The sequence below is a fragment of the Rhagoletis zephyria genome, unplaced genomic scaffold (genome assembly GCF_001687245.7).
Source record: "Rhagoletis zephyria isolate East Lansing unplaced genomic scaffold, Rhagoletis_zephyria_1.1 Rzeph_scaffold_01781, whole genome shotgun sequence".
Taxonomy (NCBI): domain Eukaryota; kingdom Metazoa; phylum Arthropoda; class Insecta; order Diptera; family Tephritidae; genus Rhagoletis; species Rhagoletis zephyria.
Window position 1 is genome coordinate 1 of NW_016158865.1, and position 106,847 is coordinate 106,847.

General features: G+C 35.3%; 2 protein-coding genes across 7 annotated transcripts; one reads left to right on the forward strand and one right to left on the reverse strand.

The window, feature by feature from the left end:
• The first annotated feature begins 15,435 nt into the window (after positions 1–15,435).
• Ziz (dedicator of cytokinesis protein Ziz) lies at positions 15,436–38,692 on the forward strand. 5 transcript variants are annotated; one of them, XM_017619091.1, is made up of 13 exons: positions 15,436–15,547; positions 17,840–18,444; positions 18,756–18,941; positions 18,996–19,113; positions 19,187–20,390; positions 20,494–20,744; positions 20,833–21,168; positions 24,317–27,412; positions 27,472–27,618; positions 33,431–33,641; positions 33,704–33,992; positions 34,060–34,775; positions 38,471–38,692. In XM_017619091.1, the coding sequence occupies exons 1-12, from the start codon at positions 15,488–15,490 to the stop codon at positions 34,295–34,297; spliced, it is 6,741 nt and encodes a 2,246-aa protein (XP_017474580.1). In that variant the 5' UTR covers positions 15,436–15,487; the 3' UTR covers positions 34,298–34,775; positions 38,471–38,692. The 5 variants fall into 5 exon arrangements, with proteins under 5 accessions (XP_017474580.1, XP_017474578.1, XP_017474582.1 ...); XM_017619089.1 differs by having other exon boundaries at positions 34,060–34,286; XM_017619093.1 differs by having other exon boundaries at positions 34,060–34,190.
• A 7,607-nt stretch (positions 38,693–46,299) lies between these two features.
• LOC108365133 (uncharacterized) lies at positions 46,300–86,596 on the reverse strand. Of its 2 annotated transcripts, none has more exons than XM_017619094.1 (3): positions 86,358–86,596; positions 49,158–49,356; positions 46,300–47,462 (listed from the first exon to the last, which is right to left on the reverse strand). In XM_017619094.1, exons 2-3 carry the CDS (start codon positions 49,255–49,257, stop codon positions 46,903–46,905), a joined length of 660 nt encoding a protein of 219 aa, XP_017474583.1. In that variant the 5' UTR covers positions 49,258–49,356; positions 86,358–86,596; the 3' UTR covers positions 46,300–46,902. The 2 variants fall into 2 exon arrangements, with proteins under 2 accessions (XP_017474583.1, XP_017474584.1); XM_017619095.1 differs by lacking the exon at positions 86,358–86,596 and adding an exon at positions 54,924–54,943.
• Positions 86,597–106,847: the final 20,251 nt, after the last annotated feature.

Genomic DNA, 106,847 nt, shown 5'->3' on the forward strand with positions numbered 1-106,847 from the left:
AATAATGGGCATTAACTCAGCAGCCATGGCTTCCAACTGCGTCTGTGACTCAGAAGACTTGCAGGAGTCATACTTCACTGCAAATAAAATCAAAGCTCTCTCTGCCCAACGCTGATTTAAGGTAATATTTTCAAGCGATGAACAACGGTGTCTCCTGGTAAATAGCGTCAGTTAAAATTATGTTCAATTTACCCAATTAGTAGTCCCTGCATGAAGTTAGAGAAGGTTACTAGATGTTTCCTCGTAGCCATAATGTTAATGTCATCGGCGTTGGCTACCACTCTAAGCCCGCTTCTCTTTATACATATCTTACAGTAAGCTTCCGGCATCGATGTTCCAGGGTGTAGGTTGGGATGCCCACCATATTGCGAATTTTGCGACCAAGCAGTCTCCTAGCACCACATTTATAATCCGTTCTTTTAGGAGGTTCTACACAAATGCTAAAAAGGTGTCCGAAAAGACAAATGAAAAATATTATTTTTGATTCAAAGCCTGCCTGATTGGCCTGCCGAAGGCGTTGGACGCACTAAGTATTGCCTAGACATGGATGATATATTTGGTTTTTAGTGCTTTCAATAAGATCTACGAGAGGCTTACGAAGCTTTATCCGCTTTGGTGAAAAATACTACTTTTAACTGCATTCATTTATGTGAAAAATATGCGAAGCTGTTAGTATATCTATAAATTGTTTGAAGGTTTGGAATATTTATTTATGTCCAATGTTTTCGGAAGGTCGCTAGGTAGAAAGTCGTTGAGTCCAAGTAATTTGTAGTGTGAGAAGCTCTAAATAGCTTAACTTTTCTTCGATGTTTGCAAGTACGAGTAGAAGAAGAGATGAGTAGACCTATTTATTACTTATAACAAAATAATCAGAAAACCAAGTCAATTTAACAATGCTCATGAACGCAAAAAATTACCTCATTTTACGAGATATCTGTCTAAAATTTAGTATGCAAATATATTTCTATTAATGTATGGTTCTTCAGGAATTGTCCAGGAAAGAGGCTAAACTCTATTTGAAAAATTAAAGAGCTTTAACCCATACCGGGACGTTGCGTTCAACAAGGTAGGCGACTGGCTGATGAAATTGGTGGAATGCAGTTCTTGGGAACCCCCACTTGGGAAGGAAATAATTATAGAACCAAACATAGCGGGAACTCTCAGGTGCCCCAGAACCGGTTTTGCAATACAGACACCTTGAAAAACAACCAAATGTTTCTTGAAAAGGCCAGACAGGCAGGCGAAGGAATACCTTCTCAGGTAGTAAAGGAGTGAACTGCGAGCACCGATCAGGCTGAGTATGGACTACAATCCATGGGGACGACATATGGCCATTATAAGTATCATCTACGACTCACTGTGTACAACTTTCTTGGAGGTTGAAGGCAGTTAAGAGCCTTTTCTTTGAAGCTCACACAGATTCCAAGTCCTTTAGCTACATATTTTTTGATGAAGTCCAATTGTTTCTAGGAAAAATAAAACGTTTCTGCTCAGCCCTCACTAAATTACTGATATTACTGATTTACTGAATTATTGGCCAGTTCTCTTTGGATTATTGGTCAGCTCTGATCGAAGTGTTAGTTAGCCCTGACTGAATTACATATCAGAATCAATATAACAATTTTGGCTGTTTCCTATTCTGACTTATAGGCAAAAATCCCCCGAAAAATTACGTGTGCGCGCTTTGTCCAATTTTTCCCAATTTTCAAAATTTTCCAATGAAAATATAATGAAAGAATAATAAAAAGAGAATTAAAAAAATGAAAAAATAAAAAAAAATAAAAAAAAATAAAAATTATAAATAATAAAAAAATTAAAAATTTTTTCCGTGCTACCTTTTCTTCAAAATCGTAGATCTTTGCTTAAAATGAAGAAATCGCAATGCCATTTTCTGGAGCTTCAACTAAAATGTTTTTAGAATATGGCAAGACTGTAGAGACATTCCAACATTGGCGGTTTAACCTCAAACACATCGGGCAAAGTGTAATTTTTGTGGAAAGCGGCTAGGCGGCTTTAAATGAAATTTTGGCACACAGACAGCTTATAACCTGGGATAGCATATGAAATGTTTTTTGAAAAAGGTTGCCATATCTATAAAAAGTTCAATTAAATTTAACTAATTTATCAAATAACATTACAACATGGGTATCAGGTGGGAGAGGTTGAAGAAAGATTTATTTAGCAAATGTTTTTGAATATGGTTGCCACCTACATATTTAAATTGTCAAAGTCAATTATTAAAATCGGAGTATTTTACGTGTTTACACAAACTTATTTTGAAACTATTTTTTAAATCAGTTACCATCTTCATGAAATTAAGGCAATTTTTTTCTGCCTTAAAAATAAAAATTATTGAGTTTTGCCCCACTGTGCGCCATGCAAAAAGTGCGTCTATAAAACGCTTACCATGTAAATATTCGTAATTCAAGCTTGTAATTACTCGAGATATGGTGGGTGGGCAGGCAAAAAACGGGTGAGACCAGCTCTCGCAAACTTCCCACAGACCGCAGAGGAATTTAAAAAAAAAAAACAACGCATGTCAGTGGAATGATTTCAGATATATATGTACATCTATTACATACATAAATATCTAAGAATGCAAATCTTTGATTGACGCTACGAGAACATCGTAATTTGCTATCGCAATGAACGCGAACAATAAGTGGATTTGTCACTTGAAAGCGTAGAGTAGAGTAGAGGAGCAGGATGAGAGAGTAGCTGTGGGCTAAGGGCAAGAAAGACATCGGAAAAAAGAACGGAAAGGAAAGCAGAGAGTGAAGTACTTTCGACTCCAAAGAAATGCAGCAAATCAGTCAATTATTTATGTATGTACATACTTGCATAAAATCACACACCCATACACTATATGTATACTTTCATCAATTCACATGATTGCAATATCAGTAGCATTGATTGAATTGATGGTGCCCTTTTGTATTTAAAGGCAGCCACTTTAGCTTAAANAAAAAAAAAAAAACTCAAATGAAATCCATTGAAAGAAGTCATTGAAGTGGTCTGGAAAAAGTAAAGTACTGCGGAGATTGCTGGCTGGAGCGTTTGCAGGCTACTTAGTAGGATCAACCGAATGGAAACAGACAAAAGTTACCATTGATTTAAAAAGCTATTTGATGGCATCAAATTGATGCATAGGAATCTGGCGGAGTTCTGATGCTTTCGATTGAACCTTACAGTGGCGTGAAAATTGGGGCACTGAAAATAATAGTTTTATGGAAATTTTCATTGGAGAAATCAATGCTGACCAAAATGTTTATCCAGTTACGGATGGTGGCTTCAATGACCGCAGGTGGACATGCTATAACTGTTCGAGTATCAAGGAACACCTCATCTGAGCCCGTTCCCAAATGTGACAGAATCACATTCTCCCGTTTAGATTAGATTCGATGAAATTTAGAGGAGATAGCAGGTCACCTACATACGTAAGTAGTTACCACTACCGAAACGATCTATTGTAACAAACGTCTATTCGAGTTCAGGTCTTTGATCCACGTGTTGCTAAGGAACCTGGTGAGGTCCTTTGGCTGAATGCCATGTACCTTCTAGATATGGTGATCCTTGGATGCGAAGTCTGGTCCATGGCAGACCAGTAAGGGATCCGGAGCCTGTGAATCCCTGTGCAACACCTTTTCTGGCGAGAATATCTGCCACCTCATTGCCCATAACTCCACTGTGTCCCGGCACCCATATGGGGTATACCACCGATTCCTGGAGGCGATAAGTATTAAAAACTAAAGGTCGCACATCAGTTCTGAGGTGACCTCGTACGCTTTAGATGTGTTTTTTTGGTCAACCACTTACATGCTGCCTCAGGCACAGTTCAATGGCGTGCACCTCGGGCTGAGAGGCAGGGTTAACTAGCCCCATGCTGGTGAAAAGGAGCCGTCTGGGTTGTGTGCCGTGCACTCCTGCTCGGACGCCGTGATCAGTCTTGGAGCCGTGAGTATACCAGATGTGGGTGTCCTTCCGGGCTTTAGGTCGTTCGTTGTCGCAGTTATTCCTGTCAGGGAAAAGATATTTAAGTTATGTGTGGCACAGGTCTACAAAGCTAATGTGCAGTCCATCTTCTTGTTCTATTACTCTGGGGTTGTATAAGCTTCTTGTTCTCTACACTGCCCCATGCAGTCTAGTCGTTTTAGTTCATTGAGCTTGGCCTACGTGGACTTCACATCTGCCTTCTTTTAACAGACGGGTGCAGTTTAAGTCTGATCCCTAGAGCCGCTCAATTAGTTCAAGGATAACTCCAAGATATTTGGCTTTTAACCTGGATTTAAAGACGTTTCCTACCCAGCACCATGTAATTTCTCAACCCCTTTGCGCCGGACGCAATTGTCTATTAGAAGGTGTTCCGTGTTATCGACGTCCAAGAAACATCTCACCGCCACCTCTTTATCCTCCAAAAACTTTTCAATTTTCCTTGTTAGACTCTGAACGGCGTTTCCGTTGCAACTATTTCCGTCCCAACCATTTCCATGTGAATCATTTCCGTTGAATTTGCCAATCTACTCCCAACCGCCGTTAAAGAAGTGGTGGACTGGACTCAGGTGTATCGATGGAAAATTTTTTATTGGGAAATATGGACCGCGAAAAGTAGTGCCACTATGGGTTGCGGACAAATGTATGTGCCACTCCTATGACAAAAGCTTCGATGATGAATGAGGCATTTTAGACCTCCCTGCTTGCAAAAAAAACGTTTATTTGTATAGAAAGAAAATTTCATCGCCCATACGCGTCATGAACTCAAATTGATTGACATTCACATTGATGAAAGCTGATACAAAGTCGAGAGCTTTAAACAAAAGAATTGCAAAAAACATAATTTAAATACAAGTTTTGCTGATTCTGCTACAGAGATGCCCTCATCGCTAGGCCACCAAGGCTTGAGTACTTTTTAAATGAAATTAAATATTTTTTCCTTGCCCTAGCTTTGCAATGTGCTCATATTCTTATCAACAAATGGAATTTCAAGAAATAATATTGCAATTAATATAAAATATGTGTGTACATATGTATGTAGGATTATGAATGTATGTATAAAATTTCTGATTTGTAAACAAAGTCTCAAGCGTGCCGCGAAGTGCATTGCGCCAATTTTTCTTATTTTTTTTTTTTTTTAGTTCTCTCATATGGCAGTCGGACCTCAATTTCTGTTCGATGTCTGAATCAATTAGTGCAGCGATAAATTTTGCATCGCTCAAAATGTAATGAATGATGTAAAGTCCAAAAATTGCCCACACTTCGTACTTCATTTTGAATACGAGGGTGGACAAAAAGTAGGAAATTTCGTAAATATTTGGAAACCGATATTTCATGGCTCGCTGAAGGCAAACGACTACAGATTTTTTTTGGTAGAATTTGAATTTTGTGGTTTAAGTATGACAACAGTCCCTCTGGCGATCTCCAAATGCACACCATCGATTTTTTCGCACCACCCTTCGAATGCTATCTGAACATGTGTATACTCATGCTTGCGGAAGCAACTGCCATTGCACCAGAAAATCTGAAAAGGAAAACTAAAGCCACCGCGGCGCAGTGAAAATGTTGCGAATTCGTTAAATGCAATTGCGTACTGGATTATTAATTGACTTCAATTAAATGAATTTTGTGATGTTTTTTTTTTCTTTTTGGCTTGGCTAATAAACTTTGTACCCGCGCACTGCTAGCGTACATAATAATAGAAATAAATTCGCTTGGAGTTTGAAGTTTCGTTCTGCAATAGCTTACTACTCGAACATACATACATATTTTCTAAACGTGCTTGAATGTAGTTGTTGAATTCAAGTGGTGCATGGCACTTTTAGTAAAGTGATGTTTGTATGTATGTACATATGTACAAATGTACGTGCATATGCATACACATGTGTCTGTTTACTCTTGTAAAATTTTCAATTTAAGTTTTGAAGCATATTGCGGGAAATTTCTTAATGCAGACAAATCATTTAATATAGCCTTTGCTACTCGGCTGATTCTAACAAATTTATGTGCATACGTATGTAGAAGTATAAAAAAGAATGAGTGCGCCTAGGCTGCGCTACGGAAGCGAAACTTCTCTTGATTCATTTCTTAATCGCTCCATAATCCTGTTTATGTTTCGATCTAGTGAACTTATAATAACATAACATAACCTGCGCTACTGCTTTGGTACATTTTTACCAAAACTGGTAATTTGTTTTCTTTTTAGAATCAATTTGGTAATTTGGCAATTTTTTTCAACGTAAGTCTTATCTTTTCAGTTTTTAACACTAATTTATTACTCGTAAAAATTTAGAACTCTTAACTTTCCTACAATTGCATAAACGAAAAAATTTGCTTATGTGAATAAGTATGTAAGTGTCTGCCAAAATTCGAAAGAGCCCTTTCATGTAACAATTTGCCTTAACAACACAGAACCTTTAGTATGAGTGTGTAATGTAGCAATGTGTAAGAAACCACCCATTTGTCCTAATATGGACAAATAGATCTAAGCTGGTCAGAATCACAGTCGTGGTATAGCTCTGTCGCCGTCAAAATCATTGTCTACATAAGAATACGTGGGAAAATAATTTGACAGCAGTGGACCACAACTCATCGTTTTCAATGTGATTAGACTATTACTTATATCATAAAAATTAAGTAATTTTTTTCTGAGTTTAGTAACTTTTTTTTTAGAGTGAGGTGAGGTGAGGTGAGGTGAGGTGAGGTGAGGTGAGGTGAGGTGTGCATAATAAAACATATTTTACCTCTATCTTCGTATCTTTATCTTGATCTCTTGATCTTTCTGCATCTTCATCTTCATCATCATCTTCATCTTCATATTTATCTCAATTTAAATCTCGATGTTCCGTATTTAGTACCCGGGTTAGTAAGTATGACTGCTAGACAAGCAAAAATCAAAATATTAATTCCTATGCAAATTTTTGGTTTATTAATCTAATGACTAAGTTACACACTCGCAGTCAACCACCAAATACTGGTAGGTAAATTGCAGCTGTTATGCTTCGACAACATTTATCTAAAATCTCCACAGACAGGTCGGCCTTCAAGTGCCATAAAATGTGCAAGACTTCAATTCGATAAACGTGTTTGCAGGCGTTCTCAAGTACGCTTTCCAGTAACAGCAAAATTAATGGTGGAAATGGATGTGCAAGGAAGGTCGAAGGGGCAGCTGTGAATGGTGGACAGTGTGAAGATTGTGGGAAGAGCGAAATTTGCGTGTCTGCAAACAATTCATCGGAGTTGTTGAGGGTAAAATCAGATACTAAAACGACGGCACGCTTTCACACCCTTTCCGGTGTTGGAAGTAAATGAATGCTTAGACTTACTTGACGTTATTTGCGTTGGTATAGATTTGTACCCTTTAGGAAAATATACAATAAACTGAACCAACGAAATAAAAAATGATAAATGATAATGAATAAAAGAATCATAAAAAAGAAAACAAAATTAAAATAAATACATACATATGTATGCAAAAAATAAATAATTAAAAAATAACGAATATATATAAATATCAAATAAAATGAAATAAAAAAAATTAACAAAATTTAAAAATACAAATTAAAATATATAAAAAGTAAAACAAAATAAATAAAAAATTAAACTTGTTAATAAAATTATAAAAAAGTAAAGTTATTAAAAAAGATCAAATAAAAAATACAGGTTATTTTCTGCGTTCTCCGTCTTCTTTTAGTGCTTTGTGAAGCTTTATTACTTCTATTTTTTTGGGTGGTAGAGGGTTGTTATAATAGAAAAGACAAAAAAAAAATACAAACAAATATAAAATAATGAATATGTATATAAAAATGTAAATTATTTATTTATTTTATTTTATTTATTTATACATAATAATTAATTACCATATAAACTTAAGAAAACGCAGCGCTAGCAGCAGATGCTTTCGGCTGACCATGTAAATTATTATTTTTACATTTACGAATTAAAAAAAAACTTATAAGTAAAAAAAATGAAATGAAAAATCAATAAATTATTAAAAACAAAACAAATAAAAAATTAAATTTATTATACTATAATAAATTAAAGAAAAAATATAAAAAAAAGAAAAATACAAAAAGTAAACAAAAGGATATTGATATAAAGAAATATCATTGAAACGTCCTAACTCACTACAGCGCCGCTGCTACAGCATAAAAAAAAGAAAAAATTATAAAACGAAACAAAAATTACAAAAAATTTAACAAAATAAATTAAAAAAAAATTAAAAAATTAATTAATGTATAAAAAAACTTTAAGTTTAATTATTATATAAAATTTATTATTAAAAAATAATAATAATAAAAAGTTACATTATTTAAAAATAAAAGTTTAAAAAATTTAAAAGGATAATTAAAAAAAAAGTTTTGTGCAAAAGCTAAAATAACTCGAATTTAAAGATTTGAACTGTATATGGATATTTATCAATGAGAAAATATGTATATAGAATCACGGACAGTTATAGACATTTATTTGATATAACGTCTAACCTCAAAAGCTTTAAATTTCCCTACAGCGCATTTATAAAGGGTGATTTTTTTGAGGTTAGGATTTTCATGCATTAGTATTTGACAGATCACGTGGGATTTCAGACATGGTGTCAAAGAGAAAGATGCTCAGTATGCTTTGACATTTCATCATGAATAGACTTACTAACGAGCAACGCTTGCAAATCATTGAATTTTATTACCAAAATCAGTGTTCGGTTCGCTTTACGTCCGATTTATGGTCTACATAATCGACCAAGTGAGCAAACAATTAATGCGATTGTGACCAAGTTTCGCACTCAGTTTACTTTATTGGACATTAAACCAACCACACGAATGCGTACAGTGCGTACAGAAGAGAATATTGCGTCTGTTTCTGAGAGTGTTGCTGAAGACCGTGAAATGTCGATTCGTCGCCGTTCGCAGCAATTGGGTTTGCGAAACACATTTCGAACCGAACACTGATTTTGGTAATAAAATTCAATGATTTGCAAGCGTTGCTCGTTAGTAAGTCTATTCATGATGAAATGTCAAAGCATACTGAGCATCTTTCTCTTTGACACCATGTCTGAAATCCCACGTGATCTGTCAAATACTAATGCATGAAAATCCTAACCTCAAAAAAATCACCCGTTATTTGCATCTGCGTACGAGTATATTGCGTAAGGTCATTGCAATGTCGCTTTGTCTAAGGGTGGCACGAACAATGTATGGTCTACAACTGTAATTAAGAATGGTTGCAAAAAATCGCTGCAGGACAAAATTACTGATGGAAATATTTAAATGTGTGCAGACTGCATAAACTATGTTGCATACATACATATTTGCATTGAAACGTATGTACATAGATATAAAAGAATGTGGCGGCTGGAAGAGGGTACCAGAAATCCTTGCGCAATTCTAAAGGTCGTAATTTGAAGAAGTGTCTGAATAAGTGAGGATAGAATTGACAAGTGATAGAATGAAAAATGTATACAAAGTATTTAAATATTTTATAGTGGGTGGGATGTAGTAAACTATCATGTTTAACGGACTTCTCAAAATTTTACAAACGACTAAGTTGAGATATTAAGTGTATGTATCATGGATTTTCTTTCAATGTTAACGGTGATGCTTCCACACTAGATGCTTTAGTGTATTTCCTTCCATAGAACGCGTGATGAATATCTATTTTTGTATGGAAGAAAATGCGCAACACCCTCCACGAAAAAAAAACTCTAAGAAATCAACTGTAATTTCTAGCGACTTGAAGTTTGCACTTTGTTTTACTAAAATTGAACAGGCTACAATACTGCATATTCTAAAATTTTCTAGAAATTCTGAATAAAATTTTTTTATTTGGATGAAAATTGTTTGAATTTTTGTGATGACGGAAAAGGGTTCCACAATATCGCTGCCAATAATAACTTTATCTGGAAGTAAATTTTTTCAAGATGACATCAGCTCAAGGTAACTTGCAAGGGTCCTAAATTTTACATAGAACCCTGACGGCCTGATATCAAATAGAGGTTTGTTACAACTCGTCCAACCTCGAAGAATAATTGTCTTCATTTTAGCTACCGCATTCGAATAAGGAACCCTTTTTAAAGGGACATTCATTTCAAAATTATAATAAAGGGCTGTAATCAAAAAAAAAAAAAATATATATATATACATATATATGTTATTATATAGGAAAAACACATAGGATCACAATAACAACAACTACAATACATACGTCACGCCTGGCTTGACGAAGCATCCGAGTCCCAATTGTGGTCAACAAACAGCACCACCAACATAACCACCGAACAAACGACCACAATCGATAAGATTATAATAAACGTAGTATAGAAAACGACAATAAAAAATAACAAAAACAATATTTTGGTATGCTAAAAACGTAATGAAAACGAACTGAAGTGTGCTGAATTAATATAATGGAAAGAGTGCAGCAAAAAAAAAAACACGAAAAAAACAACGCTGAAATGCAGGCACGCAAAAATTGTAAAAACGAAAACTGTAGCACTGAACTAGACCATGACTTAGCAAGGCATTTCGAGCTAACGCGTGCCGCACATATTTAATAAATGTCTAACCAAAAGACTGGCCGCGGCTGTGGTTAGGGAACCACACACCATTTCGGTGCGCTCGGAGCGTTGAGGCTTGGCTAAAATACTCGTACTCGTACTTTCATATCAACCCAGTTTGTATGTAAATTTTTTATGTGGGCAAGCAAGCAATTCGTGTACTTTAGGCGCACGTTTTGCATACAAATTGCTAGCAATTTTCACTAACGACAATTAGAAATGCCAAACCAAACCGAGTTTTTGGGCTGGTTGCATGAATGTGTGTTGAATGATATCAATAAAAAAATATGAGTTATTGCGCCAAATTGAGATGCATTTATGGGAGAGACGTCTGTCTGCTGACTACATACACTTTTTAATGGAGCGCTCAGTTGATGAGTCGCCGCTGATGAGTGACAGCGCTTAATAGCTTTCGGTTGTTGATGGGTTAAATTAGTGTCCATACCATATTCATATTGATTGCTGGCAATATATTTAATCACTTTGCTTGACGGCATAATCATTTGGTCATTTTCAGTTTCAAATGGTCGTTGACATGCCTGATAATGACGTTGATGATAGTTTTACATATAGCCATCGATTGCACTGCTGTGGTGAAGTTGGCTATTAATGATGGTTTATTAAGGTTATTGTATATGGACATTAGTGTGCCTCACCAAAAAAAAAAGTTGCCGCTTTTTCAACGGAATTATATAATTTATTATATTTGAAGACATTCGCCAAATTTTTTTCGGAAATTTATTACGATTTACATAAGTGAGATCGATTTGAAATAAAATTAATCAAAAAAAAATTGTTTTATCGAAAAGTCATCTCAGCTTAAACTCTTCTATCATCTGAGGTGATTTTTTGTAAAACAAAAATATTTTTCAAAGCAAGTTTTATTAATAAAAAATCTTGGTTTTTGAATGAATTTTTCAATCGATCCAGCTCACTTAAATCTTACTACTTCAAAGAAATATCTCTAATCTATAATAAATTTTTTACTAGCTCCGATGAAAAAACGGTAACGATTTTTATAAGTTACAAGCTTTTATTTAATTTTCTTTGTATGTCTGTCTGTTTGGATAAAATCTTGCAATAAATTTTTAACAAAATTTCCGATGAGTTAGGTTGCAGAAAGAGTGAAGACGAAGCCGAAGACGAATTGCTTGCGTTGCGGCCAAGGTGGCGAGTGTACATATGTAGTGGAAGAAGAATGATATGAAAATTTTTTTCTAAATAAAACCTTTTTTTATAGATAAAATTAAAAGAAAATAAAGAAAAAACAGCAATTCATTAAATAAATTAGTGTAGGGAAACTTTTGGAAAATTTCGCCACTAGCATTATGTGTCCTTGGGACTGCTTTACTCTCTGTTCCCCGTCATCCCTTTGCAGTTCACCGGTACGTGGTACGTTGTTGTTGTTCCATAGTTGGACCCAAAAATTATCCGCAAGAGAATAGTTAGTTGCTCGTTTGCAAAGCCGAGAAGCGTCACTTCTTACAACAGACCTTGCTCGGGCATTAGATCGTTAGAAACTCTTTACAACCCGCTTACCATTTAGCTATCGGCACGGGTATGGCAACACCTTGACTTGGGTAGTATTGCTGTAGTAACCGTGGCATTGCCGCCTGCGCCAATACCAAAATTTTTGGGATTAGAACGTTTAGAAATATTGCAGCAAAATTCATATAATTCTAGACATTTAAGCCCCTCGCTACGACAAGACAAAGCATAAAATGATTTTAGCATCTTTATCTGTAAATGTAATTTAAAAATGCCAAATTTTACACCAAATAATACCTTTCATTCAAAAATTTTAATTAAAATGTTGAAATCAAACAAATTAATTTCTGGTTCAACAAAGAATGCTACATAGAAGCAACATATTTACTACAGAATTTCCACTCAAAACGGCGGCCAACACAAATATCTCTTCATTTTTATAGCCCACTTAGTAATGAATATGTTTTCAATAAAAGCCACTTGGTATTAAAATCCCGGCAAAGCATAAAATTTATGGCTACAAATTTCATGGCTGATTTACCTTAAAGTGCTGAGATATACGAGTATGCATGTATATGTAATATAAATGTAGGAATCCTTGTATGAATATATTTTTTTAGAGATGGCGCGCTAAATGATTGAAAAATACTAAAAATACATATCTACTTATAAAAAGTGCTTCTGGTATAAAAATTTCCTCAAAAACGCAATGCATTTAGAACTTTTGGCTGTCTAAAAGTGTCAGCAGCGTAATTATAAAATCTCAGCTAGTTTTCCATTTTTATATGTAGTTATTTATAGTGGCCTTTAAAGTGGCAATATCCGATTTTTTTTTTCACTGCTGCAATATTTTTTCTTTCTGCTTTATGCCGCTTTGGGAATTCAAACAGAATTCAACTGTAGATTTTAAGGGCACACACATTGCATATATCAATGCTTACTTTAGTGCTTAAGAACTTAGCGTTTAGTGTTAGTAATAATAATGTGAATAGCAGCAAGAACAACAATAATAACAATAAAAGTTTAATAGTTCGTTGTCTGTAAATAACCTTGACCGAAATTCCCAAAAGATTTTTAGTGGCAACAGCAGCCAGCAGCCAGCAGCAGTCAACGTGTTTATAATATCTAAAAGCATTGCCGGGCGTGTGTGTTTGTTTGGCTATCCCATCTCGTCGTCTATCGTCGCTGGCCTCTTGTCTTTCACTTCCATGCTGCTACATATACTAAAATACAATACTTTTCCGCCGAGTTTTTGGAAGCATAAAAATCAAGTTGTATATTTTGACTAGCGCGTGTTTTTTTTTTTTTTTGAGTGTGTATATTTTAGTTTCTGAATTGTTTGTCCGTCCCCAATTGAGTTGAAATGCGTGAGCGTGCAATAGTGGCAGTTCGAAAAAATTTTATTGATAATTTTTTTTCTTTAATTTCACTGGCATGCGCTCGCATGCTGGTTTTGAAATATTCGGCAGTTAGGCGCTTTAGTTTATTGCCAAAAATATGCGTATTGTATTTAGTACATATATGACGAAGCGCATACAATATACATACAGTAAGTTGTGGCATATCTATACAAATAAGTATGTAAGAGAGCATTCAAAAAAAAAAAAAAAACGTGCGACTTAATTGAAAATTTCCCGTCTTATTATACCTATGAAGGTATATTTCTGTATAATAAGGAACAATTATATTAATCTTAATCTTAATTGTAATCTCAAACTTAATGTTAATCTTCATCTCAATCTCAATCGTAAATTTAATCTCAAAATTAGTTTTGATCTTTATCTCAATCTTAATAATATTCTAAATTTTAATCTCAGCCTCAATCTCAATCTTAATCGTAACATCCAATCAAACCTAATTTTAATGTTAATCTTTATCTGAATCCTAATCATAATCTTAATCTCAATTTTAGTCTTGAAACTTAATTTTAGTCTTAATCTTAATATTAGTCTTAAAGTTAATCTTAGTCTCAATCTTTAGCCTTGAACCTTAATCATAACCTCATTGTTAATCTTAACTCTAATCGTAATCTAAATCTTAATCTCAACCTAATCTTAGTGTTAATTTTAATCTCAATCTTAATCTTAACCCTAGTCTTAGTCTTAGTTTTCATGTTAATCTCAATCTTAATATTAATCTTAATCATAATCTCAATCTTAAACTCAATCTTACTCTCAATCTTAAGGCTTGAATCTTAATCATAATCTTCGTCTTAATCTTAATTTTAATATTAAGTTTTACTTTAATCTAATCTTAATCTTAATCCTAATCTCATTGCTTTTTTAGCCTTAAAATTAATCTTAATCTTAATCTTTATCTTAATCATAATCCTAATCTGAACCGTAGTTTAGTCTTTTTAAGTTTAATTTTAATATCAATCTTAATCATAATATTAATCATAATCATAATCTTAATCTTAACTTCAGTCTTAGTCTTAGTCCTCATTTTAATCTCAATCCCAATTTCAATTTTAATCTAAATTTTAACCTTAATCTCATTCTTAATCTTCATTTTAATCGTTACCTTAATATTAATTTTGATATTATTCTTAATCTTAATTTCAATATCCATCTCAATCCCAATATTAGTGTTAATCTTAATCTTAGTGTTAATCCTAATCTTAATCTTAATCCTGATCTTGTTCTTTACCTCAATCGTGCTCTACTATACCCGCCATGCCCTCTGTTTTTATGTCGCTTTCATCGGCGTTTAGATTTGCAGCCGATCGAGCGCTATGAAAATTCACTTCAAAAATATTCAATTTAAATTATGCATACCATAAATTCCATACATTTTCCTTGCCTCAGCAGTTTTACGCTGCCTCATTATCATTTAGCCTTAGTATGTAGTATGTCACATCCCATCAAATTAAGTCCAATGTCATTTCCTTCACACCTACGCACCCTCTTTTTGTTGACCTTTGCTTTTATTTTTAATGATAGTGCGAAATCCTCAGCGTTTTGCTTTACTTATAGACAGAAAGCTGCAAATAATTGAAACCCCATTTAAGTACGCACGTAAATGTGTCCTTCAGCACAGCAATCCTTGGCGCTATGACTTTTTTGTATTCTGCTTCTTTTCCTTTTCCTCTTCCTCTTCCTCTTCTCTGCTTGTCATTTGAATGCAAACCAATTAGGTTTTGCTGTCTTTTTTTAATGCTCTCATTTAAAGGGTACCTTACCTGTTTTTTTTTTTTATACCAAATCAATAATTTGGGTGTGTTGCAGCCGTACGTATATCCTGTGACCTTTATCTCTTTTATTATTCGCCTATTTTACACGCTATTTTTGACAGCTTGTAAATTTGTGTGAGGCATGATGTCAGCTAACACTTTGATGTAATGAGCTTTTAAGTAGAGAAACAGCTTAGTTATAATATCTTTTCTCTTTTTTTTATTTTTAGAGCAAACCACATGTGGTGGAGCCTATCGACTTTGAGGGTTTTGTGGCCAAGAATAAAATGCTTATACAAAATGATCCACAAAGGGAACTACTCATCTATCCCAATGATGATGTCTCGGTAAGTAATGGAACTAATTTATATAAATGCAGTAGATTTTGTATGAAAATAGATGGCTTGAAAACTTTATATCGAAATCGTCGTCGATATACAGATCATTCGCTATGGCTACAAATCGGTTATGGTTCTATCGATAAATGTGTCATATAAATACATGTCGATATGTTTATTAATTCTATCGANCCCCCCCCCCCCCCCCCCCTTGAACAGCAGCGACTCGTCACTTTGCGTGAAAGAAAGTTTAAGGAATGTTGCTAAATTGACAGTCCTTTCGGTTACGTAGTTCTGACAGTCGTGTGAACGTAGTCAACCATCTCTTCACAGCGGTATGAAGAGTTTAGAAGAAGATATATCAACGTTTCTTGTTTAAGTTGGATTGAGAGCCGGTTGCAAAAGTTCTATGCTGTTCGTTGAGATTGCTACTTTTCGATTTCAAATGCATGCAAGACATTTTTCCAGCCGATCATATATACGATTTGTTCGGAGATGATTTGCATTGTTTCGAGCATACCTTGTTGCCAACAATCCGTATCTTTCGAGCATATCTTACTCTTGTTTGAAAAAAGCTCTTCTTAGCCGGAAAGAGAGTTGACACTACGCCGATCAATAATAGCGTCGACATGGGCTGCGAGGATATTCGTTCCCAGCTACATATGTAGATATTAGTCATCATACGCTATAATTACTCCTCCGTTTTGGAGATTATAATAGCATCCGAACTGTACAATAATGCGTTGGACGTTTGGCCTGCGCATTTCCTACAGTCTAACGAGAAAGCATATGGCCGTTCTATCGTCAACCGTCTACCCTAGCTAGAGGATTTTTCTTGCGTACTAATTGCGCTATCAGAAGCAGACTTAAATTTATGTACTTGGTCAAAAATTGTGTTAGTTACCGCTGTAGATGCCATTTGCTGTTGTTTATCAGGCGGCAGTCAGGGTTTTTCCATCCTATGAAGTCAAATCATCGTTAGTCCTGGAGTGCCTCGAGTACCCCGCTAGGGAGGAATAGAGGGTAATGAGGCGGTTGACTGTCTCGTTAGAGAGGCGGCAGCCATCACTCCAGTCGGCCCCGTTCCCTCCTTGCGAGTAAGTCCCAATACTATAAAGGAGGAGCTTCGGAGAAAAAGGAGCACACTAATGGATAGAAACTGGCGCAGTTCAGGGAGAATGTGCCAGGAAAAGAGTTTACTGGGAGGATTTAACAGGTAGAGATTCCAAAGCTTAATTAACCTCTCTAAAGAGATGCTTAGAATTCTAACAGGTATCCTTGCAGGACACTGCAGACTGAGCGGCCACCTACGTAAGCTAGGGATATGATCTAACGATATTTGCAGGTTCTGCGACTCGACCAGCGAGACACCGCTAAACATCCTCACCAAGTGTGAAACAGTCTGCAGAAGACGTCAGAGGCGTCTAGGCTCGATATGGCCACAGCTTAAGCACATTAACTCCCTACCCAGAAAGCACTATTGAACTTTCTGAAAGATCGAAATGTTGCGAAGAGAAGATAGCACAATAGATTGCCAGGTCTTTCTATATATCTACTGTTTATCGATTGAATGCCTTGAAAATTGGTTTATTCCTAAAACAGTGAGGACTTTCTTCCTCCCAGTTCTACAGTTATTTCAAAATGCATGGTAATCTCAAACCCCCTTAGCAGGTGAGAGATTAGGTGCTGTATCTGCCAAATCAAGTATAATCTAATTGTAATTAGGGTCAACGTTCCCAAACCGTCGTCTTCGTAGTATGGCAGTAGGCTCATTCAGTTCAAGTTTTAATCCGTCCTTTTACCACAGCTCTGTAGGGTACGTAGATTGAGTATTATCTCCCTTTTTTCTCTTTTGAATCTTTTCATCAGCAAATCCAACAGTGCTTCGACACGTTATGCTTAGACGTAAGTATGCTCCTCTACAGTCTGGCCATTCTTAGAGCCATACATGGTTTTGCAACTCCAGACAACAACTGTACTCAAGATTATCGGGCCGATCAGAGCCTAGTATACGCAGAGTACAAAAACATGTTTCAGAAGCCGGTTCATTTCAAATGTTCTCAGTTTACTCTCATCTCCACATAAGTTTTCGAGGACACTTTCGTATACAGAATTGCCTCTAGATAAGTTATTACTATAAAAATCACAGAATTTAGTTTAGAGTAACGTACGTTGAGATCTCTTTTCTCTTCCTTATAAACAAAAATACGAGTTTTCTAGCTCACAAATCTCCATTACTCTCCGAACCATGTTGTGTCTAAATTATGCCAACCAAACTTTTTCGTATTTCTCTCCTTTCAGGAAATCGTTATGCCTCGCAAACAGCGCACAAATACCAAATCAATCATTGATCGTTTCGAACCGCCCAACGAGGCTATCATCTGTCCGTTGCACGCTGGTACAAATGGCACCAGTAACGGCTCAAGTAGCACTTCAATTTCCCGCCAGAGCAGTCATACGAATAGTCCGAAATTTGCACAGCGCCAAATGAGCAGTCAATCGAATACAAGTCTACAAAATGGTAATGGTAATCTCTCGCGAAAAAGCTCACAAAGCTCGACTACTAAAATACAGCTGTCTATTAAGTCACCAACTTCCTCGCATGACTCATACGAATCGGCGATTTCCACAATGGGTTCAATGGCTGGCGGTCATATAACTTCCACATCGCATTCGTCTTCATCGTCGACCCTAAAGTCCAGTATACTCGCACAACCAGAAGAGGATGAGGATTTGGATGGCTCAGATGGTGGCACGAGTAGTATTGGAAGCGGTGGTGGTGCTGGTGGCACACGCGCCGAATGTACACGCTTTACACGTCAAGCGTTGTATACATATCGCGCCAAGAATCATCTTATACATTACAAATATAGCGCCTATGGTGGGACATGCCATGATTTGCCCAGGTATATACTTGATAAAAATTTGGTTTCGTCCGACAAATGAGACTAGTCATTTGCTTGCAAGTAGGAACATTTTTTCTTTCTAACCTCAAAAAAAACCGACTATTATAAAACCTAAAATGCAATTTTTTGAGGTTAGGAAGTAAAAACGAGGAAACTTTTGAATAACTGCAGATACATAGGTTTTTGGAGGTTAAAAAAAAAGATCCAACTACTGAACTCTTGACTTCGTATTAGATTTAAGCGACCCCAGATCTGTGCGGATGTACGCGCTGTGCAATGGTTTTAGATTTTATAGTATTTTTCCTTTGCAGAATAAATCCACCCGAAGCGCTGATCGAGGAGGTGTACGAAATTGATGCCGATCAGGATCGCATTGACGAACAAATGACACGATCTCAAGCCGATACGATAACGAAACAGGGCTACTTACTAAAGGGTCCCGACTCAGGTTCGGATCGTATGTTTGTGAATATAGGGAACAAGTCATTCAAGAGGAGGTGGGTTTCCATTTTACAAACTTTGCAATATGCAATAAATAAATACTCCTACAGGTACTGCTATCTGCGTCAAGAGGTCGATGGCACCTACATTCTCGAATTGCACAAAGATGAGAAACAAGGCGAGGCTAAAGCCACTATAGTCATGGATTTCTGCACCGAAGTTGTGCAGGTAAATGTGTTGTGTGTGTGTGTTTTTTTCCATCCATATAATCTCTTCACCATAAACTTTTTCTCCACCACAGAACCCCAAACGCGGCCGCTTTTGCTTTGAACTCCGCATGACTGCCGGCCATAAGTCCTTCACGCTCGCCGCCGAAAATGAGGAGGAGTTCAAAGACTGGCTGAGCAAATTATCGCTCGTGCTGCAACAGAACAAGATCCAGGAGGACAAACGCGTCGCCTCGCTTGAACGCGCGCCACCACCTACCACCAGCACTGTTATCTTCGGCACGCTGAAGGGACTCGATCAATCCATGAATCCTCAATTGATTAAGTATGGACGAGAAACGGACATTTCCATTGCACAGGCGCGTCGCGAGCATCGGCGGCGACTCTTCGCTTGCTATCAATCAAATGGCAAGGCAACCGCCACCGACACTGTCGACCAATTTCGCGAGCAATTCGGCAAGCGCATTTTTATAGCCTGCAAGGGCTTGCGTTTTCGTCTACAATGCGCTGGTGTCGACGGCTTCGATGGCGAGAATTTGTGTCAAGTAGAGCCATACATCACCAGCTTAGCGTTGTATGATGCGCGCGCCGGCCGCAAGCTAACCGAGTCCTTCTATTTCAATGTCAACGATGATAATGTAAGCGATATGTTGCCAACAACGCCGGTGCCCAACTCTGTTGCCGCTTGTTGTGTGCCATTGCGTCGCGCCGATGAGAAGGAGGATCGAACGCGCGCCCACGCTGGTGGTGGTGCTGCTGCCGCTGCTGGTGGTGGTAGCGTGCGCGTACAAAATTCGCTGTTGGAGAATCTATCGGGAGATTTGTTGCGCTGCACCAAGGAACATTTTGCGCACTTGCGCCAAGCTATATTCTCAGTGACAGCGCCACATCCGGACATTTACTTAGTGTTGAAGGTGGAGAAGATTTTGCAAGGTAGCATAGTGCAGGCGGCTGAGCCGTATTTGAAGACTGGACGCGATCCAAAGATCGCTTTAAAATTGCACAAAACAGCGCGCAACTATGCGCAAAATATTGGACACTATCGTCAGCCGTTCGCTTGGGCGGCTAAGCCACTCTTTCGGCTGTACAGAAATGAATTGGATACGGAGAACGATACGTTCGAACTGACGACCATCTATAGGCAGGAAGCGAATAAGCTGAAGGATGAAGAGCTGCTGAAACTATTGGCGGAATATCGAAAGCCAGATAAGCTGAGCAAACTAACGATTATACCGGGTTATATGAGGCTAACTGTCGAGGAAGTGGAGAAGGTGCCAGGTATGTAGGCGTACATACATAGAAGGTGTATGCAATTCATAAAAATTTGTTTGAAAAAAAAACATTTGCTGAGCTCTCATTTCCATTCCTTCCATGCATACAGGTTCCTTTACTAAGTCTTTAGTGCCGCTAGCTAACTTCACATTTCCACCCAAACCGCCCACGCTCGAATTGACCGAATTCCAAAGCAATAGCACGCGCGACACATACCCATACATAACATTCTGCAATCATTTATTTGTCTATCCGCAGTATTTGCAATTCGATAGTCAGAAATTATTTTCGCGCGCACGCAACATAACCGCTGTCGTGGAGTTGCGCGACTCAGATGAAGAGGGTAGCAAACCGTTGAAGGTGAGTGCAACAATCATACATACAATTTCAAGTGTTTTATACTGTATTTGTATGTATGTATATGTATTTGTTTCAATTTTCCTTGCAGTGCATTTACGGTCGACCTGGTCATGATTTCCTAGTCTCGCAAATCGCTTGCCCTGTGCTGCATCACAACACCACACCTGCATGGTATGAGGAAGTGAAAATGCGTTTGCCATTGGGTCTCTTCTCCGAGCACCATTTGCTCTTCTCCTTCTATCATGTATCGTGTAATTTGGGCAAAAAACGTGATGCCAATGCCGCCTTCGAAACGCCCATAGGATATGCTTGGCTGCCGTTGTTGCAGAAGGGTCGCATCAATTTGGAGGAGCAGGTCATTGCGGTAGCGGCTACGCTGCCGGCGGGCTATTTGTCGATACAGCCTTTGGGGCTGGGCAAAGGGGTAAGTGTGCATGTGTGTGGCAAATGCCTAAAGTGCATATGTATGTATGTATACTTAGTGCGAATTCGCTATGTGACTAACGGCAAATTATTATTGAGATATTTTTGGACTTTTGCCCGTTAAAAGCTGTATTTTCTTTTTAATTGAATTTATGCTTTTGTTTGCCTTATACATAGTTTGAATGAAGATTAAGCTTAATTGCAAGCTCCGATCTAAAGTTTCTCTAAGCTTGTTTAAAAGCTTTTTCCATGTTTAGAAGCTTGGAAGCTCTGCATTAAATTTTGTGATCACTGTTGATCAAATATTTAAACAGCGTCATGGCTGTAAAGTTAACAGTTTTGAACTTAGTAGTTTTAATGAGTTAAATACGAAGACCACAAAGATAAATACGTGAAGAACACGTCAACGAATACGAATACTAATACGAAGGCGAATGCGAAGACAGTGACTTAAATGAATACGAATGTCAATGCGAATACTAACAACGAAAACGAATGCGGAGACGAATACGAATACTAAGACGAAGACAAATACAGGTAAATTTAGAAGACTAATACGAAGATAGCGACTAAAACGAACAAGAGGGTAGATGCAAAGACTACTATAAAGACGAATACTTACATATGCATAGGAAAACAGCGAAAACGAAAAAATCTTCAGGACCCTTAAAAAAACTCGAACATTTTCTGTAGTAAATGGCACTCGTTGTGTGCATATATCATCACTTAAAGTACAAAACCGCGTATCAAGAAAATGCGAAACCTCGTGTGTGAGGTGGCCAAGATTTTTTTTAGGTGACTGTAAAGCTACTCCTATTTCAAAACGGTTCTCTCTTTTATCCCTAATTATCTCTTCTTCTTATATCTAAGAATCGATATTTTAGTATAAATGGGTAAGGGCTTGATGCCAGGAGCTTCCGCTGTGCAAATATCCTTTTTTGGCACAAATGTCAGTTACGAGGTTTTGCAGAACGACGATACGCGGTTTTGTACTTTAAACGACGATATGTATATCCATATGTTTTTGCACGCACCGGGTCCGCTTCTTGCTTTAGCGTGGATACCTTTGCTTGGAAAACACTAAAGTGATCCGGTAGCCTAAAATTAATGCAGATTTATTCGCAGAAAGCACATACACTTACTATTCTACAGAGGCCGTTAGCGGAAAGTCGGCCATTTAGGGAGTTTAAAAAATTGGGATTGGGAGCGAACTCCGACTTCTTGCATAGCTCTTTACATACTTTTCTCTGAACGGAAGCTTTGCTCCACTTTGCCGCAACAGTTCAGTTCAGGAAAGCCACCAACAGCGTAGTTATGTGCGAGAAGGACTGCTCAATGCTATCCTACGACTTTGTGTAAATCTGAGTCTATACATCTGCTCTTGAAGAAGGCATGTCCTTCGGGAATCCTGCTTCTTATGTACATAGCAAAGAGTAGCTCAAGCGTCTTTCAGAGAGACCAAGAACGATTGATTGATCTGAAATCCCTAGGCGACACATGTGCCGTGATCTAAAATGCCTATAGGACACAGGTGCGTTGGTGGTGCGAAGGTAATTTTTTTGGCCAACCCACTTTCACAAGTTTAGAGCAAGGCCCCTTCCTAAGCAGGTAAGGGCAACCAGCAGCTCGACAGGCCCGCAGACTTCGGTATTTGCATTGGGTATGATACCGTTTGGGACTTGATTCATGGAGAGAGAGTTTATAGTCCTAAGTAGGCGGTGCTTCCCCGAAAATTTCAAGTTTCTGACTGAGTAGCCGGCTTCGGATCACATACTCGGAAAATGAACATCAATAAAGAATGTTTTCGCAGAAAATTTTCCAAGATCGAATTTCTCAGAGTCCTGCAGTATAGGTCCTAGTTTGTTCATCTCAGACTCCAGTAAGGATCGATTGTGAGATGCGCTGCATTAATGAAAAACTGTATGTCCCGGCAACGTGAGAAAGGTTGATTACCTAACCTCAAAGAAATTTTTTTCTTTTTTTTTTGTTTTACTTTTTTTAAAATAATAATTTTATTTTGATTAAACAATTTTTTAACTATGTATTTTATTTTGTGTTTCCTGATGAAGTCACGAAATTATATGTTTATTTTTTAAACTTTAAGTTTAATTTTTCAAATAATTGTTTTTATTTTATGATTAAGTGTTTTAATTTTTCTTTGCATTTTGATCTAACCTCAATTTTTATTTTTGTTCATCACACACAAACTCACACGATTCCTTTATTTTTGTGTCACTATGCATTTGGTTGCTACTGTTTTCATATTTTCAACAATTTCATTGCATCTTTACTCACTGCGTTTTCTTTTTCTGGCTTCTTTCAAAATTTTCATGCTTCGATTACTGGTTTCGCGCATATTTGGACTAATGGTTTAAATTACAAACATAAAAATAAAATAAAAATAAAATGAAAACGAAAAAAATGACGAAATTCGAAAAAAAAAATTAATTAATTAAAAAAAAATCAAATGAAAATGTAATTAAAATATGAAAAAATAACGAAATTCAAAAAAAATACAAAAAAAAATATAAAAAAATGTTTAACTAAATACACAATTTATTAATTATTCTATTCACAAAAATATTTAAATAACTATAAATAAATTAAATCTAAAAAAATTCAAAATTGAAATTGATTTACTAATTAATCTTTTCCTAAAAACTTGAATTTAAAAATTAAAAAAAATTTTAATTTTACCCTCAATAAAATAAAAAAAATAAATCAAATAAATCACTAATTTTCAAATATTATTTACTCAATTGAAATAAACAAACAAAATGCTCAATTGGTTGGAATAATTTTAATACAAAACCTATTCAAATCAAACTATTTTTTTATAATTTTTTAAATAATTCATATATTTTTCGCGCATTAAAATACATGAATATAAATCGACCATCCACCACTTTGTGGCATATCAATTTCAACTGCACCACGCCTTCATACTATCACTTGTGGTCGTAAAACAACAACAAAATTCATACAAAAACGTCATTGCTCGCTCTTCAACCAAATTTTCGTTCTCATCATATTCGCTCGCTCGCTTGCTCGCACTCACTCTCTTTCTTCCGCGCTCATTATTCCTCTCGCTGTCACTGTCGCGCTCCTCCATCCTCTCTTTTGGCTACAAAACATTACCATATTTCCAGCAGAATTGCGGTCCTGACATACAATGGATCGACAATCAGCGCCCACTTTTCAGCGTTGCCTTCCGCATGGACTCTACTGTGCTGACAGCCGATCAGCATTTGCATAATTTTTTCGCACATTGTGAGCGCCTGCTAGAGGGTGGAAAGACTACTGCGCTACCCGCTGAATCGGAGACTTGCAAAATACTTAAGGCAGCGCATGCGATCGACATCAGCACGCTGATAAATTTTCTACCGACCGTGTTGAATGAACTCTTCACGCTACTCGTACACACACAATCCGAGGAGATCGGCTTGAATATCATACGTCTACTCATCAATATGATACACATGCTGATCGAGGAGGCCGGACGCAAGGAGCTACTCAGCGCCTATGTTAAGTATGTCTTTCATGCGCCCTACTACAGCCAGAAGACGCCGCGCACGGTACACGGCGAATTGTGCAAGCATTTGCCGACAATTTTGCATCCGAACAACACCGATTTTCTGATCGTCAACAAATTCATGCATTACTCTGGTATTTTCTTCGATTTGATCATCAAGAGCATGGCGCAACACCTGTTAGATACCGGCCGCATACGTATGCTGCGCAATGAGCGCTTTCCTAAGGAGTACCCCGCGCGCGTGGAGAGTTTGATCAAAGTGCTGACGCCCTATCTGATTTCGCGCTACAAGGATCTGCCCGTCGAGACGCAGCAATTGAATAGATCGTTATCGCAATTTGTGCGACGCTGCCTCAGTTACATGGACCGCGGTTTCGTCTTCAAGCTAATCAAGAATTACATGGAGCAATTTGAGCTGGGCGATCAGCGTACGCTGCAAGAGTTTAAATTCGACTTTCTAGCCGAGATTTGTCAGCACGAACATTATGTGCCACTAAATTTGCCATTCGTACTGAATCCGAAGAATCGTCCACCAGAAATGATGCTCCATTTTACGCTCTCTCAGGAATTCTGTAGGCAACACTTTCTTGCCGGTCTGCTGTTGCAGCAGCTGAAGCACAGCCTGAACGAGCCGACCTCTGTGCGACGTCACTCACTGCGTATATTTAAGAATTTGCTTGCCAAGCATGAACTCGACGACCGTTACCAGAATCGTGGACAACTGTCGCGCATCGCGCTGCTCTATGTGCCCTGGCTGGGCATTGTTATGGATAACGCGCATCGCATCGATGATCTCACGGGTGTGGCGACGCCCAATGGGCACGTATACGCCGACTCAGCCTCGTACACCCAGCGGTTATCGTGCTCCAGCAGTTATGTGTTTGGCAAGGACACCGTTTTGGCTTCGTCAACGTCGACGCCGCGCTCGAAAAACCGCATGACTCTCCACATCGAACATCCCAGTCCGCTGCGCGCCTCCGTGTACGTCAGGGATGCGCCACACGCTGCCGGCACTGCGCCACTGGCCAATGGCAATTCGGAGAGCTCACTGAACACGCTCAATTCAGATTCGCAAAACTCGCAAGACACGCCCACTTTGGGCGCTGTCACTAATGGTCATCACGTCACGGACCTCTCCGAGGTTGCCATGCGTAACGGCCACAATCGCTCCATTAATGTTATGCACGGTTTGAATAGCCTGCCGCGCTGTGACAAATTCAACATGGCGGAGAGTAAGGATCTACTGCTCGGTTTCCTATTTGTTGTCAAGCATTTGGCGCAAGATCAGATGATAGGCTGGTGGCAGAACTGCACCGAAACGGAGACACTCGCCTATCTTAGCGTGCTCGACCTCTGCTTGGTGCAATTTCGCTACGTTGGCAAGAAGCATATCAGCTTGGCTGATGATGGCAAGGAAGCGCGTTCGGCGCGCACGGCCAAGGCTAGTACATTACCCGCGCGCATGCAGCCACCGAGTGTGGAGCAAGCGTCTAACGGCAATGGTACCACACATGAGTCTGGCACGCTGACGCTTACGCAAAATCGCGAAAGCCTCGTTGAGGAAACGGCGCGCAGTCAGCAGGCGCTATATGAGTCCAATCTGGCAACGGAAATCGGCATGATCATATTGGATAGCCTCGGCTTGTATGCGGTACACTTTCGCGATAAGCTGTGCGATAGCCTCGTACTGCCACAACTGGCGCGTGTCTATCTGCGCTTCCTGCAGCTCGGCCAGTCGGAAAGGCTCTCAAAGCATGTATTTGCCGCCTTGCGCGCCTTCATTAACAATTTCTCACCCGCACTCTTCAAAGGCAATGCCACGCTGTGCGGTCAAATGGTTTACGAACTGTTGAAGGGTTGCGACAGTCGCCTCGTCGCCATACGGCACGAGTCCTGCGCCGTGCTCTATCTGCTGATGCGCAGCAACTTTGAATACACTGGCCGCAAGGGTTTGACACGTGTTCACCTACAAGTAATCATATCCGTCTCGCAAATGATAGGCAATGTGATTGGGTTGAATAATGCCCGCTTTCAGGAGAGTCTATCGATGATCAACAGCTATGCCAATAGCGACAAAGCAATGAAAGGCACTGGCTTTCCGGTGGAGGTGAAAGATCTGACGCGTCGCGTGCGCACCGTGCTCATGGCTACCGCTCAAATGCAGGCACATCACATGGATCCCGAACGCCTACTCGAGCTGCAGTATTCGCTGGCGAACTCGTATGCTTCGACGCCAGAACTGCGCCACACCTGGCTCATTACAATGGCGCGTAATCACGAGCAGAATGGCAACATATCGGAGGCGGCGTGCTGCCATATGCACATAGCGGCGCTAATGTCGGAGTATTTGCGCCTACGCGGCGGCTGCAACATCAACTGGGGCGCTTCGGCATTCACTAAAATATCACGTAATATACCACGCGATGAGCAGGGCTTGAAGTTGGATGCTGGCGCACAAGATTCACAGTACACCGAGCAGATGCTGTTGGATCAGCTAAAGCAATGCGCTGATTTTCTCGATCGCGGCGAACGTTTCGAGTGCTTGGGTGATCTTTATAAACTCATATTGCCGATGTATGAGCGCAATCGGTCGTACATTGAGCTGGCACAGTCGTATGAGCATCTAATGCAGGCTTACAATAAAATCGTTGAGGTGAATCGTTCGGGCAAACGCATGCTGGGACGCTTCTATCGCGTCGTGTTCTTCGGCATGGTGAGTGTGGTGGATATTTTGCTGAATTTTTTTTTATTTATGCTTTTTTTCTGTTCTAGGTATACTATGAAGATGATCATGCGGTTGAATTTGTTTACAAGGAGCCAAAACTAACCTCACTCAGCGAGATATCCGAGCGTCTATCAAAACAATATAAAGAAAAGTTCGGCGCCGATGTGGTCAAGATGATAATGGACTCATCACCGGTGAGTTTAACTATGAACATAATGAAATTATCTTCAATACTACTTAATTATAGATTTGATATTTCTAATCATAAGAGGACAAAACCGAACTTGTGTAGAAAATAGAAATTCAAATATATTTTTCATAAGAGATATCAAAATTTCCGATATTTTCGCACAACTTTAGATATTCCAATTTTCAAGACTCTGTGGTTTCACGCTTTAACTACTCAACCGATCATCATGAAATTTTGTGCACTGCTGTCATTTAGCCCAACTTAAAATATAGGATAAATTTAATCTCGATTAGACAAGGGGGCGTGACACCTCCCATACAAACGGAATATTTTATACTGCATTTCTCAGGAAATATTTTTGATAGATTACTATATCCAATATATTTTGAAACGGGTTGCCACCTGTTTGAAAAGTCAAATTTAAATTAATTATACGCAAGCTATCTGAAGAATTAAAATATGGTTGTCTAACGGAATATTGTTAATAAACATTTAGTTTGAATAACATTTAAGTCTTTCACAGGGGTTGCCACCTTTCTAAAAATTAAATTCAATTATTTAAAATTAAATATTGTGGTAAAATGGGCGCAATGGTTCTTGCGTTTGATTTATCGGTGGTGATGTGAGATTTACCGCTGCACAACTCAATCCTGGTGTCTCCGAATGAAGCTTTAACGCTTAATAAGTAGTAATACTGGAAAATCACATACATTGAGCCAATCGTAACGCACAAGAGTTCGATATATATACTCAATGGTGCAATAGGTCGATTTAATTTGACATTCACGGCACCTGTTCTAACTTGGCGATTATTCGTAATGACTCCAGCGCCCCCTGGCAGTCCGTTTTTAAAAAAGGTATTGCCTTTACCGTTACCAATACATATTTTAAATAGTCAAATTTATGAATAAGATTTTTAGTAATAACTTAACTCCAGCGCCAACTGGCGGGTGAAATTGTGAAACCCAATTACCCAGAGAGCCATTCAAAAGCACACAAAAAACTTCGTTAAAATCGGTCCGGGCATTTAGGAGTATTTCACTCACAAACACACACATACAGAAGAATTATATATATATACGTTTTTACGGCGCTACGCCCTCTTTTCAAATAGCCTATTTTTCTTCATGAGTATAAGATTGATTTCATATATCGCCGTACCAAGTACCGGTATTCTACTATGAACACTTCCAGAGATATGCAGTATGAACAAATCGGTTTGTGTGGGAGGTGCCACGCCCTCTTAATATATCGAATTTTTTTTTTAGCCTATAACTATCCTTGGGATGTCTGAAGCAGATGTCCTAAATTTCAAAAAAAATCAGTTCGGCCGTTCTCGAGCTTTGCGAACACATAAAAAACGGCTTTCAAAATATGTAGTGTTATAGAAGATTGGTATGGATCGAAATGGTTTTGAATATGTATCACAATATGAGTGTTAGACGAAAGAGGTTTTAAAAGGTTGCCAACTGTTTAAAAGGTTAAATTCAAACGATTCAATAATTTAAATGAATTATTAAAATTCGGTTATCAATCAAAATGATTTCCAAAGGGTTTCATTTCGAAACTACATGGAAGAGGTTTCCATCTGTTTAAAATCTTGAATTGAGTTCAGGGGATAAGTTAGTTGAAAAGGTGTGACAAGTGAGAAGTTTCAGAAAGTTTTAGTTGGAAAATATTTTGAAGATGGTTAAACAAATTTTAAACCTCCTATTTTTTTAATTGAATTTTCTTGAAATATATTTTACTCAATGTAGCACATATAATTTCATACACTCAGCGAAGCGGGTGAGGACGATCTAGTACATAATATATATGTAATTGAATTAATTTGAAAACTATTTAAAGACAATTAAATTTTCTTGGAATTCACAAAATTTTGTTTTTAATAATTATTTGAGGCGTGCAATTAAAAAAAAAAGAGAAATATATAAAAAAAATACAAGTTTTACGAGACGTTACTTAAACAGAAATTGCGACAGTTCAATATTCGATTCGGCGTCATCGTTTGGAAAGAGACTGCGACGCTACACGCAGGTACAGCGGTCAGGGAGCGATTTACGCAATATGCGGCGGATTTTGGATTTGCGGCGGCGCATGGACATATAAAATGAAAAGAAAGAAAAGAGCATATTGAAGCACAGCATTCGCATGCAAATATAGCTAAAAATATGTAGAGAAGCAAAGTATTGAGGACAGAAATTGTTTTGCTTACCTTTTGCGCTTCGCTTTGCCGCAGCGTTGAAGCGTGAGTGCCACGTGGGCGCGCTGTGCCCACCGAATCCTTGGACTTCGTTGCCGTTAGCTTGGGTATGTTCAACTTTTCAGCTGCGGCGTTTTTGAACTTGCTGCTAAGCGGTTTCTTGGCCACAGTGGGCCTGAAAGAGAAGAACGAAGAGGTAATTGTAGTTTTTTTTTTTAATGAATTCTTTCATACTCACTTTGTTGTCAAATTTTGCTCGCTTGAGCTCGCCGACTGCAAAGAAATGGCATTCCTCAAGGTGGTGGTGGTGGTGGTGGTTGTGGTGGTGCTGCTATTGGCTTTTGACGCGCGCGCTACCCCCGTTGTTTTATAATTCATGCCATTGGTTTCTGTTGTTACGCGTGTGAGCGCATTAACGCGCGCGCGCGGTGCTGTCAGACGTGGTATGTTGGTGGCAGACCGCGGTAGTAAGCGGCAGCTTGCCTCTGTCTTCTTACCATCTGACTTTATCGACTTCAGTCCCGAAGTGAGATTGTGTAAACTCTCCGTTAGCCGCTTTGTGCGTGTCATAGCTGCCGAACTAGAGCGCGGCGTTGACTTCTCAGCGTGGTGTGCGCTATTCTTGCCACGTAAACTCAAACTGATGTTGGCCAATTTGCGTAGCGTGGTACGCTTCTCCGACTTCTTCTTGTCGCTTTTCTCCTTCATTGTCTTACCTTTGCTAAGGCGCGCTTTGCCCATGGTGCTCTTGGCATTGACTTCAATTGATGTGTTGGGTGGCGCGTGTGATACACCAACCGCTAGTTCGGTGTCGGCCTCGCAGCATAACTTGCTTGATTCTACACTCATGATCTGATTGGGCATATAGCCATCGCCAACACCGGCACATTCACAAACCGTTTCGGCGCCCACTTCTGCGTCGACATCACCATCGCCACCCAAGCGGTTCGTCGACTCCTTTATTTCCTCTAGTATTTGTGGCAACTCATGCGAAGCAGCTTCTTCCTCGGCCAGCTCATTTTCCTCGCTCAACTCACTCACCTCCACCGATTCGGTGTCTTCTTTGTACTTGTATTCGTTGAGCGTTTCATTTGATCCCTGTTCGGAATATTGCTCGTGGTTCTCTTCATCGCTGATGTATTCGGTCGGGTGGCGGTTGTTCAAGGCGCTTTCGCTGAATGCGTTCTCGCGACGGGAGTTAAGCTCTTCTTTTCCTTTGACCTCCGCTATATATGCCTTATTTGCCGCCTTAATGACGGCAAGCTGTAACATTGGTTCACCCTCAGCATCTTCAAAGTTTTCCAAGTCAGTGCTATCTTCTTCCGAAGCTCTCACGTCCTCGTCTTTATGCTTCTTCTTTTCATCGGTTTCTACGCTCAACTCTTCGTCAACAATTTCGCATTCGTTCTCCTTTTCTCGTTCATCCCCTTTGTTGGCTTTGATTGCCTTGTTGACAATTTTCATTTCATCCACAGCCTCACTTCGTCCCACATCCTGTGACTTGTTCAACTCCAACTCCTCCTTTAACGCGTCCATTTGTTTAGCTGTCACGCCTTCTAGCTTGATTATCTTCAGCGCATTTGAATTGTGTTCGAAGTGTAGCGGCTGAGCCAGCGTCGCATCACCAATCTCGCGCATGATTTTCTGTCGTAGCAGATAAGCCGGATAAAATTCCTTTGCATCTGGGTTTAATTTGGATGTAATTTTGAGTCCATTGGTTGAGATAATTGTGCTATTATTTGGTAACTTAACTGGTTCCTCATTTTCCTTCTTTGTCATTTCAATTTGCATATCCGTAGCCGCTTGCATCTTCACTATGCACTTCGTCGCGGAAAAAATACGGTCAGCGTTCTGACTTAAAACTCACCGTTACTTTGGCTGTGTTGTTATTGTAGTCGCTTTCCCAAAACTTCCCGCTTGTCTAATAACTTTTTAGAAAATTTTCGCTTGTTTGTCGTTGTTGCTTCAAAAGCAGTGCGGATCGATTAGCAGCAGCGGTGTTAACGTTTCGGAGAAAGACAGAAAATATACGTGATCTGTGGTTTTATTGTTTTTAAAACGAATTTTATGGGATTTGAAACTGAAATAATAAACGTAGAAATTTAAAAATATATGTTGTCAAATTTCGAAACAAAAATTAATTATTTTCAGAAAAATATTTACCAGATTTGGGAAATTGAAGCTTGTGGCAAAGACAAATGTCACAGCAATCGAAATAAATTTTCATTTTTTTGCTGGCTCCAAAGTATTTTATTTACATCGACAAGTTGGCATATTTTTTAACAAAACTTCAAAGGAGTATTTCTTTCGGTACAAAAATCAATATGAAAAAATTTGTTTTCCTCAATTGTTTTCTTGGACGTCGAAGTATGATCTTCTATAAATAATTTAAGACCAACTAGTGCATAATTTGAATAATAAATGTAGAAGTTATGAGCACTTAAGTATAAATACATAAAAAAGTTCCCATACAAGTTTATGATATCATTAATAAATAGTTCACACTTTTACAAATATTACATTTGTGAGTGCGAAAAAAACTTCGATGTTAGCCAACTGTATCAAAAAAAATAAAATAAAATAAAATAAAATAAAATAAAATAAAATAAAATAAAATAAAATAAAATAAAATAAGATAAAATAAAATAAAATAATATAAAATAAAATAAAATAAAATTAAATTAAATTAAATTAAATTAAATTAAATTAAATAATTAAAATAAAATAAAATAAAAAAAAAATAAAATAAAATATTATAAAACAAATAAAATAAAATAAAGTAAAATAAAATAAAATAAAATATAATATAATATAATATAATATAATATAATATAATATAATATAATATAATAAATATAAAATTGTAATTAAGTGACGCCTTTTTTAGTTCGCAAAAGAGAAAATCTGACCATATCTCAAAAACTGTTCCACTGATTTTTTTAACAATTTGGACACATATTCGTATTCAGCAAAGAACTTTACGTAAGAAATGATGGTCAAATTCCACAGATTGGTTTTTTTGTTGACTAGACTTGACAGGTAATAGGAGAATATCTTCTTGGTTTTTTGTTTCAAAAATATTCAACAATTTTATTGAGTTTGAGGCCGTCTTCTACAAAAAATGTTGCGAAAAACAAAAATAATTTACAAAATAACAGTTTGTTACAAAATGTTGAAATTCTCCGATATTCTTAAGTTGTGGTTGCTTTTTCATTTTCGCATCCTTTTCATTATTTTCTCTCCTCTCCTCTCCTCTCCTCTCCTCTCCTCTCTATCCTTTTACTTATTCTAATACTTTTTTTTGTTTTTCATTTTCCTTATCATAGCGATATCCTATCCTATCCCTATCCTTCCCCATCCTCATCTTTATGGGTATGCTTATTCTTAGCCTTATTCATATCCTCATCCGATACGATATTCTTATTATAATACTTGTCTTTTTTCTCATCCTTTTCCTTGTACGTTTGGCTCTTTTGTTATCCTTCTCCATACATGTAGCTTTTTTGATACATTTAATTTTAATTTTAATTTCCTTGGTACAATCTTCTTTTTAGCCTTTTAACTTCCTTTGACACATTATTTAATAGTTATTTTGTCGTATTCCCTTTTACAGGTGGATCCCAACTCACTTGATCCCAAATTGGCCTACATTCAAGTGACACATGTCATACCATTTTTCAGCAAAGAGGAGCTAGATCAGCGCCTAAATGAATTCGAACAAAATCATGATGTTGACACATTTATGTACGAAACACCCTTTACAAAATCTGGTACAGCGCGTGGCAGCGTGGAGGAGCAATGGAAACGCAAAACGGTCATTAAAAGTGAGTACTCCACTACCTTTTGGTTCCCCAAAACACTTAGATGGATCTGACTTCCTCCACAGCCGCCTACTCATTCCCGTACGTACTCAAACGTATACCAGTGAAATCACGCGAAATCATCGAACTCAGTCCAATTGAAGTGGCAATCGATGAAATGCAAACCAAGGTTTCTGAGCTGGAAGAGGTTATACTACCGCCAGCTGATGTGAAGAAACTACAACTGCGACTGCAAGGCAGCGTAGCAGTTACCGTAAATGCCGGACCACTTGCCTATGCGCAAGCGTTTTTGGATCCCAAAATAGTGTGTAATTTCTCAATTGATCGTGTTGAGGATTTGAAGGATATTTTCAGGTATAATTTGATGCTTACTCCTATCAAAAGGATGCTAACAATTTAAAAAAATTCCTCAAATTTTCAGAGACTTCGTTAAAGTTTGCAATACGGCACTCCAGTTAAATGCGCGCATGATTAGCAGCGATCAGGCGGAATATCACACGGCACTCACCGAAAACTATCGCAAACTTTGTCAGGCGCTCAGCGAGCTACTTGGTGAGCCGTTTCAGCCTTTGGATGACAGTGTCACAAGCGGACAACGCAATAGCATGGCTTTGTTTAATGCAATCAGTGGCGCTTCGCAAAATTCAAGTACTGCCTAAAAACGAAAAAACTAATTACAAAGCAAGCAAAGAATAAACTAAACAACGCACTCATCCTAACACGCACATACACACACACACACACGCACACACACACACACGCTCTGACAAAAAACACACTCAATTTAAATGATGCGAATTAGTAAACTATAGAACAAAAAAGCATAGCTACTTGACTAGATTTTCGATTTGATTTTAAATGACTAACTATTAACCAAAGAAACGAAAGAAAAAAAAAAAAAACTAAAAAAAAATTAAAATTATGTGGGTTGTATATGCGGCGAAATGCTTATGCGTGGTTTATAAAAAAAAAACACACATTTGTTTAAGTGGTGGGTGACTCTGGCTGGCTGGCATTTTTCAGACTTTACCCTCTTACCACTGGTGATTGATTGATTGATTGGATTTATGAGGCGTTTAACAGAATACTTTGATGCGCTAGTACTTACACTGTGGGTTTCGGGAACCGCTTTTAATGGTGATTAACTCATTCAAATTATTAATGTATTTGTATTTATGTATTGATATGTGTATACTCAACTAACTATACATACTCTGTAAGCCATTAATAAAAGCCTTTACGAAAATGTCTAACAGATTACATCTAAGTGGTCACAATAAATTTTAAAATGTATTTATTGTTTATTAACGTAAGACAGTAATTCTGTGTGAGATAGCTGAACTAAAAAAAAAAAAAAAACATTTTAAAGCGTAGATGGCAAACAATGTATTTATTTCAATTGCATTTTTATCTCTACGGTGATGGCCAAAACACAATTCTTAAGAATCATGCATTTTGAGTCCCTTTCTATTTGTACTAAATTCTCTCATTTTTTTTTAATCATAAGTAGCAACTTACATATGAGTCGTCCGCTCGGATAGCATTAACATTAAAATATATTCAGGTATTATCTGGTTTAAAATATTCTACAGGAGTTCGCTGGAGACGAAATAACATTCTAACGGATACGGAATGTTGCTGGAATGACAATCCTTGACTCGATATACAAATGTACATATTTAAATCCGGGTAATTTCAATAACTCGTTCACGACTGTTTTGAATTACATATACATATGTTTTTGAATATAGACACTTCAAGATTATCTCATGATTAAATTGTGTATTTGACAAATTCAAGTTCATCAAATGCTTCATACGAATTCATACTTCAATCAAAAGTTTAAAGACATTCGAAGATTTCAAGACGTTGCCTGTTTCAGCGAACACCTCTGTTGTTTTTCCTATTATTATTGAAAAGGTTTATTGGAATAACGTTTGTCCAGCCCCCTTGTCGCTTTTATCGCCTAATTATCAACAGAGAAAAGTCAGCATTTCTCCGATATGGCAATTTTAATGCAGTTCTATAGAACTCCCTGAATTGAATTGAATTCAATTTAATTGCTGACTTATTCCTTTATGGTAATTAACTGATTTATTTCAAAATAACGCATTTATTTTACATATATATTAATAATTCAGTAGTAAGTGCGAAATGTTATTCAGTGGTTGCTGAAAAAGTACATTCTTCAGTAGCCGAAAAAAATATAAAAAAAATAAAATATATAAAAAGCATTTAAGCGTTCGATACTTAGAAATAATATGTTTCTGCATTTAATGAAAACGAAGCCAAAGATTATGATAAACATTTATTTTATTGTCTAAAGCTAAAAACATATTTATAGTAAATGCGTTTTTATGACTTAAGACTGTGTTATTGGATTGATATTCTAACAATTAAAATATCTAAAAATATGAATGAAAAGTTGTATAATAATCAAATGTATGTAGACAAAAAAAAGGCATCTGGAATTATTTAGTACTAATTTCATTTTTTTTTTTTTGTAGAACAGTGTACCAAAATTGCTAAAAGTTAAAGTTTCTCAGATGCTTGTAGTAACATTTCTTTAATTACATTACACGTTAGTTTCTAGCTAAAAGATTATTTTGAGAAAGAAAACGGTTTTGTGTTGTGTTTCTTAACAAACTGCTCTCGTATCAACATTTCTTATGACACTTTAGTACTATTCTTTACAACATTTGGGTATTAAAAAATGTTTACTAAATACTAATTGTTTTAAAATGCATTGCAATATTTCAATATTTGGAGAATTTTCAGCATAATTTTAAGGAAAAAATAAATAAATGGTACTAGCAACTTAATTCCGAACTTTAAGAATCATTTAATCATCTAAATAATGAATTGAAACTTTTCTGTAATAGATAAATATAAACATAAAATAAGTTTTTTTTTAGTTAGTGTGATTTAGTTTGCATAAAGGCAACTAACTCTCCCCGAAAAAAAAAAACAAGTAAACTGTGTAAACATTTTTTAGAACATTTTGGGACTAAAATATTTTTAGTAAGCACTTTTTATTCACGCCTTTTGAAAAGTACATTGCCATGTTGCAACAATATGCAAAATTTCTTAGAACTATGTAGAAAAAGTAATAAAAATTCTCTCAAATAAAACATTTTGTTTAGATAGTTTTTCCTTTTTTTCATATTTTTAAAACATGACTCAGTTTAACATTGAGTACTAAACTAAAATATTTTTAGTGAGTACTAGTTTTTGAAAGGTTTTAAACCTCATATGTAGTAGGAGCATTTCTCCGAATTTTTAATAATATTTTTGGACAAATTGTACCAAAAATTCCTACGACTTTAAAAATTTTTGCATCCTCTACATATCGTCACCTGTATAAAAGATTGTCGTATGTTATTTTTGGCAGGTTTTGGGAAATCGATATGGAAGTTTGGAATGCACTTTCTCAAAAACGCGAAGCTAGATTTTCGCCAAAGTCTTGAAGAATGTTACTAGTTCAGGAAGTTCTTAAATTACTTAATTTTAATTGTTTTTTTTTTATATATTTGAGTTTATGGAAGTTTTTCTTTAGTAAAATTTTGTCGTATGCGACATTTGTCGACAATTTGACAGACACTTTGCATGAAATACTACAAAATGTGATACAAATTTGTACTAAATTAACGATACTTTTTACTCAATATCTCCGAAACGTTTATTTTAAAGATCTTGATTAGTTTAACTGCATTATTAATTAATTTTTACTGAAATACCGAAAATTTGTTAGTCAATATCTCGGAAAGGAGATTTCCAAAAACTAATAAGATTAATCGAAATATCTTTTTTTAAAATATATAACTGCATCTATAACTAAAAATCGTCAAAACTGCGTTTAAGAAAATTGTTTATCCAGGCGACGATATGTAAGTAAAAAAATATCAAAATTTCCTGGTGGGTTTAGCACTATTTTTAGAACATTTTACCAGTCGAATTTTTTCGATGCAAACTTGAAATTTTTCTTTTATATTTTTTCTGTCGCTTCTCTTAAATTTTTTATTAATCCTTTAAGACCAAAAAGTCTTTACAAATTTAAGATTTTCGTTAATTTCTTCATTATCCAATGATCGGATTTAAACCAAATTAATATGGGACCACCTGTGAGGTAACACATTTCCTTTAAAAAAAAAATAATTATAGGAATCAGTTAACGTGGTCCAAAGTATATGCGGTAACTACATAAAAAAATATATATGTATATATTCCGACGAACTGATAACCTTCTCCTTTTTGTGAAGTCGATTAAAAAATGTTCATACCCAGCCGATATCGATAACTCTTCTATCGGGAAGGTAGTGTCTCACAGGTGGCCCCATACTAATTTTGTTTAGATCCGATCATTTAATCTTGAAAAAATTAACGGTACTCCAAAATTTTTATACATATAAAGGTCCATTCTTTTTCTTTTTGAAAAAATACAATTAAAAAAATATAGAATATTTAAACTTGGCAGGAATTTTTATTTCATAACAAAGGCATATGCCATTTAACGGTCCTAATCCTTCTGAGTTCATTTCCATGAATATTTTACAAAGTTAGGACATGTATTTTCGTTCAAAAATCTAAAATAATTTTTAAGTAGCCACACCAACCAAACTTACCAGTTTCAGTTCATTGCACTTGGGATGGTATGTGCTAATTAAATAAAATATTAAAATCTGAATGTATGTATATATTTTTGGAATTTTTCACAATTTTATTGTAAGCAACTAACATTTCATTCCACCGTAGCAGGCAAATTTTGTTTGCTCTAATATTTCTCCAATTCACCATCATTAATGAATTGTATTGATTTTGTTTTCTAATTCTAGGTTTTGGTTATGCAGTGTATTAAGTAATAATCACAACAACACAGCCACATAAAAAAAAAAAAAACAAAAAATTTTCGAATACACCTTCATCCATGCAACTAGTAGACGAAAAAGTCGTATTAATTGGTAATAATTTGAATAGACAAGAAAAAAACAAGAAAATTACGCACATATTAATTGGATACATACCACAATAGTCAGCTTAACAACAACAACAACAACAACTAAAAATGAGCCACGTACTCGAATATACTATATACATATACATACNATTAATTGGATACATACCACAATAGTCAGCTTAACAACAACAACAACAACTAAAAATGAGCCACGTACTCGAATATACTATATACATATACATAAAAGATCGATTTATATTTAGATAATTTCGAAGCTTAATGCTTTGGAAAAAGTAAAATGTTTGACATACATACACACACTTGGTCCACTGGTCCACAAAAACTACAAAATGCTTAGGTGATACTGTTTAGTTTTAAAATTTGATATTTAATTTAAGAATTTGCTTTAAACTATAAGTTGTACGAGTATTGTAAGTGATGGTAAATATTTGGAAAGGCTTTGAATAACTTCGACGATTTTGTGCACCCACAACTAAGAAAGCAACACACAGCACAGAATTTCCAAATTTATAATATTACAACTAACTTTGATTATGAAATTCAACACTTATTTTTTTTTTGTACTACGGAGAATTCCTAATAAAAACGATAATTGTTACATGCATACATATATAAATAGCGCGCATGCTTCATGATGCTTTTTATGATCAAAAAGGAGGATTTTTCTTTTCTGTTGAGTAGCTAATCACTTGAAAAATTGCATTCAAACAACAAGCAATTTATTATCTAAATTTAATGCCGCCTAATACTGTTACTATGCTTTTTGTATTTAAGTTGCAAATATTTCTAAATACCTTATACTTATGTACTGTATATATTTTTCGAAAATAACTTATTTCCACATACATACATTTTTTAATGACTACGATTTTCTAATATTACATTAGTATATGTTCATATGAACTTAGAATAAGGATATATATGCATACATATACATATATGTTCGTATATAGTGCCCGGCCATGATTCAATAATACGAAGTTCGATAAACTGACAGTTGTCTCTCTCGCACCGCTCCCTTAGCAGTGGCACCGTGTTGCTTCTTTGCAAATTTACTTGGAAAAAGTGTAGCTTTGCTGTGAAATAGAAGTATAGGCTTTTGTGCAATGTGTTTATTTGTATATGCATATGAAGCACATTTAACTGATGAAATCATAAATTGTTTTTAAATTGTATGTTTACATAAATCTCATAGTAAATTTTGAGTCCTTTTGCAGTTTTTTTACAGCTAATAAATTACGTAATTCACGTAGATATATTAACATTTCGTTCAATATTTCATTTAAAATGCTAGATTTCCTGCAAATACATTAGAATTTACAAAAGGAATTTCACTACTAATTGCCTACTTTGCGTACTTTTCTACTACCATTTTCTCAACAAGGGATTGTATTCTTCCCCTTTCTCTGTCCTTCGTAAATGCAACCTTTTGTAAGGGATTGTCAAACCGCGGTTGTCAATAATTATCTAACCTTGTATTATGGAATCATGGTGCCCGACATAATTATAAGATCCCGCTATATTGACGATTTTTTTTCAAATAAATTTTAATAATGTTTTTATAAAAATATAGTTTATTCTTCAACAAAACTCGTGTAAATTTAAGTTTCAAACCTTGTGTAAAAAAACAATCAGCCAACTTCGGTAAAGTTTAATTAGATTTCTTAGAATGTGCAGTTTTGTAGCCCATTCAATTCACGATATTTTTTTTTTTACAAAAATATATGTAGTCTATCCAGCAGCAAAAAACAAATAAATGAATTTTTTAATGTTATACAGAACTCAGGAAAATTCAAGAAATTTTCATCGAAATTCTTCACTTTTCAATTTAAATTAGAAAATTTTTTAGAATGTATGTAGATTGTGTTGCCTATTCTATTTTAATACAAGTTTCCAATCGCTAAAAATTACCATTGTTTTTTGAGATTTTTTTTGCCCAGGGAGTCGTGCATTTTCTTTTATGTGACACATGAACACAATCTTTTTATATACGGATACATATATGCGCAACACTTTTTGGCAAACAAAATTCTTAAAAATCAACGGCAATTTTTAGCATCTTGAAACTTGCACTAAAATTGGATGGGCTACAAAACCACATACTCAAAATTTTTCTAGATAAATTTGAATAGTGGAAAATTTTGATGAAAATTCCTTGTTGTTTTTCCTTAGTTCTGTATGAAATAAAATAAAAAAATAGCTTTCTGCTGTTAAATGAACTATATTTTTTTATTTAAATAAGAAAAAAAATGCAATAATAAATAAGATCGTCAAAACGTCAGGATTCACTTTGTTTTGACGATCAGTACCTCGGACGACAGAAAATGAGTTAAACCGTAAACAAGAAAAAATAAAATTTAATAAAATTAAGAAAAAAATTTAATTAAAATAAAAATAAAATAAAAGTTGCCAAAAATTGCACTTCAACCTTTTACTTTATTATACTAAAATTTATTGTACTAAAAACTGCATACTCAAAATCTTTCTAAGAAAATGTATTAAAAAGCTTAAAATTTTTACGCAAGTTTGTTGATTTTTTTTTTAATTGCGCAAAGCTTAAAACCTGGATTTAAATGTTTTCTTTTTTTAAATAAATAACCCATATACTTATATTTAAAACAAAAAAAAATTGTCTAAAGAATAAATTAAGCGTAAAATCTTATCAATATAGGGCGATTTTATCATTATGTCGGGTACTATACCAATGTACATATGTATGTGAATGCATGTTCGTATGCATTTATAGACTTATGGCCTTATAAAAAATAAAGTAGGTTTAAAAAAGATTTATTTACTGAAAAATTTGTGAAAATGTCATTTTATAAAGCTCTTTAAACCTACTTTATTTTTTTTTATGAATAAGACCATTAATATGCAATTATTTTGAATCCATTTATGTACATTTATCATTTATCATTAATAAAATGTTTCTAAAACAATTCGATTTTTTTGTAAATATTTTAAGCTTAGATTGATGTCTATATGTAATGCAAACTTTATTATTTAACAGTATAAGTAGAGCTAACGAATGTTACAGTATAAATATATTGGGCAGTAAAAACTTACAATAATATATTGCAAAGCGGACGCTGTGGCAGGTATTCCCTAGAGATGCATTTGTAAAAAAAAAAGTTTGATTTATAAATATACTTATATAATAAAATTATACTGTATAGCTAGTATTTGATGTTTTCTAAATAAAAATGTGTTTTTTTTTCGATGTGTGTTAAGGAACATGAATAGCTGGCTCTTCTCTCGAACAAATTTCTTTCTAAGGTATTAACGCAATAAACAAATAAATTGTATTCACTAAAGTGTTGAACAGTGTTGAAGTGTTTATTTGTTTAAAAATATGTATGTACATATGTACATGTCGCACACTCTCTTCAAAAGTGGCACAACTAAAAAAAAAAAATTTGGACCAATTTTTTTTTTCATAAATCAATTCATAGAATCTATCAATGCAAATGTATTTTTGTTCATTAAAACAGTTTCGATTTTGAGTACCGATTTTGAGAAAATTATTCCGCTGAATATTTTTTAAAAGTCCGGACGCATAAGTGTCCCGATTTTTCGTGTACTCTGGCCCAAAAATAATTTTTCGTACAAACGAGGCAGCACTTTCGTTATCACAAAGAACATAGAATATAAGGGAGCAATAAACATAGCGAGCATCGTTATTTTCTATGATCTTTCGTTATGTTTTATTCTGTCAAACTGGTACTTTCGCTATATTGCAGTCATTAAAATTGTCAAAAATTTTTCTTAAGGTTTTTCCTATTTTTGGTTAGTTTTGTTTTAATGAACTAACTGGAATTTAGTGAAATTATAAAAAATAATACCAACTCCCTCAAAAAATTCATGGATATGAAAAATACTAGCATACTAGATACGGCGGCGAAAATATAAATAAGGAAGATAGATTTTAGCATTCCTTGGCTATTCTCCTTTCCTTTATTTAATATTTATTATTTTTTTTCTATGAAAGTGTAGCTCGTTATATAACAAAAACCTGCTTTGTACAAAAATTAGATAAATTCGACAAAGTTTCGTAAACATTTTGAGCTTTTCAATTCGATTTCTCAGAAACATTGTGAGTATGCCGTTTCGTAGCTCATTCAATTTTTTAATTTAACAAACTGCAAATTTTAACTAGGACGTACCGTTGATTTTTGGTAAATTTTTTAGTGGAAGGCGTTGCACATTTTCTCCATAAAAAAAAAAAAATTTGGATGCTTTGTATGGAAGAAAATGAGCTAACAAAAAATTGCCAAAAATCAACGATAAGTCCAAGCTACTTCGAACTAGCACTTTGTCATTCTAAAATTTAATGGCCTTATTCATAAAAAATAAAGTAGCTTTAAAAAAGAGTTATAAATTGAAAAATGTATGAAAACGCATTTTTTTTAAACTCTTTAAACCTACTTTATTTTTTATGAATAAGGCCAAAGAAGTTTAAAATTTTGATCAAAAGTTGTTAAAATTCTTGAGTTTTTGTAAATGTTCTACAAAGTTTGATGTTTTGATTTACATGTTTTTTATAGAAATTTAATTTTCATAGAAATTTAATAAATATTTTTAAACAAAGAAAAGTAGCTAAACCATGCTAAAATATATTTTATTACACCCTCGCCACCGTACGTAGCGTGTGTATACATTTTTGCGATCATTTTTAATGTCTTTTTCTTTTGTTTTAAATAAAACTATATTGAAAGATGTTATATCTTTTCATTCTAAAAAAAATATATATTTGGATTCGATGCTTTAGAAATGTCTCGATTTTTGTCCACCGAAATCTGGTCACCATACATAGTTATAATAGTTCAGCTTGGCCAAATATTTTTAGGACCGAAATAAAAGTCCCTACCTATATATATATATTTTTATTTTTATTTAAGGTTTGTTCTATGGTAATTAAATACCATTTTTAATTTCAATGTTTTTCAGTAGGTGATATTCCTCATTAGAAATAGAAATTTCAGTTTGAAAGCTATTTCAGTCCACTTTTCTTTGATAGCAATATTAATATTAATAGGAAAGCACTTTCATTTCGGTTTTAAAAAAATATTTGCCCAACTTTAACTGTTATTACTGGACTAAAAAAGTAAAAGCTCAGGTTGACCGGTTATTTAACTTCAATTAAAATACTATTTTTCTAACGACTTGTATTATAAAAGTCTGGGACCCTGAGATTACCGGCGATTGTGCTGAAAATGGATGAGTTAAAAAATAATGAGCAAGTATTCTCAACAGCATGAACCATAAGGACATAAAAGCAAAAAATATAAAATAAAAACAAAAACTAAATTTAACTAGATATTTCAAATATTTATATGTACTCCATAAAATAGTAAAAAATATAAATACAGCAACGAATAAAAATTGTATGCAGTAAAATATATGCTGTGGCTGCTTTCGACACACGCGCGCATTGCCGTGCGCTGTGATATGTAACTTTTAAATAAAGCAAAAAAAAGTTTGATTATTTGAAAAGAATTAGCGAATAGCGAAGTAAATCAGACTAAATATACAAACATACATATAAGTATGTATGTATAACAGACAGTAAATTTTAGAATGGCAGCGCCTCTAGTACAGTAATAGCGAAAATACACATAATAAACGATATACTGAAAACAAATGTAATATCCTACGGCCCATAGCTATAACCGAACGATATTTACAACAATAAAATAGCAAATAGATGTATAACTTTAGTAATCAATTCGTGTGTGTTTTTGTATTTGCATACGAAACAAAATACATACTTACATACATTAATAAAAATGGTATAAATAAATAAATGTTTAATAAACTAAAAAATGTGGTAAAATTTTTAGATTTGTCGCGTACAAAGTAGTGAAGGGAAAATTAGGTAAAAGGCACTTAATTACCGTTAGTATCTGACCTCGTCTCTGTGGACATCGGCAACCTTCAACGATACCGTATGAATATACCCAAAATAAGGCATGCTTGCCGTTAAAGGCCACTAAAATCCATTTCCCGAATGGTATTCGTGCGTCTCGGGAAGTAGGAGGATGACGGGAAAAATACCCCCTGAAATACCCACCAACCCAGGCAGCTTGGGACAAAACTGTAAATCACAACGTGATACCCAGACGTGTGGAAATCCATCCTCATTTGCGGCCCAGGCAAGGATTCTGTAGGCTCCAACCATTGCCAAAGTCTCCAGCGTCATAGACCAGGAACGCATCCTGGCGGAGGGGGGGGAGGTAACGACAATCCTTTCTTCTTCAGAGTCGGAAGAGGACCAATCTCTTGCAGGGGAAGTGGGTCTAGAAGCAGCTCGCTGCCAACGAAACCCTTGCCTAAAACCAAAGGTAGAACTAATGCAACTTACTGTGAGGCCATAAAAAGCCCTCCGCTCATTGCCGTAATTGGGAGGGCGGGCTCGACTCGGCAGATGACTGCTGCAGAAGTTAAACGCTGCAAGAGCCATCTTATTCGGGGCCGTAATTGCCGCCGGCACTGCAGCTAATGCTCGTGGGCATGAGGAGAGAGATGGAACCATTGTGGTGAAATTTCTCTCCCAAGCAAACTGTGGATACCCTCGGATCTAGGTACGGAAATCGCTTGAGTCCCTTTTTTGGAGAATTTCTTTCATAATTGATCCTGAATGATCCTCTGCATTTATACCTCTATGATCAGACCCATAATCAGCTATGCGCCAGTGAGGAGTCTGCTTGCTAAACTTCAATGAACTATTATCGTGTGCTTTACGGGAGCTTTTTCTACAACACCTGGCGCTGCTCTTGATGCACTGCTGCACTTATAGGCCACCTGCAGACTAAATAGAAACGGATGTTGGTATAACACTGAGTGGGTTGAGGCGGAAATTGCTGGCGGCAGAGATATGAGCACTTGTGTATTTTCAAAGTCACAGAATAGTACGCCACCATTACCTTTGTTGAAGAGATTCTTTAATGTTGAATTTCCTGAGGCTGAATGTTGGTTTAATGCCACCACTGAGCCCGGACTCACACATTGTCGAAACTTCACTGATGGCTCCAAACTAACTCTGGGCCAGGATCTGGGGTCTACATCGAAGTTAATGGCTTCACTTTTCTGGTCAGGATTATGCTTCGGTCTTATGCTTCGGTCAGGCTGAGGTATTTGCAATCTTCAAGGCCATGGAGTACGTGGTAGAAAATACATACATAGATGGAGGGGAAGGAGTTTACGTGTCTGCAGTGTCGGCCAAGTTGCACTTAACGCATTGGCCAGCCCTCCATCTATTTCCAAACTAGTTCGGCAATGGAAGTCTCGATTAAATTATGTTGGCTTGCTTTACTCTGGGTGCCAGGTCACTCGGGAGTATCTGGTAATAAGATATCAGACCATTTGGCCAGAACTGGCTCAGACCAGGCAAAGGCACACCCCACTTCGGCCTCAACTGTTGCCTTCTATCTCAGAAGGTCTCTCTAGTTTTTTGCTCTCACAGAGCAGACGTGGCTGCAGACAACTTGTTGAACTGCTTATGCTGCTGGTCACAGTGGTCGATTATTCACTTGAGGTATTCCACTCCAGCTATCGCACTGCCGCCCAAGAAATAATACATTTATTACTAATGCAGAAATTTATTTCCAATTTTCTATACATTTTAAAATACTCATAAATTTATACTTAAGCTAAGGTGTAATCGAATTCTTGTATTTGCGGATTTGCTATTAAAATTAGTTAAATGCAATACACTCATTAGACAGAAAATTGGCCGAAACAAACAAATTCAATAGATCAGGACAACATTTTATATATGATATAAAAGTGGTTATACATAAGTATGTGGGTGTAAATGCAATAGCCAATTCAGTGTAGGGAAGTATTTCAAAAAATTAATCAAACAAAAATTTCACTACATTAAAAGCAATTTAGTGTAAAACAAATTTGCAACGAATTCGCTAGAACCGAAAACCAGGAATTTTAAATGAATAGTTTTCAACTTCTTCGAATAAGGTTCCTCTTAGACTTTTTTTTCTTAAATTTTTTTCCTTTATTATTTTAAGCATAAATTAATTTTAAAATTCACTTAAACTAAAACGAAATTCTGCTCAAACCCAAAAGAAATTTCTTGCCAATTCGAAAAAATCTTCAAAGTTTCAAACAAAATTTTTACAAACAAAATTAAAAAGCATAAACGAAAACGAAAACATCAACAAATACGTTCCATGCTTCACATTCCACGATCACTATCCACAAGCCAAATTCCGTTCGCAAAAAACAACACATTTACAAATTTCTCTTTTCCTACACCAGCAGCGTTACATTCCTTTACAGACGAATACCAGCATTGCGTGAACGCACAAAGTTCAACAGCTCATCGGAGTCCTCGCACACGAACGGCTTCAAGTGATGGCACGCCACATCGTGCCATTTGAGTCCATCATTGTAGAAATTATTCAAAATCGACAAACACGATTCATCGTTACCCTGTGCGGCCTCACGATTGTCCGGTTGTGGTTGATTGTAGCCGCCAGTGTGCGACCAGTCGCCGGTGTTGCGCTGCGAGGTAGGCCCAATTTTACCACCCGAACCAGACCAGAACCAGCCATTCTCATTTGGTGGCTGCAGGTCGGGGCGATCACAGCCAGCGAAGTTGCATTTGCGACCCGAAGTCCAGATGTAGCGTACATTACCACGCGCTATGCGCTGCTTGACGAATTCATTCTCTTGTGGCGTTTCCAGCGAAACGGCGTCCATGCAATGGCGACGGCAAATGTTGCGCGCATCTAACCAATCGACTTCAAGGCTGCGCGTCGGCGCATGCTCCCAACTGAAGAAGTACGAATGGGCTACACCGCGTGCATCACGATAAGTGGCGTGGCGAACACCTGCGTGGAGAGGAGAGAGAAAATAAGAGGGAGAAGAGTTAAGTAAGAGCAGGAAAAGTATGGTATAAAGTTGTAAAGGTAAGAGCAACGATGATATTAGTTAGAATAACAATGAAAACTATGACTAGGAGACCTAAGAACTTTACTCTGCTTTACTTTAAAATTTCTCATTGGCGTTTAGTCCCTAAACATCCGATATGCATAGTGATCAATACTAACTAAGGCTCCAAGTGATCACTTTGTCTATCTCCACTTGCTTTTGAGACGTAAATAACTTTTCCCGGAAAGGTTATACGAACAACATGCGGGTTAAGTTATAAAAAATGTAGTCAAGTCTTATTTATTTTCCTGTACTCAAATGTTAAGAATAAGGCTAACGAGCTTTTCAATTGGTACTGATCGATGTTGACAGTCTGTGATGGCCTAACCTGTTATTTATTACTACCACTCTGGTGCCAAATCACCATCACATGACAGAGTTGGTAAACAATCAGGTATCAGTTTGGGTCGCCATCACCGTCAACGGCAAGATCTACAGACTCATGGAAACATATTTATTATATTTAGAATGGAACCATATGGACGTGGTTGATATGTGGTTTCAGCGGAAGGGCACTATGAGCCACAAAACGGACGATGCAATGGACGTTCCATTTGCAAGATTTCTAACTGAGCTGACGGGAATTGGCCACCAAGAGGGTGTGATATGACACTTCTAGATTGTTTCTTGTGGAGCTTTCTGAAGTCGCAGATTTCTATATGCCAATAAGCTGCAGTCGAGCGATGACTTTTAAGTCAACATAACTCAGACCATCACTCTGGTTCTGTCACCACATTTATTGTAAATTGGACCAATCACAAATCGGTGTTTTTATATAATAAATACCGATCAGGACGTATTGTCGTCGTATTGGTATAGCGTCGGAACGATCCAGATTTATATCTGGTCAAGGAATATCACTCCAGCAACACACCCCAAAAACTCTTTGGGGAATTTGTATGCTGTTACTACAACATCAACAACAACTGGGAATAGTGGGGTACATAATATGAAAGTGCACAGCTTTCAGCAGTGCCCATCTTTTAGGTAAAGACTAGCGCTAAGGCTACTAATCGAAAATGTCTAGCACAGTGCCAGGCAAAATACACACGTACATATAGCCTCGCGGGGCTAATGCCCTGCAGTAAATCGCGCTAGTTTAGAACTAGCGCAGAACTAGCTCTTTAAGAGGCGGTACTGGTTCTCGATCTATCCCAAGGCAATGCTTTCAACTGCCTCTTTTTACATGGCGATGTCCTACGAAGTGGAAAATTAAATTTTTTTTTAGTCTAAAAGATTTCAGATTTCACGATATTGCAACTAATTAACACCGAAGATGGCGATCGAAAGCAGTAATCGTAATATTTGGTTTATGAAAATTCGCATTTTGCACCGTTATATTTGCATCTTACTTCAGTATTCCTTAAAATTTATTGCACACCATGATATTGCTTGTTTCAAGATTGAGCTTAAAAAGTTTTGAATCAAAATTTTAGAATTATAGACTAAGCACTTTTTCTAACTTTCGTACCAGAACTAAAATGAGTTATATAGGCAATTCACTGCCGAGAATTCAAAGTGACTCTGGTTGAAATTCAATCGGAAGTGAATCGCAGAACCTGTCTGATAAATATTTTATATGTATGTATACTCACGATTAGCACAACTGCGTGGATCCGGCAACGCTAGGCGACGTTGAGCCAAGGCGACGGTGGCACCAAAAGCCAGCAGCAACATAGTACGCAGTAGCGACATTTTTCTTCGGTTATAGATTTTCTTTACAGGTTTATATTAAAATTTTTCTCTGTTGATGCAGAATGGAACGGACTCACTGCGAGTAGTGTAGAGTAAAAACTAAAAAAGAAAACAAGTGATTAGCCCAAATGCTGGAATGAAAATGAAAGTCACACATATACATACATACATATATGTATGTATGTAGTTAGATAGATCACAGTTTGGAAAATTCGTAAAAGTCTACGCTTGATGAGGAAAATCTAAACTATTTATTTTATTTCGACAAAACAATAAAAACAATGTGCTTAATGAAGTAGTTTATCAATTGGAATTTGTTTAGTTGAGCGACTAATTTAGGCGCATTTAATACAAGCATAGGCACATACATACATACATTAATACTAATGTAGGTGACTGTTGAATTGTTTTGGTCTGCGACCGCACACCCAGTTTGCATGCTCCATTGACGTTTCTGAATGAAAGAATGGATAGAAAAAAAAAATGGTATGGATGTGTGTGTGAAAAGTTCTGTAAACAGAAATGGGTGCGCAAAAGAGTTGGCTATATTTACAGAGGCTTTTTAACTTTCATACTTCTCAAATGTAAACAATGTTTTATGATACCCAATGCGTATTACACATTTATGGGCTGCTTACTAACGCTAGTGTTTAAATGAGATGAGTGCAATGCTCGAAGGGGCATTGAAAGAAATTTGCAACGGAGGAATGAGAGTGGAGATACGATGGTTTAAGAACTTCTATCAAAGATACGAACTAGAAAATATTCGGTAAGGACAGGTTAGGTTACGTTCAATTAAGTGGTAGTAAAAACAGCTGAACACCCACCCTAAAGTTCCGCGATCGAGCCAGTTCCCTAAACTGAATAGATGCCCATTTTGACTCCAGCAGATTATATGTGGAAACAACCATGGCTTCGAAACATAAGGCTATGCAGACAATCTGGTGATCTGTGTAAAGGGGCTGCAAGGCGAAATGATCTCCAACCGCATGCAACATGCCCTGCGCATTACGCAAAGATTTTTCGACATCCATTAATCCCACTAAATCTACTCTGGTTCCGTTTACACGGAGGAAAAAGTTATCCATGGCAGAATTTATTCTGGGCGGCACTAGAATAGGTTTTTCAAATGAGGCAAAATACGGGAGGGTGTGGCTGAATAAGACAAGGCAATGCGAGCCTTCTTCACTTGCTGGCGAATTTATGGGACATGGGGACTCTCCCCCGAAAATGGCTTAACTCATTTAACACAGTTGTGATGCAGATAGTCACCTACGCATCCTTGACATCGTGGACAAAAGAGACACAAAGAACAGCTAGCACAAAACTAAGCAAACTGCAACGAATGGGGTGCATTGGCATAACAGGGACTATGCGGACCTGTCCTGCTGATGCATTTAGTGCTGTTGTGGGTATACCGCCCTTCCCAATCCTAATAGAGAGGGAGGCCAGCCTTTCGCCACTGAGAATCTTAAATACTTCCGAATTAAAAACCCGAAATATGACAGGTCATATGAAGGCCTAATGAAATTCACTAATGACTCCATAATGCACATGAGGGATGCAGTAGCTCCAGAACTAGTAATTTCTAAGAATGAAACCCTTACACAAAATCCGGAGTTAAAGTTTGGTACACTGCCGGATCAGAACCTCAAGATGGAAAAACTGGACCCTACCATTTCCAAGCAGCGATTCATGCGGTAGAGATCTGTGGCAGAAAATGCTTCAGAAGAGGCACATCTTCTAAAACATCTACATTATGTCGGACAGTCAGGCTGCACTGCTAGAGCTGTGGACCCACAAAATAACATCAAAACTAGTGTATGACTTCCTCAGCATCCTAAATACTCTTGGAAGCAAAAACACAGTATTACTGGGCTGGGTGCCGGGGCATGAGGGCAACGATGCCAATGAACAGGCGGTCGGCCTAGCAAAACACGGAGCTACCACAATATTCCATGGGCCGGAACCCTTTTGTGGGCTTACCAAAGCACACTTAAGGGATGTGATAAATTAGTGGGTAGGACAAAAATGACATAGTCACTGGAGTAAATGTCTAGGGCAAAAACAAGGTAATCGGTTCATCTGTACATAGCAAGAAGCTTAGAAAAATCTCATAAATCTAGGCAGGGAGGACCTTAGAACTCTCAATGGGTACTTAACGGGACATTGTACCCTGCGTTATCACCTCAGTAAAATGAATCTTTCCGATACGAGCGTCTGCCGCTTCATTCGAAATATGGAAAAAAGGCCCACCGGTGTGCTAGCCTATATTAAACGCCTTCACGTATAGCGCAAATGGCCACGCACAATAGACCAACCTAGAGATCGCAGTGCTCATAGCCCATAATAATAATAATATGTGGAAAATGGAGTTCCAACACTATCTTCCTTCTTCTTCTTTTTCCAGAGGCAAATCTAAAGCCGTTTGTCGGTTTGGGATGGGACCAAAAAACTTTTTCAATCACCTCTCTAATTTCCAAAGTGGCGCCAAAACTTCATTTGTTCTCAAACGGCACTGAGAGGTCCTTGCCACTTTGGATGGAGCTATAAGTTGTACTCAACGTCACTCTACATATCCGTGTAAGTTTTCTAGGGATTCGCACCGATAAGGTCCAATCAGTTGGCTCATGAAAAGGTGAAGACCTTTCGCGCAGAATAATCGATAGGATACCCGTCTTTTTACCCGGCAAAAACTCCTCAAGAGCGCCCTGTCTTGACAGTTTCAACGGCTCTGCAGTTTCCTGCAAAATACTTAAGCCTGATACCAAAGTATTTTGCTACCGTTGAGAGAGATATAAGGCACACCCTGACATTTTCCTCGGGTACGATGAAATCGCGGTCGTGATATCGGATTATATGGTCATATCCTTCACTGTCCCTGTTCTATCATTTGCCAACCAGAGCTCAGTTCTTATCACGGTAACGTAGCACCCTAATGGAAGCAAACTAAAGCTCATCAAAAACCATTAGATTTTTGCTAAGGAAATTTTTCGATAATTTCTATAAATAGAGCTATTCAAAACAAAAAGTTGTTTATTGTCGAATGTAGGTTCGACAAAACAGAATTTTTTCGAAATTATATACATTAGACATGGGGGTGTACGGCTAAATTTTTTCTGTTTTCTTGTAAGGCGGTACGGTCTAATGCACAGTTTTTAAAGCATATCAATATTTTTGAAAAGACTAAAAAGGATTTTTTGTGATAAAATAAAAAAAAACTTTGCATTGGGTATAAAAGGTACGAAGCTAGTAGAACCTACATTAGGGTGGAGCGGAAATGAAAATTTTGCAAATAGCGGGGAATCGTTTCCTTTGGACGTCAATGGAATACCCCAAATGTTTTGTTACAAAACTCTCAAAATTTCAACCCAAAAATGGGGGGCACACAGTATTAACCGATTAAAAAAAAATAGGGGATTTCACAAAAAAAAAAAATAGGGGTTTTCTACTGACGCCCAATGTAACGCAATTTTTTTTTGTGTTTACGCTCCACCCTAGTCTACATATACCACTATGTGTGCATGTAACTTTATATTTGTTTTGTTTTTCACTTTGTTGTGTAATTCTAAGTTTTGAGTAATTCTGACTGCTCTATTGAACCGCGATTTTGTTACCTCGATAAATGTGCACTATTTATTTTCGATGTTTTGTTTGTTTATTATATGCTTTTCGCTTTTATCTTTCTTCTTTGTTTTGGTTTTGGTTTGTCATTTTCATTGGTTTGCTTTTTTTTTTTTTTCTTTGTGAGGCATCCAATTGTTTTGTCACTCGCTTTCAAGTACAAACATGAACACATAATGACACTCGCCCTATCCCTGGCCCGGAGCGCTAGACAACTAGACAATAAACTAAAAAATATAATTACTTAAATAATAAATACAAATAAATATATACATAGATAAAAAACGGCGAGGAAAACTCATAAAAAAAAGTACTTTGTGCATTGACACGAACTAGTTCATTAGTGCAGATGACCTCAAATGGAGCAATCTGCTTTGTCAATTTGTTTTTATTTTATTTTAAATTTTATATTGCATTTAGATTTCTATGAGTAAATTGCCAATACGCGGTTGTGAGGTATCGTAAAGCGTCGCTAAGCTTGATGCTAGACTATGGCTATAGACACGGCTGTTTGTAGGCAGCTTACGGAAAACCAAAAAAACAATGAAATCTATGACGTGAGAACTTTTGCAAGTAAGAAGCATTAAAATCAGTTTAAAACAAGCGAATAATTACTTGCACTTGGTCAGAAGTCATGTTGCAGCCATTAATCTGCTATGGATTGCAGAAAGGCATTGCCAGAATTTACGAATTTTAATACAGGTATTCATATATATCTACATGCCATAATGGCAAAAACGAATTTTTACATAAACCGTATAAATAAAACACAGCTAGCTAAGAATTAAGAGAAGCAAATTTTAAAATTTTAGTTCTTTATTTTATTTATGGGGCGAGTCACAGTGCCGCCTAAGAAAAATCGAGAAATTCGTTATCTGCAATGTGAACTTGTTTGGTATTTTTGTAAAAACAATTTATCCACTAAAAAGAATTAAAAAGACATATCTCTAAAAAAAATTAATTATATGTCGCCAAGAAGCCACTAAAGTCGACAGATTTTATAATAAGAAATTTAATAAGAGCTTAGCCATGCGTAAGCTCTTCGCAGAAAAAAATGTCAAAAATATATTCTTTGAAATAAAATGTTGGTTTGACTTTTCTTGTTTCCATGTAGATAGTAGAGAATTACAGGAATTAAAATATTGGAATAAAATTAAACACAGGGTGTCCCTGTCCAGAAAAACATTTTTTTTAAACAACATTTAAAAAAATGCTGAATTTTAATGGAATGAATAAAAAATATATGTAAAAATAGTTATTTTTTATTATTTTATTAAATAGTACGGGCTATTAGCTTTCATAAGAAGAAATAAAAACCTGCTCATTTTTTGCAGTTTCTGAAGTAATGCGTTTTTCGCTAATGCATAAAAAAGATTCATAAAACAAAAATATGTTTGTGTTCATTTATTTTTGAGAAATGCAAAAACGAAAATCTGGCAAGCCTGACTCTATCACCGATCTCAATTTCCGTAAGGCCGTAACTTAAATATCTAAAATGTACAGGTTTTTAAGTTTCTTACGTAACACAACAGGTTGGCCAAAACTTTAAGTTAAGTTAAGTTACGAAAATTAAATTTAGACTAAGTGAGCGTTTAGCACTATGCACGAAAATGCTACTTTTTATTTTGAACAAGCTGACGACCTAGTAAAGTCAATTCGGGAACGCTGAATATATTAGTGATGGTGATTTTTCTAGGTTCATTTAATCGAGTAATATCAAATTCCAGTTTTTAGGCGGGACCCGCGTTTGAGCGCAATTTGAAAATTTTTGCTGGCTTTAAAAAATTTTTGTTGGAGCGGCTTTTGGCGCGAGGAATCCGAATTTGACACTCTTCTTGCGATCCGGCAAATATTTAGTGCAGCTTTTATACAACAAAAAACATCCAAAAATTACCGAACACGCCAAAAACCGTTAATTTTTGAATGGAAGTGGACCAAAATGTGTGGGAAAACCCTTTTCTTAATTTAAATTTTTTTGGTAAATACGTTCCTAAAAATTTCAAAGAGTAAAAATCCTCCGTGAAAATGCTTGACATAATCACCTTTGATTTGATAGGAGTTCTAATGCCTTGGCTGGTTTCGAATCGTTCGGGTATCAAATTAGGAGATGTATCTGTGAGAACGTAGGTACAGGTCCAAGAAGATCTGTTGAATGGATGGAAAAGGTGCAGGCAATTATCTAGCCTGCTTATGCATACATACATACATACATACATATATATATATATTTTTTTTTTTTTTACGGAAATTGCTCGTACTTTTGCAGTCTTCTTTTTCTATTCAATTACCATTTTTAGCGCTATCAACATTTGCCAATACCTAATTATGTAACTACATAGTACTTCAATACGTAGATATATGTATGTACATATCTGTGTTCGTATGGAACAGTAACTTATGTCGAAAGGCTGGCTTTAGTATAATGCGGCATTTGCAGCACACGATTGCGAATGGCTCACTGGCGCTGAGCCGTTGAAAAACTTTTAGCAAATAAACGTGCATAAATAGTTCCGATACTAGCAAGTCAATATTTTTATTAAGTCTCATCAAAATATTTTTTGTCGTTTAAAGAATGAAGGGAATGCCGCTTTATTCTAAAGCCAGCTTGCCGACATAAGCTACTATTCCATACGAACACAGATATGTATATAAGTGTGCAGCCCTAGATACAAAAAAAAAAAAAAATTCAATATAAATATTTTAAAACTTTTAAAAAAATATTTAGGAAACGTATTATGATTTACGTGAGTTGGACTGATTTGAAAATACCTCCATTTTTTTTTAAATTAAATTAGTTTTTAAAAAAATGTTTTCCAAAAAAATCACCGCAAGCTTAAAAAGTCTGCATAAAAATATAAAAATAAAATTAAAGATATTTTTAGAGGTACATAAATATTTTCAAATCGGTCCAACTCACGTAAATCTAAATATTTGCCGAAACGACAGAACGAAAAATGACACTGAAGATGGCACAATGCCGAAACCGGTTTATCTGCAAACCAAACTTGACAAGGGATGACGGAAATTCGTTCCAAAATAAATTATTTTCCGAATTATTTTCGGCGAAGCCTTTATCATACATTTTATAACTCCGGTGGAAAAACTGATTTTTTTTTGGAGGTGCACCCTAATATACATGTTTATATTAACAAAGTAGCTACAATATGCCTAAAAGTGAATATTCATGCAGAATTTCCATTCAAGCATAAAAACAAAAATGTTGGCGCAATGCATGAAATAATCTATTGAACAGCGGAAATGTCGAAGTAGACGGTAACTCTTAGGATATACATAGTACTTAAGTGATTACGTATATATGTAAATATGTAAGCTTAAGTGCATACATATGTACATAGTATCTAGGCGTGTGTAAAACGCTTGACCAGCTTGTTATTGCCACTCGATCAGCAGCGTCGTCTAAGCAGGCAGTGATTTTTTGCAGCCATGAGGAAATCAATTTTGCTTAAGTACCATCCGTTGGTAATTTCTGCTGTCTACCAGTAAGTACTTGGGCGCATATATTTAGGTGAAACAAAAAACTAGCAGAAGCNTGCTTTACTTGCTTTGAGTTTTCTTTTTTTTTTGTTTTGAAATTAGGTATGTATCTTGTTAGTTACGGTATTATGCAAAATAGAAATGAAAAATTTTCTTGTGCTCACTCAACTACATAATACTGAACTTATGCAATCGACTTATGTAGCTTTGCAAAACTGCAGGCAGGTGCTTAAAGTCATAGTAAAATGCTTGGAAATTGAGTTTCAATATTTTTCACATGTCTTCCATCTTCCCATAAAAGTTATATTTTAGAAATTTGTTTGAGAATTTCTGCCTAAGATGATCCTTCGGAATCTTGACCCGAAGAGCAACTTTTCGACCATGGGACGCAAATCCGGTATTGGAGCTGAGCGGTTAATGGGAGCTTACTTTGTACCTCAAATGAGCTGATTTTCGATCTACGGTCAAAGAGCAGGCGAGAGAGTCTCAAAAGTGTCCCTAAAAGAGCATAGCTAGAACCCACATCAAAGGATTATTGATTAGCGACTCAACTACACAGTTTCCTGGTTGTGATATTCAGATAAGCTTGGAAGGAAAATAGTTAGAAGTTAGACAGCTGTTTGAGATACGTTTCAGTGCGTCTAGATTCTCTTCGAAACCGTTTTGGGCTTAGTTCACGACTATTTGAAAATCAATTTAAGACTAGTTCTGGACTATTTCGAGCCTCGTTCAGAAACAGTTCAGCACTAGTTCCGGATCTTTTTGGGCTAATTCAGTACCATTCTCAGGCGGGTTCAGAACTATTTTAGGACCATTTTGTGACTAGTTTGGGTACGTTTTGGGACTAATAAGGGACATATTCAAAACTAAGGAATTTCTCAGGACCACTTCCGTACCGTTTCGGATCTAGTTCACGACTATTTGAACATTAATTTAGAACTATTTCTGGAAAATTTCGAGCCTAGTTCATGAACATTTCAGCACTAGTTCGGGATCTTTTTGGGCTAATTTGGATACATTTTGGTGAAAAATTCAGGACTATTTTAGGACCATTTTGGAACTAGTACGGGCACATTTTGGAACTATTAAGAGACCATATCAATTTTTCCTCGACCGTTTCGGGGCCTATTCGTTCCGGACTACTTCGGGATCGATTTGGGATCTTTCGTGACTATTTTGGGTTTAGTTCAGAACGAAGTCGAGATTACTTGGGGACGCAGATGTTTACACATAAAATTTCGCGAGTACCTGGTACTCATACCTTTTTTATTAATTCAAGTTCATGCGGAAATCGATTTTTAATCTTTTTAAAAGAATAGAGGGCATGATGATGTCATCACTCTAACTTTGATGAGAGAATTTGTAATGGTTTGCTAGGAATATTTCCATTGATTTATTAGTAACAAATTATTACATTAATACCTATGTCACTTCTTTGCTAAATACGGTCTTAAGGCCACATTGCGCATGCGCAACAATGTACTCGTATATGCTTTATTTAGCGCGCATGTAATACCCTTATTAATCTCTACTTAATTCCATCATTTAACTACTTCAAATGAGGCAATCAAAAGAAAAAAAAACGACAACAAACGAAAATCACTATTATGTATACATACAAACATACACAATTAATTCCGCAATGTGCATCCAAAACCAGTAGCACAGAAGCGTGGAGTAGCCCATTAGTGTTTTTACACCATATGTTTGGAAATAATAAATTTTAATTATGAATTTCAAAAGAAAAAAATCGTTGCAGTTAATAATGCGGCAAGAAAAAAAGGTGTATTAAAATAGAGGCCAAATTTTATGGTCATGGTGTTTTATAATTTTTTACCAAAAAAAAAATCATTATTAAGTTTCCACAGTAAATAGTTAATTAAGTGGTAAATATTCAGCACACTGAAGGAATTTTTCGCAATGGAAAATTTCTACTTAATTTATCATTTAAACGGGTAATTTTCGAATATTTTTTTTGCAAATACTGTTTGTTTTTTTTAATTTTAGTTCAAGTTCCATTAAAACTAATTTAAGAAAGTCATAATATTTTTTTTTTTACTTCACGCGTGACTAATGAAAAGATAAAAAATAAACTAAAAATTATGCAACATATTTTTTCGACCAAAAAGTATGACTAAAACTATTGCAATTTCTACTACATATGTACATGTGAGCAAGTTTAAACCAATGGAATAAAAAATAATCAGATATCAATTTCTTGTCTCCTCAGTAGCATTCCAATAAATCACGAATGTGTCAAATTGTCATAGTATAGAGAGTAGCATGTCAACTCGCTACTTGACAGATTAACCAAAATTCGAGTTTTTGTATTTACTTTTATGGTTACCCCACTATGGGGAATTCGATTTGAATGATGATGTAAAGCGAGGAAGAAAAACTAAGAATTGTATTGAAGTTATAAATTTAAAAAGTTAGGTTAGGTTAAGTTGGTTTTCCCTTGGCAAGGGGCTCACTTAGACCGTAAGATTTTGATCTGAAAACAGTAGCTGCTAAGTTAAAGCGAAAATCGCTGCGTTCCATAAAACGAAATTTCGCAAGCGGCAGATGTTAGTCGTGGAGTGTTCCCCCTGACAAGCTAGACAGCGCGAATCCAAGTGTCTATGCCGCAATCTATCAAAAGAGGGACAGTCTTAAGAGAAAATATTAAAATAATTTAACCTCGTTGTCCTCCGATATAAGTGCTATGATTTGTTATCTAAGATAGGAGAGTGGCCTGTCAGTACATACAACAAAATCGAAAGATCTGGCTTCGCGCGCCTAAAGAGATCCCTAGACCGCGGTCCACCTTCGATTAGAATGACCTCACAGAAGCACACGCGCTGGTTTTCCCTGAGCGTTCGCTGAGTTGACCCAAGGCCAATCTTTCCAAGAGAAATGCGCAAGTAGTCAAGGGAGCTCTTACTCTTTTTTCTTGAAGATATTACCCTCAAGGGTGCCGCCTCTGGCCCGTTCTTCAGACACACACAGTTTCCTACGACAGAACTATGGTCTGGTGCTCATACAAATCTGAGAAGGTAATATTCAGATGCGAGTAAAAATTAATTAATGCGTTCCACGAGCGTACCGTAAGTGAGCCCGGGGCTCTGATCGCCGCCTGCCTCTCTAAGTAGATGATAACCTCCTTAACCGCACACAACAGCTAATCAATTTTCTATAAGCCTAAATTTAAGGATCATGGAGAGCTCCATCGAAAATACCCCTCCACCGACTTTTCGGTCAAGCTTGGACCCATGTTGTCAGGGATGAAATCGAAGCCCCCAATGATAAATACCAGAGTGTCCCGACTCCGTCCTTGCTGCAGCTACTTTACCTGCGATATCGGCAGGCGCTGTGCTAAGCATGACCTAATTGCCCCACAGATTCCAATGATTTTGACTAACATAACCTTCTCCAGCGCATTCCATCAGACTAGGGTGCCATAAATCATAATTGGCTTAGCTGTGGTTACATAGAGCCAGGAAATAACCTCGGGAGATAGGCCCCGTATTTGGTTTATTGCCCCTCTGCAGCCGTATAGAATCACTGAAGCCTTCCTAGATATTAGGCTTCCACGACAGCTTGCTGTTCAGAATGATGCATAAAAACTTGACCCTATCAGAAAGCGCCAGGGGAATTCCCTCGAACGAGGGAGGGGTGGCGTAAGGTACCTTATACCTCCTAGTGAACAAAAAGAAACTCTGTTTTACTAGAATTTACAGCAAGTCCACAGTTCGCAGACCATCATGATCACCAGGTTAAAAAAGCCCCGTGGAAGTCTCCACACTGCCCTTCATCGAGAATCAAATTGTATTGTTAGAAGAGCTCAGTTATGAAATGAAACATTGTAAATGGAACATTGCCACGAGGTGCATCTTCACCGCAACGAAGTTATGTAAACCCACTGGCGGATGCTTTTGTTTTAAAAGCTAATTGCATCAGCGTTTCCTCCTAATTAGCTATGCTTTATGGCATGGCACAAGCAGCATTGACAAAGAGGCAATAGTAATTAGCAAAAAATAAAGCCAAAAAAAAAATTCCAAAAATAAATAGAAAAACATTTAAAAATAGTTACAACTTCCATTTAAATAGTTAAAGCGCGCGACAGCTTGCCTTTTGGGCACAAGCGTCTACGCAAATGCCAGAGGCGGCAGACAACAAGCAAACGAAAGTAAGCGCGGTACTAAGGCAACAGAAAGAAAAACAATTTTGGCAGTAGAAGAAGAAGAAGAAAAACAATGCAACTAAAGGTGGGTAATTGAATGGCAATAAATTAACCGGTGATGGCTGTCGGCTGTTGGCTGTTGACTGGTGGCTGGTGGCTGGTGGCACCTGTTGCATACGCTAAACAAACAAATGGATAGTGTGCGCACATTAGGTTGTATCACTTCCCATACAAAAAAAAATCTGTATTATTTTTCCATCAGCATTATTTATACAAATTTCTATATTTTAAGACTTCCGCGAAAATATTTGGGAAAAATATTAAGACTTACGTGAGCTGGATCGTTTTGAAAATGCCTACAAAAATCTAATTATTTTTATTCCGCTGAAAAATGTTTATGCAGACCTTTTAAGCTTACACTCTACCATCATCTGAGGTGATTCTTAAAAAAAAAAAATATTTTTAAAACCCAATTTTTATTCAAAAAAAATATATTTGTAGGTCCTGCTCGCGGAAATCCTAACATTTCCGCAAAATATTTTGGCGGCAGTCTTAAATATAATTTATTTCGTAATTTCGGTGAAAAAATTCAAAATTTTTTTTTGTCACGCAGCCTAATGTACATGCTTAGATATAAGCACTTGTTAACTATTAATTACGCCTTGTCTCTGATATTTGCTTCAGTGCTACACCTTCAAAATTAAAACATATGTTAATTACCGCTTAAACGTCATGCTGGCTAAGTACTAGTTTTCATTAGCTGCAACGCGTACCAAGTGCAAGCAAACGCTAAACATTTTGGTAGGGTAAGTTGCTTAAGCATGCAAAAAATGTGTTCGAAATTATATAAATAAGAGAAAAAGCTAAAAAAATTTATGGAACTAATGCCGTTCCTACTTACAATTCGACACATCGGTGTCATTGCGGAAACGCTGTGAGGTAAGTTGGCGGCTGACAACTTTCTTTGCGTTTGTGGCATGCCAAACTTTTTCATCCACTTGCATACATACAAATGTTTGTATAATTATTTAATTTCTCTATACCTCCTTCTATTTGCTTACCAACATTCTGCATTTCTTATCTCTCCATTTTTTTTTTTGAATTTCGCTAAATACGTCCCTCTCCCACTACGCTTTTCTTTGGCTTTGTTCAATTGCATTACCTACAATTTTTTTTGCTACTTTTGAAAATTAGGTTTCATTCCGCAATTACTGTAGCACTTACGGAATAATTCATTGTATTTTTTTGCTTGCTTTACTTCCACATATGCTTGCATATCTATGTACATACATACATACATACATACATATATGGAGTCGAACACCCACACTTATGGGTAAATTAATTATCATTTTTGTTGTACATTGGTTGACTAGTAAGAAATATGAGACAGAAGCAATTTGAAAAAAAATAAATAAATTAAATAAACAAGATTTGTGTCTGTTCAGCTCCCACGATATAATGAAAACATAAAAAAAAGGTTCGAAAAATTTCGATTAACTAAATGATAAAATAAATTAAATATTACAATTTTGGTATACAACTAATGAGGTTTAATTAAGCTTAGTCAGCTTAAGTTTAAGAAAGCTTAATTTGGAAAAAGTTTTCTTAAGTTGCCAAAAGTTTCAAAATATTAGTTAAAATTAAATTAATAAGGTAAATAACATACTATTACAAAGTGTACATCAAACTAAAGAGGCTTAAGACAACTTAATATTTTTGAAGAGGGTTGCCACCTTTTTGAAAAAATTTGTTCAGTTATATCGGGAAGGTAAATGAAGTGTTGCAATATGGGTGTCAAAATAAAGTGATTTAAGAAAGTTTAACTTGGAAAATATTTAGGAAGAGAGTTGCCACCATTTTGATAAATTTAGGTCAATTAAATTGAGAGGATAAATGAATTATTAGGTAAAATTTTGGCATCAAATGAAACATATAAAGGAAATCTTTGCCTTAGATATATATTTTGTATGGCGTTTTCACCAATCTTAAAAGTTGAGACTAAAAATTTAACATTAAATGAAATATTACGAAATGTGTTTGAAAAGGCTTTATTGGAAAAACAAAAATACAACTTCTTATCAAATGAATAGTGCAAAAACTCTTTGTTTCAGGTATTTTCCAAAAGGGTTGCCACTGATATTTATTTTTATGCTGAGGAGGGTTTTAGTAATAGAGTTGAATTACAAATTATGAAATGTTTGCGAAAAGAAAAATATTGAAAATATTGATCATATCAGATGATAATAAATAGTTGTATTGGTATGTCCGAATTACGTTAGAGTAAACTAACCTAAAACTTTCCTACAGTATCCTCACATTTCGTTTGGAATAATATAATTTGGGTTGCGTTAGGTCAGTGGTTGGTGTTTTTAAAGCTTACATTCTACATATTTGGGTTGATGACGAAATCGAGGAACAAAGTATATTTATGACTACAGATAGTAAGTAAACGTACTTACAAAAAAAATGAACATACGAGTTACACTTTATTGCAATTGCTGTAATAAAACGATAAAAGAAATGAGCTTATGAATTCACACAATTGTACATACATACTTGTATTCCAAGAAAATTAGTTGCGCTAATTAACGTGTGTGTGTGTGTGCCTATGTAGGTACACGAAGCATGCGGATATAATGCATAATTATTCGGAGCACATGTAATTAAAATGCTATAGGATAGAGCATACAAAATTTTTGTTTTAAATAATTTTACTTTTTATGATGACTCACCTTAANCCTATGTAGGTATGTACATGAAGCATGCGGATATAATGCATAATTATTCGGAGCACATGTAATTAAAATGCTATAGGATAGAGCACACAAAATTTTTGTTTTAAATAATTTTACTTTTTATGATGACTCACCTTAAAAATGTCGAAATTTATATGTATTGCAAACAGTTCAATCACAAGAAAAAGATGTATTGAATAACAAGTATGTATTTTGACGTAGCATTACGTAATTGTACGTTGACGTAATTACGTAGCTTAAAAAAGTAAGGAAAATTACACATAAAATTATTGCGTTTATGTACTTGCATTTGTTGCATAATATTGAATATGGTTTTGGTTTAAGCGGATTACTCATTGCAAACGCATCGCACGAGCTGTAAACCGAGTTATTTAATAAAGTCAAAACAAACGATTTTTATAATAAAAGAGGCGTGAGTACCAGGTACTACTGAGATTTTATTTGTGCCCATCTGCGTCCCGAAATGGTCCTGAAAAAGTATTGAACAGGACCGTAAAGGTCGTAAAAGGCTTGAACTTGTCCCGAAATGAACTCGAAAAAGTTCTAAGATGGTGTTAATATAAGGAACCATTTCCCAAAATGAACCGGAAATAGTCCCGAAATTGCCCTAAATAAAATAGTCCTGAACTATGTAGTAGTTCCTAAATGGTCATAAGCTAGTACCAAAATTAACCCAAACTAGACCTGAAATGTTGCTGAACTAGGCTCGAAGTACTTAGTTCTGAACAGATACCGAAATGGTCCTAAACTAATTGTTAACGAATTCCGAAATGGTCCTGAAATGGCCTGAAATAGTCCACAAAAATTTCATTTGTACACACAAGAAGCAGTTCCAAGTTTCCTGCTGGGTTAACAAAAATTTTACCCATTTAATTACAAGGAAAAGAAAAATTTGCAAGGAAAATAGATCAGCCAACAAACGAAAGTCTTATTATCCAATAAAACTACGAAATACTAAAAACCTTAACATTTTAGTAGTTATCTTACGATAGCTTGCTCTGCTGTCATTGTCGTGCCATACCTGTCCTAATCATGCACTGGGGACTACTGCGGCATCTCTTCTGATGTCGTCTGAACACAACTTCAAAGCTTCCAGTTAGGCTACAAGTAATTGCTGCTCGGCTGTTTTCGTAAGGAATATCCGAACAGTCAACTTCTGAAACTTCAGCCACCTCCAAAGGTTCGTCAGATGGCTTCATTACGCATTCATTCATCGCAGTCAAAGAGCTTCAACTGCATTGGGAGACCCGCGTAACTTTGGGTGGGGGAAACTCCTACCCGCAATATATATCTCCGGCTACTCTGTCTAAAGTATGTGACCTACCACTTCCTTATTTGTTCCCCTAAACCCACTTTGCCTCACCGCTTTCTCTTTGGTACGAATCCGTTGAAGCAGTGGTTTCCTGGACTTCCAAATAATTTAGCCTAATGACAACGGTCGATAGAGCAGCCGAACCAGGAAGGTCGCATCGACGCTTTTGCCATCAACTGAAAACTGGAAACTAATTCCAGAATCGAAAGTTCAACTCGAGGTATTTTCTAAAGCTATGGGATTATTATTTCCGGCTTTCGAATGAAAACTAAAGGAGTCGCCTTTCACTGGCCTGGAAAAGATCTGGATTGGATGTTTTGAAAGAAAAGGAGATCTTACAATACTTCTAAAATTGGGTGGCTACATAGAAATATGAAGTCTTTATCATTCGCTATCGCTACAAGTTTTGTACTTATGGCTATGGCTATCTCCCCCTTTTATGGCAATTCGCATGGGAGCTATAGAGTTTTCCTCAGAGAAAAAAACATTTCATTTGATATGGTACAAATATCAACAACAACAAAAAATTTAATCAATCACACGTAATAACATGATTTTATTCAGATGCCAATGCGGCACATTTTTCTAGTTTAAATACGTGCTGGTGGCCTATTCCCCCCCACTACCGATCGTTATGTTGCATCGGCGCTGCCGAGAAATTACGTTACGCATGCGCAATATTTCTACATCACACTATCCGCTACATCTGGCAGTTATGAATGTACATATATTAGGGTGCCTCACCAAAAAAAAAGTTGCGATTTTTTCACTTGAATTATAAAACGTATTATATTTTAAGACAGCCACCATAATATTTCGGAAAAATATTAAGATTTACGTGAGCTGGGCCCGTTTCAAAATATCTTCAAAAATGTCATTCATTCCATTCGTTTAATACAATTTTGTAACATTTTTATATAAACCTTTTAAGCGTAAACTCTTCTATCATCTGAAGTGATTTTTTGGAAAAAAAAAATTTTAACTAATAAAATATAATGTATTTTATAATTCCCATGGAAAAACATTTCTAATTTTTTTTTTTGTATGCAGGGAGATACACCCTAATATAAATACATATGTATTTATGTAAATACAACAAATAAATANTTTTTTTATATAAAAAAATCGATTTTTAGATGGGTACAGCCCACGTAAATCTTAAAATTTTTCGGAAATATTTTGCAGGAAGTCTTAAAATATAATGTATTTTATAATTCCCATGGAAAAACATTTCTAATTTTTTTTTGTATGCAGGGAGATACACCCTAATATAAATACATATGTATTNAAAATATAATGTATTTTATAATTCCCATGGAAAAACATTTCTAATTTTTTTTTTTGTATGCAGGGAGATACACCCTAATATAAATACATATGTATTTATGTAAATACAACAAATAAATATTCAATTATACATATATTTATTGCATTTTACACGCTTTGCTAGTAAGCCACACAAACAAATGTGCAGTTAGACAGACAGACAGACAGACAGGCATACTAATGCACCGCGAGTGTTCCAAGTGTCCAAAAGCCAATTTATAGAATTGCCAAATAGAAATACGAGTTCAAATATTATTGAGTATGCCTGCAAGTACCACAAACATACATATGTTTATATATTTTTTATATACACGTACGTGCCTTTTGTATTTATTTAGATTTGCACATTTTACATGCTCATCAACGTGGCCAGCACCGGTTTTATTTTTTTTATTTTTATTGCAATTCTCTTAATTTGGTTGCTGCTGAATTTGCTGGAAATCTTCTGAGCTGGACTGCGAATGATTGAAAACTACTTTTGGATTGCTTGGTAATTTTGTCATTACATAAAACTGATTAAAATGCAATTTAGCTGCATTTTCTTGTTTTTTTTTGTGCTGCAAATTGAGGTGTTAATAAGAGTCATAAAAGATTTTTATTTGAAAGATAAAAAAATGTTGCATGACACCTTCTATGTATTTTTTTTGTATTTGGCTAAGTAGTTAAAACAGATTTACATTAATGAAATTTTTAATTTTTTTTTATTCACGTCTTTTGAAGCTGAACATTCTAAAATTTTAGCGCAGCAATTGTCCTTTTTTATTCTATTTGGCTTTAATGGGGAGTAAAGATGCTTAATCGACGAGTGACTTATCTCGTTTCCCATGAAAATATTAAAAAAAAAGTTCTATTGTAATCAATTTGTATACAGTGAACCAAATATAAATTGGGACGCGACATTTTCGCAAGTTTTGACTATTTCTCTTTTGCCTTCTTAATGCTTTGTTGTATTGTTATTCTACATTGTACTGAATTTTTTTAATAATTTTTTTAATTACTTAAATTTTTGAAATTTAAAAGTTCCTTGAAAAAAAAACTCTGGCGTCAGAGAGAAAAACTAAATACGCAGTTTTGCCATATTTTGCCTATAGTTTCGTGAATATATTAATTTTTTTGTGCGTAAAAATTATTGCCGCATAGTATAACATATCTACTGTCATTCATTTCATTCTTTACTATTCGTATAAACCAGGGACCAAAAATAAGTATTATCACCAATTCAAAAAAGTTGCCCGAATTCAGAAGTTTAACGAAAGTCTTGTTTCATAACAGTTATTAGATTAAAAATATTTTTTATTTCGCCGATAACAATTATGACCCAAGGTTTATTTTTTACGTTGTTTGATAACAGTTATTTCGCAACGTTTATTTTTTTAGCTTGCTTGATAACAGTTAATATTCACGCTTATTTTTTACGTTGTCTGACAAACGTTGTAAGATAAGCATATTGACGAAAACGGAGATGGAGAAGAAGAATCTGACATTTAGACTGTGTAAAATTGCTAAAAGAAGTATTCAGTTCCACATCCGCTTTGAAAATCGACCGCAGTTTCACCATACACAATTCTAACCGACATTTTGTCACATTGTTGGCTCCATAAAATATTCCATAAAATACAGCAAATAAATTCCTAAAGTGAAATCAAGCGTTTAACGTAGAATTTGTGCTAAATAGCCGCCACACACGCGGTGCCATAAAGAACCGAAAGAATAAAGTTGAAAACAGATTTACGCAGTGCACATACTTACATACTACATACATGCATCCACATAACGAATAATAAGAATTCTAAAGCACTCCAAATCTCACGTTACTTATACGCCATGCCGCACCACATCAAACAATGCATTACTGCGTACAGTTTATGGATGGTTACTACTCAAATCCATAGACAGGCACTACGGAGGCGCGATCTGCGTGTTGCGGCAGTAAAACTTAGCTCAGTAGAGTGTTGTAATTATCACAGCTCTAGCAAATTATTCTGAGCAAAAAAAAAGGTGTAAAATAGTATTTTCCAGCTAAACGAACTGGCGAAACGGATCTAAAAAAGCGTTGTTGGAGGAGGTATGTAGTTACACATGTTTTTTTGTCGTACTTATTTGGAGCAAAAAATTTGAGCGAAAAATAAGGTCATTTGAGTTGTTTAAAGCAGCTAATAAGTGTACATACATATATGCTGCAGTTAAATACTAAAAGTAAAGTTTTTAGCTGGTCTATCGGCTTCTTTTTGTTTCTTCACGCGCACGCTCGCAAAGTTTGCGCAAACAAATAAACGCTATGTAAAAACGTGCATGCCTAAATGGCATATTGTATGTATGTAGAGTGGCGTACGCATTGTACATGTAGCATATGTATGTACATACATATGTATATTAGGGTGGTCCTTAAAAATCAAATGACCGATTTTCTTCAGTCTCACCACCTCAATCGGTAATATCGCGGTCACTGATATCACATATTCATTTTGGTCCCAATTGGATAGGGTTAAAGCGTGTCGCACGGCGGGTAAAGTTCAAATTACTCTATGGAGACTTAAAAAAATAAAACTCATTTTTTTCATTGGAGTCGGTTAAGACGTATCGCAAAGGTGTAAACAGTTTAATGCCTCCATGGAGACTAAAAAAATAACAAGTAATTTTTAGCAAAAAAACCGACTTAAAAAAAATATATATATATCATTATCCAATGATCGGATCTTAACCAGATTAGTATGAGACACTACCTTTCCGATGCAAAAAGAACTATCGAAATCGATTGACGTGGTCCAAAGTTATGCGGTAACATACATTAAAAAAAAATCCGACGAACTGATAACCTCCTCCTTTTTTGGAAGTCGGCTAACAATAGAATTTTCATTTAATACCCAAAAAACCGATACTACCATAGTCGAAGATATCACATATAAATTTTGGTCCCGATTGGAGTTCGTTAAGTCGTCTTCATAGGGTAATCTGAACTTTGACCGCTGCGCGACACGCCTTAACCGACTCCAATCGGCACCAAAATAAATATATGATATTTTCGACTATAGTAGCATCGACGTAGTGGCTGAAGCTTGGGGAATCTGATGTAAAAATTTGCTTCCTACATTTAAGGACCACTCTAATGTNCATTCTGAGCAAAAAAGGTGTAAAATAGTATTTTCCAGCTAAACGAACTGACGAAACGGATCTAAAAAAGCTTTGTTGGAGGAGGTAGTTTCACATGTTTTTTTCGTACTTATTTGGAGCAAAAAATAAGGTCATTTGAGTTGTTTAAAGCAGCTAATAAGTGTACATACATATATGCTGCAGTTAAATACTAAAAGTAAAGTTTTTAGCTGGTCTATCGGCTTCTTTTTGTTTCTTCACGCGCACGCTCGCAAAGTTTGCGCAAACAAATAAACGCTATGTAAAAACGTGCATGCCTAAATGGCATATTGTATGTATGTAGAGTGGCGTACGCATTGTACATGTAGCATATGTATGTACATACATATGTATATTAGGGTGGTCCTTAAAAATCAAATGACCGATTTTCTTCAGTCTCACCACCTCAATCGGTAATATCGCGGTCACTGATATCACATATTCATTTTGGTGCCAATTGGATAGGGTTAAAGCGTGTCGCACGGCGGGTAAAGTTCAAATTANATCAAATGACCGATTTTCTTCAGTCTCACCACCTCAATCGGTAATATCGCGGTCACTGATATCACATATTCATTTTGGTCCCAATTGGATAGGGTTAAAGCGTGTCGCACGGCGGGTAAAGTTCAAATTACTCTATGGAGACTTAAAAAAATAAAACTCATTTTTTTCATTGGAGTCGGTTAAGACGTATCGCAAAGGTGTAAACAGTTTAATGCCTCCATGGAGACTAAAAAAATAACAAGTAATTTTTAGCAAAAAAACCGACTTAAAAAAAATATATATATATCATTATCCAATGATCGGATCTTAACCAGATTAGTATGAGACACTACCTTTCCGATGCAAAAAGAACTATCGAAATCGATTGACGTGGTCCAAAGTTATGCGGTAACATACATTAAAAAAAAATCCGACGAACTGATAACCTCCTCCTTTTTTGGAAGTCGGCTAACAATAGAATTTTCATTTAATACCCAAAAAACCGATACTANTAACAATAGAATTCTCATTTAATACCCAAAAAACCGATACTACCATAGTCGAAGATATCACATATAAATTTTGGTCCCGATTGGAGTTCGTTAAGTCGTCTTCATAGGGTAATCTGAACTTTGACCGCTGCGCGACACGCCTTAACCGACTCCAATCGGCACCAAAATAAATATATGATATTTTCGACTATAGTAGCATCGACGTAGTGGCTGAAGCTTGGGGAATCTGATGTAAAAATTTGCTTCCTACATTTAAGGACCACTCTAATGTGTATATATGTACATATTCCAATACTTTTTTTAGCTTTAAAATAAATTAGGTTTCAATGAAAAACAAAAAAAAAAATTGCAATGAAAAATTCGCTATACTAACAGCACGTCTTCAAATGCACATCAGTCAATGTCTATCAGAAATAAGCGCCAAGTTGACTAGTCGCTTGCCTCATTGTTTGGTGTATGTGCGCATTTACATTAGTATGTATATATACTTTTATATACATACATACATATGTACAGCAGAAAAAATATACACCTTTGCTCTAAGCCGCCTACTCTATATCTTCTGGAGTTAGTGAACGTTTTGTTGGCGGCTTTGTGGTTTAGCCACTCGTATGGATTGCAAAAATGCTCTCAGATATACATACATATATGTAGATATGTATATACAGGGTGATAGGATTTGATTCTTATAAGACAAAACTTTTATCATTGTTGTTGTTGTGGTAGCAATCGTTGTCCTCAAGCTCAACTAAAGGGCGGCCCAAAAAACGTTCCACTCCAACTTGTGTGCGACCAAAGGTAGTATGAGGATGTTAATTGAGTGAAGTTCTGTCTTATCACCTCGGGAGTTGGTGAAACCAAGAATGGTAAAAAAAGATTGCGCATTCCTTCGAGGAATAGCGTCGGTCGCCAACAAACTTAGCGCGGACATGATGGCGTCACACGAACAGCTAATTCTGTCAAACTGACCAAGAACTAAGTAGTGGTACTACTGAATGCGCCAACACTATCTCTATACATGGTGGGTGTAGTCAGGTCCAGTAGTTGTTTTATATATTTCTTTCTGTACCTTGTACGTTAATTAGTAGTAGTAGTAGTAGTAGTAGTGTCTTGCGAGGGCGAGAAGTCGTGAGCGTTCGACATGATGGAGACTCCCCCTGGTGGTTGAGGGAGCTTCGAAATGTAAAAGTTAAACAGAAGCGCGAAGAGCACACCCCGTGTGGAACCTCCTGTAAAAAATTCCTTTAGCTTGGATGTTTTGTCTCGAAAAATTTCAAATAAGTGTCGACCACTCAGGTAATTCGGTAACCACCCCAAGCCCCAATGTCTTCTTGTATCGTGGAAAGCCATGCTGATGTCTCGCTGTAGTCGGGTGATACGTGAAGTGAGGGCGCAGCAAGGCGTCTAGTTTTTTCAGTACTGCGGAAAAGAGAGTTTATAGAAGATAAGACTCCATTTTGTTGGCTGGTTTCCCCGGTTTTAGCAGTGCGAACACTCTCCCCGACTTCCACACATCGGGAATGATGAGAGTGGCTATTGCCATATCAACGACCTTGAAGAGGTAGTCTACTCCCACTGGAGCCAATGTTTTAGCACCAGCATGCATATTCCGTCGGCACCAATGGCATTGGGGGCATGATAAGTGACTTATAGAGTATGGATTTCGTTCGAAGAAGATAACTTCTTCTCATTCTGTAGTAGAACTTGTTGGCAAGAGTGATTCTCCGTTGGATTTGAAGGCCGACATTATTAGCGGTGTTAATGCGGTTAAATTTTACACCTCGTACTATTTTCTCGACAACCAGTGTAAAAAATTCTTTATCGAAATGCTCAATGTTAGTGTTCACCATTTCTGCGGTGATACGAAATTCCCGGTTCGGTTTCATGCTATCGAAAGCTCTAAGGAGATGGTCAATGATAGTCTTCCTCTACCGGCTAGTTTCCAAGATTTGGGGTATGGCGCGTACCTGGTCTGCAGCATAGACTATATTCCACATTGGCATAGCCCTATCCGTTTGTTGCTGGTAGGTTTGAATCTTTCCCACAATCGCCACTCGTACCTCGTCTTAGTCGGCTGGTGCTAGATCTCATCCGTCATCTTCGACTGCTTGCTCGGTTTAATGTGTTTGTTGTTGTAACAGAATACAAATTCCCCAAAGAGTTTTTGGGAAATTATACTGAAGTGACAGTCCTTGGTTAGATATAAATCTGGGTCGTTCCGGTTCCGTAGACCCGACCATAGAGGAAATGACTCGGTTTCACCTTTTACACTGGTTTCAATGCTTTTACCATTCAACAGCGAGGGATACTGTTCCGTCCATAAATGAAGTATAATGAATAATATCAGTCAGCATTTCTATCCGGATATCGGCCTAATTTTCGGCTGAATCTTTCGAAAGTGGGACCAAAGATCCCTTTCTTCTCTACCTTAGCATCGCCATAACCGATTCAAATGCCCCTATAAGGCTATGCGAACCGTCTGCTCTTCCATTGAGACATAGACAAAGTGACCGAATCTATTGGAGAAGGCAAATTGAAGATGGTTGCAAAAAGTCAGTTTTAGGACGACCTGACAAATCTGGTCCTGTATGGTCAAGAAAGAGTTCTCTGAGTAATTAGGGACAAATTGAAAGCATGCGACACTATCTCTGTCACGGATCTGCCCTACTGCGGAATCATTTCCCATTCCTTTTTCGAATGTTTGGCGAAAATAATTAAATATTAATATAATCAAGTAGTTATATTTTTGGAGACGTACGGGAACGAATCGAACGACTCAAATGGCACCATATGGAGACTTTGGACCTTAACAAATACGCTGCTTTCATTTACTGAATGCCCACAACCTTTGCAACCTAGCTTTCAGTTCAAATTGTGGCAAAAAGCTCGAATTCTGGGCAACTTAAAACACTTTCTGCTTTCTCACAAAAAAAAAACAGAAACTCCGACAGCCATTGCTTTCTGGCAGCACCCACCCTTTCCTTACCAGCACCTTGATTTTTTAACGATTGCTGTTCACTGTGTATTCTTACTTTGTAAAATTGACAATGAAGTGGAGATTTTTAAAAAGGAAGAAGAGAAGCAGAAAAAAACACTCTGCGTGCTAACTGACAAGTGGCAACAAGCCAGTGTAATTGCAACATACCTACTGTACTACAAGCAAAAAATTTAATTTAACTGAAGACACTTGAAAAGTGGTTATTACGCTTTGTTTTTTGTTGACTTGTCAGTCGCAGTAAAACGTTTCTACAGAACTTTTCTAATTAACACCGTTAGTTTATGATGGTATGGCAGCGTTACCATGAAAAAGTGCAATTCAGTCGTTAAAGCTATATTACTGCAATTGTAATGGAGATATATTTTTACGTAGTTGTTGTTGTTTTTCTTTTTGCTCTGTTGGTTAAAAGAACAATACTGCGAACTAACTAAACAAAGTGCTAATCGTATAAGTTAGGTATGTTTACGATACGAATAGGCAAACCATCAAAAAACGAACAATAAAATCGGCTGGCAGTTAGCCGAAGAAACGACCGCAATAATACTACATAGGTGTTAGGTAAGAAAGTTTTCAAGAATTGAAAATAATTGTGTTTTATAAATCTTTATTTTGGGAATTTGCTAGAATTTTCGTAAGATCTGACTAATAAGGATAGCCCTAGATGTTAAATAGTTTTATTCAAAACACAAAAGACCGAAACTTTAAAATTGATATGTCGTTTAGATACGAAATATTGAAAGGTTGCCGGATCGATTAGTTATCGATTATTTACGTATTATTTTTTTAGCTTATCGATATTTCTAAAGAAATATTTTTATCAGTTTTTGTGCCTAAACATACGTACATATATCGAAATCATTATAAATTTTAATGTTTATTTTTTGTTATTTTTCTATATCATTGCTATCGACTTATTAGGTTGCAAATTTTTAGATTAAATTTTGTATCGATTTCCGTGTCGATATATTGGTCGAAATTGTTATCGATATTTTTATTTAATTGTAACTGATAATTTGTTTTTAGGTTGTTACTGTTTAATTTATCGATACTTCCAACTCCATCTAAATGCCAATTTCTCTATCGATTCTTTCTTTCTCATCGCCGTCGACTTGTGAGGTTGGTAATTTTTTTATTACAAATTTGTATCGACTTCTGTCGAAATCGTTAACGATAATTGTATTTACTGAAATCATTATCGATATTTATATTTACTTATAGTTACTAATATATTTTTGATGCTCTTTTCGATTAATTTATCGATACTTCCAACGTCATATTAACGTCGACACAGAGCGANTGTTGTCACTGAAATCATTATCGATATTTATATTTACTTATAGTTACTAATATATTTTTGATTAATTTATCGATACTTCCAACGTCATATTAACGTCGACACAGAGCGAAATTTATACCCGAAATCAAAGATTGAACAAATCGATCCGGCAAACGGCTAACGGCGGCCTCTCGAAGTAAGATTGAAAAACCCTTGGAGCAATAGAGACTTTATATTTTTTTAGTCACAACGTTGTGGTGAATATGGTTGCAATAAATACAGGTGAGCAGCTTGTGTGCCGTAACTCTCTATTTGCTCTATTTATAACTTAACATTGCGCTCATTGTGCTTTCCTTTGTTGGAGAAATACTTTCACGTCAAGCGTGTTACTTTCAATAATTTAAAGCCATTTAAGCCGTATTCGCTATTAGGCCAATTTGTAGTCCACTCAAGCGGCCAAATGAAGTGAAGTCAAGCTGAAACCAACTTTACTTAGTTCGTGACGTTACAGTTCAGTACGCGTGTCTCTTCTCACTTAGCCGCTAACTACTTACATACATACATACATACATATGTACGACATCCTTACACCTTTCACACACCTTGCATTCCTCTAAAAGCAATAGCAACAACTTATACCACATTTGTACTGCAATTAGCCTCTGGCCGACAAATCGATCAACAGTCTAACCGTCGAGCCACACATTCAATCCACTTCAGTAGTTGCCACTTCGATTGACTTTGTATAACTCTTGCCGCAACGGCCTCAATAACCTCGGACACAACACGCCGCGATGCATATTTATGTATGTACATACATAAATAAGTAACTGTATGCTACCGCTTTTGGCTTTGCCATTAAGTTGTAAGTTACACTTTGCTTGCTTTCTTTCTTTCTGTTTCTTTCGATTTTCCAATGTACCAGTACTAAGTATTTCTTTCAATTCTGTTGGTTTTTCATTGCTTTTATTTTCCGCTGATTGCTTGGCCAGCAGCTATTTCTTGTCTTTGTTGATGGACAGATTTCACTCAAAAACCAATACTTGTCTTTTTCGTTGGGGTTTTATTATTTGCTTGCCATTGGCAACACTTGATTATGGTTGCAAATTACATATATGCTGGTAAATCTGTTCGAAATAACTGCATTTTTTGCCATTTAAATCATTTTCAATTTGGTTTACTCATTGCCATTCGGTACATATTTAACTACGGTATGTATTTTTGTGTCTTGCGGCATGACATTGAAAAAGAAATTGTAACGTTACTTGTTTACGGATAAGTGCGAAAAAGGAGAAATGACATAGTGACATGGACGCGCCCAAGGCTGATATTTACACTCGAAGAAAAGCAAATAGCTATTATTTGAAATTGGTTTGTTTTGAAGTTTGTTTATTTTTACCCTCTACATATGTATGTTCATAGTTACAAGTAACTTCAGATACTAACTGGGTGCGTCTCTAAAATAAGTGCAGCATTAAACTAAGGCTGATCCCCACTAAGAACGTTCCTCAGGGCTACGTGTGCGTATCTGGTTGCCCCCTATGGAAGAACAGATTGGCAACAAAATTCGCTTTGGTATCCGCATGGCCAAGATGAAGATATTTCAAGGCGACAAGGCTACTATCGATGACGATACTGAGGTGGTCGACGATGCGAGCCAGTTGCTCAACGGCGTCAGCATCGCCGATGCAGACCCCAATGCAGGGAAGGTGTGTACAGATTAATCTGCAGCACTCAATATGTGCGACATATAATCCATCCTTCCTTCTCAAAGATGGAAGCATCGACGTCAGCCGAATCCATGAGCCATGAGTCAGAGGTGATCAGATCCACGGACTTGACAGTAGCACCATAACAATGCAATGCATTTCTCTGTCCAAATTACAGCACAACAGATTTAACCATAGTGAAAGTGGTAAGGGAAGGGTCCCAACACATCTTCCTTCTTTCTATTCGAACCTTGTGGCAATCTGTGTAATTTCACCCGTCCGGGTGTCTACAGTGCATAGAGCCTTTTGTGAGAGTTCGCTTGGAAGTTGGGGGTGTTTTCCCACTGCAGTTAAGCCAAAATCTCCAGCTCTGGAAGTATTCGACGCGGGTAATAGAGGAAAAGGAAGACCTTTATAATGATGGAAAGGCCAGGTAGAGAAGCACTCGGCTTCACTTGCCATTTATAATTGGCGTCATTTGGTACAGAAGAAAAACGACTCGCGTGCTTTGTTGGATTCGGCCAAAAGTGCTAAGGCGATTACAGTGTCAATCAAGAAGAAGAAGTTAATACATATATTATTCATCAACAAGGAAATGTTTTGGCAGCCTGTGCATTGCAAGCTCATAATCAGATTGTTTACTATTAAGTTCCATAGTTGTGGAGCGGGAACTCCGCATTTATTTTTATTCTATATTATTTTTTCTATATAATCAGTTCCATAAAATAAGCCTATATAGTTTTTTTTACAAATTAGAGTGCTTACAAATGTATACATGAAAAAATTGGAAATAACATTTCTCTACTGCCTCGTCTTGAAAAGAAAAAATAGTATTCAATATTTCCTTTTTCGTAACTTTTCGTAACATCTCTATGGATGTTAAGTAAAGCTAAACCATTTAATTTTTGTTCCCCAGTTTAATTTCGTAATTATGATTTATGCTTAAGAAGGAGCTAATATTTTAGATTTTAAGGTTATCTGAATAGGCATAAGGTTGCCACGTATTCGCATTTAATTACAAATTATTTAAAACATCATAATATGGGTATCAAATGGAATGTGTTTAAAAGATCCCCAATTCAAAAATATCTTTGATAGGGTTGCCACTTATTTTGAATCGCAAGTTTATTTAATTTTTTTTTTTAGAAAAAAAAGGTAAAATATTACTATTCATGGGTACCAAGAGAAGTTTCTTAAACAATGCTCTCCCTATATACAAAACGTTATCCCTTAAGATAATAGTGTAAGGTTGCCACTTATTTTAGATTCTTCACAATTTATCTAAAATATCGCAATATGGATATCAAATGAAAGGTATTGTTGAGAACTTTAGTCTGAAAATATTTTTTACGCTTCTATGTAATACCAATTTGTATTTTGTTAATTTCAATCAGCATTTTTTTCAATGTATACACAGTACATATACGCTCAAGATATACGCTCAAGATATGTACTATTCATTCCAGCGTATTTCGGAATAGGGTTGCCACCTAAATTTTAGAGTAGGAAATTTACTAAATAGATATCGAAAGCAATTTTTTTTTTGGTTTTATTTCCAAATATTTTTGTAAAGCTATCCAAATGACCAGTGATATCCAAACCTTGAAAACTTTTAAAAATATATGCACTCCGGGCAAAGCTCGGTCCACCTGGCACTAAACTTATAATTGTGTAAACTTAAATCAACTGACAAAATTAGTATGGAAACTCGTTTACACATTTGTGATAAATTTCTCCAACGGTTTCACTGAATATTCTTGATAAACTGAAGCCAAGGCAACTATGTCACAAGTGTAAATGAAAACAGAGTATGAGTCGTTCATGTAACAGAGCTCTTAAATTTATAAGAATATCTGCTTGATAAAGTTATCGATTTAGATGAATACCATTAATATTAATTTCGATATTAGCATGTCATTTGAATTTGAAATGTCGAAAATTACCTTTGACACATTTTAACATATAGGCTGCATTTCTTTATTCATTCTGAACGTTTGGAATAAACTTTTTTGTTTATTTATTCTTTAGAACGTTCCTGATGATATGTGGACGTATATTTCAAACGCATTCTGTTTATTCCGGCTGTGAAATTGGATTATCCGGAATGTATAAAGAAACGCAGCCATAATAATTGAAATTTCAAATTACGTTTGGTCGAAGACGGAAATTTAAAAGTAGAAAAATTTTAAACATCATTGAGCGGAACCTGCAAGAGCGTGAATATTCAATTACATATATTTTTATCCAATTCCAATAATGTCGACTACTGAAGACAGTAAATGGCTACGTAAGAAAGCCACAATCAGTAAATAACGAAAACCCAAAAAAATTAACAATGCGGAAATTATATAAAACGCCAAGTGAAACTCCTTAAACTAATCATTCCGGAAGAATTGAATACAAGGAGCCAACACCAGTAAGGTCAATAAAGGTCCAACAGATATTTCACAGCCTTAACGATGCTTAAAATGCACAACTGCATTTTTTTTCGCTTCGAACAAAGAGTTGGTGCAACGCTACGATAAAAAAAAATTTTCAGCAATGAAAGTGAAACAGAGTTGACAAAAAAACAAAAAACACATTTATTGCAGATAAAAGCGCATAAATAAGCGCAAAATCGAAACCTGTAAAAATTCCAATGAAGAAATCACAAGTAAACTCATGTTTTCATGTAAGCCAAAATGTGTCACGTCTGCGCCATCGACGAGCGTCACCTGGCCGCCTGCCAGCAGCAGCAGCCGCAGCAGCAGCAGCAGCGGCCGCCGCCACCTCCAACAGGTACCAAAAAAAAAACACAAAGGCAACGCAACGCGCAAGCACGCCAAGCTCAATTAACTACACCTCCAGTACCATTTCTTTATTGGCCAGCGTTGGCCGCTTGGCCGTGACTGCGCAATTGAAGTGGAGGCTGTGGTCTTAAATCGCTACAGAGGCGCAAAGCTGTTTGGGTTGCGGAGATGGGCCTGCGCGCATACATATTTGCGTGCGTGCATGCATGAGTGTGTGTGTGTGGGTCTGTGTACAAAAAAATAAAAAAATAAAAATCTCAACACAACAACACATGAAATGCGAAAGTCTTACTGGTGAAGTCTTGATATGCAAAAAAAAACAAAAACAAAAAAGTTGTAAACAAATAAGGAATAAATAACAGGCTGAGACTGAAGCTGAAGCTGAAGAAGATGCTGAGGCGGCCAAACGACAACAAGCAGACGAAGCTATGACTAGACGCCAATGGATGGAGAAAAAAAGTTGATAAGTGAACAAAGCGAAAATAATCGAAAGTACCTACTTTGGCAAGTTTGTATGTAGACAATTTATTTTTATTTGCTTTTCGCTTAAATTTTTTTTTCTAAGAAAACCACACGATTTTAAATATTTTATCATACATGCATAACCTTTTTTTTTATTTTTCGGAGGCATAGTCTCTCGAACTCTACAACTCATTATACATACATATATGTATATGTACTTACATACAATGCAGGCAATTGTTGTGTTGGGGTCGAGGTGATAACAGCTAATGACAACAATTACACGCATAAGAAAGATGAGATAGTTAAATACACAAATACATACATAATGTGGAAACCAAATAGTAGCCGCCTCTCAAATGTTGTCAAGTAAACTTTATGCCGCAAGTGATAGTAATGACTCTGATTATTATGAAAAAGAAACTATAAAATATTTTTGTGGTCATAGTGCAAATGTCGAGGGCTTACATTGAATACCCCCAATCTGTAATTTTCAGAAATATTAAATTCTGAGATGCAAATTTACCTAAGGCTTAACTGTCATCGATGATCTTAGTGCTTATTAGAAGAAGTACCAGGTTGACCGAGCATTTCTCGGAGTGCGTATACTTCTTAAAATGTTCCATGTTCTTCTTCTTCTTTATTGGAGCTTTATTCGCCTAAGCGCTTTCGGCCGAGTTCAAGAAAGCACGACAGTCGTACAACGCCGAGACTGGCCTACCTAAGAGACCCTGCACTCTTCCGACGACCGAGGAGCGCTTTAAACGGACCACGGAGCGACAGACCGGTATGTTAGGCCCTACGAAGCATCATTCTTTTTACCCCGAAATTTATTATATCTATGAAATAAGTTTGGTATACTCTTTCTATACATACATTGGCTTTGTATGTCATTGGGATGCCAAGGAGGAATCCGACGAAATTTTTATAAAAATTGCCACACTATTGGCTTTTAATTCTATCAAAGATAGATAATAATCTCGATGATAGAAGCCAAATTTCCTACCAAGAGGACTAAGAAGTATGCATTCTGCATGCAGTCATAATCACTAAAAAAAACTGCATTTTGCAAATTCCTAAAAATCAACTCTCTTTTCCCAACCGCCTTTCCAACATTTTTCAACGCTTATTGCTGCGACTCATCGATGTGGAATGTGGCGGCGAGTTTATTCTTTTTTTTATCCAATTTTGCAACAAGTTTGTAAAAGTAACTGAAAAGTAAAATGTCCCAGTAGCCGACTATTCAACGCGATCAAAGCAGCTATAACAACGACTAAAACAACAACAAGAGTCAGGTCAAAAACGAGTATGCAACAGCAGCAATTTCTGATTATATTTTTCAACACTTTTGGATGTGTTATTTACTTCTTTTTTTTTGAAATTGCTGTCCATGTAGCTACTTACTTACTTGAAAGGTGTTGCCTCCAAAGTGGCTCAAAACAACACAAAGTCACCGAGTGAGCAGAAGTTACAGTTGCTGCACATTTGCCTGTTGCCTGTTGCCTGTCGTCTGTTCAACGAGGCTGGTTGTTGCCACTTACTTTTACTTCAGCAACATTTTCAATAATGCAGCAACAACAACAACAACCACCACCACAAAAGCAACAACAGCAGCAAAAAAACTTAAGCGGCATGCAACTCTTTGCGCAGCCACTGACGACTGGTTTAACTTGTCCTCCGAAACCATTATCAGCAGCAGAAGCAACAGCAAAAAAAAACGCTTTAACGGTGGCGGCAATTCCTTTTTTTCTCACTTGATTGCACATCAAATAAATACCAGGTTAGGAAAGAAAAGCTACAAGAAAAATTATGAATTGCAATGATAATAATCTGTCTGCTGCAGGCATTTTGCTGACGCGATCGATTGATAGTGAAAATATTTGCGAGCTTCAAGAAATATTAGACTTTGCAAAACATTTTAAGCGGCTACTTCTATACATACATATGTACATATGTATGCATATACATAGGTATATAAAAGACATCTTACAAGGAAGATTTGTACGAATATAATTAGATACCAGCAACAAAAACAAAAAAAAAACAAAAACGGTGCAGTTGCAATAAAAAGTTGCCAAGTAGGCTATGCTCATAACATTTGTATATGTATAGGTACTTTCTGTTGAATGACGATTGACGAGAACTCTCCTTCAAACTGGCGGGCGAAAGCATTCAGTGAAGCGAGTAAAAAAAAATACGCAAGTCATCGACTTGTCAAAAGAAAGTCTTTAATGTACATATTGAGCAGACAACTGCGAGTTGAGGAGTAGCAGTGCGCAGCAGCTACACATCCGTGTTGTTCATCAACAGTTAAAATCAACATATCTGTGCTATAAATCAACGAGAGTATTTAGAAGTAGGCAGTTAGTTAGTTAGTTACTTAGTTAGTTAGTTAGTGACTACAATTGCGGTAATAAACATGGGGTAGCAAATTTTTAAAGCAAACATGCATATGTATGTATATTAGGGTGGTCCTTAAATGTAGGAAGCAAATTTTTACATCAGCTTTTCTAAGTCTCAACCCCTACGTCTATGCTCCTATAGTCGCAGATATGAAATATAAATTTTTCTCCCGATTTGAGACGGTTAATGCGTGTCGCACAGGGGTAGAAGTTCAGATTCCTCTATGGAGACTGAAAAAATGAAAATTTTTTTTTTTTTCTATCTAATACCCAAAATATATCCTACCTTAGTTGATGATATCACATATAAAGTTTTGGCTCCGATTGCAGTCGGTTAAGGTCTGATTACCCTATGAAAAGTATCGATTTTGGGTATTAAATTAAGAAATATTTTTTTTTTTANTACCCTATGAAAAGTATCGATTTTGGGTATTAAATTAAGAAATATTTTTTTTTTAATTTAGAGGCATCTGGCCTCTGGTGCCATTGCGACACGCTTTAACGGACTCCAATAGGGAGCAACATTTATATGTGATATCTGTGATCGTGGTATTGTCGATTGAGGGGGTGAGACTGAAAAAAATTGTTCATTTGATTTTTTAAGGACCGCCCTATTGTATATATATATCTATATACAAAAATACAAAGGAAGAGCAACTTTTTGGCTTTTACGGCTGCGTAAAATTACCTTGAAAGACATAGCTCCATGGAGCCAATGTGAAGTCCGTGATCTCCACCTTGACCGCTAAGATAATTCTTGCTGTAAACTGGAGAGAGCCTCATTTTTGATTACAAGCGACAAGATATAGAAGCGCATGGAGAGCAGCGATTGTTGTTGTTCTCAACGCAATAGTGATGTCCACGCAGGCAAGTCGTTGGGGTTTCCTAAGCTTGGCCGGCGTGGATTTTATTTCTGCTTTCTTTCGTATGGGCTGGTATGCAGCTCCCAAGAAAACGGTCAAGAAAAAAATTGCCATTATTTCGTGTGTGTGTTCAAGGAATTTTGACAACTTATACTTCACCACCCTGTTGGCTCGCTCTTTCCTCCAAGATATAATGGAACGGGCATATATTTCTGTTGCAAGCATGGGTTGCCTTGTGCTCTTTTTTCACAAAAAAAACTTTAGAAAACTTTAAGAACTGCGTACTGCCTCAAGAAAATTTTACACAAGAAAATTTCTTAGGCCTTTTGTTGTACGTCATCTTATACGGGCATGACATGTCCCGTCTCGTTTGGCGCAAGTGTATTATATCTAAGGGGGACAACATGAATATTATTGAATGAATAAATATATTTTGGTTAAAAATTTAATGCCACCTTACTTTTTGAATACACCTCGTATATCGAATTGCCTATTTTAATCGATTATAGAATAGATAATTGCCCCAAGGCACTTGTTGCGGCCAGCCCATACCTGATCTGGCAATGGTGGGTAAAAATAAAACTTAAGAGCCTAGCTTTAATATTTTATTCTTCTTGAAGCCAATTGTAGCCATTTCAACTGATTCTCATTTAGATACAAAGTGTGCTATTAAACTGTCATCACTCATTATTGAATAGAAATATCATAGAAAAGCAATACTTGAAACTCATACAAATGTCTAAAGCCACAAAAGTGCTGAGAATACTACATGTGAACATTTTAACAATTGAAGTTGTGCACAAATTAGCATAACATATGCACATTAGACTGCATCACTCCCCATACAAAAAAAAAATCGGTACTGTTCAAAAACATATTTAATGAACAATTTTTATTCAAAAAAACTTCATTTTTGGAGGTTATTTCAAATCGGTCCAGCTCACGTAAATCTTAATATTTTTCCGAACTATTTGGCGGACGTCTTAAAATATAATAAGTTTTGTAATCCCGGCGGACAAACTGCAACTTTTTTGGTGATGCAGTCTAATGTACATACATTCATACAAATGTACATAAGTTTTAATTAACAAATCGCCACCCAAATTTAAATGTAATTTTTAATTACAACACATCATTATGAGCAGTAAAGTGTATTGCAACAAAGTTAGTGTAATGGAATTTGCATACAAAACGATTTATGTGCTTGAAAAATAACAATAAAGCAATTGAAGTATAGACATATAAAAATGCTGAGCTTTTGTGAAAATTTTTATTATTTTCCAAAATGAATGGCATTTTTTACAATTTTAATTATTTATGCAAAGTAAATACCATATCTCCTTAAACATGTACATATGTCTGTATGTGCATTGTGTGTGCAAATGCATTAATGTAAATTTTGCTGTCAACAAATCCAAGCAGTAGTCAGTGAGTAATGAATAAGGTTTATGCTTAGAAAAGGTAGAAAGAAGTTCGCACAGCTGTGTAGTACATACAGACATATGTCTGTATGTATATATTCGCATATTGCCACTTATTTGCATAAGTTTTACGCGCTGTGGCGCATGCGCAACTACTCCTCTTTGCAAATTTTGTTGCGCATGCGCGTTTAACGGGTACAAAATATGTACATAACTTACATATATAAGTAGTAGAAAAGAATCTGCTACTCATCGAGNACCTCTATGCAAATGTTGTTGCGCATGCGCGTTTAACGGTTACAAATATGTACATACATAACTTACATATATAAGTAGTAGAAAAGAATCTGCTACTCATCGAGCCATTGCAGATTTAATTCATTGAACTTTTGCGCTAAATTTCTTAAGTAATCTAAGCATGCAGTCGCTTTAAAAATAAATTTACTTTTTTTCTACATGCTTTTCCATTTTGAGTCAGCTCGACATTTGTCAAGAGATTCTAAATGATATGCTACCTCGCGTGTATGCCATGCTTTTATGCATACTTGAGTGGAAAAAATCTGAACTGAAAAGCGTGCATGGCCTACGAATTACATGCTTAAGTGAATGACACAGTTATTTGTGGCACGAAAATGCTTGTTTTTTTTGGTAGAATTTTTTCAAGCAATCGACTTTTGCCGGAAGCAGAATGTGAAAAAGCTTAATTGGACTGCGTGACTGTCAAATACATTTGCGAAGAAATTTTTTAAATTTAATTTAATTCTTTAATAAAATCAAGGTGATTGAATTAAATTTTCCTTATATTATTTTTGTATATTTGTACATACACATTTATTCCAATTTGTTATTAGAAATAAACATGAAAAATTATTTTATTTTAAAAATTTGGTTTTATTTATAACATTATTTTAATTTAATTAAATTTATTTTAATTAGTTGATTTCAATCCAATTTAATTGATGTTAATTTAATTTATATCAATGTAATTTGATGTATTTTAATTTGACCCAAGTAAATTTCATTTTATTTAGCTTAAATTTAATTTAACTAAGGAAAAGATAATTTAATTTAAATTCAGTCAATTTAATTAATTTCCTTTTTTCTTCGACCTTTGAAAACGTGGATTATAAGATATTGTCTATTTTCCTTTGTTTAAACTTTTTTTGTTATTTTTATATTAAATTAGTTTTTATTAAATTTATTTTAATTTTGAAAATTTATTAATATTATTTTATTTTATTTTATTTTAATGTCTTTTCTTTATTCAATTTTATTATATTTTATTTTATTTTATGTTGTTTATTTTATCTCAGTTTGTTTTATTTTATTTTATTTTATTTTGTTTTGTCCTTTATTTTCTTTTTTTTTTCTTTGACTTGATTTTATTTCATTTTGGACCTAAGTTTTTGATAAATCGAAATTTTAATAATAAAAATGTTATACAATTTTTTTATTTAATATAGTTTTATTTTATTTCTTTTTATTAAAAAAGTTAATTCTGAAAATTCATTTCATTCCTTTAAATTTTCTGTGTCAAGAAATTTTAATTATTATATGTTTATTTTTTTTAATGTATGTTAAATATTATTTTAGAGGAAATAATTTTAATAAAAAATTTTGTTAGTTTATTTTGTTTTGTTTTATTTTACTTTACTTTATTTGACTATATTTAATTTTATTTTATTTCAGTTTACTTTTTTTTGGTTCTCCTTTTTAGTTAAAGTAAAAGAAATATTTAAATTTAAAAAAAAATTAAAATATGTTGAAAGTTTTTTATTTGATTAAAATACATTTTTTCTCTTGCTTCAAAAAAAATTAATTTTCATTTTAAAAAATTTAGCTACACAAATTTTTATTTAGTGTCCTTTATTTCTAATTTTGATTTTAGTTTTAATTTTACCGCCTATTATTTTATTCTATTAAGAAAAAATAAAAATAGTTTATGTTTAAAAAATTTTTGCTATTTTATTATTTATTTAAACTTAAACTTAAAATTTTAAAATAATTAAAGATTTGTTATTTTAGTTTGATTAAATTTAATATATATCCAAATATAACACATTGCTTCAATTTATGGATTTCATTTTATTTTATTTCATATTTAGGTTTCAACCTTTCTTTTCCTTTAAAAATTTTGTTTTAATTTCTGCAATTCTGCTTGTCCATTAAACTTTTGCATCAGCGTTCAACTGTTTAATTTTTGTGTTTGCCCCCAGTCTCTTAAAAAATAAATTTTTCAAAACAACAATATTTTACACAAAATTCACAATCTTCATCTCCAAATCCCAGCGCTATTCCCACTCATTTGCATTCCATTCCTTCCGCACACATTTGCACACACAGACTCGCACTCTGTACTACTTAGCAAGGATATTCACCTCTATGTTGTTGTATATTAAATACACGGCTGCAATTTATTCGTAGTTTTGTGATTTTTTTCTTAAGTCTGTTTACTATCTTTATTTGCACAGTTCCTTTCGAATTATTTGTAAAAAAAAAGTAAAACAAGAATTATGCAGTTACTTAAGTTTTTCCAAATTTTAAATCACAGCGGTAGTTTTAGCTTAAACCATACGCAACGCAACACTTTTACCAACTGATCGCCCCAACGATCTTACCACAGTTTATAGCTGTCCCCAAAAAATGCTTCATTCACACCAACATCAACATCACCACCATCACCAATATAACCACCACCAACATCGGCATCGGCATCGTCATCGTCAACGCATCGTCACCACAGCTGTAGCATAATTCGTTGCAGCTGCTTTTAACGAACGACGCCACCACAGCGCTGCCATGAGCAGTCAGCTTTGCCCATGGCAGCGGCGCCGACTTCACTCACGAATTTGCGCATCGACTTGGCTAAGCAGATGCCTCGCTTTTGGCCGATTTGGCGCAGAGTTGGCTAGCGATTTGTGGTGGCGCATCACAGCGCTTTGAGCAACAGGTTCACGCTGCTGACAGCAGGCGTTGGCGTTGGCGTTGGCGTTGGCGTTGACGTTGGCGTTGCTAGCACATACTCGTTCATAAGTGTTTTCATTGTGGTCGCGTGACAAGCTGCAGACCTGCATTTTTGGGAGGATTTTATTAAAAAAAAATATTTCACGATTGCTTAAATTTCTTTCTTTCTGTGCTGAGTGTGCCGTAATGGGATAAAAAAGATTGCGAGCTTGTGATTGAAGAACTGATTATAAACAGAAAGCAGCAAATGCCCCAAGTGAATATTATAATTACATACTCTGTTCCTCAGTAGCCATTTTACAATCGCTAACTTTTGGAGATTTACCTTACCTTTACCTTTACATTTACATTTACATTTACCTTACATACGGTATTCTCTTATGAATATTACAATTGCCATTACCATTACCAATTATATCAACATCACTTTACTTTTCCCATTACCATTAATTTAACTTTTACAATTACCATTACCATTACCATTACCTTTACAATTACCTTCACCTCAACCTTTAGCTTACATACTCTAACTTTATTATGAACATTGTAATTGCCATTATTATTACCAATTAAATATATCACCATTACTAATACTAATCATTGCCCCTACAATTTGCATTACCATTACCATTACAATTACCATTAAAATTATTAATACTAACTATTTTCCCACCATTTGCATTACCATTACTCTTACCAATACCGTTATAATTACCAATACCGTTATAATTACCAATACCATTACGATTACCATTACCACTACTTTTACCATTATCTCCCATCACCAGCGATATAGGTCGCTACTAATACCACTACCACTACCATTACTTTAACCTTACCACTGCAATATCTCCTTGAGAGTTCGCTTCTTAAGTCTTTTGTTTTTTGGTTTATTTTTGCATAGCTTATACCTACTTAAATGAAGCATTGAATGTTTGACGGTATAGACCTAGTTTACTCGGTGTTTCTACGTCGGCTAGATGATTTCGTGAATAGCATTTGGAAGAGGATTGCTTGAATGTATATTAAAGACAGCAGTTGGTATTTGTGTTTGCTAAATTTTTATCTAAACCAAAGAAGCAACGAACTGTATATAACATTGCTTAAATCTTGGTTGCTTTAGTTGGTTTTAAGATTTGTTTTTGTTGATACATTTGTTGTTGTGATACATAATAGTGCATATAACTTGCTTGCTTGCTTAATTTCATTAATCGTTTTCTTCCGTCTGCATTGCAGGAAACTGGTGTAAAGAAATTGCTGTAAGTTTTTATTAAAGACGGAGTAATTTTTAGACGGAGTGAGGGTGATGCATTGGAAGTAAGATTTAGCCAATTAGAGTTTTGGTTGTGAAAAGTGTAAATAAAGAGCGTTTCATTGTTGAGTTCCTGATAAAAAAAAACCCTTATATTTATTAAAAATATTAAGGATGAGATAAGAGCAAAATTAAGCGGTTCCGCAATAAAATGATGGGCTCTCGAATTTAAAAGCACACATTTTTTACATCACCAGATGCATCCGAAACACTTTTGTGTATGCCTCAAAAACATCCACGATTTTTACTTATTTTACTTTTTCCTCTTGATTTATTAGTGCACGAAATAAAAATTGCTTAGTATTTTGAGCTTAGTAATTTATATATATATATATATTATATCATTATTATAACTTATACATATATATGTATTTAATTTGCGAATAGTCTAAAGCAATATGCCATTTTTTATATATTTCGTTATTTTAGCCTATTGAGTTTAGAACGCATGCTTATTTATTTATGCGTACTACTAGTAAATATGTAAATATATATATTTTTAAATTTTAATTCAAGTTCAATACTTTCACTTGACTTTGAGCTATACAAATGTGTGTGTTTAGCTATGAGTAGAGATACAATTATAGATACCAAATCGAAATTAAAAGCATCTTCATGCAAAAATTCTAACAACTCACATACTCCTGCATGTGCACAAAAAATATATGTATGTGTGTATGTAACTACATTAAAATTATATATATATATAATACCAGATTTAAGGAACTGCACACACATTTCAGAACAAAATTTATTTTATTTATACCCCACGAGCCCTTTCAAATATCTATGATGTTCTTGGTTTATATTTCAAAAGAAATACTCCAGATTATACGTCGAAATCCAATGATTAATATGTATCAGATCCTATTTTCAAATTTTCAATAAGTAACATACTTTCTAATAGAATTTTCATCCGATAAGGTTTCGAATGCTGAAATTCATATCATTTAGATAATAAAAAATTAAAAACCCAGTTTCTTGTAATGAAATACTTAAGCCATAAAATTTAACAGAGTTTTTCAGTCCGATACCTCTCTTTACCCATTCCTTATTTTTATTAAAAATGATGCAAAATCGAAAAATAAATTTCATACACACTTATTGCATTTTTTTACTGCAGTCTAATTGGGTATAAGTACACGCGCTTTATATAAATTTGTTCTAAACTACATACATACATAATACATATGTATATTAAATTGCCTGATGATTAAACCATAAAAATTGTTGCACAAAAATGCTGCCAGGCACTTTTGCGAGCAAAATCGATTTTTAGAAATGCACAAACATCGTTCGTTACGCACTTAACAACAAATTGACATTGACAATGAAGTGAAGATGAGCATAACAGGTGCAACTATTTGGCAATAAAATAAAAATAATAAAAAAAAATGGTGTACTTATGTTTGTAATGCAAGTCACATGCTATCATTTCAGCTATTAAACTTGGCAAATGCATTTTTCTTATTTTTATGCGTTCAAGTACGAGACTTTTAAGTGGCATTGGCGTTTTGCAAAAAAAAAACAAGTTAATAAATAAAGCTGTAATAATTAGAAAAATATTTATATATGCGTTGTGAAACACCTCAACCCGAAACTAGCGAGAGGTGGCATCATCACCACGAAACGCCCCTCCAAAAAAGTGGAATATACTGATTGCGCTTAAAAATTTTCGCCGGACCTACGATGTGGCGTAAAAATTAAGTAGATAAATATCAAATCAGTTAACAAAACAAAGTACTACAGCCGACTAACTGCGAGTGAAAAATTTGACTTTTTCCAGTACTCGCATAGAAAATCTGGAAAAAAATACTCTTTATGACATTCAAATTTCCAATTAAATTCTAACTCGATTGCCGCCAAGTGATATGGTTGATTTTCAAATGAGTATAATAAAAAAAAGTTATGTGCGTATATTTTATGATATCATTCGTACATACCACAATGGTCTGGAATTCATTTTTTTGGCATATACTCAAAAACAAAATAATTTAACTGATTTTAAAAAATGGGGTACGTACATTTCAGTGGTCCAAAATATGCAAAAAATAAACTTGGTAAAGCAACCCTGTTCTATTTATGAGCTGTCAAAAGATTGTAAGAAGCGAACTGTGTGATAATAGTTAATATAAAAAAAAAATTAGTAAAGTTTCAAAGGAAAACAATAAGAAGGTTTCTGTTTTTGAACTGAATAAAAAACAAATGTGGTTGTTTGTGTCATATCTGTATGGTGCGGTGTTTCGTGCTATAATTTTTTTATCGTCAAAATTTGGTATTTTCCTGTATTTTGTGGAGTAAAAGTTGTATGTAGAGTCCCGTATTGTTCAAGATTTTTATGTTAGGTAAAAGTTGAGAGTCTGCTCTTTAAAATCATGTATGTGGGCTTTGCCCTTTTTTGCCCCATTTAAGAATATTTGTAATTTTAAGCAATATTTGAATTCCAACACAAAAATACCAAAAATACTTGGAGTTTGGCTAGAGGGCGATCGTATAACTACTAAAGCTTATTCACTCCAAATTAATATTTACAATGATTTTTAGGCAAAAAATAAGACTATTAAAAATTTTTGGAAAATAGCCGCGCCCACTTATGATTACATGTATATATCTCGGTAACCGTTGGATCAATTGCCAATACCAAACTCGGTATAATTATTGTGCATGCCATATAAAAGCAAATCGTTGAACTTCGGACTAAAATTATGCCCACTTTTCATATAACGGTAAATTTCAGAAATTCTAAAAACTTCAATATTTCGAAATTTAAGCACGCTAATATACTCAAAATCGATACTCACAACAATCACTTGAAAAAAAGTAACATTATTATGGAATTTTGGAAAATGGAAAAAGTCTAACTGAATATACTAGCGACACTAATTTTTTTTGAGATCAGTGAAGTGATTGGTGAGATATACGAAGTTTCTTTATCAGTGAGCGGGCTACGCCGCTTTTCCAAAATTTTAAATATATATCAAATTTTTCTTTGCTTTTTTCTTCTTCTATTTATGTGGCATACTAAGCCTACACACAAAACTAAAGTGACATATTTCGTTTCTAATAATTTATGCCAAAAAAATGATTTCCCGCCCATAGTGCATACGTGAGGAATTTGACTTGGGCCGAAAAACAACGTAAAACGGAGTCAACCTCTTAGCTGGTTCAGAAAGTTTTTCAAAGTAATATATTTATCCGTCACAAATATTAAATAAACGCCATTAAAAAAAATATATATTTTTATATTTTTTGGTTATTAGGTATTTCTGGCTTAATAATATAAAAAAAGAGAAAATTATGTAAATCAAGTGAAAGACCTTTATTTTGACGTAATTAGTTTTTCAATAGGTTATGTTGTTCAGAAGATATTTATATTTAAAAAATAAAAAATTTAATTTTAACCATTGTTATCATCTTTATTTTTTACTTACGCCGGATAATTTTGATAGGGTTGAATTTTGGTAGGTTGAAATTCTATCAAGCCAAATTTTTGGTTTTTGCATAGTTAGTTAGATTGTTCATATTGTAGACTTACATACATGGAACGACCTCGGACTATTTCTGATTAAATCCTGCAGTACCGAAACATGCTAACTGTCGGCAAGTTGGTTGCAGATTTTGATTATCAAAGATGCAAACCAAATTCTGTCAAAAAGAAGGGTTGCATTTTCATAGACTTCAAATAAAAGTGGTGTTTACGCAGAGCTTAACGAAAATTGTTTGTATGGTAAACTCCGAGTTTATGAGAAGTGTTTAACGTTAAACTCCAAAATGGCCCATAACCTCGAGTTTATGGCACAACAGTTTACGTAATCTGTCTAAGTTTAAACGGGCACTGCAAAAACTGACTTATAATTTCAAAGCTTAACGAACTGATTACTCTTATTCTTATTTTCCTGGATACCCACAAAATTTAAATATTACCATATCAATAGAGCGTGATTTATTCAAGGTCAGACACACGAATAAAATTATAAGCCGGAGGGTGTCTGTGCGCACACACCTTCTTTTTTAGGTCTTCAGCTTTTGCAACATTTACATGCATATATATTGTAGGTACATATGTATGCCAAATAAAACGGTAAAGAAAAACAATTGTGTCAGCAAAAGCAGGTGAAGTGGATCATCATCCAAGCACTTGACCTTTGTTTACATTTCAAGTGAACTACACGAAAAAAAAGAAAACAAAACAAAAAAATCTAATTAAGTAAAAAACTAAAGCACTTTACACTGAGCGAATAGTGATGCAACAATAAAGGCGTAAGTGAGTACTTAGCGAACGTTATTTGTAGTATGAACACTCTCATATAAATAATTTGTGTGTGTGTGGAAAATAATACAATTAAAACAACTAAATATTCATTTGAAATTATTTTAAAATATTCTTTGGGACCAGGGACCACTTTTTTAAGTAATTTGTGTGAACTTCAAGACTTTTCGTTCTGGCTTTATTTTTCGTAGTTATCTTTATTTCTTTCTGCCTTATCCTGAGTTTCGACCAAATAAAAATTCACCCGAAAATTGTTCATCCACCCATACATGGAAACCGAAAATGTGAAAGTGAGCCGATTAGGGGAAAATGAAACTCGTGATAAGACTAATTATAATGTTCTTTCTAAAAGTATAGTCTACTTAATGGGATTAATTTTGGAATGCTTTAATGCACTCTTCATCGATAAAAGGCGAACATATTTTGTTTTATTGCCCATTGAAACACTCCCGCTGATTTCAATTTTTTTTTGGCACGAACTTTTGTGTTTTTTCTCTTTTAATTTAACAATTGCCATTTCGACTGCTGAGTGGAAGATCGGCGATCGATCTCGTCGGCCAGTTCGAAAACGCCCTATCTCAAAAAAGTTTTCAAGAACGCCCTATTTCAGAATTTGACTGAAGAACGCCCTATTTCAGAATTCGTTTCAAAAACGCCCTATCTCAGCACAACTTCAATACATTTTGAAGTTAGATCGGGCGTTTTTAAACCGAATTCTGAGATAGGGCGTTCTTCAGTCAAATTCTGAGATAGCGTGTTTTTCAATAATTCAAATTCGGAAATAGTGCGTTCTTCTAAAGTTTTTTGAGATGGAGCGGTTTCGAACTGGCTGCTGAGATAGTCAGCAGTCGATTTATAATTATTATTTTTTTTTGCAAACAATTATTCTTTAAATACAAATAAAAAATGGATAGGCATGTAATTACACACTATGATTTTTCGCAAAAAATAAAAAAAAAATCAATTATAATTGGCAATTTTTCAATTAAAAAAGAAAAAAAAACACCAAAGTTTTAAGTCAGCGGGAATTTTTCAATAGGCAGTAAAACTGTATTCTCAAAAATATTCTAAAAATGCAGAGAAAAAAGTTCGAATTTTTAGGGCAAATTTTTTGAATTCTTCTAAATTTGGTATATAGCTTTAATCCTTGATTTTGTTATGCTTTTTATTTAAGCGCAAACAATATTCTTTTACACAAAAAAATTAAAAAAAGTTTATTTCAAAAACATTGTGAATTTAAAAAAAAAATGAAAAGTGATTTTTGAGTCACTGTATTTGGCTATAATAACTCCAGTTGTAGTTTTTCAAATGATGAAGTTTCGTTGTTGCCTTTAGTTTCATCATTTTCGCTTTTCGTTGAAGGAAACCAAGAAGTTGCCATTAGTATGATCTCAAATATCATATCGTTGGTTAAATAAAAAATTACTTCATACAAAATTTAATTTTTATTGAAATAACTAAAAAAAAGTACAAATCAATAGTTTTTATTTAAATAACTAAAAAAAGTTATTGGTAGATATTCTCCAAATTTGGTAGATTTTTTTCAAGGAGATGGTAAGTATTTGTTTTCGTCAATGGGGCCTCTTTTTCTTCTTCTTCTTCTTTATTGGCGTTGTAACTGCCGAGTCCAAAATAGTAGCACGTCAGTCGTTTCAGCTCTGCGACTCTTTATTATATTCTCCAACATCAGATAAAATAAATCACACGAATGGAAATCACTTTGTGTGAAGCCTCGTTTGGTAGCAAACGGCTCGGAGAGGTCCTTCCAGTTCGAACGGATCCTCTTACTATGTGTGCTGTGAATATATATCAATTTTTTCAAAAGCAGTAATCTGTTAAAGTAAAATTTTGAAATGTTCATGAAAGGTATGACGCCTTCGGCATAGCGCCGAAGACAGCGCTGCTCTTACTTGTGTGTGTGTTTTTTTTTTTTGTATCGAACTTAATTCATCACATTGTCGTCACCGATATCTGCTGATGTTGGCCGTGAAAAAAGTTATTACTTTTGATTTGTCTTATATTTTCGGCTCAGAGCTTTCGGCACCGAAGCCAAAATCGTGTTCATTGTTATTATTACTATTATTATTATTGCAAATTGTTATCATTACGGTGTGTGTGTTTTTGCTATCGTTTTCATAAGCTAACAAAAACTTTAAATAAACTAAAATTAAGAAAAATTTAGCAAACACTTTGAAGACAGCGGTAGAGAAGCAAAAACAAAATGCTGGAAAAATTTTTGCGCAAAAGTAAATACATTAGGATGGTACAAAAGTGCACATAAAAAATGAAAAGTCCGAATTTCAATGCTTTCTTACCCCTGGTATTGTTCTATGTAAAATAAAATACCCCTGTTTCCTTTTAATCAAAAAATATTTAGAGGCCGCTCAGAGGTTTCCGTGTATTGTATATGGGAATTTTTTTTTCTTAAAAATGGTAGAGAATTTTTAAATACCAATATTTTTGTAAGGGAAAATCCTGAATTTTTGTCTTAAGGAGACCTCCGATAATAATACCCAATTGTTTATTTTACTTTTTTTTGCGCTTTTGGGGTCCCTATCAAAACAGTTAATATTAAAAAATTGTTAAAAAAAATTGGGGATTATTATTGTAAGTCTCTTGAAGAGAAACAGGTTTTCCGATCGAAAGATATTGATTTTCAAGAATTCTATACCATTTCTACGACAAATGTTTTTTTTTCATATAAAATACATGTAGAGCTTTGAACGCTTTGAGCGCCCTCTAAGTATTTTTTGATTTCAAAAATAAAAAAGCAGGGGAGTGAGAACTTAAAATTCCGACTATACTTTTTTTTTGACCACCCTAATCTGCATGTACTATAAATAAACAAGTATATGTATATGTATGTTCATATGTGCACTTAAAAATAAAAAATAGAACCCATAAAGGTCGATAGGAGTAAGGTTTTATGGTTAAAATTACCGTGAAGGGTACAAGTTTTTTGTTAGGCAATTTTTTTCCTTACTCTTTGTGGTACTTTTTACCTTTTAGACTTACTTGTTTTTCTAGCTCTATAGAAATTTGTTAATACCTCTTTAAAATTTTTATTTTTTATTTACTTAGTTAATTTTTCGTTACACTCATTTTCTGGCCTTTTTTTAGTTTAGTTAATCAACTCATACCGGCTAATCTTATTTGCGCAAAACATATAAATGATTTTTTTGACATTGTCTTTGGTTAATTTTTATTAGTCCATTTAGTTGCCTTAAGATGAACCTACATACGCACCCATTTGTGGCAAATCCTTTCTGCTAAAAGTTATGGAAAGCAACGCAGAACGGTGGCATCCTGTCCATGCTCTTCAGAGACACCGAGAGAGATTAACGAGAGTGCAGTCTAAAGAGATTAACGTTACCACATGCCGCTGAATATTAATCGTCCTTAAACCCAGAACCACAACTCCACTCTAGGACAGCCAGCATACAGAGACTCAGTTTGTCTGCATCGAAAGGATGTCCACAAGTGGGAGAGATCTCTCTCTAATATGAAATTTCGAGGCGGGCCAACTACTCTGCGCCGTGAGTGACAAGAGCTCCAATTTTTAAAGCTATATGGCTGAGATTGTCATCTTTTATCAAAGTTTAATTTAACCCCATCTCGAACCTCCTTCAGTGTACGCTGAATACAACATATCTTTGATGAGATGCTCTCATTAAACTCGCACCTGAATAGAGCTATTAAAGGGTTTCTATTTTGACCTGCTGAAAGCGGACAGGAGAAACTAGGTCATGAGCTCCAAATTGGCAAGCTGATGGTACGAAACCAATTCAAAACCCATTATTACATAAGTCGCGTCCGCATCTGGTGGGCAAATGCAGCCCATGAAGCTCAGATTCAGAAAACTCTAAAGACTTGCTTTCGTGGGAAAATACCACGACTCTCGAGACGAGACAGTTACAGGCATATTTCAATAAAGAAAAGAAAAGAGAGAAAGAAAGAAGACTCACCTCAGAGGACGACAGGTTAGGTTAGGTTAGCTAGCAAACCTAGGCCCTTAGATTGTGGGCATGTTGTGATACCACGCGAGTGGTTAGACTCCTCCTACTCAAATCATTGTGGCGATTTTGCGAAACCCAGAAGATACCGTATGCCTAACTTGACTATGTCGGTTGGGTCTTCGAAAAATCCTGCTTTCCGATGGCAACTTGGCCTGTTAGCAGACCCACGGTTACGGCTAAGTTCTCTCTGCTCAGAATGAGAAGAACCTTCGACCGTTTTCCATCACATTTTGGCCACGTTAGTTTTGTATTGTAGCAAGTGGTGACATTAGCCCAGCTTTCATCTGCTATTTTAAGACACACCCCCCTTAGAATTTGCTTGCGGATGTGCCCTCTTGCAAGTTCGTGTGCCCTTTCGTTACCTGGTGTGTTCCGGTGCACCGGCACCCATACCAAGTGAAGAACAGACAGCTAAGCCATCTAGCTTAGAGATCTGTGACAGTTCGCTACGGTTTTTGCACTACATGTGACCAGGTCAAGCGCTTTGAGAGCGACCTGACTGTCTGAGTAAATGAATATATTGTTACATATGACTTCTCTTGTACGTACGTATTCAACCACCTCTTCTATAGCAGCGACTTCAGCATGAAAGTCGCTACAGTGGTTTGGTAAGCGAAATGATATTTACAGCCTCAGTCGAGCTGAGAAGACCCCCGCCATCGGTGTAGAAGTAAAGTGATCTCTTTTCATCAGGATCCCCTCCTGACCAAAAATTCTCTTTATTGAATGGAAATCCTCTACCTCTTTGGGAAGTTAAGACTTGGTGCACTTGTCCGGTATATGTAAGTTATTTAAAATTGCGGTGTGGCCATCCTCAGTGCATCCTGTGTGGTGTTTCACGCAGCCTCAACGCGGCACATTCCGCTGATTATTTTCCGACAATTTAAATTGGAATATTATTGAGCAACACACATAGCCTCCGACGGAGTTGTGCGTAGAGCCCCACAGACGCAGAGCATCGCGGTTCTTTGCAGGTTTTGAAGCGCTTCAGTTGAGGATTTCCTGTTGAGACTTGGCCACCATACCAATAATTTATAGATAAAAATAGGCCCAACAACTACCTGTAGAGCCAATAACTGATGCTGGGAGACAACCCCCAGCTACGCCCAATCGCCCCTTTACAGCTGTAGAGGGCCACGGTTGCTTTCTTAACACCACACCCAGTGCAGCTTTTTGTCTACTACTCCGCTTCGATATTTTGCGTACTCCGCTAGCTTCAGAATCTGGTTGCCTACGGCAGAGAGCTGAAATGATAGGATTTTGATCTCGCTGGTAAATAGAACCCGGCCAGTTTTGTCTGNAACCCAGTGCAGCTTTTTGTCTACTACTCCGTTTCGATATTTTGCGTACTCCGCTAGCTTCAGAATCTGGTTGCCTACGGCAGAGAGCTGAAGTGATAGGATTTTGATCTCGCTGGTAAATAGAACCCGGCCAGTTTTGTCTGGGTTAACACCCAAGCCTTTTTGCAAATGTCAAATTTTTTCAAAATGCCGCGCATAGGTGAAAAAGAATTTATTTCACAATTATTTATGTTTCGTAGCAGCCTTAACTGATACTATACTTTTTCTTAAACTATTCGAGGACAATAAAAAAAAATCATGTGTTTCGTGACTTTGACTTTGCAGTGATTGACCGCTCAAATAATGTGGCAGTGTAGCAATTTTGTCACAAGAAACTGTTCATACAAAAGTAATTAGCCATGTCGCTAGGTGACAGATTTTGCCATAAATACGACATTTGCTACAACTTTGCAACGTTTCATTAATCCGCCTAGTATAAAGAGTATTCTACTAAACCACTTTAAGCATTCATGAGGAAATTGACAACTTCTTAGGCATCCAGATTTGGGAACTTCATCTCTGCAGTACAAACCAGTTTCCAAAAACTTTTTTTTCTATGAAAATATTTGTAATGGAAAATCGATTTCGATTTCGATTTCTTCTGACTTCGGTACGAAATTGGATAGTGTTTTCAACCAAGTTTACTTTCATTATAATATCCTAGAAAAACTCCCTTGCCACAGTCGTTGCTTTGTTGGGCTATTTGACACCTGAAGGTTAGTTAGAAGCATCGCGAACAGCTGTGAAATCCACTCAATTTTATGAAAAATACAGGCATTTTTTATGATTATAAACATCTTTACACACCATTAACATATCATAAAATATGTTAATGGTGTTGTAAGATCCGCTGTCACTTTGTACTCACATACATACATACGAGCATATAAATTGTTGGTCATAAAGTTCAAATAAAATGCAATTCCAAAAATGTGCATATTTAACCACAAAACAAAAGAATGGCTCATAAAAATGTTGCAATCAAACAAAATTAAGAATACAACCGCACAAATTTAACTTGAAAATGCAACAAAATTATTAAGCAGCACATTTTCAAACACATGATGCGACGGCGAGAATGCTTGCATTTTGATGTAAATGCATTTCGATATGTAATTATCTATGCTACTGTATGTGCACTAAAATCTTAACTAAATTACATATGTATATGTATGTATGTATGTCTATGACGGAGGCGTAGATGGAATTTTTAGAAGAGGGTGCGATGTCTCCTAGCAAGAAGTCATTAAAAAAAATTAAAAAAAAAATGCATTGTGCATATCAAATGTAAATGAGTTTAAAAATATTCTTTAAATTTTATTTAAACTGAAATACGTTTTTCAGCTTTGGAGGGTCATAAATCGGACTAAATAGAACACTATTTTGAGAACTGTATTTATGTACCCCAATAAAATAGAAAATAAAATAATTTTTTTTCAAATTTTTAGATTTCAAATTCCATAAAATTACAACATTTAAACATTTGTGGGTACTTTTTGTTGCAAGCTTTTTAATTTGAGTTGTCTTTGGTTTTAATAAGAACAGTGTATTATTTTCGCATATTATTTTGCTTACTTTTTTTTTGTAAACACGAAGACGAATAACTAAGCAAGTTCGAAAACGAAAACAAATACGAAGAGCAACCGAAGACGAATTGCAGCGCCAATACGACGACTAAGACGAACACGTGTAGCAGGAAGACGACTATGATGACGAATACGAAAATATAAAGACGAAAAAGAATATGAAAACCAGTGGCGAATTTAATGGGGGGTTTTGGGTATTAAACCCTCCCCCCCTCAAATCGAAGAATAATACTTCAGTAATATGGGTTTAGAAAAAGGGTTCTTTAGAGAAAAATATGCGCAATAAAGTGTTAAAACGCGAAATTTTCAAATACATTAAATTTTTCGTTTTATTTATAATTTTTAACATTTTCCTCGGTTTTTGAAAAACTTCTTCTAGAACTTCGTCAAGTGAAAAATTTATATCTTTGTGAGTATTTACAGAAGCCGTTAAGCCTTTCTTGACCTGTTGTATTGCTGAAGTAGCTTTCAATACTTATAAGGCATGAAAAACTTCATTCAGGTGTAGCTATTGAAACCGGAAAAATATGGAAAAATGTAAATTTAAAAAACATGTACTATTTAAGCAATAAAAAAATCCGACTTCAATTCTCCTATGAAAATTTAAGATTACCGTTAATTTGTTCATTATCCTATGATCGGATCTAAACCAAATTAATATGGGACCACCTCTGAGGTACCGCTATTCCTTCAAAAAATATTTATAGAAATTGGTTATTGTGGTCTAAAGTTATGAGGTAACAAACATAAAAAAAATATTCCGACGAATTGATAATCTACTCTTTTTTTCAGTCCGTTAATAAAAATTAGGTGGCAACCCTATTAGAAATACGCCAGGATGGAAAGTGCATACTTTTAGTGTATGTGTATGTGTGTATATCTTGAATTTTAATTTTCTAAAGAAAAAATTTTATAAATATACGATGCAAAATAGGTCGAAACCCTATTCAAAAATGTTTCTGAATTGGGTTTTTTTAAATAAATTCCATTTGATACCCATCTAACTTCAAAATGTATTGAAAATGTGCTGATATAGGGAGTTTTTGAATCGGAAGCTGAGTTAGGGCGTTTTTGAAACGAATTCTGAAATAGGGCGTCCTTCAACCAAATTCTCAAATAGGGCGTTCTTGAAAAGTTTTTTGAGATAGGGCGTTTCCGAACTGGCTGACAAGATAGGTCGATCGTCCACTCAGCAGTCGATGTGCTTTTTTTAGCGACTTTACTTGACTTTCACGTACTTTTTGTACAGTAATTTTGAAATTCACGTTAACTATTCGGGACATTCCAAAACTTCATAAAGTTTAATTTGTTTCCAAAAATATTAAAAAGATTTTTAGTAGCACGCTTCCAATGTTACAAAAAATTAAATGTACAATATATTGTACAAATGCAGGGAAAGGGTTATTGTCATGAATAATAATATTGCCAACGATATCGTTATTGTCATCGATATCTTTAGTGCTATCGATTTTAATTTTGATCGTTATCGATCTCTCTCTGTGCTAAGTATTTTCTTCCTAGTTATTTCTGTTGCTATTGATATTTTTTATCTTTTTCGTTATCGATATATTTAGCGATATAAAGCCGAACGAACTTTTACTTACAAAGTCGGCGGGTTGAAGCCGAAAACCATCCCCTTGGTTGCGACTGGGCACCAGACATACCATATGTGTGTAGTAGGGTGTTCGATTATTCGCCTTTCTTCCAATAGCGATTTTCGAGTTATTGGAAAAATTGCAATTTGAAAAAAATAAATATACAATAAAAATATTAACGGAAAATATTTATAACTTTTATTTGGAAAAGAAGAAATCAAAGTAAGTTCAATAATAAGTGGAGTAAAAGTGTAGATCTCTCCATTTGTGTTACAACATCAAGCAGCAGAACACGAATTGAAAAACAACTCGGCCAAACAAGTAGAAAACCTTTAAGCACTAAACGTTCATTTATTGGAATCAAATATCTTCAGTATGTTCATTCCCAAATAACCTGGGATATAATTTTAAATCTATCTAGTGGTTAAACTTTAAACTGGAAAAAGCCTTGAAAACTTCGAAACCCTAAAAACTTTTATTGAGAGGTCAAGATTTGTATGAAGTGCAAAAAACAAGTTAGTTCGTTAAAAAAATCCGGTTTATTCGATACTCAATAAATCAAGATTTAAAAAAAAAAGATTTCCAAAAAAAACAGTGGAAACCGGTTTGAAAAAACTGAGTCCATAACCCTAGTGTATTTAGCAAGCACATTTATACTGGAACGACACACACATAGTTGCCAGCTGCATTTGCGCGAGCACGTGATGCCATATTTTAGTATTTGATGCGCATATATATGTACTATATTTAAGTAGATGTTCTGCATTATCATGCTCCGGTGCCACCTGCGCACATCGCTACCGGTTGCTAATTTTTCTACGAAAATGATAGAGCAACAACAACAATAACTGTGCAGCGCAAGGTAACAGACATAACAGTTACAAAGAAGAAGAACTCAAACAAATATTTTGACTACAAAAAATTTCATGGCGAGCCAGTGGGGGGTAGAGGGCAATCAAACAAATACAATTTACGGACATACTTACATACATACATACATACACAAGCACATAAAGTTAATTTTTTCATTGAGTTAATGGCGAAAATTTCGGTTTTTTTTGTAGTTTTTCTTAAACTCACATGACGGAAAAAATAGTAAAAATTCCGAATTTTATCGAGCTATGTGCACTGAGCAATAAATATGAAAAACCAAAAATTTTTTTAACAATCATGCATTGTGCCAGTGTTGCTGCGAAGGTGCACAAGTGTCAGCAGCATAAATGATGGTAATAAAGAAATCACCAAAAAAAAACACAAAAAACATTATAAAACAACTAGACATTTTTACACATAATAATGACAATCAAAAGAAGTAACAACAAGTACCTACCACGAGCACATTAATGAAATAAAAATGAGAAAAAACCACAACTCTATAACAACAACAACAACAATGACAGCAAAATGATGGTCGTAATGTAAAAAAAGAGTTAAGCAACTTAATTGTTCAAGGTCATGCAAGTGGCAAGCAAAGCCACCGCTAACGGTTAATTTTCTTCGGTTTGTTTATTTTTTTTCGTTGCTAGCGTCATGTCACCGCAGGAGATTTCATTCATTTATTTTTATTTATAATGCAAAAAAATTTAGTTGTCTATGGCCACAATGATTTTCTCAGAAATTTCATTGTTTGTAGAAACAAGGCACAAAAAATAATTGAATTTATCAGGCATGTTATGATGAGTTGGCAGCATTACATTTTCTGATAAGGTAGTTTTGCGACAGTAAAGGGTAATGGCTTCAGTATACTTTCTATAGAAATAATTTTTCATGAATAAAACTTAAACATTCAGACATGCATATATATTATTATAGCATATTGGCTAAGAAAACGCCTTTTTCCCAAAATGAAGTTATAGTTAGAAACCTAATTGAATACCTTGTATGAATGTACCACCGCAACGATGAGTAGATAAAAATTATAAGATTTGGACTTGTTTTATTCTGTATGAGCTTTTGTTATTTTGTATTCTGGCTTTGTCTTTGTCTTTGTCTTTGTCTTTGTCTTTGTCTTTGTCTTTGTCTTTGTCTTTGTCTTTGTCTTTGTCTTTGTCTTTGTCTTTGTCTTTGTCTTTGTCTTTGTCTTTGTCTTTGTCTTTGTCTTTGTCTTTGTCTTTGTCTTTGTCTTTGTCTTTGTCTTTGTCTTTGTCTTTGTCTTTGTCTTTGTCTTTGTCTTTGTCTTTGTCTTTGTCTTTGTCTTTGTCTTTGTCTTTGTCTTTGTCTTTGTCTTTGTCTTTGTCTTTGTCTTTGTCTTTGTCTTTGTCTTTGTCTTTGTCTTTGTCTTTGTCTTTGTCTTTGTCTTTGTCTTTGTCTTTGTCTTTGTCTTTGTCTTTGTCTTTGTCTTTGTCTTTGTCTTTGTCTTTGTCTTTGTCTTTGTCTTTGTCTTTGTCTTTGTCTTTGTCTTTGTCTTTGTCTTTGTCTTTGTCTTTGTCTTTGTCTTTGTCTTTGTCTTTGTCTTTGTCTTTGTCTTTGTCTTTGTCTTTGTCTTTGTCTTTGTCTTTGTCTTTGTCTTTGTCTTTGTCTTTGTCTTTGTCTTTGTCTTTGTCTTTGTCTTTGTCTTTGTCTTTGTCTTTGTCTTTGTCTTTGTCTTTGTCTTTGTCTTTGTCTTTGTCTTTGTCTTTGTCTTTGTTATTAAAAAAACCAATTTTCGGATTTAAATAAAGTCTAAATATTTGATCTGAAAATTAATACTGGTAACCATTTTGAGTTACGGCCCAAAATTTCGTAATAATTTTACATCGTCAGTAAAAAAATTTTATCTTCCACATAGATGAAATCTGGGTAACATGAACGTAAGTATTTACTATTATAACGCTTTGCTGCTTCAAATCGAGTAGTGAAGAAGAGCAAAAAAGACACAAATATAATCATAATATTATTACCTGCATTACGCCAGTAATATTTGTACTGCATAATAAGTTTGCATCTATTTATGTATATACATATGTATGTTGGTACATATGTATATCTAAGCATATGCACCATGCACCAATATGTTATTATGTAATCGTTAATAACCATCTTCACAACGATATGTATGAAACGGGCAAATTTGTACAGCATTTTCAATTAAGTACTTAAATAAAAGGGGAGAAAAGTTGAAACGAGTTACACTTCCAAAAACATGCTCATACATTTGTATATATATAGGTAAGTAGCAGAAAGTGTGAAAAGTGTGATGGATGTCGGTTAGCAAAACCACTTCATTCTTTGCAGCCTACTGATGGTCGGTCAAATGAGCTACATATGTATTGGTGCAATGAAAGCGGATGATGATGAGGTAACAAATATATTTTTCAAGTGGCGAAATAGCACGTATTAATAGCCAATTTTCTTTGGATATAAAAATTGAGTTACATCTATGAACCTACATAAGTACTCGGTGGTTTTAATAACTTAAAATTTTAAAACAAATTGAAGGGAGTATTCGAATAGATAGTGGTGAGATGTGAGCAAATATTATACCTTTAGACGGGCATTATTCGCGTCTAAATTTCACGAAAAATCGATAGCAATGAAAAAATGCTGTGTTGTGTAGAATTTTTTTCAGATTGTTTTTTTTTCTTATTTATCTTAAAGAAATTGTAAAGAAATTTCTTTACGAGTTCGTCTCAATCACTCCATATGATTGTTTTCGGAGATTCAAAAAGAAATCGTTACAGAATTCGGAAACACTTCTGATATCCTTAAAGAGTTCACTAAGATTTTTGGAATTTTTGTTTGCAGGGTATATACATAAGTTTGTATGTAAATTAGGCCATACCGGAAAAAAATTCGCCGTACACCCCTGAGTGTAAAAAATTTTTGCAAGGCAATTATTAAAGTTTAAAGGAGTAAGTTTAAAAATCATATAAAATCATGTTTTTTTTTAATTCCATAAATCAAAAGTATGGCCATTTGTAAATAAAAATATGCTACTTTTTGCACTTTGCAAAATAATCTGCTTTGAAGTGAAACTACCTTCTTTTTTTATAATGGTAAATACTTTACAAACAATTAAAATTTACTATTATAAATAGTTACATCATCACATTATGTTACTGAAATGCTTAAAAAAGAAAGGAAAATTATAAAAAGCGAACTAAAGAAATTTTTACGAGATTTAGCTGAACTGGAAATTTTAACTGGTTGCGAAGAAAGTTCAACAGATATTAGTGGTCCTTATATGTAAATATGGCAAACTTTTTCTTTCGTCAACACCCATAATTAAAGTGTATATGATTTTTTAAGCAGGTGGCAACCCTTTTACGTGTAGTTTAGAAGTGCAGCCTTTCCAAAACCATTTCGACTGATACCCACATTGTAATATCTAATTCATTTAATTTAGTAAACAATTTAAATAATTTTTTTAGCAGGTGGCAACCCTTTCAAAAAAATAGAACTTCGTTGCACATCTGCAGGCCAATCCTTGTAATTTGACACCTCACTTTTACAAATCGAACGAATTATATGTATGTACATACCTATGTATGTAAATGCGACAAGAATACAACTTTTGAACTTCAAACTGTATTTTTGAATTCAGCGTACTTAATTTTACTGGGAGACAAGTTTTCATTGAAATCTGTCCATAATTGTATTTTTGCCCACATTAAAGTTTCACCTTAAGTACCAAGCTCTAGTACTCAACCACCAGATCTCAGCTGATACCACCCTAACGTCAGTATTGTCGGGAATGTGACAACGCCATCCCGAAAATTCCGGGATCGGAAAAAGCCGCAAAATTAACGTCCCTAATATGCTTACCCTGCAGAAAAAAGTTGTAAATTGATAAAAAAAAAAATTTAATTAAACGTTGAGTCCGAAAAATCACAAACTCGCTGCTAATCTTTGCAAAACTTGCGTTTTACTTTTGCACTTCTTCTATGAGGTATTCATCCGCCATTTTTTAAATTTGGTTTTTCCAAAAATCTAAAAAATTTTCAAAAACTGGAAAAAGTTACCTTCAAACATGGAAACAAAACAGAAAACAGTTGTCACTTGACGCAAGTGCATAGGCAAAATTGAAAGTTGAGCTAATTTGTGCGTCACCGACTCCATCAGCTTTGCATATGTACATATGTAACTTACTTCATACAAATAAATCGATTCAACTTTTTTGACAACTGTCGGTGACGGTGACGGCGAGGCAATGCACGTTATGTACTTTCACTTTTAATTGGGAGTTTGAATTCTTTAAACAGGTTTAAACAGGTTCCATTTTAAATATTCTCATACAAATTTAACTTTTAGTACACTCTTTTTTGGCACTTCACAAATAGTTACTCGAATTTAGAACAAATAAAATGAAGATCGAATTTTATATTATCATTTTGAAGTTTAGTCTGACGGAATTGGAATATGGGACCACCTACAGCAGAATACAAATATGTATGTATGTAATGTAAAATAAAGTTAATAATAAATAACTAAGTAAAGAAATTTAAAAAATATTGTTTTTCTTATTGATTTTGTATGTCCAAATGCATGTTGTATATACAAATTAGTTGACATCTAATGCAGAGGTGACCAGCCTTGACTATTTCGCGCCCATCGACATACAAATATAAAGAAAAGTTACTGATAATAATGATCTTTAGTTCTTTCCTAATCAACTTCAAGTTAACTTATAGTTAGATACATTTCCTGCAGGGTATACATACCGATTGCATGCAAAGACACATACATATATATTTATGTGTATGTTGTTACCCCGCAGTAAAATTTAGAGGCATACTGGTTCCGAACTACATATTTCAGAACTATAGCTTAGTATCCAGCTCTTAAGAAAAGCAAAAACTCCATATAA

Excerpts from the sequence above, each read along its gene's own strand:
- Ziz (XM_017619089.1), top strand. The coding sequence starts at position 15,488 with ATGCTTATACAAAATGATCCACAAAGGGAACTACTCATCTATCCCAAT. Across the intron at positions 19,114-19,186 it reads TCTGCACCGAAGTTGTGCAG|AACCCCAAACGCGGCCGCTT; the intron begins GTAAATGTGTTG and ends TCTCCACCACAG. Across the intron at positions 20,391-20,493 it reads GGAAGTGGAGAAGGTGCCAG|GTTCCTTTACTAAGTCTTTA; the intron begins GTATGTAGGCGT and ends CCATGCATACAG.
- LOC108365133 (XM_017619094.1), bottom strand. The coding sequence starts at position 49,257 with ATGTCGCTACTGCGTACTATGTTGCTGCTGGCTTTTGGTGCCACCGTC. Across the intron at positions 47,463-49,157 it reads TCCACGCAGTTGTGCTAATC|GTGTTCGCCACGCCACTTAT; the intron begins GTGAGTATACAT and ends CTCTCCACGCAG.